The 108,242-nt window shown below is 42.3% G+C and overlaps 1 protein-coding gene and 1 long non-coding RNA gene across 3 annotated transcripts; one reads left to right on the plus strand and one right to left on the minus strand.

Moving 5' to 3' along the window:
* Positions 1 to 46,566: 46,566 nt before the first annotated feature.
* On the minus strand, positions 46,567 to 50,673 carry LOC139082860 (uncharacterized). The gene is made up of 3 exons (XR_011539189.1): positions 50,554 to 50,673; positions 48,787 to 48,870; positions 46,567 to 46,684 (listed from the first exon to the last, which is right to left on the minus strand). It is a non-coding gene; the product is annotated as an uncharacterized lncRNA (long non-coding RNA).
* A 287-nt stretch (positions 50,674 to 50,960) lies between these two features.
* Positions 50,961 to 94,927, plus strand: GARS1 (glycyl-tRNA synthetase 1). 2 transcript variants are annotated; one of them, XM_008522949.2, is made up of 17 exons: positions 50,961 to 51,499; positions 62,764 to 62,865; positions 63,617 to 63,719; positions 64,984 to 65,125; positions 66,383 to 66,471; positions 66,846 to 66,922; positions 70,568 to 70,713; positions 72,980 to 73,129; positions 76,672 to 76,834; positions 78,172 to 78,336; positions 81,484 to 81,591; positions 82,395 to 82,540; positions 87,276 to 87,361; positions 89,529 to 89,638; positions 92,298 to 92,391; positions 93,078 to 93,268; positions 94,645 to 94,927. In XM_008522949.2, the coding sequence occupies exons 1-17, from the start codon at positions 51,278 to 51,280 to the stop codon at positions 94,768 to 94,770; spliced, it is 2,220 nt and encodes a 739-aa protein (XP_008521171.2). In that variant the 5' UTR covers positions 50,961 to 51,277; the 3' UTR covers positions 94,771 to 94,927. The 2 variants fall into 2 exon arrangements, with proteins under 2 accessions (XP_008521171.2, XP_070472248.1); XM_070616147.1 differs by having other exon boundaries at positions 51,163 to 51,499; positions 81,484 to 81,596; positions 82,400 to 82,540.
* Positions 94,928 to 108,242: the final 13,315 nt, after the last annotated feature.

Below are 108,242 nucleotides of genomic sequence, written 5' to 3' on the forward strand. Positions count from 1 at the left end.
CAGCTCTATTGTACTATGAATTCTCAAGGTCTCTGCATCAGAGCTCTACCATTTAAAATGTCCTTCTGCCTTTTAAATTGCTTCTACACGTTTAAAATGTATTTATTATTTAATTAATTATTTCTTAAGGTATTTAACGTCTTTTCTCTTCCTATACTTCTCACGGATTGCTTAGTTTTAGGGTGACTGATTTTCCTCAACACCATTTTGCACAAATTATCTGACATTAAGCATGGATGTTTGCTCAAACGCTGGAAGTCTTTTCTTTCTCCAATTGAAGCATTCATTTTATTTAGCTTCCCTCGTGTAGATTGCGGTGTAGTGACCCCTGTTGGCCAGCAAGAGGCAGTAGAGAGCTGGCTTTTCATTTTTTTCAAATTTAACCAAAGCTGGGTTAATATTAGTTAACATTCATTGAGCACTTATTGAATGCCAGGCACTAATCTAAAGTCTTATATATATTAGCTCATGAAATCCTAAAAATAACTCTGCAGAAAGTACCAATAGTATTCTCATTTTACAGTTGAGGAAGCTGAGGTGCAGTTGGTTAACTAACTTGCCCCAGGGTGTAGTTGGCGATGACTGAAGTGGCGATTAACAGCCGAGCAGTCTGATTCTAGAGTCATTACTGGGTGCTGCTGACCAAATTTCTCAAATTGTAAAGCCCTGGTGTTCTAGGTATAACTGGTTACTAATAACCCACTTTCAAGCACAATCTCTATTTTATCTATAAGGATATTATGAAATAATTCTAGTTTTCAATCACTTAATAATAAAGATAATGAGGTCAGATTTCTTCCAAATGCCATCTTTTAATCTAGTGGTCTTTAAAGCTTTTCATTGTATCATTAAAAATTTTGAGCACACACACACACACACCTATATATATATGATATACATGTGATATAATATCCACAAAATAGAAATTGAAAAATACCTATTTTAACTGTCATACTAATGCAAAACATACATGTAGGGCAAAGTTAACTATAAATAGTGGTTAGAAATCCGTATTTCAAATAGTCCTCCTGCAAATTTCCATATTTTGGCTGACCTTGTCAGATTTCATTAGATCATCATTATTTTTATACCATAATGTAGGTGATGAAGAGCTTGTACCATAAGTCAGAAATGTCGGCTCTGTCCCTTTCTTTTTTCTTTTCTTGTGCTTGCAATTTTAATAAGAGCTTTCAGTTCAGTTCTCTGCAGAAATCTTTTCTGTGAGAATTAGTTAGTTCTCTGTAAGTCCACTTAACCAAGCACGAGTAAGTTACAATAAATCACAAGACACAGAAAGTGAATGACTAAGGGCCAGCGCCACCAGCGACCCCTCCTAAGGGAGGCACTCTTGCCCCTCCCCCAGGCACCTCACATCTCTCGTGAGACAGGTGATGCCTGTCTGACTGACTGTGGGTTCTCGTGTTACAGTGAAGCAAAATTCTTATATTGGTATATAATTATATTTACTAAATATAGTAAAGGCAAAGTATAGTAAAGCAAAAGTCTTCTTAATATTTTAGATTAAAAATAAAAATAGAATTTCAATTGTTTTCATACCTCAGTGGATCAGCTTGCTCATCCACTTTGAATACCATTGTTGTAATTGACTTTAGCATTATTATTGTTATTATTATTTGGTGAGGAAGATTAGCCCTGAGCTAACATCTGTGCCAATCTTCCTCTATTTTGTATGTGGGTCACTGCCACAGCATGGCTGACCAGTGGTGTAAGTCCGCACCTGAAATCCAAACCCACGAACCTGGGCTGCTGGAGCAGAGCATGCTAAACTTAACCACTAGGCCACAGGGCTGGCCCCAGCATTATTATTTTAAAAAGAATACTTCAGGGGGCCAGTCTGGTGGTACAGCAGTTAAGTTCCTCATGTTCCACTTCGGTGGCCCAGGGTTTGCCAGTTTAGACCCTGGGTGCGGAGCTATACACCGCTTGTCAAGCCATGCTGTGGTAGGTGTCCCACATATAAAGTAGAGGAAGATGGGCATGGATGTTAGCTCAGGGCCAGTCTTCCTCAGCAAAAGAGGAGGATTGGCAGCAGATGTTAGCTCAGGACTAATCTTCCTCAAAAAAAAGAAAACAACACTTCAGGGCAAAACATTTGTATACTATGGCAAGTTTGAAGAGTTGTATACTAAGAAGGCAGTGTGTCTGCCAAGGAAGGCCCAGCTGGCTGCTTAGACAAGGCCATTCGGGCAGTTGTACTTTAGTGGGACTGATGGGGACTAGGTCTCCTGAATCTGTCTCTTAGCTCTGTGAACTGAAAAATTCAGTCTTGGCTCTGGGAGCAGATTCACATTAACCAGACTCATAAGTGATGGACATATACATCAGAAGGCCAATTTGTTGATATACAGTGAGAACTGTAACAGATAAACCAGATACATTGTGTTCATTGGCCAATGCATTTTCTTCCCCTAGGAAAATAAATCCACAAGAGAAGGCTTCAGGCATGAGTTGAGTCTGGCGGTCATGGGAGTGAAGTGGGAGTGGAGCTAGAGAGAAGAGGATTGATTTGGGGTTCTTTTTTTATGGTAGGGAAGACTAGACTTGCTGAGGGATTTGAGGTGTGATTCCATGCTTACCAGACAACTTTCCGATTGTAATTTGCCTTCTTAGTAGATTTCCCTCCTGGAGAAGGAAACACTGATCAGGGAACACAGGTGTCTGGTTTTCCTGCAAATTCTGGTTTTCTTCCCTGAGAATGTGACCTTGAGTCTGAGAGGGTTGAGTTACTCTCTGGGCCCCTAGACTGTAGCCTGTAACACTCAGCTGTCTCAGGCAGATGGAATGAGGAGAGGAGGAAGATGATCTGAGTCACAAAGAAGAAAGCCAACCACAGCCTGAGAGGAGAATGAGACAGAGAAATCAGCTCATAAAAGTGCCTGGCTCCAGCTGTTACCAAGATCCAGCTGAATTTCTCACTTTAGATTTCATAAGACAGCTTCATAATCCTTACCCTCCAAACCACACTAGTAATGATGTAAAAGACTCTTATTAAATGCTTTTTGTCTATGTGGAAAGCAGTGTATTTAATCCCACAACAATATTTTAGAGTGTGTCTTGAAGACTTCTAGCTCCTAAAGTAAAATATTTTGCTATGCTGTATTATTCAAAATAAATAAACATTAGTGACGCAAGGTATAGAGAAATCATCATTAATTATATGTGGTCCCAGGTTACACAGGCAGTGGGAAATAAATATTAACCTCCAACAGCTATAAGGATGTCAAATAGCAGTTATTGAGAAAGGATTCTGTTTGATGCCTGGAACGTACAATGAGTTACCTTTGACTCATCTCTTTCCTTCAAACCCTACAATTAGTCAATAAGATCTGCTGCTACTCCCTTCGTATCAGCCCTCCCCTGCGTTCCCACACTCCCACCCTCTCCCTGGTGTCATCATCTCCCACCTTCCTGGCTGGTTTCTCTGACTCTGCTTTTCTGTGGAGGTTGGGGGGAAGGGTGGGAATCACAGGAGGACAGCACGGAGGGGTTTGGGGCATGGTGAGTTCCATTTCAACAGAGCAATGGGTTCACAATAGGAAATGGGAGCCAAGTCTGCAAGGAGTTTAGCGCAGTTTACGAGAGGGCCTTGAATTTTGCACTAAAAAGTTCAACTATTTGGTGCTGAAAGGGGAGACATTGTTAACTTTTGAGAAGAAGGGGCCCTCCTGCACCTACACAAACTCGTTCTTGTGGCTGCGTGTGGGATGGCCTGGGAGGCAGTAGGATGGGGAGATGGCCAAGTGCTGGATACAAGTTCATTGCAATAGGCAAGGCCATGAAAGCCTGAGCTAGGGCAGTAGTGACGGAATGGAAATGAAGGGAGGGAGGAGGGAAGACATCTTCTTTCAGTTTGCTTTTATTTTCTTGCTCCCTGTGCAGAAGCCTTTAGAAGCTGCCTTGTTTATTATCATATCTAGTTCAAGCTCTTGTGCAAGCCTTTGTTATCTGATTCCATTCTGTCTGGCCAGTCTGATTTCTCAGTTGATGGTAAACCCTTTGGAGGCATGGACCGCACCTTGTATTTCCATATACCTACAGTGTTTACCACAACATAGATGAATAAATATTTGCTGATTAACTGAACCAAAGTCAAAATTTCCCCTTCCCTTCACAAGGTTCCCAAATCCTTTTTTCTCTGTGATTTCTTCCAGCTTTCCTTGATTTACTGAGAGGCACTCGTCCTTCAGCTCTGATTTAAGATTTTAAAATTTATACTAGTGCTTTGGCATATGGGATTCTGCATAAATTTTATCAGCCATAATGGTATTTATATTTATATTTCCTCCAAGCTTCTGGTCTGGCACATGACAGGGAAGTATGGCAGAATATATTAAATCAGGGATGTTCTGGGGGGAAAAACAAATATATTAAAATTCCGGTAGGCAGTAATTTCTCAGGATGTTTGGCAGATAATCTGTATTCTTGTTTTGAGATTAACTCTGGAAAGTAGTTCCAATATAGTTTATTATTTAGTGCTTAGTAAATGGCCTCTTTTGATATTTCTATATGTATTTCTGTATTTATATCTGTAACTGTACACTTCATAAAGGCATGCACCAAACTGTTAACAGTGCTTATGTGTGTGAAGGGAAATGAAACTGGAAGGGTAGGGATAGGTGCGCGAGTTGAACAAAAAGTTTTCATTTTTTTATACTGTATTTTTTGCATGTTTGAGCATGTATTTTTGAATTACTTTTATTATTTAAAAATATCTATATTCTTAAATTCATATCTTATGGAATTTTAGGTCAATATCTGGAAATGTCATGTCAGGAGGTTTACAAAAGGGTGATAACTAAATAAATTGCCCAAAGAAAAAGCAGACCCAGTGAACACATTCCCAAGTAGGTCTGCCTCTCAACACGTCAATCAGATAATTAGGCCGGATCAAGTCAGCATTGTTCTGTGGAAGGTACAAGCTCATCCTATGAGGCCCACAGCTGCAGACTCTTATGGTACCTACCTGGATGTTCCCTCTTTGCCCTTTGCAATGTCAGGGGATACAAGAACCAGAATATTTTCCCAGTCTGGTTTAGGAGAAGGTCACACACATGTTCTAGAGCAATGACCTGCTAGATCTCACTGCCAACATTAAGTCACTTCCAGAACGTCCTGGAACTATAGCAATTCAGCTATCTCCATGTCATTTTCCATAGCTACATTAAATTGAGATGTAAATCCCAAGATTGACTACTGTTAATGTTGAAGTCTGACACACTGCATCATAATTAACATATTCATTTCCTCACCTTAAATGTCCATGTTATTTGCAACACCTTAAATTCAGTTTAAATTAAAATGTAAAAGAAAAATTTTGCTGCTTGTTTCTGCTGCCAATAACAGCAATAATATAAGTAATAACATTTGAGAATATAGATTTACTTAAGTGAAAATCCCAACATTTCCCTTGATATAGACTTCATTCTTTTCTTCCTAGAAAGAAATTTAAACTCAGTAAGTTCTTAATATCCTGTATAACAGTTAGACGAGAGCCAAAGTTTAGTTAATGTCTGCATAAGAAGAATGGCTTTGGAATGAAGCCTGGTTTAAGCATTTGGAAACATTCAGGGAAAGTGAGAACTATGCTTGAGTTCTCTGCTTAATTAATGTGCTTGGAATTCATGTTTTCAGTCTACTCAACAATATTTAATCAATAATTAACTCTTCTCAGATGAAGTGCTTTACTTGACTGTAAAACGACTCTGGATGTTTGAAAATCTTTCCAGAATAGCTGATCTAGTGCTGGTGTCAACCTTTTTTCTTCTTCATTATTTTCTGCTTTCACATGAATACAACACATCCCAATAATAGAACTCCCAAAAGGCATCTCTACTTATTGTCTTTGTTAAACGCTTATTGGCTGAGAAGACAACAGAAAGTCCATACAGCTGAGTAACAGAAACTCAGATGGCCCCCTGAAAATGGCAGCTTTTCACGGGAGAAATAGGGATGTTTTGTGTGTAGAAAAGAAACTTGCTTCAGTAAGTCATTCTCTAGGCTTCCTGAGGGTAGCGCATTTTATATTCATCATTTTCAGATGCGTTAAAAACTGTCTCAAGCTAGCTGAATCATATGAACAATTTGATTTGCTTTGCGATGCCACAAAATTGTAGTGACAAATTTTATTTCCATGACTCAACAGTTTCATTCCTAGGTCTATACCCAACCAAATTTAAAATAGGTACTCAAACCAATGCTTGTGCATGAATGTCCACAGCAGCACTAGTCACAATAGCCGAAGGTAGAAACAACCCAAAGTCAATCGATGGATAAATGGATAAACAAGAGGTTGTATATCCACACAATGGAAGATTATTTGGCCATAATAGGAAGTACTGATGCGTGTTTCAACGTGGATGAACCACAAAAACACTAGGGTAATTGAAGGAAGCCAGGCACAAAAGGTCACATATTGTGTGATTCCATTTATACGAAATATCCAGAATAGGTAAACTCATAGAAACGGAAAGCTGATTGGTGGTTACCAGGGCCTGGGGGGTGGGAAGAGTAACTACTTAATGAGTATGAGGTTTTATTTTTGGGTGATGAAAATGTCTTGGAACTAGAAAGAGGTGGTGGTTGCACAACGTTGTGAATGTACTGCATGCCGCTGAATTGTTCACTTTGAATTGGTTAGTTCTATGTCATGTGAATTTCACCTCAAAAAAGAAAAAGACCTTTATTTCCAAGGGTTTCGCATTAGTGGTTGTGAGAAGTAACAGCGGAATGTCGGTAAATAACTTGGACATTAAGTTCCTTTGATTTGAAGGAGGAGTTTAAAAGATTGGTCGTGCCTCCCTGACAGGTCACTCCCATCCCCATTTACACGGCACTGAAGGAATGTGAGGCCCTTTCTATTTGGAAAGGGATGATGCCAGAACGTTTGCCCCCAGTACGTTCTCGGTGGATGTTGTAGGAAGGGAAAATTGGTCATTACTAAGGTGCTGCTCCTTCCCTGGAGTCTCCTTCCTATAGTGTCCCACGCTCCATTAACCATTTGGGGTGTTTAAGTATAACAATTATACTTCAACAGCAGTATTTCCCAAAGTATGATCTGTGGGACACTGGTCCCACTGAATGGTCCTCCATCCAAAAAATGGCTTCTGTGGTCAAAAGAGCTGGAAACACTCTGTTCTCTATTTCTTGTCAGAGATTCATCGTGTCCTTTACCACATGAAGGAATCTGAATGCCTGTAGTAAAGAAACCTGGTGAGCTCTGTTCAGTCCTGAGTTCCCCAAACCTCTTTGGTCACAGAGCCCCTTTCTGTGGAAAGTGCGAGAGTGTGGGAAATGTGGCTCTATGGCAATAGGCTGGCCTTGATTGTTTAGGATGTTCTTGAAGAATCATATTAAATAAAATCTTAAATTATCCAGAAAATTGAAGACTAGCAATGGTGTATTAGCTAGAAAGGGAAGATTCCAAATCTTTATACTGTTCTGGTCTGCCACTGCCTCACTTGGTGGGTGATAACCTTTTATTACGGGATTGACTTGTGGAAATGTTGCATGGCCTTGCTGGTTCGATACCTGATCATCAGTTTGAAACTGCAGAGTTACGTGTAAAAATGACCATCAACCATCAACCTCTATTAAATGCAATAATGGTTACAAGCTTGTGAAAATAAGAATTTGATTGCAAGGCTGAGAGTAAATGTGATAGAATCCAAAATTCTCATTTGAACTGGAAAATGATTTGGCTCCTGAGCTCTTTTTATTTCCCATGCTTCTTACTTTGTTCCTTTAAGATTGTCAAAGCAGCTTACAGGCTTAACAGAACAGGTTGGACAGCTTCATGGAAATATACCTAATTAGCATTTGCAACAGTGGCAGGTCTTGTTAGGCTAGTAGCTTCTTGAAACAAAATACTTGAGCTTACTGATTAAAATATTTTAGTAAGTGTCAGTGTTGATTCATGTTTCCTGCTGCAAATAAGAATTCTTTCGAAATTCCAATTTGGAGGGATCTGCTGGTTTAGCAAGTTCTACTCCCTGGTGTAATATGATTTTCCATGCTGTCATGCAACTAGGAATTCAATGAATATAATCACTAATGAATTGATAATGACAAATTAGATTACAGCATTTGGCTGTTCCAAGTCCTTCTGTCAATCTGGTTTAGTGTGTCCAATATCTGGTGGTCTCCTGAACTGCTCCAAAGTGAGCAAATAACAGGAAACACTGGGCTGGCGTGGAACGAGGGGAGTTTTCTGTGTTCTTAGCTAGGTGCCAGAGATGAAAGTTTAGACGAAATAAGGAGACCATTTTTAGGAAGACTCTCTTCCTTCTGGATTGGAACACACAAGAAATTAGAATATCTCTCAGGAAGAAACTTAGAATACATCTTTTTTTTCTTGAATTAATGTCATCTACTCTGTCAAAAATAATCTCTTTTGTAGAGTTGTTTTGCATGTAACTTTGCCAACCTACTACTGCTTGGGGAGCAAAAGCAAAAATAAACTCAAAAGACTGAAACCCAGCAAAATATTGGTTAATATTTTTACTGTATTAGCAAATTAGGATTAAAGTGGAATAAAAAGAATCCTGTTAAAAATAAGACCTGCGTGCAAGTAGTTTCCATCTGCCTGGGAAGACTTTTCCTACCTTCCTTTCCTGGAAAACTCTGTTTATTCTTCAAGCTCAAACAAATGTTACCTCGTCTATCAAACCATCCCTAACTTCCAGGTAGATACAGTCTTCTGTATTTATAATACTTGAGTGATTCCTTTACTATTGCTCTTAAAACCATTTTATTTTAATTATTTGTTGTCATGCCTCCTTCCCCTTCTAGACTGGGATGGCCATAGAGGGCTGGAATTATTAGTCACTCAACGCATATTTATTGAGTGTTTACTCTGTGCCAGCAGGCCATTTTGCTAATCCTTAAGACCACAGTATTCATCTTGTTACTCCACATGCCTGTCCCATTGTTGAACAGGTACTTAATAATGAGTTGCTAAATAATTGAGTAACTGAGTGAGTGAAAGGATGAATGAATGAATGAACTCTATGGTTTAAGGTAGAAAAGGCACGAGTTATGCAGTGAAGTCTCAGTTTCCCAATTTGCAAGCAGAATCAGTGCAGAGAGAAGTCAAGCTCCCAAGAAGAGCAGGATTTGTCATTCTGCAAGGAGACATAGTGACTCAGTTCCTGGTGGGCCTTTGGGGCTTAAAGAAACCAGGGCTATAAAGTAGTATAACTTTGGGAGGGGACAGTCCTAGACTGGTCCCTTCCATACGCTGGAGCTCCACCCTGTTCTTAGATAAAGACTGATGGCTGGCTAAATCAGAAGAATTCCCAGGGCTACTCTGCTAATAACCAGAGGGAAGAGAGAGAGAGAGCGTGAGAGAGAAGGAGATGGGGCACTGGACCAAGGATGAAAGAATAATGCAAATGTGATGTTTAAAAGACTGGGCTTTGGGGCGGCGGCCCTGTGGCCAAGAGGTTAGGTTACATGCTCCACATCCATGGCCCAGGGCTTCACTGGTTCGGATCCTGGGTGCAGACCTAGCACCACTCACCAAGCCATGCTGAGGCAGCATCCCACACAGCAGAGCCAGAAGGCCTACAACTAGAATATATGACTATGTACTGGGGGCTTTGGGGAGAAGAAGAAAAAGAAAGAAGATTGGCAACAGATGTTAACTCAGGTGCCAATCTTTAAATAACAAAACAAAAACTAAAAGACTGAGTTTTTCCCTTACTGCAATATGCTTGTCACAGAATACACAAGGCTTGTTGATTTTTCTCTTATAATACTTCCCTCTGATATCCTATCCCTCTTCATAAATAATGTGCTAGACTCTATATAGCTGTTGCAAATCATTTTTGACAGCCGGGAATACTTTTCTGAGATGAGCCTGAGCCGTCCTCATCTCTGAACTCACTCATCAAGCAGTTTGCCCACACAGGCGGTCTCTGGGGCTGGCTCAGACAGGCCGCAATGCCTCTGAATTTCACACTTGAGATGAAGGCTCCTTACGTGGAGTTGTAGCAAGTATGATTTTTGTTTGGGTTTGGTAAAGGAAGATAGGCACAAAAAAACCCCATTAATCTTACTGGTGTCCCTAGTTGATTCCCTTTCCCATTTTCTGCACGGTTTTTCCAAGCCCTTGCCAGTCTCATCAAGCTACCTCATGGTCAGCAAATAGCATGCTTTGTATTTTAATTTTACACAGAAAATAGAGACCATCAGGCATCTACCGTCTCTCCTTTCCCTTCCATGCATGTCTTTACCTGTCATTTCGAAATGCACTTCTGCCTCAGAGAAAGAGAGAGTATTAGTTTTCTATTGCTGTGTAACAAATTACTCCCAAATTTAATAGCTTAAAGGAACAAATGTGTACTATCTCATAGTCTCCATGAATCCGGAACTTGGAAGTAGCTTAGTTGGGAGAGCCTGGCTCAGGGTCTCTCCTGAGGTTGCAGTCAAGCTATCAGCTGGGGGTGCATTCATCTGAAAGCTTGACTGGGCCTAGAAGACCAGCTTCCAAGATGGATCACTCACATGGCTGTTGGCAGGAGGCCTTAATCCCTCACCACATGGGCCTCTCCCTAGGGCTCACTGTATGTTCTTGTGAAATGTCAGCTGTCCTCCCTCGGAGTGAGTGACCCAAGAGAATGAGCGTGGAAGGAGCTGCAACGCCTTTTATAACTCACTCCCAAGTTGCACATCGTCATTTCCACCACATTCTGTTAGTTAGAGGTGAGTCACCAAGTAGCACCACACTCAAGAGGAGGGAAATTAGCCTCCATCTGTTGAAGGAAGGGATATCAAAGAACTTGTGGATATCTTTTAGAACCATCACAGAGGGACCTCTCTTCTTTTTCAGGGCTAGTTCCTCTACCTATGAACTTGATCCCATCCTTTCCCACCTAGATTTGGCTAATCAATTATGCTCTCTTAATCTCTTAGTAGTATATCCCATTTATTGAGCATTTAACATGTTTTGGCCACTGTGCTAAGCACTTTACGTGGATAATATCACTTAATGCAAGCAACAACTCCATGAAGTGGTGGAATGATTACCCTACTTTCACAAATGAGGAGACTAAGATTCAGAAGATCTCAGTAAGATGTCCAATGTCAGACAACTAGTAAGTAGAAAAGTTACTATTTAAACCCAGCCCTGAGTGACTCCATAGCTATGCTCCCCTCCACGAATCTATTCTACACTGCCTCATATGGACCTTTAATCTTTACCTCTCCATCAGCTTCTTCCTAACATTCAAGTAGGCTCAAATCTTTCTCATACAAAAATTACGTTTCTTTCAATTCTGCCTCATCTCAGGCTTCCCTGCATCTTCTCAAGCTTCATCACATCTTCCCATCACCGCAAATTTCTTCAAATAGTTGTCAGCATAACATCCTTACTTCCACAACTTTCATTTGCTCCAACTCACAGCCATTCAGTTCTGTACTTACCCATTTAGTGAAAGGGATTTCTCTAAATAAGGCGACCAATGACTTCCTAATTTCCAAATCCAATGCTGTCTGCTCAACCCACATTCTGCTGTATTTCATCAATTCTAAAACACGCAATTTTCAACATTTCTGAAATCAGGATATCTTAAAATCAATAGCACTTTGTATTTGATAAAAGAAATTTCTTTATTTCTCTTTTCATTTTATACCATGGTTCAGGTCCTTCTGGAAACTCTCCACTCTTGTGCCGTGGACATCCCTATGAACAGATTTTTCTCTCTCCTCTCTGATAGCTCTACTCTGTCTTCTTCACTGGCGCCATTCCTCAGACAAGCCCCAGATGGTAGTGTAAATAATTTGGTGGTGATTCACCTTTTTTATCTTATGCACTGCTGGGTAATCTATTACAAAATCTTCCATACCACTTCTATGTTAATAACTCCTACTTTCCGCTCTAGCCTCCATCTTTCCTGTTAATTAATTTCTTATCTCCTGTGTATCCTACAAGTACCACAAACTCTGTGTGTTCTGAAATCTTAACCCCTTTCCAGACTAAATTTCCCGCTTTTGTTCTCTATCTTGAATGTTGACATCACACAGTCAAAGAATATCTCAGAGAACATTTAGTTTAAAGCACAACTGACATTTACTCATGTATAAGGGAGCTCAGTATATGTAGATTGCCGCCAAATAAGCAAGACAGGGTTTATAGAGGAAAAACCCTCAGTCAATGGAACAATGACAAAACTTTCTGTTTTGTTTTGTCCCTGGGCATGCTGATTGGCTGAAAACCATCAAGGGGGCAATTTGCACACAAGTAGATTGCATTATTACCAGAGTAGGCAATTTCAGTTACCCACGATTTTTCCAAGAAATCTTGCGATTTCAGCTGAGGAGTAGGTAGATGGTATGTTCATCTTTGGCATGGCTGCTGATGTCCTTCCTTTACGGTATCTATACCATAGTTAAGCTAGGGCTGCCCTATTTCTCTTCATTATAATTACTCATTCCCCTCTTGTGGTCAAATTCAGATCCAAGACCGTGGTTGACCATGAAGCATTTAGTATCTTCTTGATGCAGTGTCATCCACTGGATGTTGGCTTGAGACAACAGTTCATAATAATATTTAAGCAGCTGAATATCAGACAATGGAAGGGCTCAAGAAGTATGAGTACTGTCACAAATATAACAAAAAACATTCAGAAACCAGTTTGCATCTTATCTTCTAGTTGGCCTAGACCAAACCAGGAGAATAATTCTCACGTCTCTTTTATCCCTGATAGTCCTTGAAGTCCTTTGATGCTTTTGTAGATTTCAGGAAGAGCAGCTAATGGTTAGGGGTCTGGGTTTATTAAGACATATAGATATGTTAGAAGGTCTTGTTAGAGAGGTCCAAAGCCAGACGGCGAATCTGTTCATTGGAAAAATTTGCAGCCATTACAATTGTCTGAGATAAGTGAATTAGGGAATTCAAAGAGTTTATGGGGAAGAAGACAGCTGAGAGAAAGGCAAAAGGACTTTGGTAGTCATTTTACAATCTAATACCCTGACTCACACAAAGGAAAGTGTAAAAGTAATAAAAAGAGGAGACAAATAATAAAACACAAGTCCTAATCACAGATCTTAATCCGTAAGTTTTAGCTAGAAACTGTCTGTCTATAGCTCATGTCATCTTGATCCATAAATCTTGGAGTTGCTATCTATTTCTAGAGCTGTGTGCTTCTAAAAGTGTTTTACTGAGCCTCAGGGTTATATATCGCCAGTGGGAGTGGACATCCAGGTTGTAGAATCCTTAGCACGTTTACACTGGGAATCATAAATCCATGAGTATATAGCCTAGAGTTTAAGAGCAATCTTTGTGGCTAAAAGTACTCGATGTGACCTTTCCAAGGCTGAGGTCTTGGTGTCCTTCTCAGCATACCCAGTTTCCTGGTTTTATATCACCTAGGATGTGTCTGACATTGTCTCCCTCGAAGCACAGCTTGCACAAGTTGGACATGTGATTATGTACATATTAGTTTTGACAACAGCTGACAAGACTGGAATGTATCAAGGCAAAGTCTGTTGGAGAAGGAGTTAACCTGGGCCTCACAGGTCTTCCTATATGACTTTCATATGGTGAGAGTTTGCAGTTTTGTTGTGTACATCACATTATCATTAGGGCAAACAGTGGAACTTTAGGCTAAGAAAGGTTAAGCTCTTCTAAAAATCTGGACAGTTTTCGTTTTAAGATATCATTAGTTGTACCTTATTAGAATGTTCGGGAGCATATGGACAGTGAAGTTTCTGTTTTATTTGAAGATTCTACATAGTTTCTTAAGTACAGAACCTGTAAAGTGAGTTCATTTATCCAGGTGGAAAGAACAAAATCTCTAGTGTTTGTTTTTTTAAAAAGTCAGTTAAAGCGTTATCCTTTTAGCGGAAGAAAGCTTTTGTCCCAAGTAGAAAATCGCAGGCTATTACTGAAACATATTTAAGGCTTTGTCACTTGGGTAATAGAAGGAATCCATGTGCAAATGTTCAGGTGAATCTTGAGATGAGATTCTGAGCCTTGCTCTCCCTTTATAGTTTTTCCTAGACTCTGATACTTATAGATAAGGGAAATTTCAGTCAACTGTTGAGCCTGGATAAAATTTCCCCAACCATATTTTTGTATTTTGGACCTGTTCATCCTTGCCATCCTAGATGTTTCCATATAACAAATGTGATAAAGGCCTGGAGACGGACTTGGGAGCCCCCAGGCGGCCATCTTGGGAAGTCCAAACGCAGAGCTCTGCGTGGGAGTTTTGATGTCATCACTCTCTTTTCCCTTCTGTTGGGGCAGATCATTGTATCGGAATAAATCCCTCTGGATTGAGGAAATCGTCCTAAGTAACTCTTCTCAGAATAACAATCGTGGAAAAAACAGTAAGGGCTGTTTGTTTTGCGTAGTAGAAGGCTAGGGTATTTCCTTTTGCTTCAGAAGTATTATTAGCGTATATTTACAGTAGTATTTAAAAAATGATATTTCTTTCAGATGTTGTCTTATCACTGTCATTGATTAATTTTCCATTTTTGATTCAGCTGCTGAAGGAAATTAGAAAATTCATTTGCTTTCATAACCTGCTAAGATCTTGAACGACCCGAAGGCATATCTACCATCCGCAAGTGGTTTTGAGTTTTTAAATCTGTAACAAGGTGACATGCTCTTGTTAAGAGGCAGAGTTCAGAAGTGACAGCATATATAGCACAGAATATACTTTGGTTATTTTAAAGATAAGAACCATGAAAAAATAAGATATCAGTGTTGGCCAAGAGACGACCAGTCAGGACAGGGAATGCTGAGTCTGAAGAGCTGTTCAGCAGTCGTGGGGCTCACTGTATTAGGAGGGGGAGTTAGGTTGGTTTCCTGCAGTTGGATTACTTAGGTTGGGGTGGTGCTTGGCAATCACATGGGAAGTAGACAATGAAAAAACGTCATAGGTGAAACGTGAATGACCATTATGCGCTGTTTTGAAGCAATTGGGTTTGAACAGCAAATTTTATGAGGGCAATGAGTGAGAAGGGGAGCTAGAATAATGTCTGCTGAGGCACCAACTAGCTTAATTGTCTCTGCCACAGCGATAAACAAGGTAGATAAACCTATGAAGGTAGGCTGTAGGCTTGTGATGGATTTTTAGCTTTTGCATAAGCACTTTTAAAGCACAATTTGCCTTTTCTGTACAAACAATGTGAAGGGTTTAGCATGGTCAGGTTGCCCGAAGTCAGGCATTGCTATAATGTCTGCTTAGGAAAGAAAAGGCCTATTTAACATCTGGCTCCCAAGGGAGGGGCTCTGAAACATGTGTTTTGGGGAGCTCTTATAGCGATGGAGCTAAGAGTGATACGGAAAAACCAAACATGTCTGATTCCCCAGCATCCCTCCTGGAAAAGGTGAGGAGCTAAGTGTTGATGCTACCCAGTAGCCGACTGAGAAGCAAGATAGCAAAAGGTATCTTAACAGTTTTACTAGTATTTTGAATTTAGGGCTTGAATATGGGAAACGCAAAATACAAGAGTTGTCAGATGAGATGTGAACATACACAAAAATAAGAGCATAATTAATAGGTGCCTAAAGATAAGAAAATTATTACCATCTTTGTCAGATGGACAATTTAAAATAAAAACAGTAATAAGCACCAATAATTATTAAGAATCCTAACTCTTTCAGAAGTAAAGAATTTTTGTTTAAAAATGATTCAAAAGCATGGCAAAAGCAAAAAAAGGATATTCAGAGATCAACCTTTTTCTGAACTACTCTATCATTCACAAACTTTGTTTACTAATTCATATGCTTTTCTATGTATATGTTGAGATACATACAGACAGTTAAGTGGTTAATTTATAGCTTTTAACTAAGTGTTAAAACTACTCCTTACCAGCATATCATATAAGATAAAATATGTACCATATTGAATTTACCATCTTAATAAAACTACCGTGATTTCCTTAAAGACCCAACAAAGCAGATCCATTACCTTACGTATTTGTATCTCTTTGCAACTGCTATTTGAATACCCATTTTATTACAACTTTTAACTAAAGACACTAACTTCTGGTGCCTCTCAGACACAGAGAAAACTGGGAGGGAAGTAGCTGCACAGGGTCTGACATACTCAAGGACCTTAGCGGACCAGAGCTCTACAATGACACCTGCTTGTGCACCATAAGCACACATTACACATCCATTCATTCTGCATGTCTTCGACGTGGCAAATGGTCACATGAATGCTACCATGACCCAAAGGCATTTGTACATCTCTTATTAACCTACCAATGGATGGTTACTCTCTAAAGAATAAAAATAAGAGGTAAGGGCAGATATATTAAAACTATGCTTGCTTGCTGTAATATCCTCTACCTTTTGGAATCTTGATCTGCTAAGAAATTGTCTGCATATACAAAGGTTATTTATTAATTAGCTCAATTAGCCCAAGGTCTCAAAGTCAATTTAGGATCTTAGTATTATGATTTACGTTGATGCCATAGAATAATGCAATCACTGTTGATATCAAAAAGATTGTCAGAGAGATGATATTATGAAATTTATACAGACAAAGGATGTGGAATAGCTAATTCTAAATACTTTTAACATTGTCTGAAATTTGCACAAGCAAATCCTTTGAAAAGAGATGTCAGTTTAGTTGGACATAGGCATTTCTTAACAGTTTTATATTATTAAACGATTAATAAGGGTAAGTAAGTTTATCTGAAGAGCAAGACTAGTGAAAGATTTAGGAAGTCCAGATTAATAAGGCTTTCCACGAATCAACAACTCCAGGTCTTACAGAAGCTAGAATGTTAGCTCCCATTATTTTTCACCTGTTAAAAACGGAGAAGACATATTACTGTTTTTAAATCAAAATGTCACACTAGTAGCTTCAAAGCATATGGGATTAAATCTTATTCTTTTCTTGAATTCTCCTATGTTTATATGAAAGATTATTTGTTTCTATAAGCCAATCAAAATAGGAGCTCCTTTAACTTTATGGTCCTTTGTAATGCAATTTATAAATTCTCTCCAGTTCAGTTTGAACCCTTTCAAAGATGAAGACAAGGCTATATCAATCTATATGTTTAGAAGTTATTTATACCCTGTGTTCATCAGAGTCCTTCAGAGAAACAAACCAGTGGGATGTGTACATATATAGACAGATTTATTATATATATTTATTATATTTATTTATTATAAATATATATATTTATATAATATATAATATATTGTATGTATTTATTATATATATATATAAGGAATTGGCTCATACACTTATGGAGGCACCCAGTCCAAATCCGCACTGTGGGCTAGTAGGCTCGAGACCCAGGAGAGTCGATGGTATAGATGAAGTCCAAAGACAGGCTGCTGGAGAAGTCTTTCTTATTCAGGGAAGGGGTCTTTTTGTTCTATTCAGGTCTTGAACTGATTAGATGAGGCCAACCCACATTATGGAGGGCAATCCAGATTTAAATGTTAATTTCATCTCAAACGCCCTCTAAGGTGACACAAAATTAACCATCACTTACCCGTACAATGAAAATATCCTATCAAACTCAGGAAAGCTAGACACTTGTGAAGGAGTTTAGAGCTGAATTTCTCTCCATTTTATTATACGCTATTTTCTCTATCCTTGTTCAGTCAGATTGGGAATTGAGCTAGAGGCTCAGCTTTAAGGTTTATTAACACCTGGCTATTGGCCTAAAACCTTTCCCTCATATGCTGACATCGCTCATTTACATATATTTCTATGGAACTTCCCCATTTCTTTTACTGGAGAACAGAGGAAGAGGCTTGTACTCAGAACACTTTCAGTTTCTCGGGATGTCATGAAACTCTGGACAAGCCAGAAGCAGTCATTTCTCTTCCATCTGCATTCTCCAAACACACACTCAAATACATGGACACAGTTGCTATACAATTAGAATTCTTTATTTTTCAAGTCATGAGAAACCAGTTTCAATTGTTTCTTTTTTCTTCATATACATTTCCCTCTCCTTTGATAGTAGATATGTCTGTTTGAATTAGATATAACCTGTGGTGTTCACAAATGACAAATTCTTGTGTCTAGTTAGTCTCCAATAATTAATCAACAAGGGCTGTCTGATGGAACTTCTGGGATGCTGGTGTGAGTAGCCAAAACGATTAGAAAAAGAAGAACAAGAAGGGAGAGTCATGCTTCCTGATTTCAGACCTTACAGCAAGGCAACGAGAGTGTGGTCCTGGCATGAAGAAAACATACAGAACAATGAACTCAGAGCCCAGAAACAAACCCTTGTATTTGTAGCCGATTGATTTTCGGCAAGGCTACCAAGATAATTCAGTAGGAGAAAGAATAGACTTTTCAAGAAGTGGTGCTGGGACGACTAGTTATCTGCATGTAAAAGAATGCAGTTGGACTCCTTTCTCATATCAATTATCTCAGAATGGTCATAGACCTAAATGCAAGGGCTAAAACTATAAAATTCTTAGATAAACACATAAGAGTAAGTCTTCATTACCTAAGAAGGCAAAGCCTTCTTAAATGTGACATCAAAAGCACATGTAAAAAAGAAAAAGATAAACTGGACTTCATCAAAATTAAGAACTTTCGTGCTTCAAAGGACACATCAAGAAAATGAAAAGAAAATCCACTAAATGGGAGAAACTATTTTGCAAATTATGTATCTAATAAGGGACTAGTATCCAGAATAGGTAAAGATCTGTGACAACCCAATAAAAATAAGATAAATAATTTCAAAATGGACAAAGGATTTGAATAGATATTTCTCCAAAGAAGATATACAAATGGCCAATAAGGACATGAAAAGATGCTCAACATAGGTAGCCATCAGAGAAATGCCAAATACAATGAGACACCACTTCATACCACTAAGTTGTTATAATAAAAAGACAGATAGTAATAAGTGTTGGTGACAATATGGAGAAATTGGATCCCTCATACACTGTGGATGGGAATGTAAAATGGTACAGCCACTTTGGAAAACAGTTTGACATTTCTTCAAAATGTTAAACATAGGGTTACCAGATAACCCACCAGTTCCACTCCTTAGCAGATACCAAAGAGAAATGAAAACATATGTTTACACAAAAATGTGTATACAAATGTTCAGAGCATCATTTTTCATAATAGCCCCAAAGCAGAAAAAACCCAAATGTCTATTAACTGATGAATGGATAAATAAAATGTGGTATATGCAAACTCTGGAATACCATTTGGCTATAAAAAGAAATGAAGTACTGATAGATGCTACAACATGGATGAACCTTGAAAACATTATCATAAGTGGAAGAAGCCAGTCACAAAAGACCAAATATTGTCAGATTCCATTTACATGAATACATGTTCAGAATAGGTAAATCTACAGAGACAGAAAATAGATTAGTGGTTGCCTAGGGCTTGAGGGTGGGGGTGGGCTGTGCAGCGGTTGGGAAAAAAGGGAGTGATTGCTAATGAGTATGAGGATTCTTCTTGGGGTGTTCTAAATGTTCTAAAATTGATTGTGGTGGTGGTTGCACAACTCTGTGAATATACTAGAGCCCACTACATTTTATGCTTTACATGGGTGAGCTGCATGCTATGTTAATTACATCTCAATAAAGCTATTTTTAAAAGATTTCCACAAATACAAAGGAAATATAATTATTAATAGACTGTTTTAAAAAGAAAATATTTCCTGCCTTTTGCAAGGAGGGGCAAGGCTTTATTCATTTACACATACTCAGAGAACTGGCAAAAGCAAATATAGCGCATAAGACGAAGAACACAAAGGATTCTATCAATGGTTGAAAAATATAATAAATCAGCAGTGTTGGATATGACATAACTAAATTTCAACCCTGCAGGGGAGCCTGGCAACAGCCTGACTAAACCATTGTTTTGTGACCTCAAGGCACACATACTGGTTTCCCAAATTTTAGAATCTTCAAGACAAACAAGAACAAAAAAAGACAAACAAAAAGAGCCATCAGATTTCCTGTCATTTGCCATTTGACAGAGACCAGATGATCAAGCCTTAACAACCAGCTTTCCTTCCATCAGTGGAAAAAAGGCACAGCTACTGTGGAACCAGAACTCTCCAGGAACCGGTTTCAGCATGCAAGAGTCAAAGACCTTGACAAGCACCCAATGAGACCCACCAGAGGGGCCAAGGGAAGACAATTCAGAATTCGAGGTGTCCAGAAGAGATGCCATCGTAGGGGAGGAACCTTCCTCTACCCTCTAGGTCCTTCTGGCTGGTCTAACAATTAAACTGACATGAGGCAGAATAACAGGAGAAAATCAAAGTTTAATAACATGTATACGTAGGAGAAACCCCAGAAAACTGACTAACTCACCAGAATGGCCAAAACTGCCACCTTAAATACCATTTGCAACTAAAGACAAAGGAGAATGTTGGGGATAGTGGTTTGGGACTTCAAAGGGGAGGAAGGCAATTCACATGGAGACAGAAAAGCAAATGTTTGGTAAACAAATGTTTCCTGGGCCATCCATAGACAATGGGATCCAAAAGAGATCTTTTGTTAAAATGGCCCTTGCTAGATGCCTTCCTGCCTACCACACCTAGTTTACATTATACAATAGTTATCTTTTTTTTCCTCCACAAAGCTCCAGTACATAGCTGTACATCCTAGTTGGACGTTGTTCTAGTTCTTCTATGTGAGCCAGCACCACAGCATGACAACTGACAGACAGGTGGTGTGGTTCCACGACCGGGAAGTGAACCCGGGCCACTGAAGCGGTGAGTGCCGAACCGTAACCACTAGGCATCAGGGCTGGCTCATACTAAAGTTATCTTATGGTATTAGCTCCTTCCCGGAACGGGCCTCCTACCTTAAATTCTTTTAGGCAGTTAGGGGGATGATCAAAGTTTCTTTCAGCGTCCTTTGTCCTTAAAAATAATCAAGGCAGAGAGACACATTTTGGGGTGGCCAATTCTGATCCCCCACACCACATATAGACTCCAATGAGGGCACTAAGGTTAGCAGATTGATGAAGACTCCAGAAATAACTGTCAAAAAATAACTCAGAGACATTTATCCGAGCTGATATTTACTCATATATGCGATAGATCCATCAAGCCTAGACTGTCATAGAATAAAGACAGGCAGGGTTTATAAAAGCAAAAACCACACAGTAGGTGAAATAGTCAGATTTGCATCTTGCCCTTGGGTGGCTGATTGACTGCCTGAAAACTACCAAGGAGAGCAGTTTGCCCCAGAGAAGCAGAAGGGAATTTCAGTTGTCGGTTTTCAGAGAAACCTTGTAATTTCAGCTGTGGAGTGCACTGGTGTGCTTTCCTCTGTGCAATGGCCACTGGCGCCCTTCCCCGGGCATCTCCACCTTAAACCAGGACTGAACCATTTCCCACTTATAATTCCTTACCGCGTATCCAGTTGTCTAAGCTAAAACCCTAATCACCCTCAATTCTTCTCTTTTACTCATTCCTTAGGTACTAGGTCCCTAAGTCCCACTGATTCTGCTTCCTTAAGAACCTTCTAAACCTATTCTCTCCTTCCCCCCACCATCCCTTGCTCTAGTTCAGGTCCTTATTATCTGCAATCTCTTAACTGGGTGCCCCCATCCATCCGCCACATCTATGCCAAGATTATCATCATAAAACACAGATATTTGACATCCCTCTGTTTAGCAGCCTGCATAGACTCCATGTTTCCAGTAGAGTTAAATCCAAACACCTTATTAAAAAGATGTACAAGGCCCTTCACAATCTGGCCCCTATGGACACTGGCAGCCACATCGCCACCAGCCCTCCTCCACCCACCTGCCCTCCCCTGGATGACATCACCTGAGCTGCTTCGAGTTCTGTCATGTCTCCCTTTACCTGGATGCTCCTTCACCCCTCTCTGCAAAGAAAACCTTCGAATGTTACCTGTTCCGTGAAGCTTCCCTTCATTTGCCCATCAAAGCAGATCACTTCCTTATTTGTGTTCCCAAAGCATTTTGTACTTACTTGCATTCCATTACTCAGCACTTACCACATTGTACTGTAAGGATTTGGCTGCTTTTCTCTCACCCTGAGGCCAGGGGGCAGTAGCGGTCTTGTCTCTATGCCCTCCAGCACTTGTCTTCTTTTTTTTTGAGGAAGATTAGCCCTGAGCTAACATCTGCTGCCAATCCTCCTCTTTTTGCTGAGGAAGACTGGCCCTGAGCTAACATCCATGCCCATCTTCCTCCACTTTATATGTGGGACGCCTACCACAGCATGGCTTGCCAAGCGGTGCCATGTCTACACCCACGATCCGAACCGGGGAACCCCAGGCTGCTGAAGCGGAATGTGTAAACTTAACCGCTGTGCCACTGGGCCGGCCCCCAGCACCTGTCTTCTGATTCGCCAGGAATAGGAATAGGTATTTGGTGAATGAATGTGTCATCCGTCAGAGGGACACTGATCAGCAAGTGTATTTTCAGTGCATGTGTCAGCACTGCAGGTGATAAAAAAGAGAGTTTATAGTCTGGTGAAGATTAAGAGAAGTAAAGATGAATATTATAAACCAAATAGCAAGCCAAAAGCCATAAGAGAATTGTAAACCAAATACTATGGGGTCAGGTCGGGGACAATGATTCTTAGAGACAACTCTGAAGATTTCTACAGTTAGAGTTGGGGGCAGGTGATGGTCGAGAAGGGGCAGCAAAGGAGCTATTTACAAATTGATGAAAATAATAAGAATAACAAGAAGTTTTTGCAAATTGAGGTATATGGGGAAGCCATTCTGGTTTCAATCTGACTTGGCCTAAATCTTGTTTTTCCCAGAGCAGGCTGACTTATGGCCTGCCGAACATGCATTGTACATCTGCTTCAGACATTTTCCCAAAGCAAAGAATGTGCTCTATAAAGATAATGATGTAATGTCTTCCTTTCTGTGACGCTGATCCAGTACTTTGAAGATAAGCTTTCCTTCCCACAGAACTGAGGTCAAGTTGACCTGCTGTGTATGTGCTAAACTGCAGCAAAACATCTCCTTGTGACTTTGGGGAAAAAAATTGTATTCCTGCCATGCTTGATGTATGTTCTTCGTTCGGAAACGGTATGTAACTATGCTGTAAACCAAAATCCGTTCTCAAGCGGGCGAGTGCTTTCTTCCCTGCAGGAGGGAGCACTTCTGGGCTAGTCCTTGGTGCAATTAAATATCACTCTGTCTGTCTTCTCTATAGATTGGTTATTGATTATTTGTGACGACAAAATTTGATGCTAGGAAATGTTGAATGATTTTAAGAATTTTCAATGGCAAACTCTACTTCTGAAATACAAATTGAGGATGCTAGAGATTTTATAAAACGGTCTGCTCTCTGGGAATTCCCTCCATTTATACAGACAGTGGAACTGGAGTGCTTCCTTCTGCTGTCAAGGTGATCTTCCTCTTCCACATTTGGCAGAAGGCTGTTCTCCTTGAGGCTCCTGAGCCCATCCACGCTGCAGCGGCGGCTTCTCTGTTGTGACCTGCCTCTCCTAGCTTTCGGCTTTGGCAGTGGTCACGCCTGGCATGTCCGGACCCGTGTCCACCCTTGATCTGATATTGCTGTCGCCACACTGGCCTGAGCAGAGAAAGCTGCACTTGCCTTTGCGGGCATCCTTTTGTGCCCCTGTGGCTCTGCCATCACTAGACTTTCAGGCTGAAACGCTTCAAGCCGTTGGTAGTGAGAGACTGAATACACAAACAGACAATGGCCAGACCATATACGAAAACAGAACTCTGCCCCACGACCTGCAGCAGCCAGCCCAGGAAGCCAATCTACTTGTAGGAAGTCAGACCTCTGTTTCTAACAACCTGTCCAGGAAGTCAAACAATAACTTCTGCAACGATAGGCCCCAAAGGGTCAGGACTTTATTCATAACTGACATTCTCCCCAATTTTTGCCCATGCTTCCAGAGAAAGCAAATATGCACTCCTAACCCCCTTCCAGTTAGCGGGCCCACAGCTTCCCACGCCATCAGGGCACACCCACGGCCTTCCCCTGTTTCCACTGTGAAGCTTTCCCATTCCTCTCTCTGCCTTTGAGTCTCTGCCAACACATAAGTGATGGTGGCTGACTCCCTTGCTATAGGAAGCCCCGAATAAACAGCCTTTGATCTCATTTGGTTGGTCTTTGTTTATCTCAACTGTAGAAAAATTTCTTTAAACCAGATGCTAATATTGTTCCCAGAATCAAAGGGGGAAATGTTAAACACTTTATAAGATTTCTCTCACGGGCACAACCAGCCTTAGCCTCACTTTGGGTTTCTCAGATTTAACCATTCCCTTCAGTCCTGTAGGCTGTGTAGGGAAGTACACACAGGCTGGTCTTGCCTGGTGTCTGAACCTCTACGCCGAACAGCACGGTGGAGCGTGGTGACCCACGGGGATCCCTTTCCCCAAGGGTGAGCGTAGTTTAGAATCATGTCACCAAGGAGCTCCGACAGAGGAGTCCAGGGCAGGCGTTGGCACCCCACAGCTGGCCCCGTGGAGCTCTGTCACCCAGGGCAAGGTGGAGTCGCAGCTCCTCCTGTTCCCTACAATCTTCGAGCCCCCAGATGAGGACTGTCAGACCGAGGCCCACACACAGCTCTTGTGATGAACAATGCTCTCCTGTAGTACAGTGTGGATCCATGTCGAGGAAAAAGAACATTTTCGTAAAGCAGCATACATGGACATAAAATGTCCTCTTCCCTCTACCTAACTATACTTCCACTCTTCTCTTCCTCCACTGCCCAATCCGCTCCACAGCTTCCTGTCCACAAAGGAGTCCTTGCTGGCTCCCTTCCTCGCAGCTGAGCTCCTCACTCTGGCCCCCCCACTATCGACACGGAGAATTAGCAGGAGCCTGGGAAGCGGTTTTTCATTTCCAGTCCACAGTGTTAGGCCCTGCTGTGTCTTCCCACCGGGCCAGATGAAGAAGAAAGGGAGATGATCAGATTTGCTCTCCCTTATCAGAGCAAACTCCACGGGGTGGGGCGGGAGGAAGATGAGCGGGAGCTTTTCGTGTCAAATTTGTGTATGAAGATACAATTTGAACTTTTTAAATATTCCTGCCTTAATTGTTTTAATTGTGGTAAAATACACATAAAATTTACTATCTTAGCCACTTTTAAGTGTCCATTTCAGTAGTGTTAAATTCATTAGCATTGTTGTGCAGCCAGTCTCTAGAAGTCTTTTTACCTTAGAAAATGGAAACTCTGTGCTCATCAAACTATTCCCCATTCCCCCTCGCCTCAGCCCCTGGCGACCTCCATTCTACTTTCTGTCTCTATGAGTTAGACTACTCTGCGTACCTTGCGTAAGTGGAGTCGTACAGTATTTGTCTTTTTAAGACTGGTTTATTTCACTCAACATAATGTCCTCAAGCTTCATCCATGTTGTAGCATCGGTCAGAATTTCCTTCCTTTATATGGCTGAATAGTATTCCATTGGACGTAGGCACCACATTTTGCTTATCCACTCATTCATCAATGGACACTTGGTTGCTCCTTCCTTTTGGCTATTGTGAATAATGCTGCTGTGAAATATGGATGTTGCTTTTCTTTTCTTTATTCTCTTGTTCTTGATGCTGCTCTGGCTAGAGATACTGATGGTACCTCAAGCAGTGTTATTAGGGTGAAAATAATCGATGTTTACTTTTTAATCTATTGTTTTACTTTTGAAATCCACTTTGAAAGGAAGGTCTGAGAACAGAGCCCCAAGTTTATGCCAAAATAATAGATTTTGAGAGAAAACAGAACAGAGCTTCTCTGATCTGAAGGACCAATGCCCAGGTCCTACACCCCCGAGAGTCTGAAATAATTGACCTTGGCCTGCTGGAGTCACCTGGGAGCTTTTAAACAGCACCAATGCCTGCACTCCACCTGAGACCCATTAAGTTAGAACTTATATGGGTGGGGCCCAGGCATTGATGTATTTTTTTGGAAGATTAGCCCTGAGCTAACATCTGCCAACCCTCCTCTTTTTGCTGAGGAAGACTGGCCCTGAGCTCACATCCGTGCCCATCTTCCTTCACTTTTATATGTGGGACGCCTGCCACAACATGGCTTGCCAAGCAGTGCCATGTCCGCGCCCGGGATCCCAACTGGCGAACCCCAGGCCGCCGAAGCAGAACGTGGGCACTTAACTTCTGTGCCACCAGGCTGGCCCGCATTGATGTATTTTAAAGGTTCTCCAGGTGAGTTGATTGCTAGCTGGGACTATAACCACTAGCATAGCCCATGCCTTCACCCCCAGAGGGACTAAGAGGGGCCACGTAAACTGGGATGGAGTAGGGAGAGGACTAGGGCATGAACTTAGAGAAAGGGGGACACCTGGTTGTCCAGGTGGAGGGGAGCCATCCCTGAACCTGTTCATACCTCTATAAATGGTCTTTTCATTAAACGCTCCTCAGTTACCTTGTTCCAGTGAGCCATCTTTTCCTGCCAGATCACTGACTGATGTAGCTGTTCTCCCCTAGATAATGTTGCTGTGTTAAGTACTTGGTTGCAAAAATCAGAGACAGTCATATTGCCATGAACAGATGGCATAAGGCTACATCTGGATGAGACTAGAACGGGAAAGCTGTCCCAGGCCAGCAATTCTAGAGACAGCTACTCCAGCCTACCCCCTTCCCAGAGCTTCTCTCAGGCCTGAATGGTCACACCCTCTGAGCATCTCTGCTGTTTTTGGCTCCGTTCTCTCCTTGCTCCCTACCTGCCCCAAATCTGCAGTCCAAATGCCAGCAGAGGGCATCTGTGCAGAGTCGGCCTCCGTCTGTGGCCCCGGAGGCTTGGTGCAGGGGCCGCCACCCTCACCTCCTCCCAGAACATTGCCTTGTGGCTTCCCTGGGCAGAGGACTGTGGGCAGGGCACTGTCATCTAAAGAGAACACTCCCTAAACTGTGCTTGACATTTCCAGGACACAGAACAACTACTACTCATTAGCTTGATGAATTTTATACATTATTTTCTTTTTACTTTTTTGTGGATTAATAAATTACACAAAGTGCATAAAACAAGTATGCAGGGGAATACATTTTTACATATGTTTACATCTGTGTAACCACCACTCAGAAGAAAATATACAAATTTCCAGCACACCAAGAGGCTCCCTTCTGCCCCTCCCAGGTCAACCCCTCTCCAAGGGCAACCACTATTTGTCTTCTTTCACGATGGGTTAATTTTACCTGTTCTTGATCTCCATTAAACGAAACCACACCCTGTGTACTCTTGTGTCGGACTTCTCTCACTAACACTGCGTCTGTGAGACCCATCCCTGTTAGCACATGAGGCAGTTAGCACATGAAGTGTTTGCATTGCTGTGTGGAATGTCATTGACAAATATATCACATTCTATCATTCTGCCATTCCATTCTATCCATTCTACCATTAACAGACATTTGGGTTGTTTACAGATTGGAGGCTATTATGCATGAAGCTGCTGTGAACACTCTCACACTTTACTTTTGGTGGTCACAAGCACTCACTTCTCCTGGGAATTACACCTAGGAGTGGAAGTGCTGGGTCAGAGGGTGGACACGTTTTTACCTTTAGAAGATACTGCCAATTTTCAAAAATGATTGTACCAATTTCCACTCCCACCAGCAATATGTGAAAGTTCTGGTTGCTCCATACTCTCATCAATACTTGGTATTATCGGTTCTTCTAATGTAGGCCAACTGGGAAGGGTATGGTTGCATATCATTGCGGTTTGAATTTGCATGTTAAAGAAACCAATGAACTTATAAAACAGAAAAATCAAAGAGTTCTTTATGTAAGTTGCCAACTTATTCCCTAATAACCTTTTTATAAACTATCCCCAATATTTTATTTGGAAAAACTTCAAACATACAGCAAAGATAAAAGAATTTTCCTGTGACGTGTGTTCTACCACTCTTGTGCTTGGTTAGTCCCGCCTCTCAACCCATCTTACTTCTTTGCAGCATTTCGGATTGCATTGCAGACATCAGTACATCCCCCTCTTAAATGCTTCACCATGCATATCATTACTAGAGTTTGATATTTCCTCAAATATTTTCTTTTTTTTTTAAATTGTGGTAAAAAAAAATCTAACATAAAATTTACCATCGTAACCAGTTTTAAATATACTACAGCTCAGTAGTGTGAAGTCCATTCACATGGTCGTGCAACCAATCTCCAGAACTTTTTCCTCTTGCAAAACGGCAGCTCCATACCCACTAAACACCTCCCCATCGTCCCCCCGCCTTCCTGCTAGCAACCACCCTTCTACTTTCTGTCTCTATGAATTAGACTACTCTAGGAGACTCAGGTAAGTAGAATTATACAGTGTTTGTCCCTCTGAGACTGGCTCATTTTATTTAGCACAATGTTCTCTAGGTTCATCCCCATTATAGCAAGTGACAGAATTTTCTTCCTTTTTAAGGTTGAATGAGTAATATTCCGTTGTACATATTCAAAATTTTTTAATGTGAAATTTAAATTCAATGAAATGAAATAAAACTTAAGAGCACATTCACTAAGTTCTGACAAATGTATAACCACAAACCACCCCCAACTGTTCCAGCATGCCCCTTCTCAACCGATCCTTGACCTCACCCTTCCTCTCAGAGGCGACCACCATGCTTCTGATTTTTCCACCAGAGATTAATTTTGCTTTTTCTAGAACTTCATTTAAACCCAATACTCTTCAAGTATTTTCTTTCATTAGATATGTGGCAGTCTGGAAAGCAAAAAATGAAGAATGCTAAATGAGAAGGCTTTGCTAATTGATTATCCATCAGAAATTCAATCAGAAAGGAAATACACAGGGGCTCCTAACTTTAGACTTAATTTAAATCAGTGGGAAATCTTATGAGGTCACCAAGATTCAATTTAAACACAACTTTTTGGCAAAACCTTCTTTTAAGAGTGTTAGTTACCTTTTCACGTATCAATTCAATGACTCACAGGATTATCCTGAAACAATTTTCACACTGTGCTCCTTGGAACCCCTAGGACTTTAAATTTAAATCAAATCCTTGGAGCAGCCCAAGGGGATCTTCAGAAACCTAGAACAGGGTTTAAAGCTGAAAAAGCTTGAAAACCATTCTCCTAAATCACTGAGTTTTAATAATGTAAAAACCCCAAAATTATATCATCAAACGCTTTTACTATTCAGGTAAGGAGGGCAAGGAGGATTAAGTACCCAAAGACATCAACTTTATGTGCAGAACCAGGTTCAGAATGAGGGACCCCCTTATTGCTGCCCAGTGCCCTCTCACACAGCCTCTAATGGTCTTTAGTTTGGTCCACAGATCTAAGGGAGGACGGTCAGCCTGACCAGTGGCCGGGGTGAACCCTTCATCACTAGCGTGATTCTTCAGTCAAAGCTCTGTACATCAAAACATTCATGTAAAAATGAGTGATTTCAAATCACTTTTAAAGCTAATTATTTTATTAATAATTCCTAATAGTAGTACATGTGATGTTGATCAACATTAGAGAACTCCATGATTTGAAGGACCCTTCGAAGTGTCCCAGGCAATGATTTTGAACCTTCTCTTTGAGTATATATCATTTTCAGAAGTTGATGAAAGTTCTTGATCCTCTCCCCAGGAAAAAAGCCCGCCTTTTCCTACAAATTCCATCTTGCCTAATATTTCAGAGGGTATATAGACTCCTTGAAGCCTGACCCTGAACTCGAGATTACGCACTTGCGTCCTAAAGCATCTATCTCCTTCCACAGATATCCTGGACAGGACTTTCCATCTGTCTTTGATGGAAGATCCACATAGCAAAAATGTTATAGTTTTTGACACACATCTTTTTAAACTTATTTTATCTAATTAATAGAGATGTAAAACAATGATCACAATCCTCTAAGTTATGCTAGAAAACAGGTAACGGGGACAGTTGAGTCAAGTGTCCGCATATGTGGGTGCATGGGTAGGAGGGCACATCGCTGTCATGAGGGCTGTGATGACTGAGTCCTCTCATTCTGGGGAGAGTGAAATGGACAAACCCAACAGAGCACTTTTTGATCACTTACTCTGTGCCCTGTTCTTGATGTTAGATACCAGTCAACCAACTCCTGAAAATGACCTAGTATATCTGCTAAGTATTAAAGGTGTGTGAACATCAGAGGTAATTTTACTATAAAAAAGTATAGAAGAAAATCTTTTTTTTTTAATGATTACAGGAAGATATACATAATCTGAGTTTCTCCAAGCTTTATCAGGATGTGGGAAGAATTGGGAGGGGGTGTGTGTCACAGTAGCAGTTAGAACTCTTGTCCCTACCCTCTAATGCAAGACTTCCAATTTCTTGCAAATTTCTTTCCAAATATTTCCCCTTCATTCCGGGAAGTGTCTGTCTCTCAGGGCTCGTCTTGTGCAACACAGTGTCCTATACCATCCTTTCCACCAGGTGGCAGCACTAAATTAGCAGGCACAGCCTTAGATTCAGGGCACCCTCCTCCCACAGCGTGACAAGGAATTCTTTTCTGCCCCTTGCATTACTATTAAAGAATTTCCAAGGAGACCAAGTTGTTTTGTTTTGTTTTTTACAGGCTATAGCTCATTCAGACCCTGAGTCCCCACAGGAATCAGACATTAGTCCCCTGAAAGACAAATCTGAGTCACAGCCTCAGGGCTGGTTGAGAATTGCCTGGCCCCTCTAATGATGAAGACTCAGCTGCTGGGTCCTTCTGGTCCGTGGGCTGGTTGAGAGCTGGGGAATAAGGCAGATCTTGGATGAGTCCTACCTCTGCCAGTCCCCGGCTATGAGATTTCGAGTAGATTAACTTCAAAACCTCTGTGTGCTCATCTGTAAAATGGGGATGATGATGGCACTACTTCACAGGGCTGATGTGCAGATTAAACGAGAGACTACTGTAGCTCCCGGAGCACAGAATGCTTTTCATCAATGTAAGTGCTTATTATAACCACATATACCTACAAAAAAGATAAAATTAACAATAGTGATTATTTCTGGTGCCAGGATCAGAGACGATTTTTAATTTCTTCTTTGTTTTCCAAATTCTCTTCAATAAGCATGCATTGTTTTTATAATCAGGAAAAAAAGGCAATTAAAACATATAACGGATTGTTGACACCAGTTCCTGATGACTCCAGCATTCAAATACTTTCTCCACTACTCAGAGCACTCTGGAGATCTGGGCCCATGTCTTAGCTATTTTGGTGTCTTTAACATTAAATACATCATTTGACACTCGGTAGGTAGTCAGCAGTCATCTCCTGAACAAAATCTCTATGGTAATTGCTTCAGATTTTAATTTTTCAGTGCAGTGAAACATCTTTTTCTTCTCCATGAATTCTTTTTTCTTACTTAGGTCCAATTTCTAATCCTTTTGCCAATTTAATTGAATCCTCTCCAAATTCTCCCTATCAGAATTCCTCTTAGACTGTTGAGTTGGTTTTAGGCAGGTTTCCAGAAAGCATTTCACCTGAGCTCCATACAACTCATGCCAGGAGGGGATATGAATGGGATCGTTGAGGTGTGTCGATGCAAATAATCCATAATCAATCTATAAATCAAAACTGGGGTGAGTTTATTATGAGCCAGGTTTGACGACTCTAGCCCAGGGCCTTTCTTCTCCAAGGAAGGAAGGGCACCAAAGAAGTAGGGTGCACAGAGTGGATACATACTGTCTTGGAACAAAGAGCATACATCACACATGATAGGAATGTCTCTTTTACAATTGTCATGAGATGCTTAGCTGGCACAGCAGATGGGCGGTCAGTAATTAATCCTTTAGTTCCCAGGAAGAGATGCTTATCCTTAAGGAAATGCCAATATGGGGGAAGTTACATCCTTATCTTTAAGGGCATCATTCTTATCTTTGAGACACAGTAAATGTTTAAAGCAGGTGTACAATGCACGCTCAACAGGCCATAGCAGGCCCTTTTGGAACAACAAGGTCAGGCCGGATTAGTTTTAACCCAAAGGACTTCCTCATATACTCCAATATTTCCTATTGCTTCTCATTTATTTATCAGGTGAGATCAGATCTTTTTAGTAGCTAAACAAAGACCCAAGGGCCAAGTAACCTAGATTACATAAAGAGATATAAAAGGAAATATAATCCTTTCATATAATTATTTTATAAATATTATATATTTATAAGTATAATCCTTTTATCAAGATTATATATTGATAAATATCATCCTTTTATAAAATATAATTCCAGAGCTGTATCATATTTTCACTCGAAACCCATGATGAGGAGGGTGGTGGTTTACCCATGGTAAAGAGAGTAGGGCTCCTGATGATTCCGCTTGGCTCTTGCTATCGTTTGGTTCCTCTGACCCTGACTTTGAATGAATGCAATGGTCAGGTGACCTCAAGGGAGGAGAGGACCAAGCATGGACACTGTGCCAGTGTTTCTTCCAGAAAAGCAAAAGCAAAAGAGATGACATGAGCTCTTGGCAGCTGATATATGTTAGTTCTTTCCTCATATTGTTGATAAACATGAGGCTCTCTGTTTCCAGGAAATTTGAATCTGAAGGGGAGTCCAAAGGTGGTTCCAGCTGAGCCACCCTGAGGCAGGGCCCCTGAGAAACATGGAAACTCGAGAGTGGCCCGGTCTATACAGAGTCTGATAGTCAATTCTTCCTTAGACACTGAGATTCACACTAGATTCTTCTTTGATTAACATGTCCAAACATTTAGACTCCTAACTGCTATTAAAAGGTTCTAGGCCAAACTTGGGTCCAGGGCCCAGGTGGAGGTGGCGAGGGGTGGTGAGACGTGGCGAGGAGGCCTTGTCACTGTCTGTTGCATCAGGAACATGTGGAAGGTGGAAGGAGAAAGGAAAGTTGGATGCTTGTACATGTTGGTCAGGCTGGTTTCTGGCCCCATTAACCTAAGATTTCAGTAGACATGATGTCCAAGCAGGGCTGTATTCCCTTTGGCCCCTGCGCCCAAGCCCCTAATCCCTGCAGGGGTGGGGAGAAGCTCTGGCCCTCTCTGCCATGCTCCAGCATCTCACCTGGGCATCTGGTGCCCGGAGCAGAAGAGATCTCTCTGCTGCTGCCTGCAGCTCCTCTCTGCAGACTGCTCAAACCCAGTCCATGTGAGGCTGAGGTGTAGACACTGTCTTCCCACCCTCTGTCTCTGCCTCCAGGCAGAAGGACATAAACTCCCTCTCTTATTGATGCAGATCAAGGCTGACCCAGGGAGAGAAGCCCAAGGCATCCTGGCCTACATACCGATCTATATCATCCTCCCAGAAGTATAGGACAGCTTGACCTGACCCAAACTGACTTGTATCCAAAGTTATACAACCACCCAATAACCAGACCCCACCTGCACTCATACCATTTTAACAACTTTTTTCATGATCTTTCCTTTGTCTAGTAAATAAATAACTCACATACCCATGCCTTATAAATTTAGCCCTACCCTCAACCCATTGCAGCTCTCACTGCCCATGGGTCCTGTCCCCATGTTACTCCATGCTATTCTCTGAATAAAAGAGCACTACTGCCAGACCTTGGGAGTCCAAGAAATCTTTCTTTCGACTTCTCAGCTCGCTGAGCCTGCATCATTATCATTCAGGCAACAAATGAATAAATAAGTGAAAAGTGGATTGTGCAAATCTCCTTGGCAGATGCCACTATACCTGGATTACCAAACATGCCCGGATGTGCCTGAGGCGAGAAGCAGGGGCTGATGAAGCTCTCGTCTAAAACCCTGGGCCACATGGGAACTCCCAGCCAATGAGGAACATTGCCCTGACTCCTCGGACGTGGCACTCCAGCAAAGAACTGGTCCAGGAAGAACTCCACTCATTCAAAGATGAGGCATCAAACAGGAAGCTGCACAGGGTCTCTGCCAGCATAGGAAAGGGACAGGAAACACTGGCGGTGGATGTGGGATCCTCACCAGAAAATACTGCCCAGAGTGGACAAGAGCTATAACCAAACAATTGCCGGGCATCTTAAACACTTAATGATATCATTGCCTCTAAGAAGAAAGAGTACTGGAAAAAAAAGGGGAGAAAGAAAAGAGAAGAAAGGAAAATAGAAATTAGCCCAAGGGAAAAAAAACACTGCTGCAAATATTGCAAGACATAGAGGTCAGAAAGGACAAAAACTCAGCAAAATAAGTGGAAATAAAAGCGTTTAAAAGAATTAGATAGGCAGAGGATGGGCAACATTTGTTAATTTACTGAGCACCTATGATGTGCCAGGCACTGTTCTAGGCACTAGGAATACAGTAGCTCCATAACCGACACTGGCCAGGGCCCTTACGGCCCTTGAAACAAATTCTGTCGTTTTCAGCTTTCCACACAATTTAGAGTCAATAACACAAAGGCCACCCCACAAAGGGCCCATAGTCAAGTATTCCATGGACCTCTCATGCTCCCGCCCATCTACAGGCATCTGGTATTACCCAGCATTGGAACAGCCTCCTCAAAACTTAACCTACAAAGACTTCTAACTTTGCCCCCATCACCTCCTCCTTAGCTTGGTTGCTGTTATGGATGGATTGTGTCCACCCCACGTCCAAATTCATAGGTCAAAGCCTTAACCCCCGATGTGTCTGTATTCAGAGACAGGGCCTTTAGGGAGGTAACTAAGGTTAAATAAGGTCATCGGGTGGGGCCCTGATCCAATAGAACTGGTGTCCTTATAAGAAGAGGAAGGGCCCCCAGAAGTGCTGGCACACAGAGAGAAGGCCGTGTGAGCACACCATGAGAAGGCAGCTGCCTACAAGCCAGGAGAGGGCTCTCATCTGACACCCAACTTGCCAGCCCCTTGATGGTGGGCTTCCAGCCTCCAGAACTGGGAGAGAGTAAATGCCTGTTGTTTAAGCTCCCCGGCCTGTGGTATTTGGTTACGGCAGCCCAAGCTGAATAGTCCAGTCACTGAATGGGCCCCGCCTAGAATGGGATCTTCTACTTCTGCCGCGGCCTGATTGATGATCAGGACAAAAGTGGTGGTGAGCTCTATAAACCTCATTTGAAAACCTGGGATTCTACCCTGACCACTCCTGGGCATGATGCTTCTCTATTTCCCCTGAAAGCAACACCAGGCCAGGTAGGGGGGGACCCTCTGGGTGACAGACTAGCCAAAAAGGGACCGAGGGGACCCAAACTTAATTCTTTTTCAGCCACCCAGATTTTCTTGTTGGCTTGAGATAGTCCTAGATCACAAAGATAACAGCCACGTGGTCGAGAGACCTGCGCACTGAATCCTCCTGCAGTGGTCCGCACAGCACCGCGGTGGGTCTTTGTAAAGTTTGTGTAAGTGTCCTTGTCACTCTCACACTTGACCCTTCAGGACAGAAGGACTGGGCACATTGTGGGGATGACTGAAGGAAAGATGAAAGCACAGGCACTGGAAGGGGACGTGTGATTGTGCAGTGGTAGAGGGAGAACAATAACCCCAGCATCTGGGGGGCACACCTGGGACCCACCCTGGAGGTGTTGAGTTTTGGGCTCAGGGGTGCAATGAGTGGCTCCTTGTCCACTAGACCCGGCACAGTCACAGTCTGCCTGGGTCAGGCAGCAGCTGCCGCTACAATCTGGCCCCCTGTGGGGTTTGTCGTCCCTGTCCACATGCTATGAAAATAGGAAAAATTCACATGGCCCTGGCCGCTCCTGAAGTATTCTTCTGGGCCTGATGCTGCCAGTTGTAGCTCTGGAACATGGCTCCCAGAATGATGGCATACTGTTCAAACACTGGACTGTGCAGCCTTGTTTCTATCTGTCTGATACGAAGTCACATGCTTCTGATGCCCAGGTGGTCCTGGGTCACGCCATGTGTGGCAATCAGGGCTGCAATGACTCCGTGACCTGTTCATGTTCCCTGACCACACCAATGTAATGGTGATCCAAATCACATCTGACAACAAATCCCAAACTGGAGTGACCTCTGCCCCTTGAACTGTATTGTTGTGTGTGAGGGGAACGGGCCACAGAATGTCTCTCTGGTGGGGGATGAATCTCAGCCTTGGGGAGGCCTTTCTCAAGAGAGTTTCTTCCTTGGGCGGTTTCTGCTTCAGTCCTGGAGCTCGTGCCTGCTCCTTATATCCACTATTCTAGTGTTCTTTTTATTCTATTGCGTAAAAAATATTTAAATAAAATTTACCAGTTTTAAATGTACAATTCAGTGGCATTAAGCATGTTCACAATGTTGGGCAATCGTCACTAGTATCTATTGCCAGAACTCTTCCATCACCCCAAACTGAAACCCGTACCCATTAAACACTAACTCCTCATTCCCCCTCCCCCAGTTCCTGGAAACCTCTATTCTACTTTCTGTGTCTATGAATTTGCTTTTTCCGGGTACTTCATATAAGTGGAATTGTACAATATTTGTCCTTTTGAGTCTTTCTTATTTCACTTAACGTACCGTCTTCAAGGTTCATCCATGTTGTTGCATGTGTCAGGATTTCCTTTCTTTTTATGGTGGAATAATATTGCATAGTATGTAGATACCACATTTTGGTTATCCATTTGCCTGTTCCTGTATTCTGTAGAATTCTCTTTACCCTTCAGTGTTAACCCTCTGTTATCAGTTAATAATTATTTGTATTCAGGCTTCCTGTTCACCTTGTGTAGTCTTGTCTCCTGATTGAGACCTGGCTGACACACCTGGCTCTAGGAACCTTCTCTCACTCCAAGTGCCTTCGATGGGGCCAATCATGGGACCTCATTTCCCTCATAAATCATGTTGCCCCATCAGTCTGGTAACAATGATGGGTCCTGGGGCAGGCCCATGACCCAACCAATGCCAATCAGAATCCTTCCCCAGGACTCATAGATTGATATGGAGAAAACGTCTTTCCATGGAGACTGCTACACTGGGGTTCTTGCAGCCACATTCCCAGACTCGTAGAGGGGGCTTATCTTGTGGCAGGAGAAACTGAAACCAATATGAGAAGAGAAATAGAGATGGAAATGAGAAATGGAGAGGTTTCTAATACACGTCGGGGCAGCACAGCCTGAGAAGAAGGTTAGAACTTAGGGAAGAGAGGGAGTAAATCAGAAGGGTGAGCAAGAGCAGCCAGATAGCAGCAGAAACATCAGGAGAGGCGGGCATCATCTCTCACGATCATCCTGATAGCAAGAGAGGATGTTTTAAGAGAAAGGAGGGGGTAAAAAATGGCCTGGAAAACAGCCCCTGGACTGTACAGTAGGCTGTGGTGGACCCCAGTGAGAGCAGTGTCAGCAGAGTGCTCTGGGTTAGCACCTCTGCCTCCCCCTGCCCATCTCCAGGACCCTCGAGAGCCCTGGGCCCCGGCCAGACTTGCTGTTCCCTGAAGATGCCGCAGCTCTCAAGCTTCCCCAGCTCATCCTTTTGACCAACTTGGACCAACTCTCCAAAACTCAGCTTGAGCTCAGCTCTTAGAGAGGCCCAGCAGCTCAGTTCCTTGATCCCGGAGAGGAGGAGCGGCTCCCGCAGCACCCGGCGTGTCTGTCCTTGGATCACTTGTTATGCTGTTGGCTCTGCACGCCTGTCTCCTCCTCCAACCCGTGGCCTCCTTTCAAGCAGGGACTTGGGTGATGCATCTTTGTATTCCGAGCACTCGGCACAGGGCCTGGCCTTGAAAGGAGCTCGGTGCACACTGAGCAATCAACGCCTGCAGGGGTGTGCTCGCTGATCCTCTTGTCATAGGAGGATGTAATCTGGTTGCCATGGCGCTGAGAGAGAGGTGTATCCACCTGCTGGTTTCAGGAGGAACAAATCACACTGAGCTGACTGCATTTTGGCCCCTGGCCAGAAGGATCTGCAGAATCCAGCAGGATGGATGCCGGGCCAACCCCGAGATGGCCGAGACAATTTTCCAACTACACAGGCCTTTTCAACCTTTTCTCCCACACATGTCAACTGCTGAGTAACTTCAAAGAATTTCCTTCTTTTTGTTGCTGGAAGATTTAAAGGGCTCCTCTTTTGCCAATATCCCCCTAGCTCTCACGCCAGTTTTTCTCCCCTCCTGCCTGGTCCTTTCTATCTCCTTGGCTGCTGCTTCCCCGAAGACAAAGGCTTCTAAACTATGGCCTGTGGGCCAAACCCTCAGAGGACGTCTGTCTTTTTCTTAAGGCCTTCAACTATTGGGTGAGGCCCATCACATTATGGAGGTTTACTTTACTCAAAGTCTACTGGTTTAAATGTTAATCTCATGTTAAAAATGCCTCCACAGCAACCTCCAGACATGTCTGGCCAAATATCTGAATACCATTGCCTGGCCAAGGTGACACGTAAAAGTAACCATCACACCACATGATGCAGTTCTGGTCAGTGAGAGGGTGGCAGGAGTTGCTGAGTGGGCTTCTAGGGCTCCTGAGGAGGGACGCAGCTACGCTGGCCCGTGTCCTGTTCCCTTTTTCTCATCCCTTTTGGCTGAGAAGTTAGCCTAGCAGTTGGCACTTCATCAGCCATCTTGAACTAGCCCTGAGGGAAGAGCCAAGAGATGCTCTAAGAATTCAGCCCCAACATCCTTAAGCCTTGTGCCTGCCCTGGAGTTCTCCCCTTTGTGCTTCTTTTTAGATGAGAGAGAAATAGAGCACCATGTTGTTAGGCCTCTGTTTTTCATGTCTCTGTTACTTGCAGCCAAACGCAATTCCTAACTAATACACCACTCTCTGCTTCTTGGCCATTCAGAGCTGTCTCAAGTCTGAGCATTCTTGGCCTCCAGGCTCTCATTGACTCTGTAAGTGTCCCTTCCACTAGATGACCTGTCATTTGGGCAGCCTGAATGGGATCCTGTTCGATCCAAGAGCCCTCACCCAGATAAGGCATAAGCCAGGTGGGAGGGACTGAGGAGATTAGGGGTGAGATGGGGGAGAGGGGACGGAAGAGATAAAAGAAAATGTTCGAGGTGGAGGTACAAGTACGTGCAGAGGCCACACCTCCTGCAGGTTAGCAAGGCTGGATCGCAGACTGTGAGGGGTACTGGTTAGAGTGAGGCTGAGAGGTGACCCCGGTGAGACTGGACTTTATCCTGAAGGATCTGGGGAGTCGTGGGCAGGTTTTATGTGTGTGGGAGTCACATGATCACATTTCCACATGGGGAGGCTCACTGTGAGTGTAGCAGGGAGCCAGTCTGAAGACAGAGAAACTTGCCGCAGGAATCCAGGTAAAGGACGACGGGGGCGGTGGGGAAAGGAGAAACAGATTTTACAGAGGCTTGGAGATAAATAAAATAAGCAAGAACTGTATCGGGTGGGTAAAGGAGAGAAAGACGTCAAGTTCAGAATCAAGAATGCTGGCTTGAGAACCTGGATGGATACCATTCCCTCCTCCAGCAGGCAGTTTATCATCCTCGCACCACACCCCTGTACCCGTGGAAGAGTTCCTGGTGGCCAAAGAACCTGTCATCTGTCATCCCTCTCCTGCAGTCACAATGGTCACAATCATTCAGATGGTCTCAGCCAGCATCATCAAAGGTATTGAGCTCAGAACCAGGGAGGTGACGCTCTTTCCCCCTTAACTCTTGGTAGAACATATAGCAGGTGTATCATGTCCAGTCTTGGTCTCTAACTACAAGGGGGATTTTAACAACTGGAGCCTGTCCACGTCAGGTGACCATCAAGAAACCATACCAGTGAGGAAGTTCTGAGGCACCTGGGACTAGACAACTTTTTAGGGGATAAGACTCCCGTGTGCACATGTCTAAAGGCAGAGGGAGCACAAGATTCTGTGTGGCCGAGAGTACAGGGCAAGGACTGGCGGGCGGAAGCTGTAGGGAGGTGATTGTTAGCCAACATAAAGAACCTTCTCTGGGCCAGAGCTGCCCCGTGTGGACAGGAACCCGGGGAGGAAATGAACAGCCCACCCTGAGAGCAGTTTGGGAGGAGGCTGAGGGGTCCCCCTTGCAGCCCTCCAGGGAAGGGTGGAGCAGAGACCATGGCTCAGACCCGCATGGGAGCCAGCGAGGCGTTGAGCCGTCCAGCCAAAGGCAGGCAAATTCAAGATTGAAACCAACACAGCGACAAACACTGTGAACCTGAGCATGGCCCGCTGCAGAGCTGAGGTCCAGTCACACCTCTGCCTTGGAAGGTGGGGGGACGGAGGGCTGCCGTGACAAAGGCTCCCAACCTGGAGGTTTAAACAACAGAAGTGTATCATCTCACAGTTCTGGAGGCTAGAAGTCCAAAATCAAAGTGTTGGCAGAGCCACATTCCCCTTGAAGCCTCCAGGGGAGGGTCCTTCCAGCTTCTGGCAGCCCCCGGTGTTACTTGGCTTCTGGCAGCACAACTCCGATCTCTGCCTCCATCTTCACGTGGCCGTCTTCCCTCTGTGGCCAAACTCCCCCTCTTCTTATAAGGATGCCAGACCTATTGGATGAAAGGTCCATCCCACTCCATTATGAACTCAACTTAATTATAGTAATTACATCTGCCAAGAGTATTTCCAAATAAGTCGCCGTTCTGAGTGAGGGGGACACAATTCAGTCTATATAACCAGGAGTCTGAGGCCCCATCCAGCTGGAGACTTGTCAACCTGGGAGTGACCCCAGCTTTGGTGAGCCTTGTGTGTATCTGTCTGTTTTTGCCTGCCGTGTCTTCCTCGCTTGCATAAGCTTCCTCCTCCCCACCAACTGGCAAAGCCAGAGCCTGGCTGCTGTTTAGTTCTGACCCACCCTCTCTCTACAGGCGAGGCATTGGGGCCGGGGAGCCTTAGGTAAGAGCTCAGAGGGACTTGCAGGGCTTCCCTGGGCTCAGCCTCTGGGGCAGGGTATCCTGGGCTTGGAACTCTGGCTTAGAGGCTACTTCCTGCATGGAAGGCCCTGGAAGGCCCAGCCTGCACGTGCCTGTCCCAGCCCTCTCTGCCTGCGTGCCAGTTTGTGGAGAGCTGCTCCCCTCTGCTGGACAGAGGGAAACCTGCTCTCCTTCCATTCTTTAGGGATTCTGTTTCCCTAAATCACAAGTTCACAAACCCAGAAGAAGAGCACAAAGGGGCCAGCGGTCAGCAAGTCCAGTCCTCTTCACTGTTCACAGGGGAGACTGAGACAAGAGAGGGGAAAGGCCTTGTCTAAGGTCACCCAGAGAGTTAGAGGAGGAGCCAGGACTGGACATGTGCCACCTTCCTCACCCAGCAATTTCTGGGAAGCATCCTTTAGCATCCTGGAGGCACGGACTGGAAGAAAACCAGGTGGGGCTCCTGGGAATCCATGCACACCTTAGCTTGGAGGACAAACAGTAGGAGACGGAGGAGCCAAAGGAGACGGGTGGGTACCTTACTTCAAGGAGCGGCATCAGAAAGCTGGAGAGATACTCACTCAGAGAGGAGTACCAGGAGCACCAGTCAGTCCACTTACTCTGGATAATTCCCCCTCAGCCTGTGTGAGGGATCCCAGCTCTGCCTCACTTCATATTCCCATAAAGGCAAGTATAAACATCAACGGAACTTTCGTAAATCGAATGCTCTTTTCACCCTCCCCCTCCTTCCCCTGTGTCCCAGATGCTCTTCTCATCTTTTTCATACACAGCCCAGTGGTGGTAGAGTACTTAGGGCAAACTTCCTGCTCTAATGCACAGACCAGAATGTATCATGGCTCAAACGCAATGGGAATTTCCTTTTTGCTCGTATCAACAGTTCAAAGAGCTTATCAGAAAGGGGTGGGGAACGGCTCTGTTCTACATAGTCAATCAGGGAGCAGGCTCTGCCCTCTTTAGCCTGTGGACATTGATGTCCAGCAGCAGAAAAGGAAGCACATGGAGGACGGAACATGGGAGTTCTCACAGGCTAGGCTGGGAAGTAGTGTACCGCAAATTCAGTTGTGTTCCATTGGCTAGAACTCAAAGGATCCAGACAGGACAAGAAAAAACTAAGTCCTTGGAGCTGGCCCCATGGCTTAGTGGTTAAGTTTGGTGCATCCTGCTTTGGTGGCCTGGGTTCGTGGGTTCGTATCCCTGGCACAGACCTACACTATTCGTCAGCTGTTGCCCACAGCTGCAAAGGGCAAGGAATGACAGGTACCGCCAAGCCTCTTGGTTGTTTAAGCAATCAAAGTTTATTGATAAAGGGAAACAGAACAAGGAGCAGGGATAAAGGGGAACAACAAATCGGTACTTACAACATCCACACCACAATCAGCTGGGGAAGTCTCACTGAGGAAAGGACGCTTTGCCTCAGACCTGGACAATCGGCACTCCCACCTGCTGTACAAACTATTGGGACTTCCCTGGCTGATTGTGGTGTGGATGTTGTAAGTACCAATTTGTTGTTCCCCTTTATCCCTGCTCCTTGTTCTGTTTCCCTTTATCAGTAAACTTTGATTGCTTAAACAACCAAGTAGGCTTGGCGGTACCCATCATTCCTTGCCCTTTGTGGCTGTGGGCAACATCAGCCATGCTGTGGTGGTGACCCACATATAACAGAGGAAGACTGGCACAGATCTTAGCTCAGGGCTAAGCTTCCTCAAGCAAAAAAAAGAGGAGGATTGGCAACAGATGTTAGCCCAGAGCTAATCTTCCTCAGCAAAAAAAAAGAAGACGACAGAAAGAAAAGAAAAAACTGAGTCTAAACCTGGGTTAGATGTTGATCTGATGGGAGGTATGGCACTGCAAGAATACTCCTCACAGCCCTCCTACTACAGGGAATGTCATTGACCTGGGGCCCCAGCTGCTCCTCTTTGAAATCCATGACAGACTTGTGCCAAAGCACGCCCCCCCACAGGCTGCTCCCTGCCAATGACTGAGAGCAGCTGACACGCTAAGGCAGATGGTTCCTGCGAGTCCAGGGGGCTCTTGTGTTGTTGCTTTGCTTCCAGAACTCCCCAACGGCTTTGCTGAACCTTCCTTAGACTATGTGGGCGGCTAGGATGCTTCGCACCACTGTCGCTCCTTCTCTCCTTCACTCTGGGTCAGACTAGCATGGTGGTCTGGTGGTTCTCCTGGCCTCCCCGGCTTCCTCCCTGTTTCCTTTCATGCAGGTGTTTCCTCTGATAAAATCTGTGCACACTTAATCCTGTCTTGCTGTCTGCATCCTGGGGGACCCAGCCTAGTGCAGGAGACTACTCCCTGGTATTCTGACCATTTCAGCTCTAGTTGGGGTCATCTAGTGCAGGTGGACTAGTCTTGTCCACCTAGTGCAGGTGAAGATGGACAAGACTTGTTTGAACAAAAGATGCTCTGGGTAAACCTGGAACTTGCTAATTTAATATAGCGGTACCAGGGGTTAGGATTTCAACATGCCTTTTTGGGGGACACAATTCAACCCATAACAGTCTCCATCCTCGGTTGGGCCTCCAGTGTGACCTGACTCTTTCCACATTTCTCCAATGGGGTTTATTCTGCCTTTCTTCACACAGGCTTTCTCATCCCTTCTCTGTCCTCCTCAACATGACAGCCCTGCAACCTTCTGCCTCTCATTCCACAAACGATGTGACCTCCTCCTTCACAGAAAAACAGACACTGACAGAAGGGCAGTCCTGTGACTTCATGCAGCGTCTGCCTCTCACCTTCCCCATCTCCTTCTCCAGCCCTCCCTTGCTGTATTCTTCTTCAGGTCTAATCTGTACCCTATTTTTTGGATCCCTTCCCTCTGAGGCAGGGACCCTGCTCCTCATCCACTTTTCTCCATATCAGGAAATGACATCACGTTCTACCCATTTGCTCCGGCTCACAGTATCTATGAGTCAATCTATTATTTTCTTTTCCTGACTCTCCTTCCTCTTCCAACATGACTAATCCATCAGTGTCTGATCTGCTTTACCTTCAAAATATTTCCCAAATTGTACCCCTCTCAGCATCTCCACTGTTACTACTCTGACCCAGGCAATCTAACAGGCAGCTACAATAACCGCTTAACTGGTCTCCTCGCCTCCATTTTTGTCTCATTCCAGCCCAATCTCCACACACAGCCAGAATGATCATCTTAAAACAGACATCAGACCATTCTCTCTCCTGCTTAAAATGCTTCTGACATCCTATTGCATTGAAAAGAAATGTAAAAATGTTTACCACCGCCTACAAGATCTCTATGTTCTGGACTCTGCTTACTACTCTGGTTCTGGATCAGGGTCTCCTACAAGGGTAGGATCAAGATGTTGGCTGGGGCTGCCATCATCTGAAGGCTGGACTGGGGCTGGAGGACTTGCTTCCCAGATGGCTCACTCACATAGCTGTTGGCAGGAGGCCTCACTTCTTTGTCGGTCGTTGGCACTAATCATAAAAAGCTGGAGTGGCTATATTAGTATGAGAATAAATAGATTTAAATATAAGAGGTATATTTAGAGATGAAGAAGATTATTTCATAACTATAAAAATGTCATTCATCAGGAAGATGTAACAATTATAAATGTGTATATGCCTAATAAATTCAAAATACTGAAGCAAGCATGACAGAACTAAAGGGAGAAATAGATGAATTCAAAATCACAGAGATTTTAACATCCTTTCTCAGTTATTGATAGAACAACTAGACAAAAAGTTAGTAATGATATAGAAGATCTGAACAACACTATCAACCACCTTGTCTAATTGACATTTATGAAACACTACACACAACTGCGTAGTGTACATTCTTTTAAGTACGCATGGAACGTTCACCAAGGTATGCCATATGTTGGGTCACAAAACGAGTCAATAAATTTCAAAAGTTTTTTTCAGACCACATGGGAATTAAACTAGAAAGCAATAATAAAAGCAATAGCATATGTTTAAAAGCCCCAAATATTTGGAAATTAAACAACACTCTTCTAGATAGTTAACAGGTCAAGGAAGAAATCATAAGGGAAATTAGAAAGCATTTTGAACTAAATGAAAATGAAAACATAATGTACCCAAAATTTTGGGATTCAACGAAAGCAGTACTTAGAGGCAAATCTATAGTTTTAAATGTTAGTTTTAGAAAAGAAGAAAGGCTTACAGTAAATTATCTAAGTTTCTAACTTGAAAAGCTAGAAAAAGAAGGGCAACTTAACTCCAAATTAAGCAAAAGGAAAAAATTATAAAGATAAAAGCAGAAATCAATGGAACAGAAAATGGACAAAACAATAGAGAATATTAACAAAGCCAAAAGTAGGATGTTTTAAAAAATTGGTAAATTGGTAAATGCTTTGCAAGAATGATCAAGACTAAAGAGAGGAAGAGAAAAAAACAACTACTGGTCCCAGGAATGAAAGAGGAAATTTTACCTCAGATCTTACACATATTTAAAGGGTAATATTGGACTGTTACGAACAATGTTATGCCAATAAGCTTGACAACTTATATAAAACGCCCAGATTCCTCAAAAAAGAAAACTTACCAAAAGTAACAAAAGATGAAATAAAAAACATGGATACTTCCATTTCTATGAAAAGACCTCTTCACAAATTCCCTGGTGAATTCTATCAAACAGTTATGGAAGAAATCATACCAATCCTACAAAGATTGGCATTTCAGGAAATAGAGAAGAAAGAAACTCTTCCCAATTCGTTTTATAAAGCCAGCCTAACCTTGACACCAAGATCTCACAAAGCTATTGCAAGAAAAGAAAATTATAGGCTAATATTGTTCAAGAATATAGAGGCAAAAATCCTGATCAAAATACTAGCAAATCAAATCTAACAAAATATAAGAAGGATAAAACCAAGTGGGATTTGTCCCAGCAATGTAAGGTTGATATAACATTTGAAAAATCCAACAGTTTAATTCACCACATTAAGACAATAAAGGGGAAAAACCCTATGGTCATCTTCATAGATGCAGACAGAGCACTTTTACAAGGTTCCACACCCATTCATGACAAAATCTTTAAGCGAATTGGAAATAGGCAGGAACTTCCTTAAAATGATAAAGCCATCTGCTAAAAATTCTGCATCTAATATGATACTCGATGGAGAAACACCCAATATTTTCCCTCTAAGATCAGGAACAAGGCAAGATGTTCACTCTCACCACTTCTATCCAATATTGTGCAAAATGACTTAGGCCATGCAATTAGGCAAGTAAAAAAAAAAGCCTAAATATTAAAAAGGAAGAAATAAAACATTCTATATACAAATGACATGATTATTAACGTAGAAAATCTCAAGGAATCTACAACAACAACCAAAAAACCCAAATACTAAAATTAATAAGTGAAAGTCTCAGGACTCAAGATCACTACACTAAATCAATTATACTTCTATACACTAAAAACAAACCATTGGAAAACAAAATAAAACTCAGAGTGAAAGAATAAAATACTTAGGAATGGGGCCGGCCCTGTGGCTGAGCGGTTAGGTTTGCGCACTCCACTTTGGCGGCCCAGGGTTTCGCCGGTTGGGATCCTGGGCGTGGACATGGCACTGCTTGTCAGGCCATGTTGAGGTGGCATCCCACATGCCACAACCAGAAGGACCCACAACTAAAACATACAACTATGTACTGGGGGGACTTGGGGAGATAAAGGAAAAACTAAAATCTTTAAAAAATAGATACTTAGGAATAAATTTAACAAAAGACATCCAAGGTCTGTGTTGCTAAGCTATCAATTCTCCTAAAATTGACCTACGGATTCACAATCCCAGCAGGAATTTTTTTTTAATTGACAAGTCAATTCTAAAATTTATATGGAAATAGAAAGGACCTAAAATAGTTAAACAATTTTGAAAAAGAAGAAAAGGTGGAAAATGTACATTACCTGACATCAAGACTTACTATAAAGCAGTAGTAATCAAGGAAGTGTGATACTGACACAAAGACTGATAGACAGATGGATCAGTGGAACAGAACAGGGATCACAGAAATAGACCCACACTTACTTAGTCAATTTATTTTCGACAAAGTCACCATACTTGATCAATGGTGAAATCAGTAATTTATCACAAGCCTTTCTTCTTTTCAACAAATGGTGCTGGAGCAAATGGATACCTACACAGGAAAAAAATGAACTTTGATTTCAAACTGTACACAGATATTAATTCGTAATGGATCACAGATCTAAACACAAAAGCTAAAACTATTAAAATTTTAGACAAAAATGTGGGAGGATATCTTTGTGATCTGAGTGTAGGCAAAGATTTCTTAGGACCCAGAAGAAAACAATTGATAAATTAGACTTGATTGAAAGAAAAAAATTTCTGCTTATCAAAAATCAGTATTAACAAAATGAATGGGCAAGCCACAGACTGGAAGAAAATATTCACGAAACATACATCCGGCAAAGGACTTGTATCCAGAATATGTAAAACTCCTACAACTCAATATTAAAAGCAAAGAACCCAGTTAAAAATGAACCAAAAATTTGAACACACACTTCACAAAAGAAGACATACAAATGGCCGGTAAGCCATGAAAACGCATGAAACACCATTACACATACAGGGAAAGGCCATTTAAAACCATAATGAGACACCACTACACCCATTGCAATAGCTAAAATCTGAAAGACTGGCAACCTCAAACGTCCACAAGGATGTGTAGCAACTAGAATTCTCATATGTTGCTCATGAGAATATAAAATGATACAGCCACATTGGAAAAACTCGTGGCAATTTCTAATAAAACTTTTGACCCAGCAATTCCCTCCTAGGTACTTACTCAAGGGAAGTGAAAACCTCCACAAAAAGAGATGTGTAAGAATATTTACAGCAGCTTTATTCATAATAGCCCAGAACAGGAAACAACCCAAATGTTCATCAACTGGTGGATAGATTAACAATTTATGGCATATTCATACAACGGAATACCGCTAAGCGACAGAAAGGATGAATTACTTATACATGAAACAACACGCATTAATCTCTCAGACATTAAGCTCAATGAAAGAAGTCAGACACAGAATACATATCACGTTATTCCATTTATGCTACAGTCTAGAATAGAAGAAACTAAACTAAGAAGAAAGAAACCAGAATAGTGGTTGCCTGGTTCTGCGGGGTGGGATAACTAGGAAGAGACAGAAGGGGACTTTGTGGAGTGAGGCAAATGTTCTTTATCTTGATTGGGGTGTGGGTTATAAGAGGGTATTCCTTTGTCAAGACCCATTGAACTGTACACTTAAGATATGTGCATTTCAGTGAATGCAAATTCTATTCCCTCAAATAAAGAAAAGAACTTTAACAAAGAAAGAAAGAAAAAAATATGACCATGAGTATACACTGTGAGGGCTTCTCGCAGGCCTGTGAAAGACCCCACCCAAATGAGGGGTCCTGAAGCTCACTTAAACCTTCATTAGTAATGAAAATAACAAGAAATTTTCGCATACTGAGGTACATGGGAAAGCCATTTTCATTTAAACCTGATTGGCCCAAACTTGTTTTTCCCAGAGCAGCCTGACTTACGGCCTGTCAAACATGCATTGTACATCTGCTTTAAACACTAAACATTATCCCAAAGCAAGGAATGCACTCTTTGAAGACAGAGATGAATGCCACCCTTCCTCTGACGTCAACACCAGTACTCCTTTGAAGATAGGCTTTCCTTCCCAGAATCTGCACCAGCTAACTGCCCCAAGTTGCTTAAACAGGCACTTAAAGAGTTGCTTAGTGGCTTAAAAAAGCAAAGTTCCATGAGCAGTTAACAGCTCCTCAAAGTAGCTGGGAAGTCCTTAAAACAACTTTCTATACCTAGCACTTCGTTTTGAAGTTAAGCTTGCTTCCAGGAACTAAGGTCACACATTGAGACAAAACGTTTTCAGATGGCCAAACCACAGAACTGGCCCAAACGAGAAAGATCCAAGATGGTGATGGGGTGCCACGCGCAAAGGGAGATGTGCAAAAGGTGCTACGTGTAAAAGAAGACATGAGCAGAAGGCACTGTGCATAAGAAAGGAGATCAGTGCGTGCCTCAAGACAAAGCTTCCTCTATGCATATTCATCCCCTACCCCAAATAAAAGGCACCCACTCCCTGTGCTCACAGAGCCATAGCTTTGTGAAATTATTCCCTATGGTCCCCATTTTGTTTGCTGCATGCTGTTAATAAAATTAGGCTTTGTGTGACAACTACTTCTGGTGTAGTCTGATTAACTCACCAAGGAGCGGACTCACTTTGGTCTGGTAACAAAACCAGGGTAAAGTTGACCCATACATGCAAAGTTGCAGCATATTATCTCCGTCTGAAAAAAAAATGTATTCCTGTCATGCTTGACGTGTGTTTTTTGTTCTGAAACAGTACATAATCATGCCATAAACCATGCTTCTCTGGAGTGCTTTCTTCCATGGTGGAGACTGCACTTCTGGGCTAGTCCTCAGCGTGCCTCAAATAAATCTCACCGTATCATTCTTATCTATAGATTGGTTATTGATTATTCACATGAACATTAGCCTCATTAGCTACATGGTAAAACTGACACTGCTCCCAACTCTCATTCTGGTCCTTCACTCACTTAGTAGTTGTGTGACCATGGACAAGTTGTTTAATATCTTATGCCTTGAATCCTGAATCTATAAAATGGGAATTACTATGGAGCCTATCTCATTGGATAGGTGAATAAATTACATGAGATAACTTAGAACACTAACTGGTACATAGTAAGCCCTCAAAAAATATAAGCTATTATTATTGTCTTGCAGATGTTGTTTTCTAAGGAAAATCGCTTAGGGGATTCTGCTAAGGGCCATTTGGACCTATTGAAGTGTTCTGAGCATAAGAGCAACATGCACAGCTTTGTCTTTTAGAAATAATCACTAAGGTGCAATGGGGAGGATGAACCCGAAGGGGGAAAGAAAGGACTTGGAGACCAGTGATAGGACTGTCTTCACATGAGACATTACTGATCTAAAGAATTAAAAAATATATATAATTGTATTCAAAGCATACAGAATTTGAATGTTTTAATAAAAATGTAAATAAGAATGTGTAAAAATTAAAATGGTTTTTCATATTTAAAAATATTAAGATAAATTCAAAATTACCTATTAAAATAAAAATTACAATTAATAAATATCAAATCTTGAAATAATTTTTTTTTTTTGAGGAAGATCAGCCCTGAGCTAACATCTGCCAATCCTCCTCTTTTTGCTGAGGAAGACTAGCCCTGAGCTAACATCCATGCCCATCTTCCTTTACTTTATATGTGGGATGCCTATCACAGCGTGGCTTGCCAAGCAGTGCCATGTCTGCACCCAGGATCCCAACCGGTGAACCGGGGCAGCTGAAGCTGAACGTTCACACTGAACCGCTGTGCCACTGGGCTGGCTCCTGAAATAAGTTTTAAAAGTATAAATTGTTTAATACTGCAGAAGGTTCTTCTGCACCTGCCCTGCTAATGCTAAACTGTCAGTACTTCTTTAGAACCATGAACTGAAACAGGAGGAGAAGTAACATGGACTTTCATCTGCTGGGAGAGGCAACTTCATTCTGGTGAGGCTGTCTGCTCTCGCAGGCTCCTGGGGTGGACCTGCTGGTTACAGGGAAGATGTGAAGAACCATAAACAGGTAGATACTGTCTAGCACTTCTTCAGAGTGGCTGCACCAGTTGACACTCCTCTCAGCAGCATGGGAGAGTCCCAGAGCATCACTTGGCATTTTCTATCATTTTCATTTTAGGCATCCTGGTGGGTGTCTGCAATGCTATTTCCATAACCAACACATTCTTTGCTTTTTTTTATTCTCTCTCTGGAAAGGGAATCTAGCTTTTCCTGCCAACCCACCCTTGGGGCAGGAGGGAAGGAAGAAGCTGTCTCTGGATGGTCGATGGTCGTCAGCTGGGGCCTAACCACAAGAGGGGACTCTGCTGAGGCGAAGTCACACAGAGGGAATCCCGGGCACCTGGATTCTCATCTCCACTTCCCCTTACCTCATCTCTTTCCCTTTTGTCTTGCCTCAACTCTGCTGGTTCAAATCCTGCGTGCCCTGCAAACGGTGCTCAGAATTGACCTTCTCCAAAAAGCTCCTCACTTCCGCCTCCCCCTCTTCCCGCCCCGCAGCTTTTGTCTTGACAAGACATGAAAGTGAAGAGTTGGGCAAATCATTAACCTCTCTTGACCTGTTTCCTCATTTGAGGAACACCTGAGCTGGAGCAAGACTGAATCTAAGTCCCTAACTGATTTGATGTTTTATGACCCGTTAAGGCTCAGGGGGTGAAAGAACAGAAACAGAAGTGTTGTATTCCCATAGGTCAGCTCGAGCGTCAGTGCCCGTGTACGAAGCCTATGCTTTGAGGGTCCTTGCGCGTCTCAGTCTGCATGTCTCGGATGCAGCTCCGTCCTTGAACGTCCACCCTATTGGGGTGGCCTGACGCCTCTTTGTGCCAATCCGTTCGCAGGCAGGCGATCTGAGACCACGCAGCCCTCCCTGGTGCCCAACGTGAAGCAAGCCTTCTCTAGACTCAAGGATTCCAGCTCCTTCCAGGGTTCTGTGTCGAATCTGCCGGCGACGACGCGGCGCCGCGCCGCGGGGTGGGGAATGTGCGGCTGCGCGCGCGCCGCGGCGTTTACGCGGCGATTTCATCATGCTCCGGGCCGGGCCGCGCGCGCCGCTTCCGCCGCCGCCTGCTCCGGACCTGCCAGGGCCGCCGGCTCATGCCCTCTCCGCGCCCGGTGCTGCTTAGAGTCGCCCGCGCCGCTCTGCTGCTGTCGCTGCCGCCCCGGCTCCCCGCCCGGCCTCCGCCACCCGCCCGCCGGCCGCTCAGCACGCCCGCCCGCTCCCCGACATCGCTCCCCGCCCTCGCCTCCCGGAGCAGCATGGACGGCGCGGGGGCTGAGGAGGTGCTGGCTCCTCTCAGGCTAGCAGTGCGCCAGCAGGTACCGGCATTTTGCGTCTTCCCCTCGGCCCGCGGCTCTCCTACCCTGGTCCCCTCCTGGTCATCCTCTGTCCTTCCCGGGCACCTGCATCTCGCCGGTTACCCCTCTCCTTCATCCTCTGAAAGCCCTTGGTGCCCTGGCATCTCCCTTGCCTCCCCCACTTTGGACCCAAGTCCCCGCGTGGGCCGGCCACCTGCCCTCCCGTGGACCCCGGTCCTCCCCTCTCCCTGGGTGACTTCTCGGATCCCCTTCGACATCCTGCGTCCCTCCCCTCGCGATCTGCTTTTCTTTCCCATTCCTGGTGACTGCCCGCGCCTCCTCTTCCTACGAGGGATTTCTGACCTTTGGGTCTCCTCCTGTCCTCGCTCAGTCACCTCAACTTCAGTTTTCCAGTCTCAGCTGTCTTCTTTGTACACCCTGGGTGGCGAGGCTGCCAATTCTTCCCTGGTCCATTATGAGCCGAAGCTGCCGGTTCTTTCTTCATACGGCCACACTCTCTTTTTTAATCTTCGGGATGCTTTGAATAGTGTTTCCTCTTTGTCGTCTTCCTCCATTCAGGGCTTAGTTAGCCGAATGATCGGCTAGGGAAATAAAAATAGTTGAAACGTGGATGTGGGGAGGTGTCAAACTTTTTTTTCCCCCTAATAATGATGTGAGTTCATCGTCCTTCGCTCTTGTCATCTTTTCTGGGTTCTGAAAGGGCCATTCGGAATGAGTGAGCTTTCAGACGGTAAACCTGGGAAACTGTAAATGTTGCTGACTTCCTCGGTGAAGTCAGCCGTCCTTCGTATGGAACATTTTGAAATTTGCTTTTGCAGAAAGGAGGGAGGTTTCGCGGGCTGAAGGGCTTGTGATTCAATGCGGGCCTCCTTTTTCTGGGGGCACTGCATGGATGTCAGAATTTAGAGGGGACGGGAAAAAGGTTAATTCAAATGGATCCTCACATCCAGTCAGTTAGAGCCCAAAGCTTGGAATAGGACCCCGGGGATCCATCACCTAGTAGTAAACACCGAACGGGTTTCTCCTGCACGGGTGCCTGATGCAATAACTTGCCTTAGCTAGGGAGGGAGGAACCCTCTCTCAGAAATAATTCATTGGGGCAGAGCTGCTGCAAATTCAGCAAATTCTGCCACTTTGCCGTGTCGTCTTCTCTCCAGTTTGAGTCTGACTGATTCAGTAGTATGTTATTTTGAAATTTCACTGTGGGCCTAATTTTTTCTTTTTTATTGTTGGTATCAGAATGCTGTGTATGTGTCTCCCTCCACCCACCCTCCCCAAATAAAATTAGGTGTGGCTCCTTTGTCTTTTCTGTAACTGTCAATTTTTTTTTTTTCATCTCCTTCTCTGTACAAGGCAGAATACATCTAATTTGGAAAAACACACACCCAAACCCCTCCCTCTGCCACGTTAGCCTGGAACTGCAGTGCAAATTATCCATCTGTACTAAGACTGTGGAACTAGTTAACTGAAGTAAACTTTCATCGTGGAACAAGCGTCCGATGCGAGTACTGTCTTGTCTATTGTTTATGTTGGCTTGGTTGTTAACTTTTTTTGTACTTGAAGATATTTTTCTGAATGTGAAAGTTAGTTCAGGTTCTTTTTCTAATTTTCTGGGACCACACTTATATCAGTTAACTCTGGAGCTTTGAATCACACTGATTCCAGTGTCAGCTGGAAGGGAATTTACAGATTATTTAGTTAAACCTCTGTTTTTGTTTATGAGGAAATGGGGCACACTGTCACATCTATCCATTTTACATATTTTCATTGTGAAGTTTGTGCAATTGAAGACATCCTTGGAGGGGGAAGGTGCTTAACAGCTGGCCTTGTTAGTGACGTGTTTCATGCAAATATGTGTTTCATATAGATTTGCTAGTCTACTAGGCTACGTGGGTGCTGGGTTTTTTTTCTATATTTTTATTTTTTGTGAGGAAGATTGGCCCTGAGCTAACATGTGTTGCCAATCTTCCTCTTTTTGCTTGAGGAAAATAGTCCCTGAGCTAACATCTGTGCCAGTCTTCCTCTGTTTTGTATATGTGATGCTGCCACAGCATGCCTTGATGAGTGGTGTGTAGGTCTGTGCCCAGGATCTGAACCCATGAACCCTGGGCCGGCAAAGCAGAGCATGCAGACTTAACCACTATGCAACCAGGCCAGCCCTGATGCTGTTATTTTTTAAAGGTTTGGTTTGTTGATTGACGGAAAGGTATTTGCCCATGGCATTTCCTTCCAGTTATTTCCTGGAGAATTAGTTATGGAACTTGTAGGAAGGCTTCAGAGCATCGAGACAACTGCTTTCACTGTTTGCTGAAGAGCACCCTAGGACAATTGATTTTCTAAAAAATTGGGAAGTGTGTAGGGTGGCCAGTCTTTATTTTGCCAAGTAAGGGCATTAAAAAAATCAGTACAGTCATCAAACTACCCTCTGATTTCCCCTTTCTATTTATAAAAGAAAGGATATTTTAATACATAAAAAGGGCAGATCATACCCAGAGTAAAGGACAGTCTTTTTCCTTTTTCTTTGTTTTTTGTCAGCAAGATTCTCCCTGAGCTAACATCTGCTGCCAGTTCTCCTCTTTTTCTTGCTTGAGGAAGATTAGCCCTGAGCTAACATCTCTACCAGTCTTCTCTACTTTATATGTGGGATGGCTCCACAGCATGGCTGATGAGTGGAGTAGGTCCACACCCAGGATCCAAACCTGCGAACCTGGGCCACCAAAGTGGAGCGTATGGAACTTGAACCACTGGGCCACGGGGCCGGCCCCCAGTCATCTGTATTTAGTAGGTTTAGCTTTGAAAAAAGATGTAATACATTGTCCTTTGTTTCCCGCCTTTTACCATGTTTTGGTGAAAACTCTGTCCTGGAGTGTCTTGTTTGGGAATTGTTGGTCTAGGGCAGTGGTTCTCAAAGTGTGGTCTCCAGACCCTTGGAAGTCCCCAGGGTCAAAGCCATTTTCATATTAAAATTAAGACGTTATTTTCATTTTTCACTCTGTTGATATTTGCACTGACGGTGCAAAAACAGTGGTGGGTAAAACTGCCTGCCCTTAGCACTAATCAAGTAAGGGACACCAAAATGAGTTATTGTATTCTCTGTCATACTCTAACAGCTAAAAAAACCAAATCAGTTTTGCTTTGGAGTATCCTTGATGGAGTGTAAAAATTATTAACTTTGTTAACTCCAGACCTTTGTTCTTACATCTTATTAATATTCTGTGTGACAAAGTGGGAAGTGTGCATAAAGCATACTGAAATATGATTGTCTCAGGAAAAACACTCGTATGATTGTTTGAGTTGCAAGCTGAACTGTCTGCTCTTTTTCATAGAACACTGTAAAATGTCTGACGAAAGTACTGTTAGGCAGTCTTAGGTATTGGGCATTCATTTTCTGGAAAATGAGTGAAGTGAGCCTGTCATTTCGAGAAAACAACTGATAGTATTTGTGACCATCAAGCTTTTGATGTGATGAGTGGTGATATTAACAAATGTGGGGTTTTGATACTGTATAGTAAATGGATCACTATTTGGAAGATCTACTTAACTCCATTTACCAATATTTTCCAAATGACCAATGCATGATGTTATAAAATCAGGTATTGTTAAAAGATCCAGGGACCGGCCCTGTGGCATAGTGGTTAAGTTTGGCACATGTCCCGTTACCGGCCTAGGTTTTCGGGTTTGGATCCCCGGGTTCGTGGGTTTGGATCTCCCACATGGACCTACACCACTTGTCAGCCGTGCTGTGTTGGCAACCCACATATAAAGTAGAGGAAGACTGGCAGAGATGTTAGGCTAATCTTCCTCAGCCAGAAAATGAGGAGGACTGCCAATGGATGTTAGCTCAGGGCTAATCTTCCTCAGAAAAAAAAAGATCCGGCCATTCTGAGTCTAAGATATGTTAATGGATTTAATGAAATAGAGTACCAAAAATTCATTGCTGTAGTTTCCAATTCCATGTTGCTACTAATCTTTAAGAAATAAACTTTAAGAAACTATCACTTGTCAGAGTTTTGGTGTAGTATCAGAGAAGAATATCCACGATAATTTGAAAAGGCTTTTAAAATTCTCCGTTTTCTAACTATGTTTGATATTCTTCGTCAGCTTCACCCACAATCCCACATTGCGACAGAGCCAGATACACAAATCTAGCTGTCTTCTATTAAGCTAGAAATTGACATCTGCAAAATTATAAAACTATCGTTCTTCTCACTAGTTTTTGTCTTATTTTGGAAAATAGTTATTTTCACAAAATGTTGTTTTTACACATTAGCGCATATCGAGCTTTTATTGTTACTTTAAATAAATTAGTAAATATTATAAAATCTGCATTTTAATTTCTAATACAGGAAAAAATTGATAGAAATAACCCACAATATCAAAAACTTTTTGGGGTCCTCACTAATTTTTAACACTATAAGGGAATTCTGAGACCAGAAAGCTGTAGTGCTGTTGCTGTAGGGAAGTGGAACTGTCTGATCTGTGTGAAGACAGATTTGGGCTGTTACCTGGAACTCAGCCCCCAGAAGCTCCATTCCCTCAACCCGTTTTTCCCTTTACAGCCCAGGGTTCTCCAGTGTGTATTTCTCACTGTCTCCGCTTTCTCGTTTCCCATTCATTCTTCTGTCTGCTGCTCTCTGCCCTCAGCCTCCACCACTGCCCCTGCCTGGTACCCTGAAGGGTGCTCTCCTGTGATCATATTTTACTGTCTTCAGCATTTAACTGTGTTGACCACACTCTTCTGTCAAGAGTTGCCCCCCTCCCCCGCCACCCCCCTGCCTTGACTTTGTCTAAACATTAAGTGAGGTTCAGTAGCTGAAGAAGTATATGTCTCAAGGTCCCTCAGTGCCAGCAAACCTGTTCAGGTGGCGTTCACTTGATCTGGAGGTTTAGGGAGGAGCTGGTGTAGAGATTTGCTTAGGTATTTTTAGTATCATTGTCTGGACTTAAGAGGCTGCTTTGAAATGATTTAGGTGGATGTAGCTTGATGCTCTAGCAAAGTAACTAGTATGGAGAAAAATAACCAAGAGGCATTTATTTTAACTTTTTTTTTTTTTTTTGAGGAAGATCAGCCCTGAGCTAACACCTGCTGCCAATCTTCCTCTTTTTGCTGAGGAAGACTGGCCCTGAGCTAACATGCATGCCCGTCTTCCTCTACTTTATATGCGGGATGCCTGTCACAGCACGGCTTGCCAAGAGGTGCCATGTCCGCACCCGGGATCCCAACTGGCAAACCCCGGCCCACCGACGCGGACCATGTGAACTTAACTGCTGCGCCACTGGGCCGGCCCTGTGAAGAATTTATTTTAACCTGCAGTGAAACTTAATAATTGTCAAGATAGGAAAGGTTTCTGAAGAATGGCTAGATGGGCTGTCTTTATACCCCTGCCTATTTTTGTGTTGGTATGCCTGGGAATTAAAAGTGTAGGCTCTGAAATTATATTTCCTGAGTTTGGGTCTGACTCCACTATCTACTGGCTAGTGATGTCCAGCAAATTTTTTTAACCTCTCTGTAGCCAAACTTCTTCATCCATAATATGGGAATGGAGTTAAAATGAGATAGTTCATGTGAAGTGCTGAGAATGCTGCCCACAGTACTGAGTAAGCACTTGGTAAAATGTTAGGTATTATTCTGAAATGATTGTGGCTGATTGGAATGCTGGTTTTATGAAACCAGTGCTGGCTGGCATGGAGCTCACATATTTTCTTGTGATTGCCGGTTTGATAACATTTAGAATCTTTACTAGAGGATTGATGTCTTCTGGGTTTGGTAAAATAGGATGATAGAAAACCCTTTTTAATGATTTCTTGGGTGGTCTTTAAATGATGATTTATTGTCTAAATCATATAGGAATAGATGTGTGAATAACATTACTTGTGTTTTAGTATTTCATATTTTCTTGTACTGTAATTGGGAGGACACAGATAAAACCCAGATCTTAGTAGTAGTAAGAAGACTTAGGATTCTTCTTAAGTAATAAGAGGAGCCCTGGATTTTCCTCTTCTTTGATTTTCTGAACTGACAGTGCCCATTAAAGCTCTTGCTTAAACCCCAAAGGGCAAATGGAAAGTTTATGAAGTTTTGTCAATAGCTGGAAAACACTTGGAAATCTGAGATGGACTCATCTTCACAAGAACCCTCTCGCCCCACGTGTGTAAAGCCAAACACCTTACCAACGTGAGGAACTGTGTTCCTGTTGTTCTTTCTTGGCCAGCTGGATATGCACCACGGTCTGTGTGAAGGATCCACGAAGCAGATCCCTTGGAATGGTTTCTCGTCTAGTACCACTTTGCTTTATAATCGCAGGCTCTTAGTTTGAATCTATGTCTTTATGGTAAGAGGATATTCAGGAACTAAACTTCTAGTTGACATTTCTTAAGAGTAATTTAGAGATGTTGGTGATGTTTCTCATCAGTTTCTTTTAATACACACACCCACACCCCAAAATATAGTTGGATGGTGAAGAAAGAAGAAAAATAATTGGAAATTAGGAATCCCTAAGTACTTTCATCCACGTTTAGGTTACCTCCAATTCTTTTTTTTTCAGGATTGGATCATTACAAATCATCATTTTAATTATTCCATTATTCAGAATAAGCATCATTATTTCCTTTCTTTGTGCATTTTAGAGATGATTGACTCAGTGTAGAAATCCTCAGCCAGCCCTGGTGATCTAATAGTGGTTAAGATTTGACACACTCACCACTGCTCCCTGGGTTCATTTCATCATCAGGGAACCACAGTGCCCATCTGTTGGTTGTCACACTGTGGCAGCTGCATGTTGCTGTGATGTTAAAAGCTGTGCCACCGACATTTCAAATACCAGCAGGTCACCCATGGTGGACAGGTTTCAGTGGAGCTTCCAGACTAAGACAGATTAGGAAGAAGGAGCTGGCCACCCACTTCCGAAAAATAGGCTGTGAAAACCCTATTAGTAGCAGCAGAGCATTGTCTGATAAAGTGCCGGAGGGTAGTGGCACAAAAAGGCCGGGCAGGGTTCTGCTCTGCTGTACACAGCATTGCTAGAAATTGGAATTGACTCAATGGCACTAACAACCAGGAGTCCTCACTCTCACGCTGCTTCTGTGTGATAGCTAGCTCTCCTTGAATGTATGTGTGCCTAATTCTTTGCCTGAACCTTAAAAGATGAAAAAGTGATTCAGGGAAATTACTTTTAAATTTTTCCTGCCTTTACCTTTACTTTGTGTTCTTGCTTGCCACTGTCCTTTGAGAAGCTCCAAAAGAAAAAGTAAGCTGAGATTCTCACCAATACTCTTAAGGGCCCACAAATTCTATGAGAGAAAAAGTAGATGAAATATGTGGGAGTACCAGTACTTGACACACAGGGGTAGATGTTCAGAAGAACTGCTTGCCTGCTTCTTTCAGGCATTCAAAAAGAACTGCTACCTGCCAACCTCTTTTCAGAACAAAGGCTTCCACAGGGTTCTCATCCCCATCAAAAAGCACTGTTGGCGAACATTTATGAGCTAGGTGTTCTGATAGGTAGAGGAAGGGAAAAGAACCACTGAATGCGTAAAGAATAAGCCAGTAGATACTAACTGAAAACTAAGTGCTTGGCACTGTGCTAGGTTCAGGTTGTGAGATCAGTCAACAAATATTTGAGTGCCAGAACCGACATGCCAAAATTCCTGTCTTCAGACGGGGGCAGATAAAATGCGTGTATGGAAATAAGCCAACGCATCGATAGGGTGATTTCAGGTATCGTAAGTGTAACGAAGAAGCTAACATAAAGTTAGAAGGTGACTGAAGATGTTGCTTTAGCTAGAGAGGTCAAGATAATAGAATAAAAACTGCTAGTATAATAACAGACCAGACTCATTTGTGTATAAGGAATAAGAGAATAACTAATTCAGTGGCTCTGAACTCTCAGACCCAGTGTCCTCTTTTACACCAGATATTTTGGAATTCCCTGTTACTATCCTGTAATGAAATTCATACAAAATATCTACTAAATCTAATTAAAGAAAAAATACGTGTACTCATAATGCTCTAAATGTAACACAACGAAATAAAGTAATATGTACTTCAGTATGTAACTTTTTGGGTGTGATTCCACTAAAGTTATGCTGAAGCAAGCAGATGCTCATACCTCTACATAGATTTGCTGTGAATGCAGGTGCTGTAAATGCACCAGGATAAGGGATAGTGTGTTGGTTGCTCAGATACCACAGCAGCATTGCCATTGGTCACATGATTTTTGTTTGTTTCAAATAATAACTTCTTGTAAAATTCTGAACAAAACAATATATAGCCTTCCTTTAAATTACATTTTCCTGGGTACGTTCCTGGGAAATTCAGTGTATTTTAAATCTGGGGCGGGCCGGCCTGGTGGTGCAGCAAAGTGTGCACATTCCACTTCAGCGGCCCGGGGTTCACTGGTTCGGATCCCAGGTGCAGACATGGCACTGCTTGGCACACCATGCTGTCGTAGGCGTCCCACATAGAATGTCGAGGAAGATGGGCATGGATGTTAGCTCAGGGCCAGTCTTCCTCAGCAAAAAGAAAAGGATTAGCAGAGTTAGCTCAGGGCTAATCTTCCTCAAAAAAAAAACAAAACAAAAAAAACTGCAAAACTACTTCTGATTATAAGTAAGCTCTAGGTTCAGATGATTATAAATGGTTGTTTCACCTCCTGACTGGGACATTCCACAGTAGCCTGAATTGCGGGAGAGGGAGACTGTCGTTGAAGGAGGGGAAGTAAGTGGGAGCTTGGAAAACGTCAACAACAAGGGGAAATGGTGATGACGGGTCCTGCAAAGGAGTTGGAGTTGTAGAAGGAGGAAAGAGGAATCAGTTTGAAAGTACAGAGGGGAATAAGGAGGACATTGATCCCATTTCCAGCCCCTGAGGATCAAAGGGATATGGGAGAAAACCCCTACCTGAGACAGCTTTAAGGGGAGAAACGTCCTCAAGGAGCTATTGTGAGGTTGGAGTATTAGGGAAATGCTTCATGAAGGATGTGGAAGAATTTCTTTAAGTGTAGGGAAGCATTTTTGGGTAAGAGGATAAACATTGTTGAAGGCATGGAGGTAGGAATAGTCACCAAATTGGAGAGGCTCTGTGCTTGTGAACAGAAGGCTTGTGAAAGTGAGAGAGAAATGACATGAATTAGGGCAACTAGGGCCAAGTGTAGTCTTAGTGTAGACACCTTTGGATGAGAGACAAACTGGTAGTCTGTTGTAGCAGTCTCATCTATAAGGGGAGAAAGGGAGAGATTAGATTTGAAATTCTGAAGTGAAATTGACCAGAATTTGGAAATAAGCTTGATGTTTCTTGTTTGGAAAATGGTAAATTTTGTTGCCCTTAACAAAGGAGGAGCATTATGCAGGAGAAGAAACAAATTTGGGGCAGAGAAAAATAATTCAGTTCTAACAAGTTGGATTCAAAGTATCTGAAAAATAACTTGGCTACAGTTAATTGAGAGGTTTTATAGCATAACAACAACTCATTTTTTTGTATACTTACTGTGTATTAGGTACTGTTGAAAATATTCTTCCTAAATTGTTTCATTCACTCCTTATAACAGTCCAGTGAGGTAAGTATTGTCATCTTGATTTTGTAGTTGAGGCAGCTGAAGCTCAAAGAGGTTTCAGCTTGCTCAGGATTTTGCAATTAGCTGATTAGGGAATAAAACCCAGGTCTTTAACTCTAACTCCTCTTAAGCACTCTGTTTTATACAGCTTGTCTAGGTATGGATTTTTGTTTTGTATATTGTTTAGATATCATTCTGTTTCCTAAATCTGAGAATTCATGTCTTTGAGCAGTTAGAGAAAAATTAGTAGCCATTATCTTTTTAAATATAACCTTTATAACTTTATTCTTTTCTTCTGGAATTCTGGTTGGATGAATGTCAGACTCTCTTTCTCTTCTCTATGTCTCATTACCTCATTTATATTTCTAGATCTTTGTCTGCTACGTTCAGTGGATTATCCATGGATAATTTCTTTAGGTCTGTCTTCTTGGTCACTAATTCTCTCTTCACGTCTGTCTGATCAGCTTTTTAACCTGTCTAGTGAATTTTTCATTTCAGTGATTCATTTCCAGATGATCCATGTGGTTCTTTTTCAAGTTCCCTGATTGCTTTTGGTAGTTTTGTTCTTTACTCTGATGTTTTTGATTTCTCCTTTTATTTTTTTTAGATTTTATTTTTTTCCTTTTTCTCCCCAAAGCCCCCCAGTACATAGTTGTATATTCTCCGTTGTGGGTCCTTCTAGTTGTGGCATGTGGGACGCTGCCTCAGCATGGTTTGATGAGCAGTGCCATGTCCGTGCCCAGGATTTGAACCAAGGAATGTGCGTGAACTTAACCACTCGGCCATGGGGCCAGCCCCTCTCCTTTTATTTTTTAAAAACATCTTAAGTATTTAAAAAGGATATTTCATCATTCTATTACTTTTGGAGGATCTAATTCTATTATTTGTCGTTTCTGCTGAGTCTCACTAATGGTGGCTTGTTTCCACATGGGTTTTAACATTTCGAATTGAGTGCTTGTTATTTTGATGAGCTTAATCTGTGAAAATCCTGAAAGCCCTATGTGGAAAGTTTACTCCTCTAAACATCACTTGCTTCCCTTGGGCACCAAGGGCTCTATCAGTCTGATTACTTTCTCAGCTTGAAGTACCCAGACCACGTATGTAGTGTTTTGTTTGTTTGCTTTCCCATAGAGCTTGTTCCGCCACATTACTGCAAGTGTGGGAATCAGTGGACAGATGGGAGGTTGTTGGAAATGAACAAAGTAATATAGAGAAATTACCAAGGAAAAAATTCTAAATTAAGAAAAAGGTAGAAGAAGATGAGTCAGTAGTGACTGAGAAGAGATGGTCAGAGAAGTAGGTGGAAAACCAAGACAGTCATTTTTCTAAGTGAGAGAGGAGAGATTCAAAGAGAGTGTGGTCTGTTTATTGGTTCTTCTGTGCTCTCAGTAAGAATCTTGCTCTTTCCTGCTTTTATCAATGCTTTTCTCTCCTCCTTTCTACCTGTCCCCTCCCCTAAAAGAAAGAAAAAAACACACTAGTAGTAATCATCCTTAGAGCATAGTGATTTGTATACTTGTTTGTGTATTCTGCTGGGTTATAAATGCTGAGGGTGGAGACCTTCAGTTACTCATAACGACCTCTTCCATATTAAACATTTGAATTGCCTCATTCTTGCACAGATACTTTTTAAAAGGCAGGCTTAAAAACACATTTCTAACTTTTCTTGACTTCTGAAACCAATCCTGAATATAAATTCTCTTTGTTGGCTAGGGAGATCTTGTGCGAAAACTGAAAGAAGATAAAGCACCCCAAGTAGATGTAGACAAAGCAGTAGCTGAGCTCAAAGCCCGGAAGAGGGTTCTGGAAGCAAAGGTGAGTCTTGGGATCCTAAAATAGGAACGTAAGTAGGTATAGGATTGTTCATCTTTATTCCATCTCTTTGGGTGGGAAAGACCTAGAAAAGTTTCTGAACAAGTATCATTTGCTTTATCTCCATTTATCCAGAATGCCTTCTCCTCCTCCTCTACCTCGGGACTCCTCATCCTTTCAAAGTACGGCTCAAAGTGTCACCTTTTCTGGGAAGCCTTCCTGACCCCTGACCTGCCCCTTCCCCCAAATGCTGGACTCAGTACACTCCATGAATTTCCCGGGAGGGCGTTATACTTGCTCTTCCTTATGAATTCTCCTATGCCTGGAAATAATGGTTTTGTGTTAAAAAAATTTTTTTAAGGGAAAGTTCTATCCATCTAATACCTGCTCCCAAATCTTTCAAGCAATAAATCTCCCATCACCAAACTGAAATAGTGTGGAGTTTTAAGTCACTATTTTGCTACAGTGAGCCACTAAAAGTTCAGATATTGCTCATCAGTATCTGCATCTAAGCAAGCTTAGTCTTGTAATCTTGGAAATGATCATATACTTTCCTAAATAATTAAGTAATGGTATCTTTTCTGTAACTCAAAGGGGAAAAAAACCCTAAGGTTTCTGTTTTTTCTAAGAGTATCAAAATCTTTCTGATAAATTATATTGAATTCTGCTGGGGAATAAACTGACTTCATGCATATAAATTCAAATTCCTACTCATTCCTCCAACCGCATGTTTTCTTTTTAAAAATCCTTACAGGAGTTAGCATTACAGCCCAAAGATGACATTGTAGACAGAGCAAAAATGGAAGATACGCTGAAGAGGAGGTTTTTCTACGATCAAGCTTTTGCTATTTATGGAGGTAGGGGATTAATGATAGAACAGTTGTGTTGTCGGTGGCTTTACTATTGTTTTAAATCGAAAAAGTGGCTTGCCAGTTGATGTCTCATTGTATCAGCTCACACGCAGCAGAGGGTAGATATTTTGTTTTCGTTTGCCTAGAGTCATCCATTGCTGTAACACCTGTCCTTGTTTCCCTCCACCCTACTGAATCTTGAAAATGGCTTTTTTCCATTAGGACATAGGGAGTTTTTGGCAGCCCAGGTGTTAAGCCTTTGATGTGTCTGTGTACATATCAGATAGACTCTTCTTAAAATGCAGTTGAGATTTCGGAGCACTAGAGGGCCCTAGTAACACTGGCCAACAGTACTGTGCACTTCCACACAAGCGCACAAGAGCAGTGATAAACCTAGTTCCTGCATTGTTCCTTATGGCAACTGCCGGGAGAAAACACTTTTCACAGCTATGTAGATAAATCTCAACATCTTCCTCAATGCTATCTGAAGATATGTAGGCAAATAAAATGGACGGATTAAATATAGAATGATATTTTTCGTAGTCAACAGAGATCATTGCACCAATATTAAACTTTTAGTACTTTGCCACTGAAACTTGATTCGAATTTGGCTAAGCAGATCTCTAAATGTTTAACTTCTTGAGGTTTAAATAGTGGCTCAAATATCCAAGAATAAGTTAGAGAATTGGGTGCTAAAATTTTAGATCACTGCTATCAGCTGATGTAACATTATTGTCTAATTTCTATGACACATAACTGTGCAGTCATGCATCGCTTAACAACAAGGATTCATTTTGAGAAACGGGTCGTTGGTGATTTTGTCATCACGCGAACATCCTAGAGTGTGCTTACACAAACCTTGATGGTATAGCCTACTACACACCTAGCTGTACGGTACTAATCTTATGGGACCACTGTCGTATATGCGGGCTGTCACTGACCAAAACGTCGTTGTGTGGTGCATGACTGTAATCTGCTTTCTCATTCTATTTCTCCTATGTGGGGGAACTTCTTTTGCTTTTAGTTTTTTGCTAATCCTACTTGAAATTCTTAATATGGAAATAGTAAATGGAATGGGAGCTTTTTAATTTTACTTCTGTCAGCGAGCCGAAAGTAAGGCTCTTTGGTGTCGAGGGACTAGAATTGTTGACTTTAATGCATCTTTAGGGAGTATGTGAAGTCCTGCAGGTGTCAGTTTCTCGTGTCTCCTTGCCTTCATTTGTCAGAGTGACCAGGTAAAGTAGACATTCTCCTTGTTCATGATTTACAGGTGTAAGTGGTCTGTATGATTTTGGGCCGGTTGGATGTGCTTTGAAGAACAATATTATTCAGACCTGGAGGCAGCACTTTATCCAGGAGGAACAGATCCTGGAGATTGATTGCACCATGCTCACCCCTGAGCCAGTTTTAAAGTAAGGTTTCTACTTTCACAGCTAGAGTTCTTTAACATACATGTATAAGTAACTTTTTCTGATTACAAAAACTACCCACATTCATTGTGAAAGTCTGGAAAATAAAGAAAAACAGAGAAGATAGACACCTACTGCCCACATATACCCATGTTAAAATTGTTGTGTTTATCTTTCCTGTCTTTTTTCTCTGTAAGTCTCTATATCAATATACGTTAGTAGCACACTGCTTTTTTTCACATAATGTAGGTGAACATTTATTTATGTTATTAAATATTCTTCTACATTTTTAATGACAGTGTAGTATTCTATTTTGTGGCTGTGCCATAATTTATTTAGCTAGCACCATATCAGAGGCATTTAAATTGTTTCTGACTTTTGACTGAACTGAACAACCTGATAGATGAATTTTTGTGTATATCCCCACTTATTGCCTTAGTATTGTTCTTAGAAGTTCTGGGCAAAGGTGTGTATACATTTTAAATCAAATACTACTATTTGTATTGAAGTTTCAAGGCAGAAATTTAGATCATTCCTACCAAATTTGTTGAAAACAAGGCAGAGTTTCTCCAGTATAAAAAAACTGTGAAAGGGGAATTCTTACCATTTTGTATCTCATCATTTCATTCTTTTAATGTTGCCTGCTTTAACTAAAAAGAGCTGATTTTCACTGTTTGCATTCTTTAGGCTTTCTCTTAATAATTTCAGTCAGTTAGGACGATGAATTCCTGATGATGGATCTAAAAGATCAGGACAACCTATGCTTTAGCAACTTGTTCCACTAATAAGAACCGTATAGAGATAATATCAGTGTCTGTACAGGTTTCAGTTGGCGGAAAACTCTTTCCTTAAGATTCAGTGTCTATACTGAATTATGACAAATTCTTGGCTAGCCAGATTCCCCGTGGTTTTAGCCTTTGCTTAGATCAAATAATAATAGGATAAGCATGGATTAATTGATTCTGCAAAGTAGCACAGATGTTATGACAACTTGTGAAAAAGTATAATCTAGTTGTCTTTTTTCCAGTGGGAAGCAAGAACTTGGGGAGAGGGTGGGAATAGATTCAAGGAAGAATTTTCTCTGGCATATACATTATTATCTACCATGGATGCATCTTTATAGATATGGGAGTGTCCATGTTTTGGATATACAAATATAAACTATTGATAAACATATAAAAGGAAGATTGTCTTATAAGGTAAAATCTATATGTTAATTTGTATGAAAATGACAAATTGGCTTGGTATTTGTTAACTTAGGACTTCTGGCCATGTAGACAAATTTGCTGACTTCATGGTGAAAGATGTAAAAAATGGAGAGTGTTTTCGTGCTGACCATCTGTTAAAAGGTATGATTCTTCATCTCAGATAAATATCCTTTCAAGTAGGATTAATCAAAACAAAGGGTTTAGATTAAACTTTTCGCAAATATTTCTATTAAATTTTGGGGAGGCATAACAAATAAAGAGTAAAGTGCACAGGTCTTAAGTTTACAGATCAAGTCCCTTATTTTAAAGAAAGTAGTTATATACAGATAGAGATTCTAAGTCAGCAAAAGAAGACAGTATCACGACTGTCTCTTTAAAATTAACCATGGAATTCATATAAGTTAAGAACAGTATCCTTAGATTCATTTTTTTACCTGTCCAGCATTGAAACTCAAAAGTGCATTGTCCTTTTTCCCAATGATTGAAATTGACTTGTACCAATACTGTTCTTATAGCTCATTTACAGAAATTGATGTCTGATAAGAAGTGTTCTGCTGAGAAGAAATCAGAGATGGAAAGTGTCTTGGCTCAGGTGAGTCCTTGAGAAATGTTATCACAGGAACTCAGGTGGCTGCTGTCTTTCTCTCAGCATTTGATGACTGTTGAAGTCCATGTTGTGCTGGCCCAGGCCACCATTGGAAGGAAGCAGAGTTTACCTTCGCTCCCTCATAGCATCTCTTTTTGTACTTGTATTTTCTTCTCTCTCTACCTTTTGTGGCTGACCTTTTGTTTTAGCCAAAACCAACAAGTCAGTGTAAATAGGCGTAGAATTTGTTCTCTCTCCTTGGAAACCAGTTTTCTGGATTTAATAGCAAAAACCCGCGGAGTGACAAATGATGAATGCTGTTCAGTGTTAGTGTGGAGACTGGGGGGCAATATCTTTATGAGCACTGTCTCACCAGCCGCTTGATCTGCCTCTGGTTGCACTTCCCCAAAGACATGCTGCTGTTCTTAGAAACTGGTCAGCAGACCCCTGCTTTTCCTGTAGACTAATGTTCTATAATTTCTATTTGAGTTGACAAATTTTAGGGAATCCAAAAGGGACCATTGAGATAATCTATTCTGACTTTCACCAAGTGCAGGACTACCTTCTGTATCATAAGTAGTTCTTATCTTCTTTTTGGGTTACACAGTACTTTAAGAATATGATCAAAACTGCACGTCTTTGCCCCAGGAAGATGCACATGTCCATGTGTACATGTTGCTGATGTCTCACCTCATGTACCCATTTAAGCAAAGTACATTTCTGCAACACCATGTTTGATCATGAGGTCCGCCAATGCTCACCTCGTAAATTTTATTTACTTCCCTGGGTCAAAAAAACAACCACCACTGCTGTGTTTATATATATTTTCTTTACATTGGTGTGTAAATATGTGAGGCTGAAATGTAGGACTCCCCAACTGTTTGCTTTTTTCTCATGAGAATTTACTGGATACTCTTCCACTGTTGCCCTAATTTATTTTAACCTGCTAACTTTTCTCTGTGATGTCTAGCTTTCTAACATTAGCTGAGAAAGTTTTTCCTTCCTCATTTAAATTGAAAATCTTCTTAATCTGGCTGTTGACTCATCTACCAATTTATTTTGGTCCTCGTGAAGTATATTTTATCCCTTGCTTGAAACTCACTGCTTTAGTATTGTTACTCATGGTTTAGAAAATTGATTCTTGTATTTTGACACTGTTATAGCCGCACATTTGTTTCTCATTTCCTTCCTTTTCCAAAGGCATGATCTTTATTAGAAAGAAGAAATGAAAAGCACTTCTAATTACCCCTAAATTATTCTGTTTCCCATTCAGAATGTTAGATTTACTAAGGTTTTGTGTATATGTGTCTTCAATCTTAACAGTTTCATTCATTTTCAAGTGAATTGTCAGAAGCAGGAAGTAATTAGTTGATTTATTACATCATAATTTATGGTTTGAGCACTGACTTTCTGTTTCATCTCAGATTCATGTTCTAGGAGTGCACTCTGTTTTTTGATTTGCCTTATCGGATATAGATAGCTAGATAGGTAGATAGATACATACGGCTGTCAATATAATCTTCAGTGAAAAGTTAGGGGCTCATAGGAAGTGGCCCTGGTGGATTCATGGCTCAAGGCCTGTCTGTTGCTTGAGCACATAATAGCATTTTCTGCACCTCTTAGTGTCTGTGACTCCTTTTCAGCTTTGATGAAGCATGATGACTTCTTTAAAAGGCACTGACTCACCCTCCGTGGTAGGAAGAGCTTTATTCCTCTTATGTGGATTCAATGCTCAGGATTAATTCTCTTGTTTTTCTTCTCTGTCCATTTTTCCTGACCCGTCTCTGCATGTACCAGTTTTTAAAATCATTTTTTAACTTTTTATTGTGAAAAATTCACTACATATAAAAATAGAAAATAGTATAATAAGTACTTATGTACCCATCAGCTTGCTTCAGTATTATCAGATTTTGTTGAATCTGTTCCCTACTCACTTTCCTGCCTTCTTCCTCTGAATTTTTTTTTTTTTTTTGAGGAAGATCAGCCCTGAGCTAACATCTGCTGCCAATCCTCCTCTTTTTTTTGAGGAAGACTGGCCCTGAGCTAACATGCATGCCCATCTTCCTCTACTTTATACGTGGGACGCCTACCACAGCATGGCTTGCCAAGCAGTGCCATGTCTGCACCTGGGATCCAAACCAGCGAACTCTGGGCCACTGAAGTGGAACGTGCACACTTAACCGCTGTGCCACTGGACTGGCCCCCCTCTGCATTTTTTTGAACATCAATTTTTACATCTGCAAATATTTCGTTATATATCTCGAAAAAATAAAAATCCTTTAAAAGTGAACCTCCTTGCTGTTACCTTGGTAAATATTAATAATTTTATGATATTGCCAAATTCCCCTCCATAGGGGTTTTGATTCCTGTGTGTATCCTTGGAATCTTTTCTTCCTGACTTCTTTTTTCATTATATCTTCTATTGAAAAGCACTGTATATTCTTGAGTTGCCTGGGAACCACTGATGTTCCACAGACTCTTTGACTTTCTCCTCGAATCCTGGGGAGACCAGCCAATGTTTATGGTATTCTTATCTTGAAGTCCCTGGAACGCTTTCCTCAGTGATCCAGTCTCCTTGCTAATGGTATGAATACGATAGTTTGTGCATTCCCCCTAGAATTTCTATAGAAATAGAGTCCGGATGGCTTAATTTTTTAAAGAATTATTTATTCAAATTTGGAGCAGGTAGTTAGTGTGAGTAGGTTACCTTTCTGTGGAGTAAAAATGTTCATTGCATTTATGAGGGGAGGAAATTTAGTTGTAATAGTCGTCTTTTATCGAGTAGCTACTGTGTGCTAGGCCCTGTGCTATATACTTTACGTATATTATTTTATGTATGCACTCTTCATAGTAGCCCTTCATAGTGAGGTAGATTATGTTCTCCCCATTTCACAAATAAGCAAACTGAGGCTCAGAGAGCTTAGGTAAGGACTTAAGCTTGGGTCTCACAACCCAAGAAAGTGGTAAAGTTGTGATTTACCCAGGTTTTTCTGGTTTCAAAGCCTCAGTTCTTATGGCCATGAGTTGATTTATCTAATTATTTTGTTTCTATTACGAGATTATTTCTTTTTAAGTTTTAAATATTCTTTACTATTAGATGGCTTGTTGAAGTCATTTGGAATTCTTGAATTGGAGGTCATTCATCATTTTAGAGGGTTTGGCATTGATCATCAGTGTGTAGAATGTGAAGGACGCTGGAAAATGCAGAGATGAGTAAGACATAGCTTCTACCTTCAAGGAACAACATCTAGCAGGAAAGGAAAGTTACATGCACATTTAATTAATAGGGAAGTGCACCTGACTCTTAAATATGCGCAGAGTGGTAAAATTCAACTTTGAAAACTTTACGTGATTTCAGATTCTTCCCAACCAGTGACTATTGCAATTGAACAAGAGGTATTCTGCCTTATCTTTCATTGTGTAAGGGTGAATGTGTGGGTTTTAGGTCAGTCCCAGAAAGATACTCCGTTTCTCTGTTGGTAAATGCAAAGTGTATAGACTGGTTATGGTTTTACTGTGCATATCTTAAGGGTTAGGTGAATTGTAGTGTTCTTATTTTGTGTGAGTTTTAATGAAAGATGGGGTTTTATATGTAATATCTTATGCCTTGTTTTTTCTCAGTCTTAATTTTTTCCTTGACTTATTCTTTAGCTCGATAACTATGGACAGCAAGAACTCGGGGATCTTTTTGTGAATTACAATGTAAAATCCCCAATTACTGGAAATGATCTGTCCCCTCCGGTGTCTTTTAACTTGATGTTCAAGACCTTCATTGGGCCTGGAGGAAACATGCCTGGGTACGTATTTTGTTTATGTAACACAGTTATTAAAATTGCTTGAAATAAAGGGTAAATATCAATATCAATCATGAAGGAAAAATTTTGAAAAGTGATATGTGGAAAGTGCAGATAAATATATTAAGGAGAAATAATGACAAACATATTCTTAAATTTTATTTCTTCTAATTCTTTCCGAATATAATTTTTTTTTAGTGAATATGATGATTTTTTTGCCGTAAAATAAAAGTGTGTGGTCATCTTATCTTGTAGTTACAGCTGCAAAGGGCAGAAGAGACAGTTGAAGAATGATTCTGAAAGTCATTGCACTTATGCTGAAGGAGACTGTAGATCCTATTTAGTCTAGATCAGCACTGTCCAACAGAACTTTCTCCCGTGATGGAAATGTTCTGTAATCCGTGCTGTCCAATATGCTAGCCGTTAGCCACATGTGGCTGTTGAGCACTTGAAATGGGGCTCTGTGCTTCTGAGGAACTGAATTTCAAAATTTATTTAATTTTGATTAATTTAAATTTAAATAGACGTGTGACTAGTGGCCTACCGTATTGTTCAACATAAGTTTAGCTTGTTGATTTAAAAGATGTGGTTTTCATAGATAAGGAAAACCTGAGCAGTTTACAATGTCATCCAGAACTAGAATCTGTATTTCCAGATTCCTTGTCCATCGTTAACAAACTTTTCCAGAGTATTCCATTTCGTAGCTTCAGATATTTTTCTTATGGTCTCATTTTAGGGTGAGAGAGAGTAGGTTTTTGCTAGATGAAGCTAGATAGATCTTGTTTCCCAGAGTAGAAACTAAAGAGTAGTAAACATTAATTGTGACAGAATGTATTACTGGGGTTATTTTAATAAGACACCGGATTGATTTGAGGTATTTTGTGGAAAAGAGGCCAAAGGTAAGGCTTTTATTTTGGCCATATATACAGAGATTCATAAAATTGTCCGTACCCTCTGACTTGTCATCCCACTGCTAGGAATTTATCTAAGGAAATAATTCAAAAGGAAAGGAAGGGCTGACCCAGTGGCGCAGTGGTTAAGTGTGCACGTTCCAGTTCGGTGGCCCGGGCTTTGCCAGTTCGGATCCTGGGTGCGGACCTACGCACTGTTTGGCAAGCCATGCTGTGGCAGGCGTCCCATATATAATGTAGAGGAAGATGGACATGGATGTTAGCTCAGGGCCAATCTTCCTCAACAAAAAGAGGAGGATTGGCAGTAGATGTTACTCAGGGCTAATCTTCCTCAAAAAAAAAAAAAAGTAAAAAAGAAAAGAAAAGAAAAACAAAGGGAAAGGAAACTATACTTATCAAGAGGATATAAATTAAAAGTAGAAATAACCTCTTTATCCAATAATTTAGGAGTGGTTAAATAAAGTAGATCATTTTAGTAGAATACTCTGCAGCTGTTAAATAGAAATTTTTACGATTATTTAGAAAATGTAAAATAAATGAAAGGATACATAATTTTATACATTCTGCTTATAAGTATACATATAAACTGTAGCTATACGTATATTTGGATGAAATCTGGAAAGGACCACAAAAATGAAGAGTTGGTGTGTTAGAGTGAGAAGAGGGTAAAATTTTATTTTGTTTTTTGTTTTAAAGTTGTTTTCACAGAACATTTATTTTGAAGTAGGTTCTTGGGAACACTTTCTTAGTTGATGTTTTGTGCAGAATATTTTCTGTGAAATTGAAAAGAGGACAATGGCTGTAATGGTGTATTGCTTGACTATATCTTTAAAATGTGGAGAAATACAGAAGAAGCCTCTGGCTGAAAATGTAAAATACCGCAAAGAAGGAAAGAGTATGAAAAACCTCAAAAATTGCCTGGCTTCTTGTGATGAGTGAGCTCTAATGTTGACTGTTAGGCTGTACTGGCTTCTTTAGCTCCACAGTGCTGCTCTAATTCGTGGGTCTTATTTTCGAAAAGATCTAAAATTGTCATCTGCTTCCATGTACATGATAGTCAGGAGAATATCAGAGGTTTTGGGGACATTATGAGAGAGGTGGTGTTTGACTAATGAGTGATTAAATAAAAATTAAAAAAACAGTAGTATTGCTATACCACTTACCTGATACATTCTCTAATACTTGAGAATGTTTGCTATCGAGGGAAATAGCTATTTCTGAAACTCCGTTTTAGGGCCCCTACAGCTTTGTATGAAAATAGTATATTTAGGACTTTTAGGATCTATATCTAGAATTTCAGATTTGTTGGAGAACATAATTTCTTTCTTTGTAACAGACTGATTTATTTAAATTTATAGGTACTTGAGACCAGAAACTGCACAGGGGATTTTCCTGAATTTCAAACGACTTTTGGAATTCAACCAAGGAAAATTGCCTTTTGCTGCTGCCCAGATTGGAAATTCTTTTAGAAATGAGATCTCCCCTCGATCTGGACTGATCAGAGTCAGGTACTGCCTGTGTTATTCTTCTGGTAAAATTAGTGAATGATGTTGGCGTTGAATTGGAAACGAAAGCTTGCTATTTTGAAACAGTTCTGCTTCATTCTTACATCGTTATGTATTTATTTTTGTCCTTCACAAAAGCATGTTTTACGTCTGTAATCTCCAGATGTAGTCTCTGGGATGACAGGCAGTTTTGAGTGATCTGGTGAACTTGAAGGGAAGGGAAAGGGGATGAAGAGTAGCTTCGGTTTCTGACCTGCTCCAGAACTGTCTTTTCTCTTTTTCATCGTGTTTTGATGATGGCAAGGTCTTGATTGTCTAAACCAAGGCATTTTCTGCTAATGGCGATATATGTCAGCGGAGGGTGAGGTGATGGAGTGATGGTTATGACAGGAGGATCATTCTAGGTGTCCAGGGCAACAGTATTGCTAGAGTTGGGGTGAGGGTGTTTCAATAACCCATTGGTGTTTGTCCAGATATTTGGGAGGCCTCTGTGACAGAAAGGCCAGCTAGCAGGCTTACCTGTATCTGCTCTAGTTCAGACACTCCCTTGCCTCTATTCTAATAACTTCCTGTTGTCACATGGATCCAGGAGTGTGTGGGAAGGCATGCTGGCACTGTTCAGTTCCATTTTTCCTTGGACACTTATTATAAGCTGTTTATGGCTTAAGCTTTTTCTGATTTCTATACATTTTCTTACTGATATCTCTTAAGGTATTAAATTCCATATTTTAGGATGCATAGGTAAACTTTTAACTTTCTTAGGCTCCAGAAGTATTTCCCAACGCCCCACCCATTTCCTGTCTTTTCTTCTTACTCGTTATAATTACAGACTTCAGTGATGGTGTATCCCAGCCACTGACTCTACGTGAAAGCACCCAGAGCACTAGCCTAAACCTGTTAGTCCCCATGGCAGCTGAGGGAATGCCCCTATGTTCTGACCAGACTATATTTTCAAGCCTGTTGTCCCTTCAGCCTCATGGTCTAGAGAGGGGAGACAGCATGGAGGAAAGTGCTGGCACAACTTAGAGAAATGGAGGGGGGAGGACCCCTGGGCCTTCACGCGGAAAGAAGAGGTAGTCAGAAATTCTAAGCAGGATTATAACTATGGAAAACTTGTCAGATTTGAGTCTGTTTTATTACCCAACATCTGGGTTTTTTGTATCTTTTTCCGTTTTGTTTTTTGGCTTCCCCTCAGTTGCGGTAGTGTCTGCAAGCATGCTGTCAAAATACCGAGGAAGCTGTGTAAGGCTGACCTTGTCTAAACCCAGTGTTTTGGAGAGGATTTACATCAAGTAGCATAGCTATTGGCAGATTATAAAGGACCGTGAAGTGAGGCAAAAACCTGTGGAGTGAAAAGTGGTAAATAGGAAAACCAGCTCAGAACTGAGGAGCCATCCCGGCGGTTACGTGGTGAAAGGCCCTGGGGCTTTCTGACCTTTTAGTCCTTGGTCATTTTCACTTCCAAGCGTCCTGTCTGGATTTTGGTGGGTTTTGTTGCGTGCCTCTGCAAGATCCTGACTAGAAGTCCGCTCATTCTTCCATGAGTCAACATCCCTGTGGTTTTTGTGCCGTGGTAGGGCTAGGATTTGTTTGTTTAGTGTTAGGTTTCTTCTTGATGACGTAGCGTTACTAGTCGCTGATTAGTCTTGGTATAGCTGTGATTCCTTTTGTTCAGATTAGGAATATTAGATTGTTCATATGAAATTTTTAAAAACTTTAATTGTCTGGTTCGTCCTCTAGGTCTATATGTGCAGTTCCAGGTAAAGTCTCTGAACTCAAAGATAAGAGACAGCTGGTAAAATCAGTGTTAGTGTCGATTTCTGTCTCCTCTCTGTGAGCTGGGATTATTGGACAGCAGATGGAAAGACTTTGGCAGCAGATTCATTTGGGATTCTGGGCAAGGCCCTTATTTTGATCTGCCCTGCATCTTAGATATTCTGTTGCTGTCAGCCCAGTTGTAAGCCCTGTGAGGACAGATATCGTGCTTCTCCGTCTCTCTCATCTCTGTGTGGACATAGAAGATGTTTGATGGTTGTTGAAAGACAGTTAAGACATAGGTGCTGCAGGACCAAATAAGAAATACCATTAAAAAATAAAAGTTAAAAATCAGAGCTCTTTTGCAATGCGTTTCATGTATTTTTAGGACCCATTTAAGCAATTTTTCATTGCCTCTAAAACATCTGAGATAGTCATGAAAGTGCACTGGTAAATTTGTGTGTGTGTGTTTAAAGAAGAGAGATTTGATTTTGACTCATAAAATTAACTTAAAACTGTTTTTTCCCGAATAGCTACTAAATTGCCATTAAGAGAAATTTCTTTGGGAAACCATTACTATGTGCATATTTATTTCATCATTGTGCTGTTAGCTTATTCAATTCATGCCTTACGTCCTCTGCGTTGAATAACATTTTATTTAAGCAGCTCTTACTCTAAAGAAACCAGCTGTGTGGTGCCATTCTCAGTCATTTACTTGTTCAGAGCAATAAAAAAGAAGAAATCAAACTACTGTAAAAGCTAAAGAACAATTTCAATTTACTTTAAATTTCCCATTCTGAAAAGTGAAAAGTAAATATCAGGAGCTTCATTTGGTGTATATTTATAAAGACTTGCTAATGCTTTAAGGAAAGCCATTTTATTTGAAAGTCAGTATTCAATATCTCATTTCTTTTTTGTGTCTGACATTTGCTTAAATTTTCCTGATTTTAAAAACTGTATCAAAACTGTTCTTTAAAAATTATTTTGCATTAAAAGTAATAATCTTTTGTGGTTGTGGCTAGTGTTAAAGAAAAAACAGAGATGGACAGTAGTTAAAGTGGTAAGAGCAGATTTTATTCAGGACTGTTGCAGTAGGAGAGCAGAGACCTCAGTATAGAACAGGGCTTGGTTCCAAATACGGCAGGGCAAGTGAAGATTTATAGCCAGGAGCAGGATGGGCTCAGTGGATGGAGAATTAGTAAGAGGGAACATCAGGAACGAGGGGGGCTCTCTGACTAAACCCACCTAACAGAGTAGAGTTAGTGCTGCTGAAGACAGGCCAGGGTGATCAGACATCACCTGGGGGATGGTGGAGGGTGACAAACCTGATAAAATACCAATGGTGATCAGACAGCAAGGCGGGGAGTGGTTCTGGTTAAACTGACTTATTAGCAGAGTTCTTGCTAAAACTGGGTTTGACAAGGAAGTGCACAGATGGGCCTAGGAGAAGGTTCGGGAGACTGACTGAAGTTTGGTCAAGTAAAGAATCCGTGACCAGACAGAAGGAGTTAATATTTGAGAGAAGTTTGATTGTGTTTATTTATGTAGAATACTGTTTAAGTGAGGAATAAAGTTTTCATTAATGTGTTTAAAAATAGCAACTACCCAGACAAACCTAATCCAACTTTTTTTCTTTGGCCATTCCTTTAGGAGACAATTTTCTGTTTAGCGAAAAGAGGTTCCTGTAGCGTGAGAGCCTATATCATTGTAGAACGAAGTTGAAAATAAAGGCCTTGTTTATGTTTTTTATAGCTAATCATGCAATTTTTGCTCCTTACGTTTAATTTCAGAGAATTCACAATGGCAGAAATCGAGCACTTTGTAGATCCCAGTGAGAAAGACCATCCCAAGTTCCAGAATGTGGCGGACCTCCACCTTTACTTGTATTCAGCAAAAGCCCAGGTCAGCGGACAGTCTGCTCGGAAAATGCGCCTCGGGGATGCTGTTGAACAGGTGAGATTCCACGGGCAACGTAATTGAGGTTATATCTATTCGGGTTTGCAGAACTTAGCAAATTCTGTGTACTGGCTGGCAAAACAGTTTATTTTAGCAGTCGTTTTATTTTTTTATACAGTATTTATTATACACTGTTATTATAGTGGGAGGAAATCACCTGAACATGCCAATTTGCAGGCCACTGGGGCTAACACGAAAAAGATGTTTAGCGGAGCACTTGGAAAATAGATCTTGGTTTGAACTGTACCCCATCAATCTGACTTTTAACAATATGTACTACTTTTGGGGAGACATTTTGACTCACAGAAAGCAAGCCCTTTGGATTTTAAACTTCTGTATTACCCATAGCAATTGGGATAAAGTCTTGTATATAATAGAATTCCTCTAATTATTTGCCTGAAGAAATGAGTGAGTGAGAACTTTCCCGCAGTAGCTGCTGCCCAAGGGTAGAATGAATTGCCCTGGGGAACAAGAGCTTCCTGCCCCTGAAAATATTCGAGAGGCTGGCTGAGAACTTGGCGGCCATTTTGTAGAAAAGAGCCCTGCAGTGGGTAGGAGACGGGGCTGGATCATTTCTAAGGTCCTTCCGGTACTGAAATTGTAGGATTACGTATACTATGGGGTTCACAAATTTCGGTAGATAAGAATATGTTAAAATCCCCTCAGCATGTCATTCCTTTTGTTAATTCAGAAGGAATATATTTGCCATTCCGTAGGGTCATTATTATGCATGTCATTTTTGTATTGTAGATTTAGAAAGTGTAAGATGCTAGGCTGAATTTTTGCTCACCCAGTGAGTATGATAGAAAGATTTCGAATAACTCTGTTATTATGAGCTTGTTAACTTGACACAAACCCCTTTAAAAATGGCCGAGGGGCCAGCCCCATGGCTGAGTGGTTAAGCTCTCATGTTCCGCTTCGGGGCCCAGGGTTTCACCTCTTCAGATCCTGGGGGCAGACATGGCACCACTCATCAAGCTGTGCTGAGGTGGCGTCCCACATAGGACGACAAGAAGGACCTACAAGAAGAATCTACAACTATGTACTGAGGGGCTTTGGGGAGAAGAAGGAAAAAAAAAAGAAGATTGGCAACAGATGTTAGCTCAGGTGTCAATCTTTAAAAAAAAAAAAAGACCAAGATCCCATTCTGGGTATTTGAGATTATTCTGAAAGCTAGATAAATTAGCTTACCTTATATTTCAAATATTTTTCAGTAGATGATGAACAACTCAATGGAAAATGGTACCTTGGCCTTCAGAAGTGTTAATGTGTGTGATTTTTCCTTCCTCTGTGCTTGCTTACTTATTTATTTACTTTTTTTCGTTTATTTTTAGGGTGTGATTAACAACTCAGTATTAGGCTATTTCATCGGCCGCATCTACCTCTACCTCACTAAGGTTGGAGTATCTCCCGATAAGCTCCGCTTCCGACAGCACATGGAGAACGAGATGGCCCATTATGCCTGTGACTGTTGGGATGCCGAATCCAAAACGTCCTATGTAAGTAGAATGGGATGGTTTTCACTGCGTGATTTTCACGTTGTTAACTTGGAAGCATGGATGTCATAGTTGCCTTTTTTGTGCTTTATGTCAGAGTGAAACAAGAAGAAAAGAGATCTTTTCCTGAGCAAAATGGGAAAAGCAGTTGCCCCCTGCCCTCTTAGAAGGAGGGGGCGACTCTTGTGTTCCAGGAGCCCTTGGTAGGCCTCAGAGGCTTTACTGAGAGAATGAGAGAGAGAGGGAAGGCCAGTGATGGGGCAGTTCTGGCGTGTCCACTCCTGGGGTGGGCAGTGTTTCTGGTAATATCCCTGAATGCAGCTAAGATGGGGTGGCCTCCCTCCTGACAGGGACCCCAGCAAATGTTGGAGATGGTGGACTGAGTAAGGAAAGTCATAGTGCTGTTGGTTTAGAGAGCTTTTTGGTAGATCTTGGGGATAGACTAGTAGATTCTAATCTCTTGTTTAGGAACTACCTTTTCTCAAATTCTACGTATTTATTTAATACTAATTCAGAGAAGAGCTCCAGGTTACCTCTTCACTGTACTTTCCCATTCCTACCCCCCGAACATGAACATTAGGACTGAAGGACTGCAAGGCGTTTGGATATGGGAGATGCTTTCTGTGTTGGTGGCAGTGGAAACAAGGGGGCTGAGAGTTAGTGCTAGAGAGGCTCCTTGCCCAGGTAGAGACTCTAGCCAGGGTCTTTGGTTCCATGTGCTCTTGGCTTTACTTTTTATAGTGACTTTATTTTAATAGATTCATTTTTTTAATTAAAAATAAAAATTAGTCATTTAAAGAAAATAATGACTCCTTTTTGTGATACAAAAAGCAAAGAATAATTCTGAAGAATATTGTGTAGAAAGTGAAACTTCCAATTCTGTGCGCCCCTCCCCAAAAGTGTTTCATGTCTCTTTGTCTGGATCAGGAATTGGCAAACGTTTTCTGTAGTAAATATAGGAAATAGTTTAGGCTTGGTGGGTCTCTGTCGTCTCTCTTCTTTGTTGTTGTTTTTACAGCCCTTTAAAGATGTGAAAGCCATTCTTAGGCCCATGGGCCTTGTTTTTTCAACCCGTGTTCTAGATGATTTTATATGCATTACAAACATACAGATGTATACCTGGATAATGATACACATATGTCTATAGTAACTGTTATTTATATATTCTTTTTTCTATGTCAAATTAGGAAAGAATTACTATAATCTGTTAGGTTTTTCTTGTTACTTTATTGTCTTCACAAGCTTGCTTGACATATGTGTGCCAAAATGATAGCAGTAATTATTTTTTGATTGTAGATGATCATTAATTTCTTTATATGTTTTAGATTTTTGGGAATTTCTTGTTACGTTTAAATCATACCAATAAAATATTTTCTGTTTTGTGTGAGAAAAGATTACTTTTTTTCTCTTTGTTCCACACCAGTTCCCTCCCCTAGTTTGCTCTGACCCTAATTTCAAGTTAAACCAGACACAGACTCTTGCTGTCTCAATGTAGATTCTGAATCTGGCCTGGATTACGTTTCATGTATTTCATTTGTTTGTGCATTCACCATTTGTAGTTGTTAAGGGCTGGATACCATTCTCAGTGCTTCACATGTGTAATCTTATGTAGTCCTCACAGTAGTCCTGTTCCTGGGTCCTGTTTCTGAGGAAACCGGAGTGCTGAGAAGTTGTGTAACGGGCTTGGGTGTCACAGCTAGTGAGTGGTGGTGCTGGGGTAGGAACCCGGCCGTCCGACTCCAGGCCCACGCTCTTAACCACAGGGCTGCGTTGCTTTAATAAACCTGATGGCATTCCTGCTCGTCTTTATCTGAGGGCTGCTGTGAGCTGAGGCCAAGCCCTAGTGGGCCGGGGCTCAGAAAATGCGGGCCCAGCATAGAGGTTAGGCTGCAGTGTTTTGTGTAAGGTCATTGGAAGACAGGACTAAACAAAACCCGAGGTTTTGAAGTAACAAAGCTTTTGAGGAGAGGGGAGAACTCCTTTAAAGATTTTAGTATTTCTTTTTGTGTGCTTCACATTTTATTTTTTTGGTAAAAAATGTTAGCAATGCAGCTAATGCTCCACCCTTTTGCTCTCCTTCCTCAGTGTCCCAACGTTGTTGTTTATCATTCTCAGGCATGTTTTTGTAATTTTACCTTTTACTACATAAATATGTTAGTTGACATCTTTGGTAACTAACCACCAAGTTATATGTTTAAGAACAGAAATACACTAGGTGACATCTTTGGTGACTGGCAGATGATCAAGGTACGTGTGTTTAGGCTTTGTTCTTTAATTCCCTGTTGTTACCTGTTGGGCTTTCGGAGCTTATGTGAGTGTTACGTTTGCCCTCCATTCCAGGCACCCCAGGAGGTAACATGTGCTTGGAAAGCTTAGTCCTTGTGATGGTTGAATTTCCCCAAACTCTTTGGATCAAAGGGAAAACATAAATACTCATGAGAATGACTAAGTAGATATCTACTAAAATAAGCATTTTACCTCTTTTGTTCTTATTCAAACAATACATTCTTAAGGAGCTTTGAAAACAATTTAGATTTTGCTTTTGAAAAGTATCTTAGGTATTAACAAGAAATGGAACCTGGTACTAATGTGATAGTAACGCTGTTATTAAGTTTTGTTCCGTGACCTAAACATCATGTGCTCTTCCTGAGTTTTGTTTTGTTGGGTAGGGAGCTGAATTGAGCACAGGTGCTCAGGCTTGTGGCCGGCTGAGGTGTACATTAGGAGAGCTCTCTGATGCCCAGGTGTGAGAGCCGCAGACACTTCATCCAAAGAGAGTGGTGGTTTCTTCTAGATTCATTTTGAGTCCTGGTCACAAATTTAAAACAAAATCTACTGGTTTTGTCTAGGTTCACATTTTATTTCCATTATTAAATCCTAGAATATGTTAGTTTACCCCACATGCACAATATGGCAAAATCTGTCCAGAGAATAAGAGGACTACTCTGTGTACATGCGTAAATTACATTTTATAGGGTTGTTAGCTGCCTGATGTGTAAAACTATTCCCATTTCAAACCTTTGTAAAAGCTGAGTGGAGATTCTATGATTGAATTATCCTCGAGTATGTGGAAGAGTTGTTATAATCCACATGCATCTGTGAATGAACCCAATATAAGTAATAAGTGTTTTGTCTATTGTGTCTTTTTAGGGTTGGATTGAGATTGTCGGATGTGCTGATCGTTCCTGTTATGACCTTTCTTGTCATGCACGAGCCACCAAAGTCCCACTTGTAGCTGAGAAGCCTCTGAAAGAGCCCATATCCTTTCTGGTCACTTTAAAAACTCAGGACTGAAGTGTAAACAGACATCTTGGAAATGGATAAGTCCAAGTCTGTATCTTGTTCTATGGATAAATTGAGGTGTTTTGGATATTGTGGTAACACTTACTTAAACACTTTTTAGGCGTCACCTTGCTCCTTTCCTATTCTCTTCACTTGTAATCTGCCATGTGCCACCTCAGTGTTTGGTCCTTAAAAGCAGCCTATTCAGAGAAATGCTCTGAATGTCTTTCAGAGTGTTGACTAATTTTTCTCAGCCTTCTCCAAAGTGTATTTCTCCACACCTGCACCTGCCTACGCACTCTTTAAATAAAGAGTATCTAGTGAATACTTTCTCTATTAGAAGATGAGTGCCATTTTATAGTAGATGAAATAATAATTTAGCTTACTTGATCTGTAAGTCAGCAAGGTAGGAATTTCCTTCCTCTATCAGGCAGTGAGGTTGCGAGCTGATCTCAGGGCAAGGCCAGCGACAGGAAAGAGGTCCTGTTCTGTTGGGACATTTTAGAAATGGAAGAACTGTTATCAAAGCTTGTTAGGCTGTGTATCAGGTTATATTGCTGATTAGCTAATACTACTTTTACGGTGTTTGCTTAGTTTGAGAGAGGTTTGTCTGAATGGTTTTGTGGCTAGTTGTTTCCATCTTAAGTCAGCATCCACAGGATCTAGAATACCAATAGAGAACTGGTGATTGTATTCAGTCAGTGATTGATCGTTCTCAAGACCGTTTCTTGAAATACTGAGGCAGCTCTGTATTTTTGGATTCCTTGACTACTTCATACAAAACAGTCAATGTTGTTCAGTTTGAACCCAATAAGGGAGCAATTGGTAAGGCGTATAAGAAAGATGCAAAGCTGGTGATGGAGTACCTTGCCGTTTGTGATGAGTGTTACATTACAGAAATGGAGGAACTACTGAATGAAAAAGGGTAAGATGTAAGATGCAGGCTTGCCATGGACTCCAGTCAGATATGTCCTCTCTGCCAGGTTCTGAAGGTTCGGGTGAGATTAGTTTCTTCAGAAAATTTTTTGCAGGAAGGTATTAGACTTAAAAGACTGTTTGCCAAGATTTTAGCATTATAGCCTCAAAATAGATTTGAAATGGACTATAAAATGATTTTCCCCCCAATAACTCTCTTAGAGGAAGAGACTTGTCCAAGATAGTGACTGAGAAAGGATTAGAAACTACGCCTGTCTCTCAAGTCACTGCTCTTTTTCTGAGCTTTGGAATGGTCTCTGTAGTTGTTCTAAGCATAAATATAAAAACAGTAGAGAAAAATCTTTAAAGGAATACAAGAAAATCCAGCACTGAACAATGTAAAATTTACTATGTCTGGCAAACAATAAAAATTTTCTAGACATAGAAAACATGAAAATGTGACCCATAATGAGGAGAAAAGTAAGTCAAAAGGAATACCCAGAAATGACAAACATGATGGAATTAATACATAAAGATGTTAAAAGAGTTATTATAAATATGCTTCGTATGCTCAAGGATGTAAGGAAAAACATGAACATACGAGGTGAGAAGTGGAAGTATATATAAAAAAGAACCAAATGGAACATCTAGAGGTAATATTTCAAATGAAAATTTCACTAAATGCAATTAGCAGTATATTAAATGTTGAGAAGAAAGGTCACTGAACTTAAAGACGTAGCGATAGAAACTGTCCAAAATGAAGCAGAGAAAAAATAGCCTTTGGGGCAATATGAGGCAGTCAACATACGTGTAATTGGGAGTCACAGACAGAGGGCGTACAGAGAAAATATCTGAAGATACGTACAGTAGCTGAAAATTTTCCAAATTTAATGCAAACTATAAAACCGCAGATTCAAGAAGTTCAGTCCCAGGCAGAATAAACACAAAGAAAACCACATGAAGGCGCGTCAGAATCAAATTGCCAAAAACCAATAATGAAGAGAAAAATCTGTAAACGGGGAAAAAGGCTCATTACATAAAAAGGAGCAAAGATGAGAATGATTAGAGTCCTTGTCAAAAATCATGCAAGTGACAGTACAATAGAATGAAGTCTTTTAAAGCACTTACAGAAATTCTATACTTAGCGAAAACATCTTTCAAAAATGAAGAGGAAGTACATGCAGATAAACAAAAGCTCAGAGAGTACGTTGCCAGCAGACCTACACTACAAGAAACGTTGAAGTTCTTTAGGCAGAAGTGTGGAAATTGAGATCTACCCAAAGAAATTAAGATCTCTAGAAATGGTAAATGCGCGAGTGAATATAAATGACATTTGCTTTCGTTTCTTTAAAATCACATCTCTTAATTTCTTTAAATAAAAATGGGCTGTTTAAAGCAAAAACAATAACAATATATTGTGAAGTTTATAATGTATAGATATAAAATGAGTGCCATTAGTAGGCCAAACGACGGGAGCAAAGAATTAGGAACATGCTGTTGTAAGGTATATACATTATATGTGAAGGTGCATAATATTATTTGAAGGTAGACTATGATAAGTTTTAAAAAGTACAAATAGGAAACTCTAGAGCAGTTACCTGGAAAAAAATCCCACAAAAACCAAAGGGATATGACTGATAAGCCAATAAGAGAGATAAAATAGAATAATAATGAAATACTCCAGAGGTAGACAGGAGAAGAGGAAAAATGAACGAAGAACAGATGGGAGAAAAAGAAAGTAACTTGTAAGATGGTAGATTTAAACTCAACAATGTCAATAATTACATTAAATACAGTGATCTTTATACTCAAATTAATAGCCATTGATTGTCAGACTGGTTAAAAAATTCAAGACTCAATTAAATGCTGTTTACAGGAAACTCAGTAATTGTAATAGATTTAAAAGTAAAAAGATCAAAATATTTCCCATACAAATAATTAAAAAGTTGGAGTTGCTGTATTAATATCAAAGTAAACTTCAGAACAAAGAAAATTACCTGGGACAAAGTTGCATTTCATAATGATAAAGGGATCAATTCATCAAGAAGGCATGTTGCTTCTAACTGTGTGCAGCTAAAAACAACCTCAAAATATACAAAGCAAACTTGACAGAACTGAAAGGAAAAATGGACAAATCCACAGTTATAGTTGATTTCTTTTTCTTTTTTTTTTTCCATTTAGCAAAAAGATAAGTTTAGTAATAGCCATGAATACTTCTATGGGAATATAAATTCTTTGGAATCCAAAGCAAATGTCTGTGTAAGCTTGGTGAGATGGGTATTCCTGTGAATTTCAGGTAGTACCCATCACTGAAGCCACAGGGCTGGAGTGGGCTGGCAAATTGTTCAGAATGTCCTCCTGTTTTTCGTTTGTTTGTTTGTTTGTTTTTTATTGAGTTATTGATAGGTTACAATCTTGTGAAATTTCAATTGTACATTAATGTTTGTCAGTCATGTTGTAGGTGCACCACTTCACCCTTTGTGCCCACCGCCCACCCCACCTTTCCCCTGGTATCCACTGAACTGTTCTTAGTCCACATTTTTAAATTCCTCATATGAGTGAAGTCATACACAGATTATCCTTCTCTAGCTGGCTTATTTCACTTAACATAATTCCCTCAAGGTCCATCCATATTATTGCAAATGGAATGATTTTGTTCTGTTTTGCAGCTGAGTAGTATTCCATTGTATATATGTACCACATCTTTATCCATTCGTCTGTTGCTGGGCACTTAGGTTGCTTCCATGTCTTGGCTATTGTAAATAATGCTGCAATGAACATTGGGGTACATAGGACTTTTGGGATTGCTGACTTCAAGCTCTTTGGATAAATAGCCAGTAGTGGGATGGCTGGATCGTATGGTAGTTCTATTTTTAATTTTTTGAGGAATCTTATAGTTGGAGATTTCTATACCTCTCTTTCAGTAATTGGTAGAGCAAGTAGACAAAAAAAAATCAGTAGGAATTCTAAAATATAAACACTGTTAATCAACTTAATTGCCATTTGTAGAATACCTAATAACCAGAGTACACATTTTTTTAAGTACACCTAAGACGTCTTTCGTATTGTTTTTTGTACAGCCTTCCAGATAAGAATGAGGTTTGCATTTTCAAAGGGTTGTTTAAAAAAACAAAGAATACAAGAGAGGACTGCATATGGCCTGCAAACCCTAAAATACCTTGTATCTGATGCTATACAGAAAGTTTACCAACCCCTGTCTTAGACATTAGGCCAGGTGAAAGAAGTCTTATACAAAATATTATTCGCAAAACTCTAGGAAAGACAAATCTAGTTTATAGTGATAGACATCAGTGGTCGACTAGGTTGGAGGAGGTTGAAAGAGAAGGGACACAAGGGAACATTTGGGGTGATGGTGGTTGCATGTGCTTATACATTTGTCAAAAGACCTATCATCAGATGAACTCTTGTAAGTTGAAGATAGAATTGCCCATGTCAGTAGGAAAATTTTTAAAACCTTTCTGGTCTCCCAGAATTAACATCCAATTATGCTAAAACAACATCAAATCCCATTAAAATAGACATAGTTAGATCTCACTATCCAGAAACAAGACAGTTTCCTTTACTACTTATTCTCACACACAAACTTCAGGTAGAGTAGTAAAAATGAAGGAAATCAATGAAAATCATTGGTATGCTGCATGAGATGATCACTGCAAGAAACTAGCAAGACGCGTTGCAACATGTGCCAACTCTGCAGCTTCAAAGACAGCCACACGAGGGCTCTCTCTTCCCAGCACTGAGCTGCCTGTGAGACGCGACAAGTCCAAACTGATCTTCATACTGTGGGGAAAAAGCTGAAATAGGGATATTGCATCAAGCACTTTGTAAGCGTGGATCCTTAGGACCTAAAATGAAAGGGGCACATCTCAGGATATGAACATACTGCAGTCAGTGATTTTGGGGTGGGGGCAGGGGGGCAGAAATGTTTTATATTGACATCTCAAACAGAATCATTAAAATTTTTTAAGCTGATCTTCGTCAACCTAAGTGTCAAAGTTTATTTTGGAAATCGTGTGAGAGTTTTAAAATTACTTTCTGTAAGATGACAATCTGGTCATTTTTACATTTGTTGTGATAGTAATGAGAATGGTGGTCTTTTGCCAACAGGCCAGCTTCTGATAAATTTATTGGAATTGTTCTAAAAATGAATTTTTAAAAAATTGTTTTTGGTTTTACCTTGATCTCAGAACCAAAGGAATTAGTCATAAAGTCACTTGTGGAATTTTATAAAACTAGTGACATTTTGAGTGGCTCCCAGAATACTGTTTGGTACCATTAGAATAATACTTAATTTAGTATTCCTTATGGAATAATTTAAATGTGACTTCAGCTTTTGTATCTGGAGAGTTGACCAAGTTGTATTACACTTAAAATGAAAGGGCCAGCTCCGTGGCCGAGTGGTTAAGTTCGCATGCTCCGCTGCAGTGGCCCAGGGTTCGGATCCTGGGCGCGGACATGGCACCGCTCTTCAGGCCATGTTGAGGCAGCATCCCGCATCCCACAGCTAGAAGGACGTGCAACTAAGATATACGACTGTGTACAGGGGGGGTTTGGGGAGATAAAGCAGAAAAAAAAAAAAAGATTCGCAACAGTTGTTAGCCCAGGTGCCAATCTTTGAAAAAAGAAAACATGAAAAACAGTTCACCAGTCTGTAAAACTCCTTTAAATTAAGACATAGGAATGTGTGTTTTCACTAATATATAATGTGCTTTGTTTCTTTGTAGGGAATTCACTGTTGAAACTGAAGGGAAAACATTTCAGTTAACAAAAGACATGGTCAATGTGAAGAGATTCCAGAAAACGCTATATGGTAAATTTGTAAAAATAATTAAGAAACAAACAAAAAAATAATATTACTCCTTAAAGTTATTATTTTTTTTTTTTTTAAGTTTTGTAGCAACCATTTTACAGAAAATTTGAATAGGAAAAATAGTTGGTTTTTTTTTGGAGGAAGATTGGCCCTGAGCTAACATCCATTGCCAATCCTCCTCCTCTTCTTGCTTGAAGAAGATTCTCCCTGAGCTAACATCTGTGGCAGTCTTCTTCTATTTTGTATGTGGGATGCCACCACAGCATGGCTTGAGTGGTGTGGAGGTCCATCCCTGGGATCTGAACCCACAAACCCTGGGCTGCTGAAGCAGAGTGAGTGAACCTAACCACCACACTACCGGGCTGGCCCTGGAAAGATAAATTCTTAATGCCATAACTCTAAGTTTGATGACTATGTTTAAGGCTTTATCTTGGGCCTTTTTAAAAAAATATATATGTAAAATATAAACTGAAGAACTGAAGAATAATTTATTATGCTGCCTTTAAATTTCTTATGACCTGAGGTGCATATGAAGAATATCTCTTTGATTACCAAATCTTTTTTTAATTTTTATTTTAAGGAAAAATCCTTCTATTTCCTAAGCAAAAAAGGGAACTTACCCCTTCTGTCTTTTTTGGGCAAATTAACTTGTTAAAAGTCATTTGGATTAGTGATCTTTCATGCTTTTTTAAAAGCCAGGGAGATGATTATTTTTTGTAAAACAAATTCGATGAATTGGGAAACGAGTATTTTGGAGAATATATAAAGAATGCTTGCGGTTAATTGTGGCTGCATTGAAGCTCCTGGACAGTGAGAGTAGTGGGTATTTGAGAAGCTGCTGGCGGTGGAGAGAGCAGGCCTGCTTCTCCATCTGTTTGTGGCCTGCCTTGTGAGCAGGCTACAGCAAGCTGTGACAGCAGTCTGAGCAGTGATAGGAGTGAGCGGGGCTCCTTCTTCATGCTCTGGGGCTTTTTAGCGCCCATCCTGACAGCGGGTTCAGAGTGGTAGTTCACCATTGCTCGGTTGCCACGGATGGATGGGCAGAAGATGTCTTGATCATATTTCTAAAATGTTACTCTTACTCTTTATCACAGACAAAAAAAACAGGCTCTCTTTTCTTCCACATATGTGAGTTTTTGATTCTAGTTATCTCATTTCCCTTAAAACATAAACTCTCCAAGCTTAGGGTCGGTTACCTCAGATCTGGACAGTTCTTAGCAGTGCTTCCTTTCAGAAAAATAGGGAATAATGAATACATTTCCTGTGTATACCACAGGTGTAGGCTTACCCATGGGAAGAGCCGTGAGGCCCTTGGTAAATGTCTTTGACTGAGTGCTGATCCCTTGGCTGACTCTTCTCTAAGGGACCCCTGACGCCAGAACCTTGGAAGTACACAATGGCAGTAACTTGGCTCTTAAAGTGTTCTCATCAAGATGGGGCTGCCCCATGGCCGAGTGTTGAAGTTCACTCGCTACAATTCGGTGGCCCAGGATTTCCCCGGTTGGGATCCTGGGCGGGGACCTAGCACTGCTCATCAGCCATGCTGAGGTGGCGTCCCGCATAGCACAACCAGAAGGACCTACAACTGGAATATACAACTGTGTACTGGGGAGCTTTGGAGAGAAGAAGAAAAAAAAAGATTGGCAACAGATGTTAGCTCAGGTGCCAATCTTTTAAAAAGAAAAAAAAGCAGCTAAAAAGTGAAACAAATACAAACCGTGTGATACTTGTTGCATGTAGGAATTGTTTTTGTTAATTTTTCCAGCTACGTTGGTGGATTTTTAATTCTAGCAAAGTCTTATAAAAGGTCTAGAGTCTTAGTAGTTTCTGTGTAGGTGAGGCAGATGATAGAGTAGAGCTGCTGCTGTTCCTAGCTCACCAGCTAGGGAGGGAATGCCCTGGTACCTTGTTTCATCTTTATGCTATATAAACCAAGAATTAAATTTGGTGAAACTTATTTTTCCTTCAGCTTTCTCTTTAAAAGCATCATGTTTCCTACCAGCAATAGTTTCTAGGAATGTTCTGATTTTTTCATCCTGCCGTACAGAATTGATCAACATCTGTCTAGAATAGAGCTATTTTTAGTGTTAATAAGAATTGGTTAGAGAGGACCTGAAATGCGTTATGTGGGCTTTGAGAGAATGTTATTGAATTTCTCTCTTTGCAGTGGAAGAAGTTGTTCCGAATGTAATTGAACCCTCCTTTGGCCTGGGCAGGATCATGTATACGGTGTTTGAACATACATTCCATGTACGCGAGGGGGATGAACAGAGAACGGTGAGTCCTTTGTACAGTATGCTGTTGTCTTCCAGGGTCAGAGAATGAAATTTACTGAGGTGCGACTCTGGAATGATCAGTTAGCTGTTATTTACTGTAATGTACTAGGGGTTAACGCTCATCTTTGCTTACCTGTTTACAAAGCAAAGCACCTTCTTATGTTGTCTCATTTGAGTGTTCGGATGTGTAGGTTGCTCTAGATGCTTTTCTTTTCATTGCCTGGTGTGTGTATTCTGAGCCAGAACATATTACTTGGGGGTAACTATCTGTATTGCATCAGTGGAAGGAACGGTACTTTCAGAAAATTGAGAAGGAGGGGATAGCTCATAGAATTTGACCAAACCAAACACTGTGTCTGTGCACTGGTAAAGCATTAAAGGGAATCTTTCAAACTGCATAAAATTGTCTGGAGTACTTTTGGGGTAAAGATGTGAATTCCTAGGTTCTATTCCAGGGTTACTGATTGACTAGGTCTGAGACCTAGGCCTGTATTTTTTATAGGAACCCCAGGTGATTCCAGTGTAGGAGACTGACCGATGATAAATTGGGTAATAGGATTTGAGATGGAGCCTTTCCTAGCATTCAAGCATCGCTAAAGATAGATGTTTATAAGAAGTCTTCACCTCCAGCAAGTTTTCTTTTGCGCTGATGCCTCTGAATCACTGCTCCACGTCTTCCACTTTGTCTCTTCATTCTGCCTGCCTTCACCTTTCTCACCTCGCCTCTGCCTGCAGAAATTATACTCCTTTAATTTATAGGCACAGATTTCTAGGAAAATCAATCAGAAGAATGACTAGAGAGGAAATGTCATTTATGTCAAATTAGTAGAAAGAAACATTTTATCTGCATGACCATTCTAAAGCCAAGTGTGTGCACAAGGTTGGACATCAACTCTAGTTCTTTCTAGGACATTTAACCTTGAAGAATGATGCCAGTATTTTAAAAAGTCTGACATCCTGTTGGTAATATGTAGCTAAGAAAGTTACTATTTTATTCTCTGCCTTAGAATTGCATCATTATTTCCTAACATTTAAGGAGCAGCTGTTCATTCATTCAATAGTAAGAACCTGGGCTAGGCCCCAGACATGCAAACATAAGGCGTGGTTCTTCTTGAGGAATGACATATATAACTGAATATATTCTTTTCAGATGTCAAGTTTGCTTCAAGCTTTTCCTGCTTATTTTTGTAATAAAAAAGTTAAGAGGGGCCGGGCCCGGTGGCCGAGTGGTTAAGTTCATGTACTCTGCTTCGGTGGCCCAGGGTTTCCCCAGTTTGGATCCTGGGTGTAGACATGGCACCACTCTTCAAGCCATGCCGAGGCAGTGTCCCACATAGCACAACCAGAAGGACCTACAACTAAAAATATACAACTATGTACTGGGGGGGCTTTGGGGAGAAAAAGGAAAAAATAAAATCTTGAAAAAGAAGAAAAGTTAAAATAAGTCATTGCGTTCTTCCTTTGACTCTCACAATATTGATGTAACTAGAGTTTTAACAGGAATTTCATAAAGGCTAAGCAAGACTAAATTAGTGACAGTGTTTTATGAATTGCATAGAGATTCCCGTCATGAAGAGAAATTTGATTAGGCTGTGGGAAGCCAAAAATGTTTCTAAATTATTAGCACACAGTCCCTCAATCCATTTTCCTATAAATTTGGTATAAAAACATTGCTAATGAGATAAAAAAAAATTTTTTTCTTTAAAGGCAGGTCCCTGCTTCTCGGTCACATTCAATAGAATTATCCCACGATGGAGGAGCATTCTGAGTGTTCTGTGGTCCAGGCAGCCGTATTATTGGAGTCCAGGGTTTACCTACAGGGGGATAGTCCCTGTTGCTTGGCATTTAAGGTTAAATTGGGCTTTGAGGGGACTAAACTGGAACCTGTGTCATTCGTTGTTTTTATGGGACCTATTCATTCCGAGTTCCATATTCTTGCTCTCAGGTGAACCTTTTGTACAAATATTATTTAAGAACTGTTTTCAGCTCTCACTTCCAACCAGAAATGGCAGCCTACTTTGCCTTCCACAGAGTCTCTTTGCCTTCTTTGATTTTGAGTACCTGCAGCCTGTTGAGCAGTTCAGGAGAGCTGTACTCGTCAGTGTATGTGCACAGATCATCTCTTTGTTTCATACTGTTTATTTGGAAATACGTTTGTGAGCTAATTAAACTTCTCTGTTGTACTTGGTTACTAAGGCTCGTAGACCTTTCTGCTATGCTGCATCTCTTAAAGGACAGAATGGGACTTTGTTTTTGGCACTACCACTGATTTGATGACTTGGAGAGAGGTTCTTCAAGGGTCTCACAGAAGTAAGGCTTTTATGTGGTAGCAAAAAATTACCATCTTCTATGGTAGCTTCCAGAGTGTTTTTACATCATTGAACTTTTACAGCAGACCTGTGAAGTGAGCAGAGCAGATGGTAGACACTGACTTTTTAGATGGAGAAACTAAGGTCCAGATAGAGTTCACTGAGTTGGTCCCAATTTAGAGCTGAAAACCAGCTCTTTCTGATTCAGGTTCTGGGTGTCTTGCTTTTTCTCTTTTGTCACACTGCTTTTCGCATCATGTTTTCTAGTATTTTGATAGTGAAATTTGGGCATTGACATTTTGATCTTTATAAACTAATGTGTTTGGATTTCTTTCTTTTAAAACCATCTAGTTTTTCAGTTTCCCTGCTGTGGTCGCTCCATTCAAGTGTTCCGTTCTTCCACTGAGCCAAAACCAGGAGTTCATGCCATTCGTCAAGGAATTATGTAAGCAAAGCTGATTGGGTAATCTCCATGGGGACCCTTTCAATTAGACTGAATTTTCAGAAATGTGTCTTTTCTGCAATAAAAATGCTCATTGAATAAAGAATAAATCTAAGTGATTTTAGCCTCTGCTCTTATTTCTAAGAGAAAGAGTGTGCTTGCTCAGGATGTTTCCTCCTAGCATTTAAATGAGTCAGGGTGGGACCTGAGAATCAGATGAAAACATCCTTGCTTCTCCTAGTGACCTTGGTGCTCACTTTATCAGGGGAACCCTAGTGACGTGTGTCAACCCTAGAGGATCTACAGCCACTGGACCCAAAGCACTGATAGGGATCCTAGTGGTCATCTGGTGCGGCCCACTTACTTCATGGTGGGACATGGGAAGAGCTCACTGAGCTGCTCAGGGTCCTGCCCGTAGAGGTGGTAGAGTCAGGAGCGGCTTCCCGGCCTGGGCTCTTAGGTGACACTCCTTCCCCTGCAGCTGCGTGAGAGCGAGGTCCGAGTGAGGGCTTGGGCTCCAGGCAGGGACTTATTCAACTTACAAGATTTTTCTTTCTCTTGCAACTGTAACCTATTGCTCTCATTTCAGTCCCTTTTATAAGTTTCCTGAGCTTGTAAGATGACATTTAGATGATATTGGGACTTTCGGTATTTTTCAATTTTTAATTTACTCCATTTATTTTGGATAGCGGAAGCCCTGACCAGGAATGGCGTCTCTCACAAAGTAGACGATTCTTCTGGGTCTATTGGAAGACGCTATGCCAGGACTGATGAGATCGGTGTGGCTTTTGGCATCACCATCGACTTTGATACAGTCAACAAGACCCCTCACACTGCAACCCTGCGGGACCGAGACTCCATGCGGCAGATCAGAGCAGAGGTGCTGGGCTTCTCTCTGGCATTTTTAGTTCTAGAAATGTGTGCTGGTTCCTACTGATTTGAGCTAAATTTTGATGTACTTATGTTTCCCTTCCTTCTTTGTTTTTCTTTTTAATCAGAGGCTTGTATCAGACAGAGCACAGATTCCCAAATCCCTTTGGTTTAATTATGAAAATATCCATTCACACTTCTCTAATATTTTACAGCCATTTGGATCACCCTGGGCTCATTCTCCAGCAGTTTGTTTTTATAGTTTGTTCATTTGGGCAAGAGAAATATGATCCCAAGTGGTTGTTGCCATAGTTTTATTGGCGGGCTTTGGGTGGCTTAGACATTTTTATCTTTATATTTCTGTATAAATGTATACATGGGTATAAACTTTTCCATGTTAATCCATTCAAAACCATAAATAATGTTTCAGTAATTTTACTTAATGGGAAGGGAATCATGGAGATGGGAAGAGTGAAGAGGGAATGGAAAGAGTGGCGTCTTTAATTGACAACCACCTAATTGATTCATTTTGAGCAGGTTTTTATTCAGAGTGCCTATTATATGCTCAGCTTGATACAGAGAGTTAGTCATAGAGAAAACAGAAGTAAAAGACTGCTTTTTTCCAAAGGAGTTTATAGTCTAATTCAGAAGTCACAGATTTCTGGCTTGTCTTTCTACAAAACCAGATCTGGCTACTTAACCTACATTCCCATTTTGCAGCAGTTCTCAGAGTGTGGTCTCTGGACCAGCAGCATCCATACCACCTGAGAGCTTGTGAGATAAGGAAAATCTCCACCCCATACCTACTCAGTCAGAAGCCACCCACCCGGGGTGGGGTGGCAGGTTGTAGAGGGAGAGAGGGTGTGCGGAACTGTTTTAACAAGGTCTCCAGATGATTCTGACGCACACTCAAGTTTGAGAACTGCTGCTCTCTGGCAGCCAACGTTCAGTCTTGGCTGGGGAGCAGCTGGCACCTTAGTTAGGGCTCTCCAGTTTGCCAGTCCCTCCTGGCTCCCCTCACTCACGTTACTTGAGTGACTCCTGTTTTAAGAGTTAAGTCTAATACACATGAAGGAACTTCAGGTGACAAGGAGATGGAGAATAATTAGGAAAGGCCTTGTGGAGAGTTGAGTTACCCAGGGGAGCCAGCAGGCAACCGGGGCTAGAGGAGGGGCATGAGCCTGGCCTGGGAGGCAGGTGAGTGTAATTCAGTAAGGAGGCTTCAGTGAAAGTGATGAGAAACATTCTGTGGGGACCAGTTTCTAGAGGGTCTTGTCATTTTGACACTGGTTTGGCTCTCTATGGTTTCCTGATTTCGGGGTGAATCCTCTTTTTGACAGTCTGAGCAAGTTGGCTGATTCTTGGACTTCTTTCCTTTTACTCCAGGTCTCTGAACTGCCCAGTGTAGTCCGCGATCTGGCCAATGGCAGCACCACGTGGGCCGATGTGGAGGCCAGGTATCCTCTCTTTGAAGGCCAAGAGACTGGTAAAAAAGAGACAATTGAGGAATGAGGACAACCTTGGCAACTTGAGCTAATAAAAAAATAACTCTTATCATGTCCACTTTACAAACAAACAGCATTGCAATTGCTCCCAGGGACTGCGTGTTATCCTCAGTGGCTGCCTGATCTTACCCCCAACAATTAAAGTTGAAGGAATTCTGAACAAACTTGTAATCCATCTGTTCGTGTTTGCATGTTTTCGGCAAAGCTATTTCTTCCACCTTTGGGTAGACACACTGATGGCTTAATGTTAAACACAATTAATACATTGTTTTAATTAACAGCTTTATTGGGGTAAAATTTACATACCATAAAATTCACTCATTTTAAGTGTACAATTCAATGATGTTTAGTGTATTTACAGAGTTGTGCAACCACCACCACAATCCAGTTTTAGAACATTTCCATCACTCCAAAAAGAAGTCCCATGTGCATTTAACGTCACTCACCATTCCAACCCCAGCTCCAAGCAACTGCTTTTCTACTTTCTCGTTCTATAGATTTTCCTTTTCTATTCTTTCTCTCTTTTTATTTTTTGAGGAAGATTAGTCCTGAGCTAACTACTGCCAATCCTCCTCTTTTTGCTGCGGAAGACTGACTCTGAGCTAACATCTGTGCCCATCTTCCTCTACTTTATATGTGGGATGCTTAAAGCCACAGCATGGCTTTTGCCAAGCAGTGCCCTGTCCACACCCGGGATTCGAACCGGTGAACCCCGGGCCGCCGAGAAGCAGAACGTGCGCACTTAACCGCTGCGCCACTGGGCCGGCCCCTCTTTTTTTTTTTTTTTATGTTGACGAAGATAGCCCTGAGCTAAAATCCATTGCTAATCCTCCTCTTTTTTGCTTGAGGAAGATTAGCCCTAAGCTAACATCTGTACCAGTCTTCCTTTATTTTTAGCGTGGCTGGTGAGCAGAGCAGATCTGTGCCTGGAATCTGAACCTGTGAACACTGGCCACAGAAGCAGAGCAGTGTGCAGAACTTTAACCACTCGGCCACTGGGCCAGGCCCTATTCTTTCCCTTTTTTTGAGAAAATGATGCATTGTGCTAAAGAGATGGCAGGCACTCAGGAGGTGGAATGGCTTCTGGGAAAAGCTGAGGTGGGGAGAGGGTGGCGGGAGCAGTGGAGGAGGAAGAGGAGGCTGCTAACCCTGGTGTTCTGGCGACAGAAGTCCTTGCTCTTCAGAGTCTGCAGGAGGGGCTGCCTGACAGAAGCCCTCTCTTTTAAGGGGGGCTTATGCTTGGCCTCCCAAGTAGCCTGGGAAGTTGTTGAACGCCCGCTGCTGGAGGAACCCCATCCGCCTTGTCTGACTTAGCACTTCTCAACCACCGCGGTGTCTTGATTCTGGCCTTGTAGTTTTTGGCTCAGCTTTTGAGGGACTTGACTTCTATTATGTTTTTGTGTGGAACACTCCAAACATGTCTGTTTATTTGTTAGGAAAAAATTCAAGGATGTGCCAATCTGAACAGCTCTTTATTTGTGGAGCTAAGACTTTGTAGTGTCCCAGCTTCCTCTGGGACGGTATAGGGTCGGGGAGGGGTGACCTCCGGAATGGCTTCCTCTGTCTTGGGTGTGAAGAGCAATTGAAGTACTGGGTCCCCAGGGATGCCCTCGTTTTCATCTCATCTCCAGTGAGGCCCACAGTGCTGTACGTAGTAGGTGCTCAATAAATAGACTTTGACTGAGCTTAAAATTTTCGAACAGAACTTTTGAGGAAGAAAGCCTTTTACAGAAGCCTGGTGCTTTATTAAATTAGAAGGAACTAGACTTTAAATAAACTGAGTTTTCATCTTCTAGGGGTTCCTTGCACCTCAGATTCCATATACTAGAGCTCTTAACTTGCGTATGTTCCAGCATCCTCACACTGGGGCTGGGCAGGGGTTGTTTTTATTTCTTCCCATGATTTCCTTCCTTTTACAGCGAGTACCTCCATAGTCACATATTCCCCACCACCTCAGACACTGTCATGAGCTCATTAATAGGAAAGATGTAGTAAATGCATAGTGGCATCTACTTACTTTGGATCATAAGGGATTGGAGCCAGAGCTCTCTTCACTTTTCATTGGCAAATACACTTGTTGTGAGTTAGATGCGGGATACTAATTTTGCGAGCCCTCCCTTTCTCTCTTCCTTCCCCAGGTGCAGTGCATGACTTCTCCTGAGAGGTCACCCCCTCAATCAATCTAAAGTGATTGATTTCCTGAGTGGGGAGGATGGGCCAGGAGCAGAGCTCTCTGGTCTGTTTCCGCCGTACATGCTTGATTCTAAGCACAAGCAGACAAAACAAGAGCTGTTTTCTAAACCAAGAGGCTCTTTACACACGAGAGTTGTGTGCACACACACGCCCCCCCCCCCCCTTCTTCGGTTCAAGCCCAATGTGTCTTTAAAGCCAGGGTCTTTCTGACTTCATGCTCTGTGAGGCCTTTTTTTATTATTTGTGTGTTTGTATGTATGGAACTGTGGGCTGGCTCAACAAGAGCCAGATGAATAGCACTGTCTCTCAGAGAAGGTACTCCTGTCGTCACTCTCCCCCAAAAACAGTGATGAGCAAGGGTCAGATTCTAACTGGTTTCCATGGAATTTACCTAAGAACACAGTCGTTTTTTAAAAACTTATGTTGGAATTTAGGGCGTTCAGTCAAATACAGTGAGGAGTTGTCTAGAGAGGTGGTCTGTGCCTGACATCTCCAGGAGTCCAGAACTTAATATTGCTGAACTGCTCATAATAGTAAAATACTGGATATAATCGAAGTTCCAGGAAAGGAATTTACTGCCAAGTCATATAAATCTTACTAATTGCATGAGATGGTACTAGAGATGTCAGATGTCCAAAGTTTTTTGTGACAACAACTTGCGAAGTTACTTTTTTCAGTAAAAGCACTTGAAATAGATTCATTCTAGACCTTTATTTACTGTTCCCTTAACCAGTATAAATTTAGGGTAATGGTAGTGACTGTCTTAGCCAGTGGAATCTATTCATGAGAGAAATGGAAATAAATCCAAATAAACCCACGTTATCTCTGGATATAGCTGCTCTTATATTAACCTCCTGTCACAAGGGTAAACTATTAATCGGCATCTCTTGAGTGGGGCCGGGATGGAGAGATTTCAATAGCATTGCTCGTATTAAAGAGTCCTGGACCAGCATCTTTGCTGTAGTCTGACTATGTATAAGGCAGGGATGTTTATGGCATTTGGCCAACAGCACAAAGAAAGTTAGTTGAAGATTCCTTAAGTGAATGGATGAGTAATTTTGCTGTGCCTCAAAATTCACCTCTTATTGCCTTTTCAGTAATTCTTGGTTATTGGCCTGCCTCTAAGCAGTAATTGCGTTAAGACCATGTAGGTGGAATATCTCTTCCGGAAATTGGGATATAATTTGGGAGCTTCGCCAGGAATTGCCTGAGAGATACAGCCTGTGGCCCTGCACTCCTGCCCAGGAGCTCCTCCTGTGCTCTGACATGCTGTTTCCCCAGCTGGATGGCTCTTCCTTGCATGTTAAGGGACACATCGTAAACCTGCTGCAGCAGTAAAAGATGTTAGGGTAGGTGGTTCCCAACCCTGGCTGTGCAGTGGAATCACTTGAGCTTAAAAAAATACTCACGTCTGTGCCCCCTCAAACCAATTCACTGAGTTTCTCCAGGGGCGGCCTGGGCATCAAGATGATTTTGAAAGCACCTTAGGAGACCCGCTGCTATGATGGATGCCTCCGCTCAAGCCGTGAAGAGCCTGACCCCTCAGAGTGGGGACGGTCTGCTGAACGAAAGGTTTCTTCTGACAATGGGGTCAAGTTGTCTACACCAAAGATTCCAGAAAAGATGAATTTAGGAGGCATTAGTTTTGTGTTACTCCGAGATGACTGTCAATGTCCTCTCACAAACCTTAAGCATCCCGACGGCTTATATGTCCTTCCCTTGCATGGTTTTGGGGCATGAATTCCTCTCCTCTGCCCCATAAGTTTGCCTGCTGTTGCCCAGGGAATTCAGTGAGGTTGTAGCACAGTGTTTACAGGGAGAAAGGCACATTTGCTGGGTGCCTCCCATGTGCCAGGCTGTTCTCTCTTTTAACCCTTACAATAATTTCAGTATCATTATTGTCCTTTCATCTAAAAGGAAAAGAAAGCTGAACCTTTTCCGGTTCGCTCAGCTAGTAGTGGGCAGAACCAGTTTTGAACTCAGCTCAAAGTACATGATCATATCAGACAATACTGCCATCTGTGTTTTACTAGTTTCTAGTTTTTGTGACTAGGGATGAAAATGCCTCAAGAAAGAGTGCCTTGAAGGGTCTAAGGAAATCTCCTTTGCAAAGAGAAGTGCTCCAGGATAGTCAGGCTCAGGGAATGCGGAAATCCACCTGTTCTCTGCCAGCAGTGGAAAGTCACCTCAAACGTAGGGAAAGCTTGCGCCCTTTGATCAGAATGGCTGACCTTGAGCTGAGAGCGGCTTAATCACTATCTTAGAGTCTCAGGGTTGGCTCTGTGGCTACTGGACAGGCACCCAGGTCTGTAAGGGAAGGGGCTCCTGGAGAAGCCTACTGACCTTCCTGACCTGCTCACTCTCCTGGCTGTCCCTGAGCCATACTCGGTCACTTAGTACAAAGGTTAAGCAATTTTTTGCTATCAACAAATGCCTACTTGTATATAACCTCGCCCTACAACTCCAGACCTTTCCTTCTGGTCTCATACTTAGGAGTTTGTCAAAGCAGACTCTCAGCCAGGGTAGGAAGCCTAGTTTTATCAGCTATGCTTTATTTCAAGAGAAGCTGTGTCTCGACCTCTCTTGGAGGAGGGCATTGCTAATGCTAGAGAAGAAGATGAGGGAAGGTGCAAGACTACTCACAGGCTCACTGCTGGACTACAGAACTGATACTCTGAGTGTGTGCACCCAGTTTCTGTCCCCAACCACTGATTTTGCTTAATGCCCTATCTAGCTAGTTTCTCGAACTTCTCTTTTCTCTTCCCTCTCTCTCTTTTCTCTCCTCTCTCTCTTCTCTCTTCTTTCTCTCTCCTTTCTCTTCTGATCTGGCCCTTGCTCATCTTCCTGCTTTTATCTCTTGTCCACTGTTCAGCATTAGCCCACTTTGGGTATTTGCCACAAAGCATCTACAGTTTTTACTTGGCATCAGGAAGTTCTTTCAAGAGCATTCCTGCTTACCTTGATACCTAGCTTTACCAAAACCATTTAGGCATCATTTGTGAAACCACCTAAGATTCTTTTGCCAGGTTAGGGCATGTGTCAGAGAACCGAGTCAACGGCCCAGGCGGTGAGGTCGTAATCCTATGCGTGGCTGTGTGATGTGCAGTGCCGTGATGAGCGCTAAGTGAATTCTCATAAAGGGACCTGGGAGGCAGGGCCCTTGCTTGCAGGGCAGGAAGCTGAGTTGTCATGAGTCACTCGGTCCCTTTGCTACCCTCCTTGAGGGTTTGTTTCTTTTTCTGAAAGCTGGTTGAACACAATGATTTCAGTTTTTGGTAAGTCTGTCCATGAAACAGCTGAGTGATATGTCTTTCCCCCTCACTCCTTGGAGTGACCAGCAGAGCTCGTGAGAGGGAGGCTCCTGTCCTCGGCCTGACTTCTCTGAACTTATTGATCGTTGGGTTCAGAATCTAAAACTATTTTTGTTTTCCTGCCCAATGTCACTTCCTGCTGGTGAGGTACTGCAGTGGTTAAAGGATAGACTTTGGAGGCGGACATGTCCACGTGTGAATTGGGCTCTGACGCTACCGGTAGTGTTCCCTTGGCAATTTGTATAACTAAAATCGACCATCCTTTACCATTAAAGAAACCTCACGTCCTCATTTAAAAAGTAAGGAAGAAGAAAAAAGCCATCCATCAGCAGAGCTTTAGGCAGATGGACCAGTGTTGGGCCCAGTGGGGTGGCTGGTTCTTGCGTTAAGTGAAAAAGGCTGATGAAGAAGCCATTCTTGCTAGTTTTTTGTTGTTTTTTTTAATTTAAGGCCACTTCAAGCTGGCCAGAGAGGAGATTGCAGAACAGCAGTTCCGGACACTGGCTGTAGAGGCATCAGCCCTGGGTCACGTGCAATTGGATTTCAGAGGGAAAGGGGTCTGTTTGAATTAGCAAATGTGCTCTGGCTCTCTGTTCTGCGGGAGCTCAGAATCTGCTTGTGTGTGTTGGGGCCAGAGACGGTGGAGTCAAGATGAGCGGTGGGGGATCCCTCAGAACAGGGAGCGGTTGTTCCTTTCGATGTTGCCCACTGTTTCACCATTGTGAACTTTCTTGCCATGTGAAATGCTGGACCCAGTGCTCTCCCCAAAAGGATTTCTCTTTGAGAATGTGCCTTTCTAAGGACCTCGTATCCAGTGAGACAGTTAGATGAGCAGATGTGGGGTACGGAAGTGAGCAGTGGGATTTCAGTTTTCCTGGGTGATCTTAGGAGCCACCGTCTTGCTGGATGGGCGTGGGGTGGGGCTGTGAGCTCTGTGCTGGAAATAAAGCAAGGTGGATTCCAGTGCTGACTCTCCTAGAATCTAGCTGTCATAGCTCTGCTCCAACCCTCCGTGCCCCCGGTCGAGCCACAGCCTGAGCCTGAATCTCATGGAAGTTCCCTGAGCTTGAGGCTGGAAAGAGGGGGAGCCCGTTTGTTTGTGGGAGCCAGGGCTCTCTGCCCTCTTTTAACGTTCAGGGCTCGGTATGGAAGTGAGCCCGAGTAGAATTTTTCCAGCCGGTGTGTCTGCATTTGTTAGGTCTTAACACTCAACCACTAACAGTTAGGTCAAAGGCAGTTATATTAACTAAACTGCTTAGACTAATTAAACCTTTTTTGGCTCATCAAACAAAACCCACTGTTCTTCATCTGAGTGCCAGTTAATTGATAGAGAGATTAAGCACAATGAGATGTTGGGAAGGAAAAAAAAAAAAACACTGACAAGCTTTAAAAAATCTTTACAACGTTTTTAAAATATAACAGCATTTTAAATCGAGACCAGACCTTTCATTTTTCTGCAGAAAATTCTGAAGCGAGCTTGCAATCTGGTACACTCCATTGACCTGTCCTCCTGGTTAGTAACAACTCCTCGAAGCCGGTTTTGACTCTTCTTTCTCTTATGTGCCACATGGAGGCCATCAAGTCCATCTTCACTAGATACTCAGACTCGGGCCTCCACCCTGGTCCGAGCCACCAGCATCCCCACTTGGTTTATTGCAGGGGCTCTTATCTGAACTCTCTGTTTGTGCCCTCACTCCTGCACAATCCATTTTCCACCCAGCAGCCAAGGTGGTCCCAGCTGTCCTAAAAACTCAGTGGCTTTTCTTCTCACTCGAGAATAACTCCTGCGAGATCTTCCCCCAACCCCCGCCCCACACCTGCCAATCACACGCCCCGGGGCCTCTTTCCTGTCAGAGCAGGACCTTCGTACCCTGGTTTCATCTGTGTGCAGTGCTGCCTGCCACCATCCTCACACACTGCTCCCCCACTTCCTTCGGGACTTTATCCAGCAGTCGCCTCCGTGGACCCTCCCCCACCGTTTTATCTGAAGTTTCCCCATCGATCTGCACCCTCCTCCCCTCTCACACATTCAACATACACACTTCACATCCCATCCTTTCTTCTTTTTTCCTCTGTGGTGCTTGACACTTTATAGCCTATTTTACTTCTTTATCTTGTTTACTTTTCGGGCTCCCCATCAGAATGTAAGTTCCATGAGGACGAGGATTTGGGTCTGTTTGATTCCTGACCACATCCTCCATTATGCCCAGAATAGTGCCAGCACTCAGTGGGTGCTCAATAAATACTTGAATGACTTATGAATGAATCTTCCCAAGGGCTGCTCCCCGATTGGGTATTTTGGTGTAAAATTTGCTTACTTTGAAATGACTACCCCCTGACGTACATCCATAACTCAACTCTTGGCTTAAAACACGTGTCCCCACTCTGCAGAAGGCCTGTAGCTGCTGAGGAGTTAGTAGCAAGACAGGTTCTCAGACTTAGCATTGCAGCGTCCTTTGTAGAGGAAACAAAAGCTCAACTCCCCTAGAAGACATTTGGGAATCCCCAGTTTGCGAAACTTCAGCTAATGCTTTGTGCTGTTAAACTGTCTTTCAGTTGACACTATAGAAAAGATGTTTCAAGGTAAAATATGTTTAAGATTGTTACTAAATTTTTAAGATTATCACTAGATTTTAAGATTATAACTAAAATGAAAGTAGTAAATTTAAAAGTTCTTATAAAACTTGGAGACTCTGAGAAGAGGTTCCAGGCAGAGAAACTCTTAAGCCTTCAAGGCCTTTTAGGGGCAACAGTTCCGAGGTCTGGGGGAGGCTCCTCGAAAAGAACTGGTAGCTTGTGGTAGCAACCTTTTTTTTTGCCTTCATTTTAAACTGAGTTTCATCTTATATTGCAGGATTTTTAAGAGGAATAAATGAGGATGTGCGTGGAGGAACTTTTAGTGGAGGCTGCCATGCAGAGGCATGCAGTGTTCATTTCGTTCCTTTCTCCCTTCATGTTCAGTCCACTGACTGATCTGGACCTGCTGCTTGCACTGATCTGTGTACTGTCTTGTTTCAGTCCACTGTGCCTCAGCAGAAGTTTCTAGTCCCTCTAGCAGTCTCACGTGGAAAACTACCTCCTACCCCCGGGCATCACGGGGAAGAGTCCAAGGATCTAAGATTGTGTCAATTTGGTGGTTTTCAGATTCATGCTTTTGCAACCATTTGTTCCACTGAGATCTCTCTTGGGCCCCTGCTGTTTCCTGGATCCTGCAGTTCAGGGCTAGGGCCGGACAAGCTCTGCCCTCACGCCCTTCACCACTTGCTGGAGGAGACCCAGCTTTACATTCAGTGGGTGAGTGCTTGGCCCAGCCAGGAAAGGGGGAGTTGCCCATTGCAGGGGAGGTGGGCACAGTGGGGGACTCGATGAGTGAGGGGCCTTGTGTGCCGGTGAAGGAACAAAGGGAGGAGAAAGGGCTTGTGTGCCTGTGGCTCCCAGGGCCCTCCTGCGTGAGACGCACTCCCGGAGCCTGTTAAAAGTGAGTTCACACCTCCTGGGACTGTGTTTCAAGAGGCCTGGAGTGGGCTCAGAAACCTGTGTGGCTTAGAATGCCACCGTGCTCCTAATCTCCAGGGAGCCTAGAGCACCACCAATTTAGGGAATTCTCATTAGCTAAATTAGAGCATTTAAATTTTATCCTGAGGTCAGAGACTTTTAAACTTGGGTTGTGGTTCCTTTGAGGGTTTCTGTAGAAATTTCAGGCACTATTTAATACACTGCATTTTTACATTTTATACATTTGTATTTGTCTGGGGAAAAGAATCCATCACGTTTCCAAGGGAGGACCACTTTCTCCTCATTCGTTCATTCCAGTCCGCAGTGCTGAGGGGCAGCGGAAAGCCCCAAGTCAGCCTCAAGTCAAGGACTGGCACGGATTAGGAGACTACGGGCTGGGGGCCTTCCGTCGCTTAGGAGCCAGAGGCCCAGACTCCACACTGCACGCTCTGGAAAGCCCGGAAAGGACCAGGTGTTTGGGCCGAGCTGGAAGAATAAGAAGGAAAGGAGGGAACTGCAGGTAGGCCATGGGCTCGCCACCAGCCTTCTCCAGAGAACACAGAGACAGAACTGGGGGAGACAAGAAGAAATGACATGTCTCTGACTTTCTCCGTCTTCTTGGGCAGAGGCCCTCCAGGGGGATCTGCAAGGCTGGACCTCAGGAAGCCAGAGGGCACCCTCCAGAGCTAATTAAGGAGCACGGTTAATTACTTTATTGTACTCACAGCAGAGGCCGAGGGACGGTTTTCTTCTGGAGCTGGGATCAGCTCCTCCCTACCCCTCCCTGCTCACTCATTGGTCCAACCAGCGGTCATTGAGACCTGACTTCAGGCTTAGAAGACCCCTCTACTCGAGTCCTCTTCCCGAAGTGCAGTAGCCAACATTGGGAAGTTTGCAGATCTGGCTTTCGTCATTCATTTATTCAGCAGCATTTGTGGCCCCTGCTGTGTACTCAGACAATGTGGGGTTTAAGTAGGGTGATCATATGGCTTATTATCCAAACCAGATGCCTGTGAGAGTGAGAGGGCTGCTTTTAATCCCACCAGGACAACAGGCAGAAACCTAGATGAGCTGGGCAGGCCGGGTCTGATCACCTCACCCGGGGAAGGACGGGCTCACCCTCCGCCCAGGAGGAAGTCAGGACTCCTCGAGGCGGGAGGCCCCTCGGGGTGAGGTTAATTTGTGGATACCTGCAGGAGAGTCTTGGAAGGATGGTGGGGAGGCTCTTCTTCTCCAAGTTTCTGTCTATATGTGAAGTAGAGAGAAGGGGGTGCCCTCCATCTGGGTCTGGCCACTGGGCTCTGTTAGGGGTGGAGTGTTGAGCCAGAGAATGGATCTTCCCTCTGTGCAAAGCTAATACATCTCTGGGATTCTTTGTGCCTTCTTTGGTCAGTCTTGCTAGCACTGGACTCCAGCCTGTGAGGTAACCAGCTCTGGCTGGAACCAATAGGAAAGACCAGTTTATTCAGTGAATGTTTCTAGAGCTCCTACTGGGTGCAGAGCTCTGCCTGTGGGCATAAGTAACAGCATGCGCCTCTAGCCCTTCCCAGCCTTGCAGTGGAGCCAGGTGAGTACTGCTAGAGGAGCTCCCAGAGGGGACAAGTCCGACAGGTGCTGGTCGGAAGGCTTCCTGGAAGAGGCTCTTTGAACCAGGTCCTGTAGGATGGACACGATTTGTCAGAGGGAGGCCACTGTGATGGTTCTGTGGTGCGGGAGGCATGCTACAGCCCTGCAGGAGGGCCTTAAGCTCCAAGCAAAGAAATCCCTAACAAGAAAACCTGGAAGAAACTCAGTCAACGGGGGGGTGGTCTCAGTCCATCCTCCGCCCAGTCCTCCTGCCAATGAACATCTCTAAGTGGGATGGTCCCCTCAGGAGAATTAGTGGCACCTTACAGGCAGAACCTGGAGACCATACTGAGAATATTGATGAATAAATTTACATGTTTTAAGCCTGCCTCTTTCCCTCCTGCTATAGCTGCCTTCCTTTGGAGGTTTCCAGAAAGGCAGGCCACTCACTTTCACTTTCTACAATACCCAAGTGTGTGTGTGTGGTGGAAGAAGGGACAAGAGACATTTCCTTGTTCAGCGGCTTCCACGCCAGACAGCAACAGAATCCCCTGGGGGCTTGTTAAAAGTGCAGACTCCTGGGTCCTGCCCAGTCTGGAAATACAGGTTCCCAAAGTCTGCTGTCCACGAGCCACCCAGCTGGTTCCAAGGAGACACCAAGGTGTGTCCTCAGAGCAGTGGGCCCCTAGCCAGGCTCCCGGGCTGGAGGGGCCGCTCTTTTCCACAAAGCTCTCCCTGACCCTGGCCGAAATGGGACTCTAGGAAAGGACTCCCCTTGGGCCACGCAGACCCCAGACATGCCCCACAGGCAGCCTCAGACCTGTGAAGGGGACGACTTGTTCTGAGTCTGCCCTTCCCCTGTCTCTCCTGTGACAGCCCCCTTCTCATCCAGCTGCCCTACTGCACATGCGCCCCCTTTGCCCTCATCTGAAGATGCTCAGGGAGCACAAGCAGCAAACAACGGGCTCCTTCCCCAGTTCTGTCTGTCTCTGCAGCAGTCCAGGAGGTCCCGGGCCTGGACGGTGGGAAGTAGGAAAGAAATGGGGGAGGGCGCCTGAGGTTCTTGTGTCCCATAAACCTTGTCTGGCTGGGGGCTCAGAGATCCGCAAAAAGCAGGTGCAGACTGCAGAAGCTGACTTGTTTTCAGTCCTCAGGCCCGACTCCCTTCTGTCCACCAGGACAGACAAATGGTTGCCTAGAGACCCATCCAGGTATAGATGCAGAGCACAAATCCTTTTTTCCTGCTTTTTCTTTGTACCGTTTGGGGAGCTGTTGCTTCCCAACTAGATTTTGAGTTTCTTGAAACAAGAACTTTGTCTTTTTCGTAGTGTTATTTCCGTACCTGGTGCACAGTGGTGCTCAGTAAATGGGGAATGAATAACTGGTGGACATCTGTGCATCTGGCCTGTGGGTCCACCTCTGGGTGTCCCTAGGAGTTCCTGTCCATGTGGGCGGGGCTCCCTCTGTGGCCCCAGGAGTGTTGGCCTCCATGTCTGTGAGCCTCCATTTGTGTCTCCACCTTTGCCCAAGTCCACATGTTGGTGGTCAGTTTCTGCGAGCGTCTTAACTGCACTTTAAGTCCATTTTCTTTTCTGCTGCTCATTAACCTTCTCCACAGGAAACCGGGGGTCTTGAGGCTTCAGCCCTCGGGTGACACCTCCACCACCGACCCTCCCAGCCGGGGCCTCTGGGAAGGAAATATCACCTGTATCTTTCACTTCCCATCCTACAGATGCTCCAGCATTCCTTCTGGCTTCCTTGTCACTTACTGCCTCCTACCACAGCAGGCACTTTATGGCCCCACTTTGGTGATGGACCTGGGGCTAGGAGCTGTGCTGGGTCAGGGCTCTGTCTGTAGTCTCTCACTGGGAGTGGGCCAGTGGCTGGTGTGAGGAATAACCTGTGAGCTCAAGTCTTCTCCAGCTTTACCAATCGAGGGGTGGGAATGGAAGAGTTAAACAGGAGAGCCTAGGGGCCCGAGGGGTTTGGATGCTGGAACTTGCCAGCTAAAGAGGAGAGTCTGCTAATGAGGCCACTTTCCAGGAAGACCAGCTCAGTGAGGGGCTGCCTGTGCTGAAGCAGACACTAACAAGGACAGGCTTGGCTGCGAGAAACAGGTGCCTAACGAGACTAACAAGTCAGGGACCCAGAGAGAGGGCTTAACGGCTGTGGTGGCATTTCAAAGCCAGAGCTCAGCGGGGGCCTTGACCAAGGGCCCCAGTAATGAGGGGATGCAGGATCAGCATGGGAGCAAGGGGGGGCCTCCACTGAGCTGGAGAGGGAGCAGGTCAAACTGCCTGCTGAAAAAAGGTTAGCGACTTTGATGCTCCCCATGGCAGGCCTTCCAGGGAGCAGGGCCAGTGGGGTAATGAGCCAGGGGCGGCATCTGAGGAGCAGGGGTTGAGTGGCTGGGACTTGGCGCTGAGGCTCTGCGGAGGCGCAGGTTCTGCTCTGACCAGCGCTTAGTCTCTCCTGACTGGCAGAGCGCTCCAGTTGGGCTCTTGGGGCTGAGCCATTTGCAGGTCCTTGCTCTACAAGAGCCCCCTGATGATGCTAATGGAAGCGGCCGTTACGCCACCTCTGTGTGCACAGGAAGACTTTCCAAGACACACTGAGTTCTGTCTCTTGGGAAAGCACAAAATTAGGGCACCCCACCACCCTCCTGCTGGACAGAAATGGAGCAGAGCTTGCCTGGCCACATCTCATTCTGGTGCACTGTCCTGCACTTAACCCCAACCTGGCCCAGCCCGAGTGCCAGCTGGCACACAGGTGCCTGTGTGGTGAGAAACCAAATGAGCAGCAACACCCTTGGCAAGTCTGATAATTCTCAATTCCTTTTTTTCAAGCCAAATTTAAAGAGGACTAAAGTGGCCAGCTGACAGATCATTTTTGATGATAGATGACTATGCAATTT

This window comes from Equus przewalskii, chromosome 4, assembly GCF_037783145.1.
Source record: "Equus przewalskii isolate Varuska chromosome 4, EquPr2, whole genome shotgun sequence".
Classification (NCBI taxonomy): domain Eukaryota; kingdom Metazoa; phylum Chordata; class Mammalia; order Perissodactyla; family Equidae; genus Equus; species Equus przewalskii.

Excerpts from the sequence above, each read along its gene's own strand:
- GARS1 (XM_008522949.2), top strand. The coding sequence starts at position 51,278 with ATGCCCTCTCCGCGCCCGGTGCTGCTTAGAGTCGCCCGCGCCGCTCTG. Across the intron at positions 66,923-70,567 it reads TGGAAAGTGTCTTGGCTCAG|CTCGATAACTATGGACAGCA; the intron begins GTGAGTCCTTGA and ends CTTATTCTTTAG. Across the intron at positions 73,130-76,671 it reads TCTGGACTGATCAGAGTCAG|AGAATTCACAATGGCAGAAA; the intron begins GTACTGCCTGTG and ends GTTTAATTTCAG.